Source organism: Artibeus jamaicensis, unplaced genomic scaffold, assembly GCF_021234435.1.
Source record: "Artibeus jamaicensis isolate MK-2021 breed Jamaican fruit bat unplaced genomic scaffold, CSHL_Jam_final scaffold_916, whole genome shotgun sequence".
Taxonomy (NCBI): domain Eukaryota; kingdom Metazoa; phylum Chordata; class Mammalia; order Chiroptera; family Phyllostomidae; genus Artibeus; species Artibeus jamaicensis.
Genome location: NW_026522059.1, coordinates 29250397 through 29394575, shown reverse-complemented (window position 1 = coordinate 29394575; position 144179 = coordinate 29250397). Strand labels below are relative to the sequence as shown.

Here is a 144179-nt window from a genome sequence, read left to right as displayed (position 1 = left end):
CACAGCATAGTTCAATCATGAGCAAACCCACACAAGTTTCTGTTCTCATGGAAATATAGTCAGAAGGAGAGAGAAAATGATTGCATGAATAAATGTGAAATCACATTTTGCTATGAAAATATGTACACATGAGGAAGTGATCTGATCTAGTGGTTGACCACAGCCTCTGGGAGAAAATGACATTTTGGATGAGATATGAAGACCAAGCAGGGTTTAACCAGGAAAACCAAGTCAATGAATTCCACGTCCTGAGAAGAGCAAGTGCAAGGGGCTTGTAAGAGTAGAAGCCAAAGGACTGAGAAATGAAAAATGTGATCAAAGCAAGAAAAATCAAGAGGTACTTCCCACGCTCATTTCTCCTCTGGACTCTACACTCATGTATCTACATCTGCTTATTTGATATATTCATCTCAATATTTTGGACTTCTCAAAATTAATATGTGTAATGAATGCCAAGTTACTAATCTTGGCTTGCCAAACCTATCTTCCCCAGTATTCCACATTTCAGGGAATGGCACCACCATCTGTCCATTTGGAAATGAGAAACCTAGGAGTCATGGCTGACGACTCTCTTTTCTTTGGTCCCTCACCAAAACCTTAAGGACTTCATTGCTAGTTACGGAAGAGTGTTCACCATACTCTAGATATAATATACTATATTCTTTCCTGTTCCAAGCCTTCGATTTTGCTGGTCCCCATGCTAAAAAAGTTCCTCTCCACCTTCTCCCTTTTCTACTCATCCTTCAAGAGTTAACTTAAATATATTGCACTTAAAGTGTTCCACTACCTGTACACAGAAATATTCTCTCCTGCCTCGATGATATTAAACATTTTGTAAACACCTTATTATCCCTGTTACAGGTTGGATTCTCTGGGAAGCTGATTTTTATTTTATTTTATTTTACTTTATTTTATTTTATTTTATTTTTAATTATATTTTATTGACTATGCTATTACAGTTGTCCCAATTTTTTACCCTTTGCCCCCCTCCACCCAGCACCCCCTACACCCTCAGGCAACCCCCACACCATTGTTCATGTCCATGGGTCATGTGTATAGGTTCTTCTGCTACTCCATTTCTGATGCTGTAATTTACATTCCCATGGCTATTCTGTAACTATCCATTTGTACTTATTAATCCCCTCAGGAAGCTGACTTTTAGATAGATATAAGAAATCAGTGCCAGTGGAAGGAGAAGAAAGTAGGATTAGGTAGAGGGAGAACTGAGCTGAGATTTGCACCAACAGCCCTCAGCCAAGCCCAAGGAGTGCTTTGGAGCTGGGATGGCCTTTTAAACTTACCCCAAGTTGGGGCAAGAAGGCCAGGACTTTATACCCTCCCCCACCCCAAGCTGATGAGTCATTGGATGTGGGCTGTCCCTGGAAGGAGACCTGAGCTTGACTAAGGAAGTCTTCCCCAGACGTCTTGACACTTAAGGGATGTCTTCTGGTAACACTCTCAGAGCTGGGGAAGAAGTCCTTCACAACTGAAGGGGGAATCTGGGATTTGCAGGGCAGCATCCAGCACTACCCCCACGCTCAAATCCACTACCGTAGCAATGCTCTCGTGTAGCAAGGCTATTGAGAAAGGCTCCATTGTCCTCACTAGGTTCTGAGGATTTTTTAAAGACAAATAACATGCATTTGAAGCAAAAAGTTGGGATTTAATTAAAGTCCAGTGGAAAAAAATGGTTGAATAAATGACCCAAGGAGACTGTTTAACCAAACACACAAGAACCTAATTGACAAAACAGTGTCAATTTCTTTCTTTACACCAGTATTTCTCAATGATTTGTTTACTACCACTTTTCTAAAGGGCTTTTTAGATATTTTTCCTAATTGCCACATGAAATTTAATGGCGAAGATATACTGCCTATCTGTGCATGTAGTGTATTATACACATGTACTGTATACATTAAAAAAGGGTTTTTTCCCCCTAAGCAGCAATGTTTCACCCCTGTGAAAGCAATATTGCTCCACTGAGATACATGATTTACACTAATCAATATAGCTGCTAAGGGAGTCAGAGTACTTCTAAGTCAGCTCAACCCATTCTCTTTTCTGTAGCTAAGTCTACATGAAATGCCACATTACAAGCTGGGTGTGGTGTGCTGACCAAGAAATCAGAGCGGATTAAATGACCTCCAGGTGTGCCTAGTGAGCTAACATGGTCCCATATATTTCACTCACTCCAAGAGTACAGCAACCCAATAATTGTGTAGTCAGGAGAACCTGTTTTTTCGTCTAGCTTCTATGCAAACTGTTGCTTATGTCATTTCATTTTTGTCACTTAAATTTAATTACAAGGTATTTCAGGCATACAAAAAATAGAGATAATATAAGGAGCACTCTTGTACCTATCACCTTGTGTAAGAGATAAAACATTACAGATACATTTTAGCCCTTTGTGTACTTCATCCCAATCCCGTATCTCTCCTGCTCTCCCTGGCCATTACCACTATCCTGATTTTGATGTTTATTATTCATATGCATGCTTTTACATTTTTAACTGCAAACTTGGTTAAACTTTATGTACATGGTATTAGGACGTATATCCTAAATATCTTTCGGATATGTTTATTGTTGCCTGGCATTCCACTGAATGAACACACCACGACTTTCACTTGTGTTACTATAGTCAGGCTTCCCCTGCTTCCGCAGGCCCCTACCCTCATGCTCCAGCCGGCTTTTGTTTCTACACAGGTCCTTAACACAGCTTCTGATCTTTTAAAGAGACTTGGGAATATCCCGTCCTCTTCAACAGCGTGCTTATAAATTGTTTCTCAGTTTAGGGCACTTCTGCAGATAATGTCATTATTTACCAATGCTGACTAGATTTATTCTGAGGGTTTTCCTTTCCTGACCATATCCCCAGTACTTGGCACCCTTGACCGTAGTTCACTGTAAAATCACCCTCCTAGGTATGTAACCCTATAACCCAGGAGTTGTTTATAATGGACAGTAGTCTATATTTTGAAGACTCAGGTCAACATTTTAGATTTTATTTATTTATTTTTAGACAGAGGGATAGGAGGGACAAAGAGAGGGAAACATCAATGTGTGGTTGCCTCTTGCACAACCCCCCCTAGGGACCTGGCCCGAAACCCAGGCATGTGCCCTGACTGTGAACCAGTGACTCTTTGGTTCTCAGGCTGGCATTCAATCCACTGAGCCACACTAGCCAGGGTAACATTTTTCTTTCATCAGCCCTCAAGATAGCTGCTTGAAGGGGCACTTCCTACACTATTATGGACTGAACGTTTATTGTTCCCCCACCAAAAAAAAAATTCCTATGTTAAAGCCTTGACTCCTAATGTGAAAGTATTAGGAGATAGGGCCTTTACGGAAGTAATTAAAGTTAAATGAAGTCACAAGGGTAGGGCCCTTATCTGAGAGAATTAGTATCCGTACAAGAAGATGTGAGGACACAGAAAGAAGGTGACCAACTGCAAGGCAGGAACAGAGCCCTTATCAGAACCCAACCTTGCTGGTACCTTGATCTTGGACCTCTAACTGCTGAAACTGTGAGGAAAAAAATGTTTCATTGTTTAAGTTATACAGTCTATGATATTTTGTTATGCCATCCTGAGCAGACGAATTTATGTCTGATTCCCAAGAGCTGAACACACAGTACACTGAAAAAGAAAAGCAACCAAGGAGTCAAGAGTGGTGGACAGGCTGGGTTGTCCCCTGGATTCAGCCACTTGAGGGTATGACACTGAACCCTCTTGAACCTTCATTTTCCTCTTCTGTGAAGTGAAAGGCTTTAAGTAGAACTTCCTCAGGTCCCTCAAAACTTCCAAATTAAAAGGGTTAAATCGCCTATTGTGGGCTATGGCTTGGGCAATGACAGAGCTCAGGATTCCATCCTCAAGAAGTAATTAATGGATGCTCACAAAGATTTTGTTACAAGTATGTTCATGACAGAACAGCATTTAATGGCAAAAAAAAAAAGCAAACAAAAACCTGTAAATGATCTGACTATCCAACAATAAAGTAGTTCAGTTATAGGAGAACCAGGCAACAGAACAAGGGAATGTAAAACACCGCTTTGGTCATCATTAACAGCGAGGATATCATGTGGAGAAACCTTGTTTTATACAATCAAACATTGGCAAAAACTCTTAGATAATCCCATCAGTGAGAATAGAACATCACAGTCTTGTAAGGATCAGAGCCATGTGGGTCACTCTTTAAAAACTCTATTTGAACTGCTTTATTGGGGTGGAGTTGACAAAAATTAAACTACAATATTTAAAGTATTCAACTTGATAGTTTTGACACATTTGGTACATACCCATGAAAACCATGGTAACAATGAAAACTCTGTGACTCCTCCAAGTTTGCTGGTACCCCTTAGTAATCCCTCCCTCCCACTTCCCCTTGCTCCTCCCTGCCTCCAATAAGTAACCACTGATTTGCTTTCTGTTACTAATTTGCATTTTCTAGTCTTATATAAGTGGAATCATATAGTATGTACTTTTTTTTGACTGGTTTCTTTCACCCAGCATAATTATGGTGAGATTCATCTATGCTGTTGCATGTGCTCAAACTTCATTCCTTTTTATTTCAGAGTGGTATTCCAGTCTGAGTCACTTTGACTCTTAGAAAAACCAGTCTTTAATTACAATCCTGGTGGTTATTCCAGCTAAGACGTTCCAGAAACATTTCACATTTGTAGACTTTCAGAAGAATCCTTTGATGTGAGCCCTAAGAAGGAATTTATCTGCTGAGATGGACTCTCCATGATCACCCGAAGACCTATATTTTATAAATAACAGCCTGGCAGCCTTTGTGGACAGTGGCTTCTCAAGCAAGTACTCTAAATACCAGGAAGAATCTCAGACTGAACTCCTGGCTTCCTACACTATGTACGCCCTGCCTGATTACCCAGCTGAGTCAACTATTGTAGTGAATTCCTGGTTTTATCTTTCCACCTATGGAGTAAGACCAGCCTAACCCCATCCAATCAGAACTACTTGACTCAGACCTATGGGAAGTATACAAACTGAATATCTCAATTATGCCAAATAGATCTAATTGGGAACCTGGCCTGGAACTTTCACTATAAAAGGCAACCTCACCTTTCTGTTCCCGGAACACAATTTAGGTTGCTTTCTGAATCCGTGTTTTCTGGACTGCAGCCCCTTTTGATCAAATAAATGCTTTTTATTCTGTAGTATGGCTTTAAATTAATATTGGTTTGCACACTTCACTTTGCTGTTTCCGCAAAGTTAGGATTCTGTGTCTACTCAGGCTCAGGCCTGATATTCACTCCTTTACACGTGGTCTGCTTTGCTTTGCATCTTTCGAAGCATTGCTTCATTTAAATTTTACCTAAATTTCATTCTGCTGCAAGTAAATAAGTCCAACTTTGTGGGACTTACAGATGTGTTCCTATGAGCTTTATCGGATGGACTTTATCAACTGACATGAATGTTCATGACCATGTTAAATGTGAAACAGTAAATAGTGAATGATCATATTTTTGTTTTTAAAATACAATTATGTGGCAAGACGACTATATACTTATACATACAAATGATTATATAATCATTTAAAACCATGTTTATCACCAAATACAGTAAACATACATTTTATTTTTAAGATTAAAGGTCACAGAAAAAAAGTGATCATGATTATATATAATCAATAATTGGCTAGGCTGCCAAAAGAACAGGCAAACCCTGGTACTACTGTATAATAGCTTAATTCATAAATCCACCCTCATGAAAACAAAACATAAAAGTAGGATCATAAATCTAATATAAACATAAATGGAATTTGGAACCTTTTAGAGTTAAAGCAGATTCCAATGACACCTTCTCAGTTTTGGGCCTTGTAATTTTCATTGTCTTTAAGTCTGTACAAATCCTAACAGAACTTTATTTTCACTATTTAGGTGATAATGCTAATGAAATTTTAAAACCCTAGATACTCTGAAACATCATCTTTGTAATTAAAATCTGAAAAGGTAATTCATTTCCTCCTAATAGTCAACACAATCTGTAAAAATGTAAGTTTTTACAGCCGCTTTTCTGGTATTTTATAAAAGCTTAAAGTGCACCCTAACTGGTGTAGCTGAGTGGATTGAGCACAGACTGTGAACCAAAGGGCACATGCCTGGGATACAGGCCAGGTCCCCATGTGAAAGGCAATCACACATTGATGTTTCTCTCCCTCTCTTTCTCCCTCCCTTCCCCTCGCTCTAAAAATAAATAAAATCCTTTTTTTAAAAAAAGCTTAAAGTGCAACGAGGAAGCTGCTTCTACATATAAACACAATCTAATGGAATTCACTTATTTCTTACTAAAGCTACAAATTAATAGGAAAATAGTGCCACCCACGAACTTTTGAATTCTGGGGAGTAACAACAGAAGAGCAATACTGAATGAGCAAAACGACGCAAAAGCGCCCTAGCCAGGCGGGCCAATGGTAGGCGTGTATTTTATGTTTGTTAGTCCTGAAGAGGCCAACAAAATACCTATTTTGTGAATTAACCCTAGGCGGTAGAAGAGTGCCTGCCAGCCTCACACTCAGCTAAGCTCACTTTGGAAGCATCTAGCCGTCCAGTGACTCAGGGAAAATAGCCACTTTCGCTTCATCACTCCCAGAATTAGAATGAAGAAAACCTACCCCTACCTCGGAGACTTTGACCTAGACCCTGTGACCCCGTTCCTCACTCCCCGCCTCCCCACCCGCTCCCCGGCTTCCAAGGGAGCCCCTCCCCAGGACTCATTCAAAACGCCTCGTCTCCCAGCTCTCAGCCACCAGCCCTCCCGCGGAGGCGGCCACCAGCCCTCCCGCGGAGGCGTCCCCCAGTTAACCCTTCATAGTCTGCGGCTCAGAGTCACCGGTCCCCACCCTCGGCTCCTCCACCAACCCCGAAAGAGTCACAGACAACCCCACCAGCCGCGCCCTTATCCCGGCTGCTGCCACCCCTCCCGGCCCGCGCGCCCACGTCACACCACGCCCCGCCCCCCACGTGACCCGCGGCCCTAGCCCGTGGTCCCCGCGCGGCGTGGATCGCGGCCGGGGCCGCCATTGTTCCGCCGAGGGAGGACAACCGGGCCCCGCACTGGCGCCGAGACGCCGCTTAGCGGCCGCCACTGGAGACACTCCATCCCGCCGCCCCCCCTCCTCCCGGCGGTGGCGGAGCGAGGTCGAGAGGGGGAACTGGGAGCCCCCTCTCCTCCCGGCGGCCGCGGGGGCCGATCCCTGGCTTCGGCGCGAGGGGCGGCCGCGATGCGCTCGGCCTGAGGCGGTCGGCCCGGCCCTTCCTGGCTGCCCCTGACTCTTCCACGGCGTCTCTGCGCCCCAGCGTCATCCTCGGAGTCCCTCTGACGGGAGGGAAGATGGCTGCACGGAGCTGGCAGGACGAGCTGGCTCAGCAGGCCGAGGAGGGCTCGGCCCGACTGCAGGAAATGCTCTCGGTCGGCCTAGGCTTTCTGCGCACGGAGCTGGGCCTCGACCTGGGGCTGGAGCCGAAGCGGTACCCGGGCTGGGTGATCCTGGTGGGCACGGTCGCGCTCGGGCTACTGCTGCTCTTCCTGCTGGGCTACGGCTGGGCCGCAGCTTGCGCCGGCGCCCGCAAGAAGCGGAGGAGCCCGCCCCGCAAGCGGGAGGAGGCGGCGGCCGCGCCGGCCTCGGCCCCTGAGGACCTAGCCCTGCTGAAGAACCTCCGGAGCGAGGACCAGAAGAAGAAGAACCGCAAGAAATTGCCCGAGAAGCCCAAAGTAAGTAGGGGAGGAGCGGCCGTAGAGCGCAGTAGAGTAGGGGCGAGGGGCCCCGTCGAGCGAGGGGGAGGCCGATCCCCAGCCGCTCCAACTGAGATTCAAAAGGAAAAGATTGAAATTAGTCGAGAGCCGGACGCAGGTTTCCCCGACGGAGGAGGCGATCGGGGGACACGTTACTTGGGGGGGAATGGTGGAAACTCGGGAAGTGTCGGACGGGTAGGTAAGACAGTTTCGAGGAAGGAAGTTGGACAGTCTGGGTTATGTTTAAATAAAAGAGCCCGGAGGTCAAGCCATTTTCGAGAACGTTAACCGCCAGAAGAACGTACCAACTCTCCTTGAGGCCTGCCGGGTAGGCTGCGTGTGTAATGGGACCTTAAGGTTGGGTCGGGAAGTTCTGGAAGGACTGCGCTTGGAAGACAGATGTCTAGTTCAAGTCACATTGAGACCGTAGCCAATGAACGAAATGCCGTGACCTAAAAACTCTGGGGCTTACAGAGGATTAAAGGTACCGAGGTCTAGACGCGCTTCCATTTTAGTAGGAACTGTTAAAGGGAAATGGTTCCCCACTCTTATTCCTGTGAAAGTGGCCAATGGAGGCCGCAACAGGAGCAAGGCAAGAAAGAGGGAGTCGGTTGTCTGGTGGTAGACTTTCGGGTGCATGGCTCCAGGAGACAGCTAAGGCTGTTCGGCAGAGTAGTGTGGGAGTTTGAGAAATAGAGTAAAAGGGGATGACAGGGCAGAATGGTGCAGGCTGACAGGTTTTCAGGTTCGGTTTGCCTGACCACGTGTAGGAATGCAGAGAGCGTCACATCTGCTTTATTATGCCTCGTGTTTTATTTCTGCTTTCTTTATTACCATTTCTCCGTGTTTCTTCTGTTATATCTTTCATAGTTTTATTTATTTAAAAAGTACTTAACAATTGAGCAATAGAGTATGAAGGATGTGCAGAGCTAGAATCAGTTCCTACCTGACCTTTTTTTTAAAAAAATATATCCACTGAATTGTGCTCTTCCCCTTTTCAGTGCAATAAAGCAAATGTAACCAACGCTTTTACTATGCGAAATTTACTCTGGTGTTTGGTGGGCAGTGGGAAGTATACATTGAGGTTTTAGAGGCTATCGTGGAGACTAGTGTAGGAGACAGACTCATAGATAGGTCTAATATTGCATAAACTGATAGTTCGTGTAAATGTGAGCAGTGTTGATGAGATTTGGAGGGTGTGAGACTAATTCCATCAGAAGAATTTAGGAAAGTTGTTAGAGGAGGTGCGATTTCAATTCAAAATGAAGTAGTGAGAGTATTGTTGCTACCAGTATAAAGAAAAAGGCTGTATTAGAGACTTGACAGGTCACAGTTAGTGTGTTGTTAGGCCTAGATACGTATTTACATTTTGAATTGGATTAAGAGGATGCAAGCTACATACAAAACCTAGAAAGGGGTACAACTTTGTCAATAGGAATACTACCTTTAGTTAGTAGAAGGAAAATAGTACTGATTTGGAGCATATGTAACTGTATTTAAATGTGTAGAGAGCATCAAGGATTACCAGTAATATGGTGAAAATAGGGAACCTGGCCCCAAGATGAGGAAAGGCAATCTTGAAAAAACCACGTGTATTAGTAAGCCTAATCCCTGTATGGATGAAGCGGATTGTGACATTTTCAAAGCCCTCCTTGAGATGTCTAAAATTTCAGATAGGCTACACTCCATTTGAGAGACAGGTGCCCCAAGAGCCCATCCCAAGTGCATAACTCAGATGACTCATCTGAGGGAATAAACAGATCTTCTCTTAGCTTTGGGGAGTAGAGAATAGGAAGAAAAATCAAATGGTTGAATGTTAATTGGGTGAGAAAATCTTTGCCTACCTAATAGTAAAAATGTGTCGCAGTTTATTAACGTTTACAAAATTGTGGCTTTCGAGCTTTTTTGACTGCAGCCTACAATAGGAAATATATTTACATTACATTACCCTCCCATACACATATCTCACTATTGTTCATTTTTCTTTAATGATATGTGTGACCCACGAAATTTGACCTGTGATTATGAGGCAGGACCCACAGTTGGGAAAACATGGCTTTATACGGCTAAAAAGTATAAACTGCTCCCCCCTTTTTTTTTAGTGCTCATACACTTTGCACCAAGCTAAGTATTTACTTGGGAAAAAGCAGGATACTGCTTGTAAAATCTTGTAAAAAGAAATACAGTATTCACATTTTCACTGAGGAGGGAATACAAAAGTAAAAGCTCAGTTTCTCCCCAGGGAGCTTTTTACTCCCCGTTGTGGAAAAAGATATACTCAAAAAGTTAGCAATGCAACCCCATTGAAAGACACAATCCCAGAATTTGACTTTGAAAGTGGGTAGAAGCAGGATAGCGGGAGAGGCTGAAGAGACAGCAAAAGCCTCACTCTGTTAGCCTGGCAGAGATGGGGAACTCTAAACTCGAGTAAGGCATTTAACCTTGCTCTGTTTAGCTTATCTTGTCTATAAATTAAAGATCTTAGTTGAGTTAAAACACTGCAGGATTCCGAAAAGTGTTACCCCTGACTTCTCGCAGTAGAGTTGCTTTGAATTAATGCTTGTTAAAATTTGTAGATTCCTGAACCCCTCCAACAGATCTTATAAATTCAGAATCTCTAAGGTGGGCCCAAGGAATCTGCACTTTTAACAAGGATTCATTGGTAAATCCTTGCCTGTTAGTTTGAAAATCACTCACTGGAATAGGTCCACAAGAGCTATAGTATAAGAGAGAGTTCTAAGTACAGTTAAGTTTAATCTTATCCATCTCTTCATTACATCATTCTGTATGCATTTTAGGATACACTTATTCAAGAGGATTCAGTAATGTAAACTGCAGTTTTATTTTCTTTTATTCCATTATTTTTAGTTTTCTCTTAAATCATTCCAAATTTCGCAACATAGATTTTCAAAATTTGCTTCTAGTAGCTTGTTTGTATTTTTAGGGTTGGTGGTATTTAGCTTTTCAAATCTATTCATAAGTGTTCTTTGATATTTTTATATTCGATTGGTTTTTATCTTCTCATAATATCTTGCTATAGGTCTTTTTTTAGGGCATGAATTGTAGTGTGTTCCCTTATTAAAAGTGAAGGGGGTGGCACTTTTCACTGTGCCTAGTTCTTGGCACATTTGGAAGTCATTGTTATCTTACATGCATTTTCCACGACAGCTAGTTCAGTGTATTATTATCTTTTAAACTATGAAATTCTTTTTGTGGTTATAGCTTTTCCATTACTATTTAACCCTCTTATACCCCCTCTTCCCTGCAGTCATCACACTGTTTGTTGTCCGTGTCCATGAGTCCTTTTTCCTCGATGTCTCCCTCCCCCACCCCTGCCTGCACCCAGTAGCTGTCAGCCTGCTCTCTATGAGCCTGTCTCTGTGTTGCTTGTTAGTTCAGTTTGTTCATTAGATTCCGCATATAAGTGAGATCATATGGTAGTTGTCTCTCTCAGACTGGTTTATTTGATTTAGCATAATGTTCTGTAGGTCCACCCATGCTGTTGCAAAGGGTAAATTTTTCTTTTTTTAAGATTTCATTCATTCATTTATTCATTTATTTATTTATTTAATAATTTATTTATTTTTAGACAGAGGGGATGGGAGGGAGAAATAGAAGGAGAGAAACCTCAGTGTGTGAGAGATACAGCAATTGGTTGCCTCTCCCACGCTCCCAACTAGGGACCTGGCCCACAACCCAGGCCTTTGCCCTGACTGGGAATCGAATTGGCAACCCTTCAGTTCATAGGCTGGCACTCAATCCACTGAGCCACACCAGCGAGAGCTAAAATTTTCTTTTTTATGGCTGAGTGGTATTCCATTGTATCGAGGTCCCATAGTTGTTTTATCCACTCATCTACTGATGGACACTTGAATGTATTAAACAGGCATTCAGTGAAAAATGTTCACTCGATTTAATCTGAGCAATGAGTTAGATGGATGTGAGATCTCAAATAACCGGTCTTTAACTATCGTTGCTTTGGATTTCAACTTGGAAGCACATAGCCAGGATCAACTTCAAAGAGAATTCATTTTAGTAAACAAGTTATTTTTCTATCAGTCTAGGAATTTTAATAAAGATTTGGCATGATGCAGTTGTCAGTGTCTCTAAGCTCAGTGAATGAAAGAGTAGTGTTTTTGTCTCCTTTGCTGCTGTATAACCTTTCACAGTGCTTGGCACTCAATAAATAATTATTGAATGCATTATATATATGCATAGTGAGATGTCCCACCCAAATAGTTCTACAACTTATTCCTATTCTTCATGCCTTATGAGCCACCTTTTTCTTTTTACATTGGAAGATGGCTGTGTTTGCTTCATCTGGCTAATATTCTGCAAAGTTCATTTTTCTACAGCCAGTAGGTCATTCTAATAATATTCGGTGTTTTCTGTAGTTGGTGCTTCTTTTCTAGTTGCACTGTTGATGCCCTACATTTGGGCTCTAGTACATTTTGCTTAGATTATCCTAACGACATCCTAACTGGTTTTCCTGCTTCCAGCCTCTCTTTGTTGCCAATCCTTTGTACCCACTCATGTTAGTTAAATTTTTTGAAGCCCAACTGTAATCAGGTGACTTTATGTGTTCACATCTTATCAGTAGTATCCCCATCACCTTTTGAATAAAACCTAGCCTGTGACATGGCACTCAGGCTTATTCATGATCTGACCTCAGTTTAGGTTTATCTCTAACTATACCCCTCAGGCATTACCGTTAGCTAGACTGTGTATTTCTTTATTCATATTTTTTTTAATTAAAAGGTCCTTCTCTTTATATCTGTGCACATTTCTACCAATCCTTCAATGAGATACAACTACAGTGCCACCTCTACTATAAAGCCTTCCCTAGCTCCCCAGAGTTACTCTTTTTATATGTGCATTTTATATGTTTTATGAGAGCTAAAACCGGAGGCAGAGCGTTGCCTGGCAGCATGCCTGTATGGTGACTCGGGTTTGTTTTTTTTTAAGCTCTGTGCTTGTCCACAAGTGATCAGGAAAGCACCTCTCGTATTGATTCTGAAGTTAGGGATAAATTTTAGTGAGTAGGCGAACTGGCCAACATGGAATTCCCAAATAATGGGGATCAGTTGTATATTAGTCTGTATTTGTAACTGGACCATCCCTCTCATCTTCAAACTTCATGTCCAGGTGTGTACTTGATATCTCCAGTTGGAAGTCTGACATTTTTCTCCCTGTTATCTCTCTGACATTATATCTTACACAAGTAATCCTGAGCATCCCTGATGCAGTTATTTGGGTTTCTGAAAAGAGTTGAATTTTTGGCTGGCTGTTTAGAAGGCTCAAGGATCTTTTTTTGCCACTAGAGGAAATACCTCAGGATATGTAGCAAGATTTTGCAAATTTGAATTATAGACCATATTTGTAAGATGGTTCTCTCAGTTATTAAGAGTTTAATTCAGAATTTGAGGTTGAATTGTAAAATGTTAGTAAATTACTGTGACCAAATCTGCTGTTAATGTTTATGTTTAGTTTATGTAATTGCTATGTATACATTTGGCATACAAAAACACAGCTTGTGCTTTCAAATAAGTAACAAATTGCTTTATCTTGAATTTGTGTCAGAACTCTTTACAACTAAAACTAAGAAACTGACCAAGACGAGGTCTTGTCTGTTAAAAGAGATAATACATGTAAAGCATCTAGCAAGGCTCTTGGCACATGGCAGATACTTGGAAATTATTAGTTATTTTCATTATTTGATAGTCTGATGTATCAGCTAAAGATGATACCTCTTGAATTTCTTGAGAGAAGGGGCCAGGGAGTAGAGTATACATTTTGTCTCGCATGCGCTAAGTGCTTTTCTCTCCATGTCTCCTTTGCTGGGTTCTGAGCTTCTTGTGGACAGAGATTGTGCCTCACTCGGCTTTATTTCAAGGGCTCGACATATTCCTGTATCGTGTTCACGTATTGGATATTAGTTGAATGTTCACTCAATTGATATTGAATTGATATTAAGTGATTATGTAATTTTTTTAGAAAATGATGAAACTGCAAGCAGTCTTTTAAAAAGAAAGATGACATTATAGGTACCTCTAGAGCAAGCCTGGACTATTTCTAGCCTCTGAGAGGCTATATTTACTTATCATTTTATTCTGTTAATTTCCCAAATGAATTTGCTTGGAGGATTGGGCCTGAAAGATACATATATTGTTTTTGGCCCTATTGACCATCAGGACTTACTTAATATTTTGTTGTGAGTTGTTAGCATGAAAAATACCTGAATACTGGAGTGTGAGGATATGGGCCACATAGAAGTTTCCAAGTATTTTGAAGTCAGTGATTTTTACATTTTATGGCTTACATTTTGTGGCTAGAAATAAAATTTATACAACTAAGTGCAAAGGGGATTTAAATGGTTTAATTTTAGACATCACATGTTAAACCTTGTATATGCTTACCTTAGATACAGAGTCTTTTGCAATTTAGAACCAGTTTAACAAGCATGTAAAGGCAGCTCAACTGGAGTAGAAGTCTATTACAATATCTTCTTATTCTAAACTTTCAAACTCCTGGAGGGCAAATTTCTTTCATGTGTCTTTGTTCCTGAGGTTCCTACCTCAGTGCCTGGTACTTACATACTTAATAAGTGTTTATGTAATTAATAAATTGAAGATTGATTCACATGAACTTTTTTCCTTGAAGTCAAGGGTTGTTTAAATAAGACCTTGCCCTCCTGCCGTGGGCCCCCTTCTCCGTTTTATATTCCCTGTTGTTAGCCAGGTGTCTTTATTCTGGTTTATCACTGCCCCTCTCAACACACACGCACACACACACGAACACACGCACGCACACAGTATTCTTTTGTGAATGTATTTTTTAAAGGATTTGTGATAGGATTTGGGGGAAGGTATAATAATAAGACAGACATGGTATTGCCTACAAGGAGTTTACCCATATAAGAATGATATTTTTCTGTTACTGCTTGATTTTCACCAAATTTGAAGGACATTCTTCAGTGGTCTATTTTATTTTATTATTTTTTTTCAATACATATTTTATTTTATTTTTTAATTAATTTTATTTAGTTATTTTTCAAGTACAGTTTTTTTGTCTATTTCTCCCATCCCAGCCTCCCCCGCCCCTTGCTCCCCACCTCCCTCCCATTTCCACCCCCTTTAGTTCTCGTCCCTGTGTCCTTCCTATTTGTTCCTCCAAATCCCTCCTTTTTCCCCTTAACTTCCCTTCCCTCTCCCCTCTGGTCACTGTCCCCTTGTTCTCTATTTCAGTGTCTTTGGTTTTTTTTTTTTTTTTTCTGCTTGCTTGTTATGCACCACAATGTTCATAGCAGCATAATTTACAATAGCCGAGAGTTGGAAGCAACCTAGGTGCCCATCAGTAAATGAATGGATCAAAAAATTGTGGTACATATACACAATGGAATTCTATGCAGCAGAGAGAAAGAAGGAGCTACTACCTTTTGCAACAACATGGATGGAACTGGAAAGCATTATGCTGAGTGAAATAGGCCAGGCATTGAAGGACAAATACCATATGATCTCACCTTTAACAGGAAGCTAAACAACAAAACAAACAAGCATTCAGTGGTCTATTTTAAAATATAGATTATATACTGTATATTGTGTTGTATGAAAGGAGAGAAGGTTAAAATATAGATTATATGCTGTATATGAAATTAACTTTGGTTATATAAGGGAGCACCTCAAAGTTTTCCAGAAAATTTAAAACTAGGTACAATGAGAGGCCTGTGTAATTATTAATCTGTACAAACTGTATATTTTATGGCTCCATGATTAGAGAAAATACTTTCATATAAAACCCAGATTGGCAGTCACATTGGATTTGAAGTACCGGTTTGCAGTTTAGTTGCTTTTCATGTGAGCAGGTCTACATAATATGCTTTTATTTAGGGATTTGCTAACTTAAATATGGTTAATACATTTCCAGGACAGGGCCTTCTTAACCAACTACTGGCAGAATAAGAGGACAGACTAGTGTTGCTGGTGGGTAGGAGAGGCTCAGCCACCATGGTGTGTCCTCTTAGCACACAAGGAGACTGTTGGCTTTACTTTGAGGATAGGAGGCTTATTGCTTCATGGTATCAGGCATTTGTGGGAGTCATTAGTGGCTTATGGAATCCCAGTAATTATGAGAGCTATATAAAGCCCAAGGGTTAGTGAAAAATTGGGAAATGTGTAAACCAGAGAGATCAGCTACGGTTAGAGCCTTTACATGAGTTGGTTTTGCAAAGGAAGTAAAATTGGCAGAGGTTGGAGCGCTTTGGCTTGCTTGCTAAGATCAGTTCAGAGCCTATGCAATGGAAACTGAGGGTTTCCACCGCTGATCACTCACTGATTGAGGACTCTGGACTTTGTGTAAAAGGAAAGATTGTCATCTTTCACTTGGGAGGCTGTGAAAACAGTGTTTGCAGTTTTTCTCAAAGGAATCACATTCATTATTTTAGTAAGTTAAGATAGTTTTTAACTACTAAATTTCTCATCTTTCAGCAGTTAGTAAGTAAATTTAAATGACACATTGTAGTCGTTTATGTGAGTAAAATGTAGGTGCTATATCAGTAACTATGATGAAGAATTTCCTGAAGGGATTACTTAAATGAAGTTTTTGCAGATGTAAGCTTTGAGCCGCCAGTTAAAGAGATGGGAAACTTGAATTGGAGCTGCAAGATCATTGAGTTGGTAAGGTTTACATAGCAAGGTGAAGCTGACTGCAGGAAATTAGAAATGGTAAGTTTGGCTAGAGAGTATATATAGTATGATCTAAAAATTGCATGAGAATTGACAAGATGGTGATATTGGAAACTGTAATTTAAGTTTTATATTCCTGATGTGGATATGGCTCTACGTCCAAAATCCTTTTTTGGAGTACTTTTCTTTGTGCACTGCATCCGTCTGCCCCACCACAGATGCCTTCCCCAAATATATATGAGGCTTGTCCAGAAAGTATCCAGCCTTGTGCTATGTAAAATCTCTGTTTTTCATTTATTGAAAAAGGTACAAGAAACATTGTAAATAGGACAATGATGCCTAGGTCCCCCTTCACAGGAGGCACCTTGGGACCTCACACAATCCTCCCAACTACCATCAGCTGCCCCATTGTATTTCCTGAATCTCATCAATGGTCTAAAATTTTCTTCCCTTTCAAAAATGATTTTAGTTTGGGGAGAAGCCAGAAGTCACAGGACACCAAATCTGGGTTGTAGAGTGGCTGAGTCACCTGGATGATTTGACATTTCACCAAAAAGCTCTGTATGAGACATGATGCATAAGCAGGTGCTTTGTCGTGATGAAGCTGCCAGTCACCAGTTGCCCACAGCTGCAGGCTTCTGCATCATCTGAATAGTTTTTGCAGAGGAGTGCCCAAGCTTAACACAAAATTTGATGCAGATTTGTTGTTCTGCTCACTCAGTCCTTTCGAATGTGACAACCACACAGTACATATGCTCACTCAACAGTGTCTACTACCACCACTGACTAGTACAGTGAAGTCGTCATTGTTTACACGTGCACATTCCAGTCCACTCTCCTTGGCTGCCGGGTTACATAATGTCTGCAAACTGTTCTGGTTATATTAAAAATGGCTGACATCCCTCATATACTTATTAGAAGAGACAGCATTAAAATGGCAAAACAGCACAGAAGAAAGAGTGAGGAGACCTGGTTTTGGCATTAGCTGTCTGACTTTAAAAAATTATTTAAAATGCATCTATTTGACATACCTGGATCACTTACTGCCTGCTGCTTAGGTTCCAGTGCAGATGCAAGAAAAAGAATCCTTTAATAACTGTGAGTTTGCTGATCACATGGAGGGTTATCAACAGGGGAGTGGGAAGGGGAGGGGGGGGGAAAGGTACAGAAAATAAGTAGCATAGACGGTAGGTAGAAAATAGACAGGGGAGGGCAAGAATAGTACGGGAAATGCAGGAGCTAAAGAATTTATGACACATGGACATGAACCAAAGGGGGGGAATGTGGGTGGAAGGGGGTGTGCAGAGTGGAGGGGGATGAAGGGGGGGAAATGGGACAACTAATAGCATAATCAGTAAAATATATTTTTTTAAAAAGATAAGATAAAGAGTCTTCACTCACTCATTCTATCCGGCAGATAGAATCTGCCGGATTGTAGCAGCCAACATTGAACTGGGGAATACAAGCAAACAAACAAAAAATCATGGACTTTTTTACAACTCAGATTACTTTGTAAACAATTGAAGAGCCAGCTTTCCTCCAAAGAAGACTGTAAAATACACGTTTTCTTTTTTTAAATGTTGCCTAAGACCCAGCAGATTAAATTTGGATTAATAAGGAATTTAATCAGCTACAAAACAGCTTTTGTTTTGATTTTTCTGCCATTAATCTTTGGAAACCTACAAATTGTGCTTTAGGGTAATAATGGTCTCTTTTTCCAACTGCATATCCCTGATAATTTTGTACAAAGGCAGATAATGTCACATTATAGAAACTTTTGAACAGTCATGTTGTTTTCTTGAGTGTAGCTCTGCTATAATGAGTAGTCTGATAGAAGTCTATTCTACTAGCTGAAAATAGAGCAACTGAAACTAGTATATTGATCCACTAATTTACTGTGTTCACTATGGACAAGTGAAAGAAGTGGTAGATCCAGAAAGAAGAGGTTAGAATACAGATACCTGGGCACCATTCTTCAAACTCCTGAATCTGAATAGTGATGGGGCTCAGAAATGCTTCTTTCAAAACAAAATAAAACAAAAACTAGAGATTGTGATTAAAAGCCAAAATTTGGATTCACAGACTTAGTTCTACTCGTTAACACCTTGAAGTGCTATCATTTTATTTTAGGAATTCTAGGAAAGCTGAAGTAGCCTTTGTAAACTGTGGCAGAGGGTTCATAAAGCTTCTTAATCTCAGAACAGTAGGGCCATTAGATTATAGAATTACAAAAACCACTGGAGTTTACCTAATACAGACACCAATATACAGACACTGTGGCCCATGGACCAGATTTGGCCCTCAACCTGTGTTTTATTGGGACAGTCATGCTCGTTGATTTATGTATCATCTATGGCTCTATCTGGCTCTTTACTGAAAAAAGTTTGCTGGTTTTTCAGTAGGTCACACCTATCATTTTATAGATGTAGAAATAAGATGTAGAAAAAATAATGAGTGAAATATTCTGACACAGTTAATTAGTGGTCAGAGTACAAATACAGTTTAGTTCCTTGTCCTGCTTTCATGCCTTTATTTTTTGCTTATGGGACTGATGCCTGGGTGAGATCAGAAAATAGATTTCTGGTACAGAATTTTGTTTACAAGTTCATTATTGTATTATAAAACACAGTTATTAGGTTATGCCATCACATATTAGATAGCATGGCTGAACAAAGCCCTTTTTAATTTTGGGTCAGGGGAAGAATTTGATTGTAGTATATACTGTTTCCTGAATACAAATCTCCGGTTTGATCTGCCACGAAGTCTGATAAGAGTCTTTTCTGTTGCCGTTACAGCCAAATGGACGGACTGTTGAAGTGGCTGAGGAGGAAGTTGCCCTAACTCCTCGAAATGTAGCAGCAAAGCAGCCATTGGAGACGGATAAGAAAAATGAAAAGGTAAGCTTGGCATTATATTAAATTAGATGCAAGGCTCTTAATAGAATGACATATAAAAAAATGATGCTTCTCAGTTTCACAAAGTTATACATATACTCCCACCTCCCTTAATGAAAAACTGAAGATAATTGTAGCAGATGGATGAGTGGTTAAGGTTCCAGACATGCGATATACCTCTTCCTTGAAAACATTTGTGTTGCCTTTGTTAATAGTGTATTTCTAGCATAAAAAGCTTAGCAAAATTGTCATATAATATTCTCTTGTGACATAGTTTGACTTTTAATTCTTTTTTTTTTTTTTTGACAAAAGAAAATCCTCTAGTATTCAGGTCATTATTAAAAGGTTTGGATGTGCACTCATAAGTAAGACAATGTAACATATTCCATAAATGGTACATTCCTGGGATTTATTTATTTTCCAGTTGCCAGTGTTAGAATTGACCCATTTTATTTGACTTAATCTAGTTTATAAATAACAAAATATACAACAAACTGTTAACAGTGTTTCCTTCTGTTATGGAAGAGAGAAGTTCCATTTAATTCCTTTTGGTACTCCCTCCTTTTTTCTTTCTTTAACCCTGTGAGCACATAACTCTTTTTCAGGAAAAATAACCCAAAACCAACCACAGATAGGTAAATGGTTTCTGGGAACTAGGGTGCAGCAGGTCCAGCTCTGTAGGATAAATGGTATGAAACGGTTGCTACAGTTTCTTAGTGCTTGCATTTTCAAAATGTCTAAAGAACTGGTGGAATCAGTTCTCCCCTTGTAAACCAGTGGAATTGGTCTAGGGCTAAGACAGCTGCAGGTAGGATGACTTAATAGGAAAGATAGTTGTGGAAAAGAATTAAATTTATGTCTGACTTTGCTTTAGGAGAAAAATAAAAAGTATATGACAGCGTTAACAAATAGCGTATAGTTTAGAGACTTATACCTTGAGTGGTTTATGTGCTTAGTACGGACTTCTCCTTCTCCCATCTCGTATTTCCTTGTCTCTGGGCTTCCTCTCCCTGCTATGAATATTTTATACCCTGCTTCTGCTCCCTGAATTACTCTGAAAAATTTGTCGTTGGAATAAGTAATGAACTATCATTTATCTCTGATTGATTTATCATATATAGTTTAGGTATATCAAGATGTAGAACCACAGTTTGAAGTTTACAATTATTCTGAAATTTCTTATGTTAGGAAATAATTATAATAGTTGACATCTGTAATATGTCAGGCAAGTATCTATAATATGGCAGGCATTGTGTAAGGCAAGGTATGTGTATGTGTATGAATGTACTTACATGTATCTGGTAAGGAGCACTTACTGAGCACTTACTGGGTGTATTTTAAGACTTTATAGAATATTTATACACATAATTTATCATCGCAAGAACACTGAGTAGGTGGTTTTATACATATCTTACATATAAGAAACCTGAAGCCTAAGTTATCTGAGCTGTTAAAAGTACAGTTCGTTCTAACCCAGACCCATCTGACTTCAAAGTCTGTGCTTTTTACTGCACTGTATTATTTCTGATCCTTTCAAAATCTGCTAGGCAGATAGTAATAGCCCATTATACGGATAAGGGCTCGGAGGCATAGAAGGATTGTGTGATGTCACCAGTCTCATGCAGCTTCTGCACTGGGATCTGCACTCCCTCCGCGCGTGTGACACTGGAGCCCGTGCATGTTGTGAATCACCTGACAGTACCTCCTCCTCTCAACTGCTGTTGCTTTCTCAGTACAAAGCTCCCGTTTTTGTTTTGTTGCTATTTGATTTCACTTTTTGTCTAACAGTAAATCCCGCAACACATGGCTAGTGTTTCTGTTTACCATCCTACATCTTGAATTTGTGCTTTTGAAGTTGGTTCAGTCCAAGTGACTCAATTCAGGTAGTTTTTTATGCTATTGCATTGTGTTTTTGTATGTGATGTGTCTAGACTTGTTATCTTTCTTTGTAAACACACAGTGTCTTAGATCTACTTATTCACTTTGATATACATTATTATACTTTTTTTTTCTCTCTGATTCACACCTTGGGCACTTTGAGGAGTACAGTTTGCCTGTGCAGTAATTGCATGCTGAGCTGTGGTAGTGACTACCTTCCTCTGTCAGTTGACAGAGGAAGTGTTTTAATAGATAAAACACTGTCTGAAAACTATATATGAGCATATATGACAAGAGTTATATAGATTCTTGAAGGTCTATGAAGGTCTTTATTTAATGCTAGTCTCTAGTAGAGTACACACAGGACCATGATCCAGGCTGAATGTATTGTGTTATTAGATGCAAAGGGAATAAAGAGAAATGTAAAATATACTTACCCTCAGAGAGATGACGGTCTAGGTAAGGAAAGACAAGCACAAGGGAGAGATTAAGTAGCAAGGCACTGAGTGTCCAGTATTCAGAAGAGATAGATTATCCCATGTAGGTAGCCAGAAGGTGGATTTAAGTGGACTCTTAAATAGAAGTAGAGGGGGAAGACTGATTTTGGCAGGAGAGAAACAAATGAACACAAGTAGACGTTATTCAGCTGAAACAGGAGAACATGTTCAGATAGCCTCAAGGGGAACCCCAGACAAGTCTGACTGCTGCGGTGGCTTAGAGACAGATAGAAACTGAGTTACGGATTAGGTATGTTGGGATGTGAAACCCGGCGGAACATTTATGATTAACAAATCATTCTTGCATTTATGATTGTAAGGGTCTGAATTAAGATAAAAGTGTAAAGGCTGTTAGAAACAGCAGAAGCAAAAATGTATAAAATTTGGTCACCATAAGGTTGTGATGTCTACTGAAATACTGATATCATTCATGATATATATTAATAAGCTCTTACATTTTTATGATGCTGTAGCATCTTACACCATGTATGGTATACAAAATGCTTTCATCTATCTTAACCCTGATTAACAACTTGGAAGATGGGCTATTATTTTTTTTACACAACCCATTAAAAGTTTAGTGAATTGTCCAAGATCACAAAGCTAGTAAGCAGTACTCCCTCAGTTTCCCCAAAGCAGCAATTCTAAAAGTGTGGTCTGTGGACTCCTGAGAGGGGGTCGCAGAAGACAACACTATTTCTACAGTAACTAAGGCATTATTTGCCTTTTCCACAGTATTTGCACTAATGGTGAAAAAACAATAGTGGGTGAAGTTGCTGACTGCTTATCACAAATCAAGGCAGTGACGCCAAACTACTAGCAGTGGTGTTCTTCATTGTACTCTACTCATAGTAAAATAATAATAACAACAACAACATAATAATAATAAGTGCTAGTTTCACTCAAGAGTGTCCTAGATGAAGCAGTAAAAAAATACTAATTTTGTTAAATCTTGACCTTTGAATACATGCTTTTTAATTATTCTGTATGATGAAATGGGCAGTATTCATAAAGACATTCATGTGCTAAAGACATTCTTGAGAAAAAAACACTTGTTCAATTAAGTTGCAAACTGGACTAGTCACTTATTTTATGTTACTTCAGTTTTACTTGAAAGAACAATGGGTAGACAGGCAAGGGTTATATTTGGACAGTTATTTGCAGACATTTTTCTCAAAAATAATCAAGATAGTCCTGTTACTTCAAGGAAAACAACTGGTAGTATTTGTTACAAATGATAAAATGATTTGTTGCCGAGTGAAAATTAGGAATTTGGAAAATTTGTATCTGTCACCTTGTGCTTGACAACAGCATCCCAGCACCTCAGGGATTTCTGAGGAGATCGTTGTCATATGAACAACTGTGGTTTTTTAGAAACCTTGTGTATAGTGGGATGTTTTAACATTTTGGGAGATGTATGTAACGCAGTGAATCAGTGTTTTCCAAATGACAAATGCTTGAATGTTACAAAATCAGGCAAATCTAAAAAAGTCATTCGAAGTGCAAGAGAGACCAGTGGTCTTCAATGTAATGGAATATGAAAAGTACACGGGTGCAGTTTCCACATTGCAGCAATTTTTATGAAACTACCAACTGACGAGTTTTGGTGTAATATTATTTTCTTTGTCAACCTAAAACCCTTATTGACTTCCTGTTGCTTTTACTCCACAATCTTGACCATGACCTAAAGAGCCTGTCTGTGGTTCAAATCCCCTTACTTAGATCTTACCCCCTCTCAGGTATAGACACATTGTTGTTGTTTTAACTTTTTGTTAAGCAGCTTTATTCTGAAATATTGTGTGGTGATAAAATTTACTTTTAGGTGTACAGTTTTAGTGTATGTACAGCTATCACCACAATCTAATTGTTGAACATTTTCCTCCTCCCAGAAGGAATCTCGTGTCCATCAGCTGTTGCTCCCCATTTTCCCCTTTTCTTCCCTTCACCTTAGTTCCTGGCAACCACCAGTTTTTGGTGTAATAACGAATAATCTCACAAATCTAAAAAAAACTATTAAAATACTCTTTCCTTTTCAAATTACATATCTGTATATATAGCCAGATTTTTTATATTTTGTCAGTTACAGTTTATATTCACTATTATTTTGTATTAGTTTCAGGTGTGTAGCAGTGTTAGACAATCATGTATTTTACAAAGTGTTCCCGTTGATATTTCCAGCATCCACCTGACACCACACATAGTTATTACACTGTTATTGCTTATATTCCCTATGCTGTACTTTACATCCCCGTGAGTGTTTTAATCCCTTCACGTTTTTCACCCAAGTCCCCAGCCCCCTTCCTTCTGGCAACCATCAGTCTGTTCTCTGTATCTGCGAGTCTGTTTCCATTTTGTTTGTTTGTGTATTTTGTTCTTTAGATTGCACAGGTAAGTGGAATCATATGGTATTTGTCTTTCTCTGACAAATGTCAGTGTTCACATACCCTCTAGGTCCGCTCATGCTGTTGTAAATGGTAAAATTTTATTTTTAATGGCCAAGTAATATTCCATTGTATATATGTATCACAATGTATTTACTTGTCTATCGATGGGCACTTGGGTTGCTTCCATACCTTGTGTAGCCAGATTTTCTTCATGTACTTCAATCAAATAACATGTCATTAAATTGAATGCACAGTAGATAAGCAAATCCAGCTGTCTTTTATGAAGCCAGACATTAAAGATAATTGCAAATGTAAAACATGCCACTCTTCTCACTAAAATATTTTTGTTTTGGAAAAAAAGAATTTTGACACAATGGAAGTAGAACAAAAATCTCGGAAAACAGTTATTGTCATGAATTAGTGAAAAACCTTGTACACCTGCCACTAGTCTGCAGACCAGAACATCATAAAATCTATTTCTAAGCTTTAGAAAATACTCAGCATTCCTGTTTTTCATGCTCCATTTCCTTTATCACTCCTGGCATTACCAGCAGAGACTGGAGATGATTATGGGGCTATAAATATTACAGATGTTGTTCACCAAAATTTTTAGGACCACTACTTTACAGAATCAAGAATTAATAAATTGAATAATGATTACTTTCCATGTAAGTCACTGGCTATTTACCATGTAGGTAACTAATTGCAAAATAAAGTATCACTTAGCTTAAAATTTGTTACAGTATCCCTTTTGCGATAGTGTTGATGCTATACGAATGTTAGGTCATACTCCCTAAGTTGACCTGTTTAGCCTGAACTGGGCACTGCCCTGCCTGTTTTTATACTTTACACTTCTTTCAAATAGCAAAATTTGCTAAGAGAGCAGTTAGCCATTTGAGTAGATCTACTTTTGCTGCCAACTCTACCTTTTTGGCACTCTAAAGAAGTGGTAACATTTTCTTTCTTTTTGAGTACCATCTAATCTTAGGAACACTTGTTCATGTTAAGAAGTTAAAGGTAAAGGATGAGTTTAATTCTGGAAGTCATTTTTGTGTGTTTTATTTGATAACCAGCTTATAATTTTTTGATATTTTAATTTCTATGAATTTGAGAACAAATTCCTCTTAGTCTTAGAAGTACTTTAGCATGTGCTTTTAAGACCATAGTCTCCAAAGAGGAGTATACAAGAAGATCCATGGGGGTGCAGGAAGAAAATATTAGACTGTCTATACTTAGTTTTTTTATTGAAAAAACAAATTAAGCTTTCTTCATTTTTATATATGGCTAGTCATTGGCATCCTCATTTGGGATGTTACAGGGGTTAGTGAGATACTTTATAGGAGGCATCTTGAGAAGATTGGGGAGTTGCGATTGAAAAAAGTTCCATTGGTTCTTTGCTTATACCACAGGTGGCAAATACAAGGCCCGTGGACCAAATCTGGCCCTCCGCCTTGTTTTATCCTGCTGGCACCTTGTTTCAACCCGGCAGCCGCACCAAGCTCCTTGCCCCTAGTTAAGGAATAGTTACGTTTATACAGTCCTAAAATTACATTCGGCCCTTTGAAGGCAACCGTGAGGCTGATGTGGCACCCAGTGAAAATGAGTTTAACACCCTTGGTTTTATACCATATCCTGACAGATTGCAACATGTGTGCTCAGTTCTGTGGGTTAATTTATTGTATTACCGGGTTTAAACTAAACTAACTTTTAGTAAACAGAGTGCCAAAAAGCTACTGATTGTACCTGATAATCATGTAAGTAAACAACTACAAAAAGAGTATTCCTACAAAGAACTCTATCAGCCATATCATCATGAGGTTAGATTGATTTTAAACATTGGTCACCCAAAATTGAAATTATTGAGAAAAATTTTTGAAATAGGAATATATTTCTACTTTTAGTAAGAAACTGTGCTCATTTATATACTATTTCTTGAGACTTTAGCTGAAGATACTCTGAAACTAATCCAATTAGCAGGATATCAAAGCATTTAGAATGTGAAGACAAACCTCTACAGTTTTTTTTTTAGAGATGTTTATTTATGTAGTACTCAATGAGGCAGAATTTTACTAAATATAATTATACATGTTTAGAATCCTCTTTCGAGGTTTCTTGTTTAAAGAGAAAGACATGCCACGGGAAACACTTGTTCTTTCTGCTGTGGTAAAATTAGCAAAAACAATATGACAATCAACCAAAACACATTCTTTCCTTAGCATATACTGTTGGGTGCAGCATAAAAGCATCATCAACTAAGTAATGTTTTTAATTTTTTGCAATACATTTAAGTAAATTAGTAGCAGAGCAAATTGCAAGTTGAGAGAAAGTGCAGATGTTTCTAACTTGACAGTCTAGGGAACTTGCTAGATTTCATCTCAATAATGAAGTGCATGAGTAACTACTTTTGTGAGCAAGTAAAGATAGAAGATACCCACAAAGATACATTCTCAACAGTAGATCACTTACTTTAAAGTTTTAGTGTGGAAAACTGAATAAAACCACAGATAGAGGGTCCACTGGACTGCAGTTAAACCAGGAAAATAAAATTTGAAGGGTAGGGAGATAAGGTGATAGAGATGGCACCATGCATGAGATTCGCTTAGGACATTGTTTCTAGAAAACTATGGCCAAAGAGGTTAAAACTAGACTGCAAATTGGAAGACCAAACTTTTAAATTCAGTAAGGACGAGGTGGTGATCATCATCTTTTGTATTACAAAGAAAAAAATTTAATTATATTGTGGCAAAATACTTTTATATATTTGGTTATAAGATAGTTTAGGGTACAACTTTAAAAGTGAACCTTGAATTTTTTTTTTTTTTTTACTAAAAAAATTAAGTGTTTCAAGTATGCTGATCTTTTTGTAATGGTTGTCTACTTAGCAGATACTTTGGGGGGAATTTTATATTTAATCTGTCCCTTCAGTGTCAGTGAAGTTTAACAAAATGTCATGAAGTAGTTTTTTGTGTTTTTTTTTAAGAAACTCATGCTGTGAAGAGTATATTCTGAAAAGTTTGCGTCATTATATGATTTTGTTATTTTAAAAGATTTGTCAGTTACTTGTGAAAATTCTCATAACTACACAATTTAACAGCTTGGGGGCAGTTTTCTGACAAAAAAAATGGTATGGTGCACACTTGTATGAGACCACATTCCAGCTTCAGCACTTTACTTATTATGTGACCTTGGAGTTGGTTAATCACCCTGTGCTGCCCTTTTCTCATCTATAAAGCGGAAATAATAGCATCTGCCTCATAGAATTATTTTGACTCAGTTGGATAATTAGAGCTGTGTAAATGGCAGCAATACAACCAGTTTAGTAACTTTGTAAATCTTTTTAGTGAATCCATTTGTTAACAATACCACCCCAAAATAGAATCTTCCAATTAAATCGCAGGAGCAACTGATTGATGTTGAGGAAAAGTAAATTTTACTAAATTTCTGTGAAAACTTTTACATACTTAGAGGATGAGTTTGAAAAATTAGAAGATTATTAAAAAATGATAAAGCATAGTCAATCATACTGCCTTTGCTAAAAAATAGTTGTTTTACAAATCTGTACACTGTTAGTGGTAGGAGCTATATAAAATTTACAAGTCAGTATTTTTAGGGAGATTTTAGAATTTTTAAACTAATTTTCTAGACATCACAGTTCCCTAAGGAATTATCAATCCATCCTATTTGATATATATTCTTTGGCAAATTAAAAATTAGTGATAGCGGATCTAATGATTTATTTATCAAAACTTTTTCATTTTCTAAATTTTTGAAAATGGAATCATTTGCTATTCAAGGTGCAAATATTATTTTAAGCCCCAATTCACTAAATACCCACTGTGTCGTGTATTCATTGTCCATTTAACCCACTCGTTTGATGGTGGGGCAAAGGTGTTATGGCCACCAAAACAAGAAGATATCTTCAGACCAAAAGACCAATCTGGTAACTCCATAGACTATAACGAAATTTATGATACAGTAATTTACTTACTAGAAGATTGGGCCAGAGTTTTGCACAAATAATCTTCACTACCACACCCTTGTAAGGTACTGTTTTTATAGTATAATTTGGATACTCATGTTGAAAAGACAAAGGGACAAATACTTCCTGGTAGTCTTGTGATTGATGGTTGATTATAATCAATACTATCACCAGTTTGATATTTACCTCAGTTGCCATGCCATTCTGGCAGTTGCTAACAGAAATATTTATGGCTACATTTTAAGGAACACAGATAATCATCTACTAGAAGGCTTTGCCGTGCTTGCTGGGGACAGTGAAGTTGGTCAGAGGTTGCAGCGTGGAACTTAAAAATGAAGTGAGATCTGGGACACACGAATAGGGAGTTGGCCTGGCTCACATCTACATCTGTATACTCACTCTTCTCAGGAGTATTTTATTTGTATTGTGCATACATACATATACACATATATGTAACATGTAATGCTGACAGATTTCTTCTAATGAGACTTACGAGGCGTCAGTATTTTGTAATACCTGTATTGTATGTGTGAGAAGGAGAAGAGACAAAATGTGAAATTGTCATGGAAGCCAGTAGGAAAAGATTTACAGGTTTTTGTGCAGTAGGAACAGATATTTTAGAACACTTCTAACATTTTAAGTGATGTCTGTTTCAAATAATGTTGGAGGTTTGGGCTTAAGGGTAGTCTGCTTCATGCTACATCTGTGCCCCTGCTAATAACTGATGCTCTACAGACTTCCTCAAGAACAGATTGCTTCTGCCCTGGCTGGTGTAGCTCAGTGGGTTGAGCGTGGGCCTGCAAACCAAAGGATCGCAGTTCGATTCCCAGTTAGGGCACATGCCTGGGTTGCAGGCCAGTTCCCAGCAGGGGACGCATGAAAGGCAACCATACATTGATATTTCTCTCCCTCTCTCCTTCCCTTCCCCTCTAAAGATACATAAAATCTTTAAAAAAAAAAAAAAGAACAGATTGCTTCTTCATCTTTGTATATCAGAACCTGAAATGAGTCGTTGAAGATTCTGTTGGAAATATAATGAAATGTCTTATTCTCTTGTCTTCAGGAAGTTCATATTATCATTAGAAAAACTCAGAACAGTTGCATACTGCACAGTGTTGGGAGTGTCACAAGGAAGTTTGTGACAAATGGTAAAATTGATGGCAGTTTTAAATGTTTAGAGATTCGAGAATGTGTACTTAGGGCAGAGAAAAAGGGGAAAATGACAGGGATAAAGCAAATGGGGTGGAACTTGAGCTAGATTGAGGAAAAAATAGTGATGGAAAAGTACAATAAAAAAGAAAAAGATGACGTAATGAGCACAAGTCATTTCATGTACTGAACCTCAGTAGAGGAACAGTGGTTCAGGGGACAAAGAAAATCGCCCTGCATCCCTGGCTGCAGCTCTCTATTTTGTAAAGAGAAAATCCACAGTCAGTGTCACTTGGGCAAAGACAGGATGTTTTGAGGTGACAGTCTTGTTGGAACCAAATAATTATATATGTGAATAGAAGAATACAAGGTTGAGATTAATTTGTGGAACACCTTATTTGTCGTATATGGATGGTAGGAAACATCTTTAATTTTTTTAATGGGAATGTAAATTAATTGGACTGAAATAGATATGTTGGGAGATGAGCATTGTGAGGGAAGCCCTTGAGGATAAGAATTTCTCCTGATGTCTCGTTTACATGGCTATTTCTCCTATTAGATTATAGCACAGTTTCCATAAGTAGAAACTTTTATTCAGTTCCATATGCTGAGTTTCTAGAACCATGTCTGGCACACAGCAGGTATTTAATAAGTCTTGATTGCCCAAAGACCATTCAAGGAAGGCTACCTTAGTAGTCCACCTGGATCCGTAGTGGAGCCGACAACAAACCGAGGGGTGAGGGAAAGGCAAGAACTATGGTAACAAGAGAGCCGGACCGTGTGCGTGTCCCAGTTTTCCTTCAAAGGTGCGGGGTGTTGTGGAGCTGCTCGGAAGGAAGACAGTCACCTCAGTCGGATGGCTGGGGCAGAGCAGTAGTGCGTATGCATATCTGTTTAAAGCTTTTAATGGCATCGTATGTCATTATGTCCCATCTAAGTGAGCAATAGATTTTAGTTAGCTGCTTTTAAAACCAATAGTAAAATCAAACAAGATTGAAGCATAAACCAAGATAATCTTTCTTGATCTTCTGCAGATTTTAGTAGCAAATCACAGCATATTTTAGTGTGGGTAATTTCTATCCTTTTTTCATAGTTTCCCCCTTTAAAAAACCTTATGTGTACTGCTTTGTAGTTAACAATGTGCTTTCATATCTTACTTATTCCTTAAACAAAGCTTATTGTGTGAGGTTAGTAGGAATTTTTGTTCCAAATAACAGTTGGGGAAAGGGGTTTAGAGTGATTTAGCACCAAGTAACATAGCTAATTCATTATTAAATTTCTATTTGGAGTTAAATGTAGAAAGAGAATAGCAGAGTACTTGTGAGAGCAAGCTCTGGAGTCAGAACTGGATTTTAGCTCTGGTTTTGCCACTTAATAAACCCTGTGATCATAGGCAGTGTATATGATCTTATTATGGCCTCAGATCCTTCCTTATCTGTAAAATGGGTTGCCATTTTTAGTTAGTTCCTGTAGTTCTACACTATCCAGTGTGGTAACTACTTGCTACATATTGCTATTTAAAAACTCTTTTTCATGCTATCTCATTTTTATTGATTATATTTAAAAATTATAGTATTTTGGATGTGTTGATATAAGTATATTAAAATTAATGTTACCTATTTTATTTAACTTTTTGACATGTGTCTGCTAGAAAATTTTAAATTACATATGTAGCTTGCATTAAATTTCTGTTGGACAGTGCTGCTCCATATCAGATGTTGATAAACTCCAGCTGCCCAAATCCAGCCACATGTCTATTTTTGTTAATAAAATCTTACTGGCACACAGTCATAGCTGTTCAGTTATATACTGCATATGGCTACTTTCACGCTACAGTGGCAGAGTTGTGTGGTTGCTCCATGTAGAACCACATGGCTGGCAAAACCTAAAATATTTACTGTTTGGTCCTTTATAGGAAAAGTTGTCCATGTGCTCTAGACAGTGTGTTGACAGATGCTCAATGTGTCATCTTCACTTAATGGATACCAGAGACAGAAGATGCACGGTGGGTGGCAGTGAGAAAAAGGTAGCAAGGAGGAACTACTAATGGGTACCATGTTTCTTTTGGGGGATGCTGAAAAGATAACTGTGGTAGTTGTGTAACTTCAAATATACTAAAGCTACTGAATTGTACACTTTAAAAGGGTAAACATTATGGTATGTGGGTGATATCTTAATTTTTTTAAAGTAGTTATGAGCCTGGTTTGGTGGATGTAATAAAGCAGGATGTTAAACATGATATATGTTAATGATCATAAGAACATGCAATGAAACAAACATGCAAATCAACTATGGGACGTTTTTAAAAAGAAATTTAATGGTTTTTTTATATACTCCCATTGTCAAAGACAATTTTTAATCACCTTTAGGAAGTCATGCCACTTTAGAATATTTGCAAGTAGTTGATTGATAGGAAAAGCAGTTAGCTGTCATTTATTGTTTACTCAGACCGTTTACTGCTTATCCTTAAAAACACTTACAGATGTCCAATTTCTTCTTCGTTGTAAACTTAACTTTAAGATAGTGTGCAACAATATTTACATAACTAATCTCAATAAATAGTTAAGTGAATACAAAATATAAATAAAATCACTATTTTGTCAATATTAATTATGTCCTGTAAATACTTATCTAAATGTAGAAATCATGGCTTTCTGAAGTTTATTAGCATGCTTTTGAAAGGAGAAAGTAATATTAGCACAAGGGAATTGGCAGGCTGTTCCAAAATGTCCATATCTCATGTGCATATTTTTTTCTTAAGCAAATTGTTAAACATCTACTATATACAAATTCTAGATATTTTCGCATTGCTTTGAAACTGACAAAATATTATCTACTTTCTACAGTTGACTCATTAATTTGTTATAGGTAGGGTTTGCCAAAAATCTGCTTCATGGAATCCAAAACCAGTAATCAATGTATCATTTTTCTTCTGAATGTTGGCAGTAGATTTTTATTTTAGTGCTTTAAAAATACCATATTACAGGACTTTATTTACAATTCAAGTAAAGACAGCACGGTGTCTGAGGGCACAGACTTCGGAGCCAGAGAGACCTGTTTCCTAATTCAACTCCACCGTTTACTGACTTATGTGATCCAGAACAACCTACTTAACATTCACATCTCTAAGACTTCATCTTCTTATCTCTGAAATAGGAGTAATACCTTCTCCATTGAGTTTTTAAAGAATAAGTAAAATGAGTATAAAGTCCTTAGCATGTAGTAACCACTCAATAAATGCTAACCTTGTATTACTGCCATTTTAGTATGTTAAGTTTTCTAATCAAACATAATTTTTTTGGTTGTCAGTGTCATACATTTCATTATGTGTTGCACTGACTCCTACCTTTTCAAACACATGAAATGTTAAGTAACATTTTATTTTACTTTCAGTCAAAGAAAAATAAGAAGAAATCAAAGTCAGATGCTAAAGCAGTGCAAAACAGTTCACGCCATGATGGAAAGGAAGTTGATGAAGGTACTTGAGCAAGTGAAAGGCCTATAGAAAAAAATTTAATCCTTTTCACCAATGTTTATTCTATCAAAGCTGCATTTGTTTTGTTTAATCTTTACCTAGGTCTTCTTTTTAATAACCGTCAATCTTAGTGTACAGACCTGTGGCATTTTTAGGAAATGCTTTTTTATCTAAGTTATTTAAGGATCTGATGACAGTGCTTTTCCGAAAAGGAACCACCTTGAAATTTAAGGTCTAGCTCAGTATATTGAGCATTTGAAAAACCCAAACCATATTTCTGGGGAACAAAGACAAAACAAAGCCATTTGTTTTGTCTTTGTTCCCCAGAAATATGGTTTGGGTTTTTCCCCAGTGTTCTTAAATATCCTATCCCTAGAAGACTGTGTACAAAATTTTTGAGTAAACCATTTATTGTTAGCATCTAATAAACCCATTTATTAGTAGTTATATATAACACTCTTCTATTCTCCTATTGATTTTGCTGAGCAAAATAAATATATACAGGGTAACTTCTATATCATCTTTCCTAAACCAGAGAAGACAGATTTGGTAGAAAATTATAAGAATAAATAACAGCAGTTAGCTGCCTAAAACAGTATAATGATATTAGAATAAATCTTAGCATAAAGCAGTCTTGGTTTTTAGTTTAATATCTAAATTTATCATGGTATTTTTTTGTGCACTGCTCCATTCCATCCCCCCCCCAAAAAAAAACTACAACTTATTTGTTTCCCCCTTACTGAATAACTTTTTTTTTCTGGGGCTGTGTCAGGAGCCTGGGAAACTAAAATTAGTCACAGAGAGAAACGACAGCAACGTAAACGTGATAAGGTGCAGACTGATTGTGGTTCATTGGATTCAACTATCCCTGGGATAGAAAATACCATCACAGTTACCACGGAGCAACTTACAACTGCATCATTTCCTGTTGGTTCCAAGAAGAATAAAGGTATATTAGTGGGACATAAGAGTGATACATCAAATCCAACTCCTTTTAATCTGATATACAAAATATCATCGCATTAAAATCTGATATTTTGAACTGCCTTCATCATTGTACTGATATACCCTTCTTCGTGAGAACATTGTGGACCACACACTGGCTTACCTGATACCACCAGTGATTACTTATTATGCACTGCCTAATGGATGGCCTATTAAGTTAAAATTGCCTTGAATCACATGAGAAAATGATGTTGCCTCTTTTTTCTTGTGTATCACTTTGCCCTAGATCTCTTACATCTCCATTTCTTATAGTGGACAATGCATTAAATGCAATTATTTGTCACCATTTGGCACGTGGGTGCTTTTACTCCACCACAAAACAAGCACGTTCTGGTAGTGCAGATTCTATCTGGATTTCTTACTGCTGTAACACTTTGAGAATGCCATAGGTGATTGATAAATTTAGAGTTATTGACCTAATATTCTTCCCAAATACCTTCAGAGCTCAAATTACCTAATACTGATGGCTTGTTGGTAGCTCTTTACATTGCCATCGTTTTTTACCTTGGGGACATCAATCTGCAGAGCGATACTGTTCAGTCTGCAGAGTGATACAAATTATCTTCCTTTACCTTTTTATTCCCCACCCTGCACTTACCTCCAGACCACTTTCTTAGCCTTGTTTTGTTACCTTTTATTTTTTTGCTTGCTGACTTGGTGGAATTTATTGCTTTGGTACAGCAATGACTCCATTTTCACTGTGACATACTAGCCATACTTTAGTGTTTCTGTTCGTAACTTTTTTCTATTGTCCTGTGCATGCCTTCCTTGCTAGCACAATCCCATGTCGTGCTGGTTTTTTGATACATTGTGATCATTATGCCTTTTAGTGTCAGAAAAATAGTATCTTTTTTATATACATATTCTCACCTCTTGCCCTATTTCGTAAGTCCCAGTCCCAAATACTGGCAAAGTTATCTAGACAATGTGTTTGCGCCCAGGATTGTTGAAACAGCAGCTGGTATTGTGGTGGGAAAATGAGGTGGCAAAGTTGAATCCAATTACAGAGCCCTCTTCTCCAGTTCCTACTTAGAAGAATCTTGATAACCATTACAGAACAGCAGACTTTATTTACTTGGGCAATATCCAGGCCCTTTGTTTGCATTTTAGTTGACTAAGAGTATGGTAACTAAAGAACTCAGTTCTTTAAGTCCATGTGAAATATGTTGTGAGTAAAAATGGCTCTTTTCCAGTGTAAGAATTTAGCAGTTTAAAGGAGCAATTTATTGTAAGTATTGTAGTAAGAAAATTAATTTGTATGTTACTACTTATTTAAGGTGCATAGTGACCTGTTTAGTATTAAATAAATTTTATTTCTATTTCAACCAGGTGATTCTCATCTAAATGTGCAAGTTAGCAACTTTAAGTCTGGAAAAGGAGATTCTACACTTCAGGGTGAGAGAAATTACATGTAACTTAAATTGAAGATCCATCAAAATAGGAACTTATGTACATGTCTTTTTCCTCACATGAATGACACAGAAGGGGAAAAATAGACTTAATGATTTTTAATTCGTAAAGTAATATAATCACAGTCTAGAAATTTTGGAAGATAGATAAAAAGTAAAATTACTCCCAATTCTTTTGTTTTTTAAAGATTTTATTTATTTTGTTTTTTAGAGAGGGGAAGGGAGGGAGAAAAACATCAATGTGTGGTTGCCTCTTGCATGCCCTCCTACTGGGGACCTGGCCTGCAACCCGGGCATGTGCCCTGACTGGGAATTGAGCTGGTGACCCTTTGGTTTGCAGGCCGGCACTTAATCCACTGAGCCACACCAGCCAGGGCAAAATCACCCCCAATTCTAACAGTCTTTGGTATGTTCCAGTTTCCCCTCCCCTCCGTATGTAAAAACATTTTTTTAGTAATGGTTTATATGCAATTTTGATTGTTGCTTGCCTCATTTTAGCCAATGGAGGTAAGGATTTTGTGGGCAGGGGAGCATTTAAACTTGAGTTTAATGTAGGTGTATATGAGATATAAGACATTTCCACTGTTTATTAAGGGGAAAAAAGCCTTTATACCTATAACCTTTTAAACTGCTTATTTAATACTAGCAAGTATTTCACAATAGGTGGAGTACAGTCTGAAGTTATATAGTGCTTCACATATAGAAGATACACTTTATTTATTTGTTTATGATAAAGATTGAATTAAATAGAATGATGTAAGATACCTAAAAACTAAAGTATTGTAGTAAAACATAAATTCCGAAATGAAAAGGCACCTTCTCATTTGAGGCTTGTTGTTAACACTGTCAGCTTTCTTTCTTTCCATGTTCTGAATCCTGGCTACACATTACAGTCATCTAGGAGGCATAGAAAAACAGCATACATGTATAAAAAGGAACGTGTAATTGTATATGCATACACACGTACATACTATGTCTGGGCTCCCTGGAGATTCTCATTTTAATTTGTCTTGGCTGAGGCTCCAGTGCCTACTTTTAAGAAAAATTTTTACATAACAAAAAAGTCTAGGAACAAGCTGGATGTGATATGAAGTTACTTTTCAGTTCTAGTATTATAAGGAATGTTGCGGTAAACATGTCTCATGCATGAAGGAAAAAGAAAGAAAATTTTCAGTTGATTTTAATGTGGAGCCAGGTTTTAGAATAACTGTCTTATACAGAGTCTATATGTAAACATGTAGCAGGATGTCACACTAATTTTCACTGGGGGCTGTATAGCCTTGCAATTGCTTTCAAAGACCCAAATGTCATTTCAACTCCTTAACAGTTAAGGAGCAGTTACATTTACACAGTCCTAAGATTATTGAGGCCCTCCGAAGGCAACCACAAGGCTGATGTGGCCCCCAGTGAAAATGAGTTTGACACCCCGGTGTAAGGAGCAGTTTTTATATTTTTAGGGGCTAAGTATTCTGAGTATCCCAGAGTGTGCTGTTTTCCTGTTTGTTCTGTTGCATTTCCTTTGAACAAGCCATTTGGTTGAAAACATAGGGAATATAAATTAAGATAAAACCTCCCTTTAGTTTTTAAATTATAAGTCATCCATGTTGCCCTGGCTGGTGTGGCTCAGTGGACTGAGTGCCAGCCTGTGAACCAAGGGTCACTGGTTCAATTCCCAGTCAGGATACGTGTCTGGGGTGGGCAGGAGACAACCACACATTGACGTTTCTCTCCCTCTCTCCCTCCTTTCCCCCCCGTCTAAAAATAAATACATAAAACCTTTTTTTAAAAAAAGTCATCCATGGTGATCATGTCACTTTTAAAATTCTTCATTTTTATCTTTCAAGCTCAAGCTATTTAGAGAACAATATGGGGAAGTAATGATTGATAATTAATTATAAAATGAGCATCCTAGAAATTTGAAAATATCCCGTTTTAACAAGGAATGATGTACCAGTTTTTAATCTTTCTTTTTCTTTTCTTTAAGTTTCTTCAGTATTGAATGAAAACCTCACTGTAAATGGAGGAGGCTGGAATGAAAAGTCCGTAAGACCCTCCTCACAGATCAGTGCAGGTGAGGACCAGTGGAACTCTATTTCACCCGCTTCTGCAGGCAAGAGAAGAACTGAGCCATCTGCCTGGGGTCAAGACACTGGAGATGCTAATGCGAATGGAAAAGACTGGGGAAGGAGTTGGAGTGACCGTTCAATATTTTCTGGCATTGGTAAGAAATGTTAGAAAATTTTTAATTCATTTAAAATTGATTATCTGGTACATTGTGCATTTTTCAGGAATGAGAAAAGATCTATCAGTAAAAAATTAGTAATGCCATACAGAAATGATAATAATTAACTCATTTCAGGTTCCTCATATGGAACAAAGTAAATAATAGCATTTATTATTTGCTCTTATCTTTGGTGCTTTCACATACTTTATCATATTTGATTACCTATGTAACTAGCAGGTATAATTGCATTTTTAATAATGTAATAACTGTAATATGTGAGCAGTCTTTGTGATTAATTTCAGTAGTTTATTCAGTTTAAATGAATATAGTAAATGGGAGTACAGTTTATAAGTATCCGTTTATATACTGTTTTACTGTTTGTAAAACACCTATTTGTAATTAATTTTTCCCCTGGGTCTTAAAGATAAAAAGATGAGTAGTTAAGGAGTTTTTTTCTGTTGAAAGGTATCAAGTCAAAGCACCTTAATTTCAGGTGTGTGTATGTATTTTATAGAAAAGAAATTCATGTTTAATGTGGAAAAAGGCAGAAAAAGAAGGAAAAATGCAGTTACTGTACCGCCTGGTGCCAACGACTGGTTTTTGTTGGTTTGGGTTTTTTTTCCTTTTTAAATTTCTTTACGGTCTTTTTTTCCCTCTGTGTACAGTTTTGGTGTTTTTGTTTTTGTTTTTGTTTTTGTTTACATAATCCAAATCAGATATGTATGTTTATTTTCCCACTTCCCACTTAATATTGTAACATAAACACTCTCCTTATTTATTTATTTGAGAGAGAGAGAGAAACACTGACTTCTTGCTCCACTGATTTATGCGTTCATTGGTTGATTGTTGTATGTGCCCTGACTGGGACCAAACCTCTTCAGCCTTGGCATATGGGGACAGTGCTCTAACCAACTGAGCTACCCAGTCAGGGCCTCATTGTCCTTACTTTTTGTAAGTGTTATTATTTAATGTCCCTGTAATATGTTGTATAAGCATAGTATAAATTACTATTTCTATGTTATCAGAGAAGTGATTTGTCTTTTTTTTTTTAGCCATTATAAATAATGTCACATTGAGTATATTTGGGGGGTGCGTATTTCTTCAGGATAGATTCCTGTGAGTGATATTGGGTTAAAGGGAATATGAATGTTCACAGTGCTACATGACTTAGAAAATACAGTTGTCAATGTATTTTCTAAGAGTTTTAATTTATTTATCAGCATCAGTATGAGTGCCATTTGTCACACAATGACCCAAGGTTGAGTACTGTCACTTTTTTAAATCTTTTTATCTATTCATTTGTTTCCTTACTTATTTATTTATTTTTAGAATGGAGAGAAGGAGAAGGAAAGAACATCAATGTGTGGTTGCCTTTCCTGCACCCCCTTCTGGGGACCTGGCCCACAACTCAGGCATGTGCCCTGACTGGGAATTGAACCCTCAGCCCTTTGGTTTTGCAGGCCATCACTCAATCCACTGAGCCACACTAGCCAGGGAAAAATATTTTCTTAATTGATAAGCAAAAACTGCATAAATGGTTTTGGTTGAGTTTTAAAATTACTAATGAGATTGAGTATCTTTTACAACTTTCTTGATCATGTCTATCTATATCTTTTATGAATTATCTATTTGTGTTCTTTGCTCATTTATTTAATGGCTTCTTAGTGTTTTTTTATTAAGTTGTAATTCCTGTGCATCAAAGATATAGTTTTTTCTGTCATGCTTGCTGCAGATAATTTTTGTTCATATATTTATTTTAGTTTAAGTAGAAAACACTGTTTCTTCCTATGTTATTTGCTTTTCCCATCACTTTTAAGCTTAGAATGACTCATGCTAACTAATATCCCAAGAAGCAAACTTTAGATCATTTACTAACATTCTTCTTAAGCTTGTTCCTCCCTCCTTCCCTTGCAATGTCCAGAAATTATGTAAAAATACCAAAATTTGGAAGAAGAGACAATCCCTAAATTCCTAGCCTCATTTCAGCAGTGAAAAAAGCATAAGCTTCTTTGCTGAAAAGCATCCTTTCACATTTAATAAAACAAATACTCAAATTTTTTTCCAGTATAATCATTTTAAGAACTGCAACTTTTTGAGATATTTGCAACTTAACTTACGAAAGCTATTTAGCATTTTTATAATTAGGACATAAAGTAGATGGTACTTGCTTAATGTAGCTACAGATAAAATTAAGCAATAGATTAGAGTTCCTGCCTAGATAGATTAGGGCTTTTGTTGAAATTCAAAGAGAACTTTGAATAATTTCCCTTTCAAATTCAAAGGGAACTATCCAATTCAAATAAAATTGGATTTCCTGTGAGTCACTGAGAAGAGTCAGGTGTGACTGGCATCATAGATACATATGTTCCTTAAAATACTCAAATATGAGTAAGAAATGTCTTTAAAATATTGCAAAGATAGCATGGTGTACTGGAATGAACATGGTCTAGTTCAGATAGATCAATTTGCTATGAATCCCTATTCTTCCACATATTAGCTTTTATGGAAATTAGGCTAGTTATTTAACCTCCTCTGTGACCCTCATATTCAAGTACTTACAAGGATTGGCTAAAAGAATGCCAAGTACCAAGTTCAGTGTCTGGCCCAAAGTTGTAGCTTAATTATGGTAGATAATAAGGTAGCTTGTGATGGTAGAAAGAGCATAATAGGCTTTGGAAAACAGCCTAAGTTCCAGTCTTGGCTCAGCTGTTTTCTAGCTGTCAGCAAGTTACTTAACTACTCTGAAACTTTGCCTAGCAGAGTTACCCTAAGGATTAAAAGTGGTTGGTGTAAAGAGCCCAGTACATAGTAGACTTCAATAAATAGTAACTATTGCTATATTAAGTGGTTCTAATTTCTAAGGTTATATATATAATACTGTTATCATAGTTTTAAATCTGTACATATCTTTCAAGTTTCATTGTAAATTAAAGGTTCCAAGTGATGTTCTTTATTTTAACAGCTGCTTGGTCTAGTGTGGATAGGGGAATGAATACCTCTGAACAGAATTCTGCTTCTTTTGCATCTCTCACACTTAACTCTGCTGTTCCTGGTATGTGAAAACAGTCTTTCATTTAGTTAACAAAAAATTTCTGTTTAAATTAATTTTAGCTCTTGCTATTTAAAAAAATAATCAGCCTCAAGTACTGCTATCACATAAATAATAGATATATAATATAAAATGTCAGAGGCCTTAATAAAAGGAGAAGAAAGACCTAAATTCTTAATCTGCAAGTGACTTAGTTCCTTTCTGTAGCAGAGATAAGAAGATTCCGTGGCCTAACATAATGAAGTGCTTTGGCACACAGACAAGCGCAAACGGAAGGCCTTCTTTTCAGGGTCCAGATACTCCGCTGTTACTACTGTGCTCCTACCATACTCCAACTTGCAATTTGGCATTTTGTTTCTGTTTCCCCTTATTCATTGTAAGTTTATCACGAAGCCTTTCAGGTTATATTGACCCTCACATAATATCTCTACTATGAGTATGTGTTGATTAAACTTCTATAAATTTGGCATGGATATGCCTTTAATAATTATACAGAAGCTATATGTACTTAAAAATATTACTTAAACACAGGAGATGTTTAGTTTGTAATGCTTGGTTGATGATGGAATTCATGGCCCTAATGTACTAATCATGTAGTTCCACAGTGTGTTTAGTCTCTATTCTAGAACAGGGGTCAGCAAACTTTTTCTGTAAAGGGCCCAGTAATAGATATTTGAAGCTTTGTGAGCCATACTACCTCTGTTCCAGCTACTTAATTCTGCCATTGTAACATGAAGACAGCCAGAAATGATACCTCAACAAAGGAGTGTATCTGGTTCTGAAATATTCTTACGACTTTTTTTCAACCATTTTAAAATGTGCTACTATTCTTAGCTCATACAGTATACAAAGAAGGAATGGCCGGATTTAGTCTGAGTCATAATTTGCCAATCCTTGGTCTCATAGGCTACATTTCACTTCCAAAGCTTGAAGTTAATTGCTTTCTTCATTTGGTGACTTTGTACAACCTGGATGCTGCTAGAGAAATAGCAACAGTGTTACTGTAGTGCCTCGAAGCAGTTAATGTGCTAATTAAATATGAATTTTATAGTGTTACTCTGTTAAAATTTGCCTAAAAATATGTATATAACTATTCAGTGGAATGCTAGCAAAATCAGCTATAACAGTGTGACAGTTCGTTAGGTAAGAACTCTGCTCAGAGGAAGTGGTTGTGCCTTTTATACTAACAGATATTTTTTAACCATTTTTATATCAATGTATCTGAATCCAAAGTGAATATCAAAGTCACCTAAAGATTCTCATACATACGGAAATTCTTATTCAGAAGGACTGAGGTATATACAGGGTCTGGCAGATATAACACCTGCTTGAGTGTGGTTGGTAGAGTATTAATATGGTTGTAATAATTTATAGTTTTAATTTGAGCAGATCACCTAAAATGCCATGTGGTATGCTTGAGTGTCATAATGCTATGTTACAGAATTACATGCTTATGATTTTATAATAAAATGGGGGTGTTGTTTGTGCTGGACCCTGTATATCCTTGATGAAGAACATTTGCATTCCAAAATAAATTTGTGGCTATAGTACAAGGATTTTTGACCTGGCACCCATGAATTTGTATGTCCCCAAAACTATATGCAAATTTGTGTGTAAGTTCTAGACAGTTGTCTGCCACAGCTTCTATCAGATTCCTAAAGGACTGTGTACTCCCTACCTATATACCCCATTACCCCAGCCAAAAAAAGTAAAAACAGAAAAAACTTAGAAGATAATACAGTTGACCCTTGAAAAATGCAGGAGTTAGGGACACTGACCCTCACACAGTTAAAAATGTGTGTGTAACTTTTGACTCCCCCAAAACTTGCCTACTAATTAGCCTACTTTTGACTGGAATCCTACTGATAATGTAAACAGTCCGTTAACACATTGTATGTTATATGTGTGATATAGTATATTCTTCAATAAAATAAGTTAAGAATATCATAAGGTCGAGAAAATATTTACAAAATATTTATTGGGAAAAAAATCACGAATAATTGGACCCACACCATTCAGACCCCTGTCTTTGGAGAATAACTGTATTCTCCTGTTTTGGTAAATGCACCTGAGTTTAACTTGGTCTCTAAACTTCCAGCATAACTCGCTTCTCTCTGGCTTCTCAATGCCCTCAACTCTCTGGAATAATCATCTATATCTTTCTTTAACTTTTTCTTAGGCAGAAATTTGTAGCAAACTCATTTTCTAGTTCTATCCCTCCAAGGGCACAGGCTACCTTGAAACATCCAGGATTTCTTTTGTGCTTTGTTATTTTCAATTAAGAAAAATAAAACAACTTTTTAACCTTTTAAAGCTATAGACAGCTAGTTTGAAGAATATGTTATAAAAGACAATCTAATAGATTTGTGCTATAAATGTATTTCTGATTAGTGAATTAGGTGATTCCCTTAATTCTATTTTTCCCTTATCTGAACTCTTACAATGTCTGAATTTTTCCTTTTAGGAGAAGTATAGAACTATTGTTATGAAACATCATTAGAAAATTCCATTTTTAATTTTATTGCATTCGTTTTCATTTAAGGGTCTGCTGCTGAGCCAGTTTCTCAGTCCGCCACTTCCGATTATCAGTGGGATGTTAGCCGTAATCAGCCCTGTATCGATGATGAATGGTCTGGGTTAAGTATGTCCTTTTAAATTATCAGCTTTTGTTTTTTTGTTTGCTTTTGGTTCCTTTTCAGAATTTTTTTTTCTAGCATCCTGAGTTCATGCTTTATATTTTAATTTTAACCCTACTTTCTCACCTTTTGGTCATAGTAATATAATTTAATACCAAGTGTACTACTTATAAACTGATTATGAATACCTGTAGAATTAAACTAACTTTACTCTTCATGATTGAGGTATTTAAAACATGAAATTTTCTTATAGTTTTTCTAGTTTTTAAAATTTTATTTTAAATAAATGTGTTTCTCTTTTTAGTTTTACTATAAGGGGTAAAGAGAATATACAGGAATGGCTTTGAATTTGTGGGGTGTGCAAGTTTTTCTATTGGTAGAAAACCATTTGTTCAGCCTGATTTCCAATGGAAGCATATGAAGATTAAAGCAATAGTTTTGTTGTTTTTTTTTAAAGAAGGGAAAAATACTCTGGTTTTTCACGCTCATAAAGCTTATACTATCTTTTTTTTTTAAACTGGATTTTTTTCCCCCTCTAATCTAAACCTGAGAATTATTATGGCACATTATTTTGTTATTTATTTAGCATTTACCTTTTGGGATTTTCCACCATTTTGGTTTTTATAAAAAGTCTTTTACATAATATGCTTTGTTTCTTCAAGTAGAGTTGAAACTCTCAGAAGATAGGAATGCTCACTCTGTTACCTCCTCAGTACCTGCGCGGCACTTTCACACAGCTGCTCAGTGGTGATAGTGATGAAAGCCAACACGTGGCTGTGTGCCAGGCACTGGTCTGCATCTTACAAATAAATATTGTTAATTTAATGCTCACCAATTCAGTGAGTTAGGTATTATTTTTTCCATATTTACCATATTAATAAACTGAGGCAAAGCAAAGTTATCTAACCTTCCCCAGGCCACACAGCTAGTTAAGTGGAGGAGCTGATACCAGGCTTTGGTAGTCTCGCTCCCGAGTCCGTGCTCTTAACCACCACTACACAGTACAGCCTGGGTGCTGACGGTAACCTGAGGGTAACCTCGAAGCACAGCACACGGGTTCGTCTGTGCACTGATAAGTCTCTGTGTGGATCGGTGCAAGCACAGTTCTTACAGGTTAAGGGAGATGGAATTGGAAAGGTAGATTAGGTAGGACCATATTGTAAAAAGCCTTGATTGACTGGCTAAAGCTAAGTTACTAGTTTAGAACGTGTATCTAGTTCTAGTCCTGACTTTAAAATGTAGTACCTCATATGGCTTGAACTTTGTCACTTATCTTGGAATCTAGATTAATTGAGCTGAAAAATGGAGCAAGTCATCTGTCTTATTGTACTTCCATAGATTATTGAAAGGTTTTAATGAGTCATTGAATAAAAATTATAAAATATCATACAAATCCAAGGTATTACAAAGATGTGAAAGCACTGTCTTTGGAAAACCTAGTCTATCTGTACTTCGGGAAGAATGGTTAGGGATGTGCCACATAGAATTGAGGAGTTATTATAAGAAAATAGCAGTGAGGTGTCTTGGGCAGCTGTGGATTGAGGCCAAGGAAAACTGGGCAAACAGATCTCTAGGCTTCCTAACTTGGGGAGAACAACTCCACTTTCATCTAAGAATTCTTGTAATATGAAAAACATGACTGGCTGCTAAAATAAAAGGCTGAAAAAAAAACTGTATCCTCATGACTCTGTACTGAAAGTAGTATCAGGAACACCATCTTTCTCAAGTTTGTTATGCTATATTGGCAGTCTTTTGAGTCCAAAATTTCTCTTTAACCTCATTTCCTCTGTGAATTTCATTTTTTGTGTGTCTTACCATCTTTAATGTGATTAATTTGGGTACTCAGCAAATTTACTTATTCCTTCTAAATTTGTAGAGGGCATGATTTAGTATTTGACATTACTAATCCCAAAACACACACACACACTATGTTTACATTTAACAGTGTAATATGATTAATATATTGACCTCCTGGTTTGAGGCATAGACATTAGTATCTGACAGAAAGGCATTGCTTCTCCCAGGCCCTTGAACATAAAGTTAACATGCTAAAGTGGAGCATATTGGTTTTTTAAGGACAGATATTAATCTATCAATTATTTTGACCATAAAAGAACATCATCATCATATAACCCCTTATAAAAAGTCAAATTTTAAATAGACTATGTTTTTGTTGGCACTGCACAGTGAAGGAGTTAAGAGCATGAGGTGTCAGGACCACCTGGGTTTAAATCTTACTTCTTTGCCTTTGCTCTTAGGCAAGTACATGATGGTTCTGTGCCTCAGTTTCATTATCTGTAAAATTAGTAGTTCTTTTCTCCACAGCCCTCAAGCCCTCACAGAGTTGTTGAGAGGATTAAATAATATAATACTTATAAAGCGCTAAGGACACTGCCCAGTGTTGTAACTTTCTAGTAAATGTTCAGTACGTGCCACACTGGAGAAAGTCTTTCTAACATAATTGTTTTGTTTTATTTAAGTTAATACTAAATTAATCTGACAAGAAAGAGCTGATAACCATTTTCTTACTGAGATAAAATAGAGGATGTGAAGGCAATCTGGCTGCGACATCTGTCACCCCATTGATCGCCAGGGTTGATTCGGCCGATCTGGCTTGGCTAGGCGGGTCTCCCTCGCTGATCTACGCGCGTCCCTCCCAAAGCTGCGCGCTCGATCGAAAAGGATGCCCTTCCCAACTAGAGGAGAGGACCGGTCTTCTTACTGAGATAAAATAGAGATTAGCTATGAGGTGCACAAATCTAAAACATTATTCCTTGAGCAAATTAAATGGAGAGACAAATTGCTTACCATTTTGAACACAGCTAATAGGGTTCTTTGAAAAGACATTGGCAAACTAATGGAGGAATTTTGAGAAATAAGTTATTTGTAAATGGAGAAACCTATGCTATGAATGAAACTATACTATACGGTTTTAAGGAAACTACGTCTAAGAAGTTTATTAGCACATTAGGCCTATGAATGTTAAAAATTGTGTGTTGAGAAGTCTCCTGGTGACAGTTTTTAGGTTTAAAAATCTGTTGTTTTAAAATAGTTTCATTTGATCCCAGTTAATATAAAAAAATTAATAAACATGAAAAATTAGCCCTGGCTGGTGTGGCTCAGTGGATTGAGCGCGGGCCTGCGAACCAGACAGTCGCGGTTCGATTCCCAGTCAGGGCATATGCCAGGGTTGCAGGCAGGTTCCCTGCAGGCCAGTTCTCAGCAGGGGACGCACGAAAGGCAGCCATACATTGATGTTTCTCTCCCTGTCTCCTTCCCTTCCCCTCTATAGATAAATAAATAAAATCTTAAAAAAAAAAAGAAAAATTACCAATAAAATTTTATATAACCAATTGAGATTATGCTTCTATTAAAGTTCTTATAGAAGTGAAACCATAGCACAGTTAATCCCCAAACTTCATGGCCATCTAAGCCTTTAAAAAAATAATTTCACAAAGTACTTCAGTAGGTTTTTATTCCCTCCCTCATATTTATTAACAGAATAGTTTGTATGTTAGTATATTGCTCATCCACTTGCCTAAACGTGTTTTCTTAGTAAAAGAAAATACAATTGTTTTTCTGGCAAGAGGACTTAGAGATCTGGCTTATGGACAGCAATTTTCCAAGTCTAAGTTTCTCATTTGTGAGGCTTAAGCAAAACCAACGATGGCTTTGGCATTCAGATCTAACAGTATTGTTAATGAATGTATAAGATGAACAATTGATTTTAGACATTTACTAGATTTCTTTATACTTGTGAAAATGATTTCTACATTAAGGCACACCAAATGTATCTTATTGAGAGATTTATTAGGATTATAAAAAATAAAATCTTAATTGTGTATGCCTGACAGCTTAGAAACTGGTTTTCTATGATAAAAACAATAGCTACCATTAACTGAACACTTACTGCATTGCTGTGAACTCCTTTACAGGCATTCTCATCTAACCCTCTCAGCAGTCCTGTGACATACATACATAGCCCATTACAGTTAAGAAGTTTAGGCCAAGATGGAGACGTAGGTGGAGGAACTACCTTGCCTCTGTGCACAACCAAATCTAAGAACAACTATTTTTAACAACAGTCACAACCAAGCCACATGGAAAATCGACAATACGGAGTCCAAAGACAACTAAATGCTCAGCTAAACCGGTAAGAGAAGCGAAACCAGCAGCGGAGCAGGTTAGCAAGAAAAAATTCCCGGGTGGTACACGGTGCGCAAGCAGCCAAAGGCACTGATCGTGGGCTAGCTACAGGAGCACACAGGGAAGAGGCGCGGCAGGCTGTCTGCGGTCGGTGGGCTGCGCACCTGCGTGCGGAGAAACCAGTGAGAAGGGAAGCCTGCGCGGGGCAGCAGGCTCGAACAATTCCTATCGGATAAACAAGCCCGGGGCGAGTGGTGTGACTGGACGGGCTGGGCTAGCGGAGAGGACCGCCATTGCTCCCTCTCTGACCACGCCCCCACACACAGCGTCACAAACCAGCGACCTGGGTCGCCCCATCCTGGTAAACAACTAAGGCTTCGCTCCGCTTACTTAACAGCACGAATAGACCAAAAATGGCTCTAGGACAACTCAGAGCCCCAGAACCGATAGATCTAAGTGATGAAGAAATAGCCAGTCTTTCAGATGCCCAGTTCAAAACACTGGTTATCAGGATCCTTACAGAACTGGTTGATTTTAGTCACAAATTAGAGAAACATATGGAAGCCAAACTAATTGAAATGAATGGTAATACAAAGGAAACCAATAGTAATGGAAAGAAAATTGGGACTCAAATCAAGGGAGTGGACCACAAGGAAGAAAAAAATGATCAAACAGAAAAGAATGAAGAAATAAGAATTCAGAAAAATGAGGAGAAGCTTAGGAACCTCCAGGACATCTTTAAGTGTTCCAACATCCGAATTATAGGGGTACCAGAAGGGGGAAAGGCACAGCCACCAGCGGAAAACTTATTTGAACAAATAATAAAGGAAAATTTCCCCAATCTGGCAAAGGAAATAGACTTCCAGGAAATCCAGGAAGCTCAGAGAGTCCCAAAGAAGTTGGACCCAAGAAGGAACACACCAAGGCACATCATCATTACATTAGCCAAGATTAAAATGAAGGAGAGAATCCTAGAAGCAGCAAGAGCTAAGGGGACAGTCACCTACAAAGGAGTTCCCATCAGACTGTCAGCTGATTTCTCAAAAGAGACCTTACAGGCAAGAAGGGGCTGGAAAGAGGTATTCCAAGTCATGAAACCAAAGACCTACAACCAAGATTGCTCTACCCAGCAAAGTTTTCATTTAGAATGGAAGGGCAGATAAAGTGCTTCTCAGATGAGGTCAAGTTCAAAGAGTTTATCATCACCAAGCCCTTATTATATGAAATGTTAAAGGGACTTATCTGAGAAAAAGAAGATCAAAAAGATGAACAGTGAAAGGACAGCAAACTCACAGTTATTAACAACCACACCTAAAACAAAAGCAAGCTAAGAGGACAGCTAGATCAGGAGCAGAACCATAGAAATGAAGATTTCATGGAGGGTTAGCAACAGGGGAGTGGGAGGAGGAGAAGGGGGGAGAAGGTACAGAAAATAAGTAGCATAGACAGTAGATAGAAAATAGATAGGGGGAGGGTAAGAATAGTAGGGGAAATATAGAATCTAAAGAATTTGAGACACGTGTTCATGAACTAAAGGGGGAAATGGTGGGGGAGGGGTGTGCAGGGTGGAGGGGAATGGAGGGGGGAATAGAGCAAATGTAATGGCATAATCAATAAAAATAAAAAATAAGTTTAACAAGAATCACATAGTTATTTAAGTGCTGGAGCAATATTTAAGCGCAGAACTATTTGACTGGAAGGTCCGTGTTCTTCACCTGTCCATTAATGCTTTGCAATCCTGGCTCAGGATACCTGCTTATATTAGTAAATTCAGAAATACAGGAAGGAACTTCTGTTTTGTAAACACATTTCCCACTTGTAACCATTTGTTCCATGTTTCTCCATCCCATCTCTACTGGTTTAGCCCACTTCTCCCTTTCCACAACCCCTATGACAGAATCTGTCACTCTGTCTGTTGTGACTTACCTGTCTCCATTCCTGAACGGACAGACTCTGAGCTCCATGAAGGTGGGGAGAGTTATGTCATACTGACCTTTGTATCTTTGGTACCTACCTAGCTCAAGTTCTTATACATAGTAAGTGCTTAATAAGATGAAATTTCTGTAATTCCACTGTAAAGATACATGTTATTAATATATTATTTTCTTGTATCTCTTCCTCTTACAAATTTGGGATCATACTATACAGACGGTTATGCCTGTGGTTTTCTTTTCTATGAAATTTTTTCCAGATCTTTATATATTATTTCAAAACAATTTTTAAAGCCTTCTTGGGGTTGTCATAATACCTCCCTTTTAAACAAAAACAATAGAGTTCACACGGAAAATAAGAACAGCATAGAAAACGAGTAATGCTGGCAGATTTGTTTTTCTAGGTAATAAAATGTATTACAGAGTCATATTATGTATGGCACTATCCCAGGAATAGATCAGTGGAATAGAATAGAAATTGCAGGAGCACACTGAAACATATATAAAAGAATTTAGTATTTGATTAAAGTAGCATTTGGCATTAGTGGGAAAAGATTAAATTTTTCAGTAAGGCAGTATTAGTGTCTAGACTTGTGAACTATTTAAAATGAAGCCTAACATTTGTCATCTTAACCCAGTGTAAATGCAACCTATGAGTCATCATTGCAGGCGAGTACAGGGAGTGTGTGGGATGTCCTGGAAGAGGGGAAGAAACACCTTTGAGAGCTGCTTATTTAATCAGTGTAAAGCCAGAGAAGGTTTTTCCCCTGTAGAATAAGCCAGTGATAGCCCCCGAAAGAAGGTAAAATTCAGTGCCTACTAGAGTGAAAGAAGGGAATTTAGAAGTCTAGAATAAAAACTTATTCTCGAGATGAGAGTGATAGGAGCCCTGAAAGTGACTCTGCTATTTTGGAATGAGGGTACAAGTATCGAAAGAGGCCGGGGAAAGAAGAGGTTAAGTATTCTGTCATGACAGTGAATTTGAAGAAGAACCTAATCTGGAAAAGCTCATAAGGAAGGGAGGAATACAGAGAAAAATTGACAGGTAGCGAGCATAATTTTGGTACTGCTATTAAAGATTAGTTCATTCTGTACCCTAGAAAAACCATCAGTTACAAAAATGTAGTAATCAGAGCAGAGAAACGACCAGGTTTTAGATAAAGTTAGACCAAAACAGAAGAGAGCGAATTCAGGTGAATGATAGCAAAGGAAGTAGAGAGAATGAAGTTAGATAGTTAATTCATTAGTTTTCTGGAGTTTCTTAGAAATTCCATGTAGTTAACCATATGATGTGTCCAGAAGTTGGGCAAAGGTTTTATTCTTGGTTTGGGGGAGTTTGGGGTTTTGGGGGGTTTTTTACTACCATGTTACTGGTTTTTTTCCTAGCTTATAAAATGTGCTTGGGAGAAAGAACCATAGTTAAAATTACAGCTCAGTTCACCGTAAGGAAGTTTAGTTTTTGCATTGTAGTTTTGGATAGAAATGATAGATACCTAATTCACACTGTTAAATTTTAGATGGTCTGTCTTCTGCTGACCCCGGCTCTGATTGGAATGCACCGGCAGAAGAGTGGGGGAACTGGGTAGACGAAGAAAGGGCTTCACTTCTAAAGTCCCAGGAGCCGATTCCTGATGGTCAAAAAGTGAGTAAGGGATTGGCGGGTATTTCCTGATGGTCAAAAAGTGAGTAAGGGATTGGCACGTATGTTTATTTCTTTACACCCAACTATATTGAAAATAATAGTGAATATAAATCTGTATTCTAAGTACATCCAGTGGTAGAATTGCTTGAGAGGCATTCTGATCGTATTTACTCAATCATCATTTGCCTGCATGCCTTCTCTAGATTACCTTTCCCCCCCTTGCCCCCGACAAATTATTGAGGACTCTATGTGGAAATTACTATTAGACATGGATAAGAAAACAAACAACAGTTCCCATCCTCTTATCAGAATTAGTATAATAGTCTACCAGCTCTTAATGTGTTTTAGAAAAGAGTACTTGGTTTCCAATGAAGGTTAAGGAAGGCTTCATAGCAATAGACAAGACTCAGAACATCATGAAAATGGCACCCAGGCAGGGAGATAGGTAACGTGTTTGGGGGCAAATAGTGCACATGTATGGTGATAGGATCGACTATTTACATGTCTATCTCCCCCTTCTAGGCTGCATTCCTTAAAGAAAGGGGCTGTGAAGTTTTTGGTTTTGTAGCTCTAGCAACATGCATTTAATAAATGAATAAAAAATGAAAGGAAATATATATACCTTACAACATTTTTATGCAATTCTGTAAGTAATCAGAACCTACTGACAGCTTTTAAAGTAGAAGTAATTATCACTAGAATAAGGAAAAATTAGGCTGGATGTTGTGAAGAGACCAGAAGACCAGTTTGAGAGGCTATTTGTACTTTTTAGGGTAAGCAGTAAAGAAACCATTACATGAATTGGGGTAGGAGATAAGGAACTAAGTCAGTACCTTTGAAAAATAAATGGAAGTAGTATTTACAAGAGATACAAAGGTACTGATCAAACTTTACTACTAGTTGGTTATAGGAATAAGGGTGAAAACTCAAAGAGGCTGTGGAGATAAAAAGGACCATCAATACTGAACAAACATTAATTGAGCATCTGGCATGGATCAGGTATTGCACTAGTGGAGAAACAAAGATAAATAAGACGCCATTACTACCTTCAAGGAGCCTACAGTCTAGTTAGGAAGGAGGGGGAGGAGGCAGGCACGTGAATTGATAAAAGTAACGTATGGTATTTGTTGGGTATTACGGAAGCATTTGGGAGTTTTAGTGAAGGCAGCCTAGAGATAAAAGTAGAATGTGATGAAAAGCATGGGCAGAAATGAGACTGGAGAGGGAGGCAGGGACTGGATTCTAGAAGTTCTTGAATGGCATGTTTTAAATCTTGGATTTTATCTTATAAATAATTGAAGAATTTTAAGCTAAGATGGTTTGTTTGGCTCCTATGACAATGCACATAGAAAAAAATGAGTGGAGGCAAATGTGAATAAAGGCAGGTAGAGGTGGTTTAGCAGTCTCAGACAGTAGTGGTAAGAATGGTGTATGAAGTAGAGGACACATTTGAAAATAATGTAAAGTACAATCAGCAGGGCATGTGATTAGAATTGAATGGAAAGTCATCAACTAGCTTCCAGGATTGTAACTTGGACAACTGGGAAGTTGGAAGCGATACTTCCAACAGAGAATATAGTGAAGCTAATTAACTGAGGGAAGATGGTTGGTTCAGCTTCAGGTATTAAATATGGGGTGCTTTGTAGTTACATCTGAGAGAAGTTGGTCATACCAGGTTAACACTTAGGGAAAATACCTGTATTTGGAAGTTATTAGTATATCGTGAATAAAACTTTGAGAGTGGGTTAATCTGGGGAAAATCAATAGAAGTTGAAAAGACAAGTGGAATTACCATAGAAATCTGGGATTTCCCTATTTTTAAGGAGAAATAAAAGCCCATGAAAGAGTCTGAGGGAAGAGAGTTGTGGATCACAGCGGCTTAACACATTTGCTCTCTGAGCATTTAAAGCAGTTTATTGGAACAGTTGCCATATTGCAGTAAGTTGAGTAAATGAAGGTTAAAAATAGTATTAACAAGTATAAGATTTTTTTCAGTAAGTTTGGATAGCAGTGGAGGAGAGGTAGTGGATAACAGCAAACTGGTATCAGGAAGGGTTTTGTTCGAAGGTCTTTTGTATTTTAATGACAGGAGAGATTTTAAAGCAGGGGTCAGCAAACTTTAATGAAGGGCCATGCAGTAGTATAGAAGTAGCCATAGGCAACACAGAAGTGAACTTTGTTTGTAAAACCTAGCATTAGGCCAGATTGGTAGTTTGCCTACTCCTGTTTCAACATATCTGTAGACAAAAAGGAAAATGATCTCAAATAAAGTAAAAGTTAAATATAAATGAAAGATTTGACTAGTAGAATAAGATCACAGCAGTCGGGTGGGGGACTACTTAAGATACCACTGGATTGTGGGTTAGCCTTTAATTGGAAGTAATACCTCTCATCTTCACAGACCAAAGAAAGAGAGGTCCTAATGGGATTCCTACTAAGGGTGTAAATAAATGTAGAAGAGGACAGTTACCAGGTAAAGTGGGGAAAGTCTGAGGGGGAAAATAATAATGAGTTTTAGGTTGGCCCCAGAAAAGCTTCCTAGAGTCTGCAGGAGCCGAGGGGAAGAGGGGTGAATGGGCAGAACACAGAGGGTAGTGAGATTACTCTCTATGTTGCTGTAATGATGGATGCATTTGTCCAAACCCATAGGATGCCCACACAGAGAGTGGACCCTATGGTAAACTACAGATTTTGAGTGAGAGTGGTAAGGGTGTCCAGTGTAGATTCATCAGTACCAGATGTGCCACTCTGAAGGGCATGTTGATGACGGTGGGGCAGGGTGGGGGTGTGTGTATCTGTGGGGGCAGGGGTAAATGGAAATCTCTACCTTCTGCTCAATTTTGCTATGAACTTAAAACTGCTCTTTAAAAAAAAGGTCTATTTTTTAAAGCTTTTATTGCAGTACCTTGGCACACAGAAATCATTCTGATACTTATTGAATGTTTAGTGAACGTACAACTAAAAATCTATTTCTCTAACTGGAATTTCCTAGTGCCTGGTCATCAGAATTTTAACAGAGGAACTACTGAATACAGTAAACTATCACATATCATAGCAGTTCTTTTTGCTGATTATAGTCAGAGATGTCTTTTACATTTCTAAGCAAAAATGCAACACCATCTAAATGGCCATTTAGTTGGGGAATGGATAAATGTGATCTGTTTGGCCCTGACTGATGTGGCTCAGTTGGTTGGGCATCATAATGCAAAGCAAAAAGGTCACCAGTTTGAGTCCCGGTCAGAGCACATGCCTAGGTTGCAGGTGCAGCCCTGGTCAGGGTGTGTACGAGTAGGCAACCGATAGAGGTTTCTCTCACACATCCATGTTTCTCTCTCTCTCTCTCTCTCCCTTCCCCTCTCTCTCTTTTTTTAAAAGTGATCTGTTTGTACAATGGCGTACTAGGTAGATTTTTTAAGTGAATTAAATAAAGCTATGTTAATATATCAGTATGACTAGAATCTCAATGAATGATGAAGAGCAAGTTACAGAGAGGTATAATACCATTTATGCAGATTTGGGGGGGAGCAGATAAAGTTATAGAAAAATTGAGTAGATAGATACAGAAGCAGTTCATGATAATGGTTACCCCCAGGGAGCTGGAGTGGGAATGGGATTGAGAAGGCATATGAAGGAATTTTTATGATTTTCAGAATATCTGAGTTAAAAGGTGGTATGGAATTGATTTCTGCCTTTTTCCCATGAACAAAAATAGTGTTTTGCCATAGAAGAACTACATTTCTTTTATGGTTGGATTATAGTTAGCAAAGTTGTGTGGCATTTTGTTTTGTTTTTCTGTCTGCTAATAGTTTTTGTAAACTATTTGGTGGTTTGTGAGACCTCCTAAATCATCCTAATGACTGTGGTTCTGAACAGAGAACTTGTAATTACCCACATCATCTCTTTCCATAAGGATAGTCTAGGAATCTTGGCTAGTCTTTGTTTATTCTGTGCAAAATAAACAAAAAGCACTTTTCCAAAAAAAATTCAACTGCATGTTATATGTAAAGAGATATCATCAATATTAATAATATAAATTTAACAGTCCTAATTCACTGGTTTTGTCATGCAGAATATTATTTTCAATGACATTCTCAGATCCAGTTTTTAATTCAGCCTTTTATTTGGAGATGATCAGCAAGTCACATTCACTTGTAAGAAATAATACAAAGAGATCCGTGTACCCTTTACCCAGTATCCCTCAGTGGTGACATCTTAAAAACTATGCTACAGTATCACACCAGGATATTGATTGGCATTGATGCAGTCAAGGTGCACAATGTTTCCATCACCACACAGGTCCCTCATGTTGCCATTTTTTATGGTCATCTTCTTTTCCTTCCCATCCCCACCTCCTTTTTTGTCCCCTAACAATCCAGTAAGTAACTTGTTCTCTGTCTCTATAACTTTGTCATTTCAAGAATGTTCTGGGAATAGAATTATATAGTATGTGACTTTTTGGTACTGTTTTTTCACTGAGCATAATTAGAGTCATCCAGATCATTATAGGTATCATTGGTCGGTTCTTTTTCACTTTTGAGTAGTAGTCCATGGTCTGGATATACCCCAGTTTACAGGCATACCTCATTTTATTGCACTTCGCTTTATTGTGCTCCACAGATGTTTCATTTCTTTATAAATTGAAGGCAAGACCCTTCACCAGCAAATAGATTGCAACTCACTTTTTTGCAGTGCTTGCTTAATATTGGTAGTCTGGAACTGAACCTGCAGTATCTCTGAGGTATGCCTATATTTAACCATTCTATTGAAGGACATTTCAGTTGTCCTTCAAGAGGAGAATGACAGTTTAGGACTGTTATGAACAGAGCTGTTGTACACATTTATTTGCAGATTTTTACGAGAACATAAGTTTTCATTTCTTTGAGATAAATATCTAGAGTACAGTCCCTGCATTGTGTGGTAGTTGTATATTTAATATTTTAAGAAACTGTTTTCCAGAGTGCTGGTATCACTTTATATGCCCACTGGGAATGCATGAGTGATCTAATTTCTGGGCATCCTTGCCAGCACTTGCTGTTGTCACTGTTGTTTATTGTAGCTATTATCTTAGGTATGTAGTGATAACTCATGACTTTAGTCTGCATTTCCCTAATGGCTAATAACATTGAACTTCTTTCCATGTGCCTCTTTGCCATCTGTCTCTCGTCTATCATGAAATGTCTGTTCATATCTTTTCCACATTTTCTAATTTTTTACTGTTGAATTTGGAGTGTTCTTTATATAATCTAGATACAAGTCTGATTAGTATATGGTTTGCAAATATTTTCTCCCACTCTGTAGCTTCTCATTCTCTTAACAGAGTCAAATTCAATTTTTTTAAGTTTTATTTTTATTGATTTTAGAGAGATACAGGAGGAAAAAAAGAGAGACATTAGTTTGTTGTTCCACTTATTTGTGCATTCACTGGCTGATTCTTGTATGTGCCCTGACCCAGGATTGAACCCACAACTTTGGTGCATCACAACAGTCCCCAACCTTTTTTGGCACCAGGGACTGGGCTCATGGAACACAATCCTTCCACAGAGGGACAGTGCTCTAAACAACTGAGCTACCTGGCAAGGGCCCAAATTTAATTTTAATGCAGGTGGTTCTGTATTCAAACTCTGAAATAAAACAGAATTACCTGCCCAATGAGTTTTTAAAATCCAAGATTTGCACTCTCTTTAACTGATCTTATAGAAAGTGGTGAAAGAGTAAGAAAAAGCAGTCAATCGCAGACAACAGGGGAATGAAGTTCCAAGTGCTTTATTTTTTTAAGTATGTAATTTCAGATCAGTTTTATTGCTTGTTACTAATTTTTATTTGGTATTTAGGAGATAAATACTAAACCTAATAGATAAAACTATTTCATAATACTTTTCTGAATAGTGAAATCTTAACCTATTGGTTCCCTTTAACACTTTTGCTTTTACCATTAGGTTTCAGATGATGATAAAGAAAAGGGAGAGGGTGCTCTTTCAACTGGGAAATCTAAAAAGAAAAAGAAGAAAAAGAAGAAGCAAGGTGATGATAACTCTCCTGCACAGGTAGATATCAAAACAGGATTCGTTGATTAAACACCTGCTGCTGACATGCACAGAGACGTGCAGACGCTAAGACTGTGTAGAGGTGAAAGACACAGTCTGAGACATCAAATGTATCTGAAAACTCACAGAATGTTTTAAAGATTTTGTATATCATACTATTAAAAAAAGCCTGTGTTGCTCTAAAAAATATCATATCACAGTTGTAAACCCAAAAGTAAATAAATAAAATTCTAAATTAGTCCAGATGCATTTTGATTTATATTGTGCTGAAATGGAAAAAGAGGAACAGTATTCTACATGTGCAGAAATTCCCTTTGAGTAACTGGAATGTTGACCCTCCCACTTAGTATCCTTTCCTGCTTTTTTGGCTTCTAACAGAAACCTTTTATTGCTCCTCCATTTTCCTTTTCTTTTTTCTTTCCTTTCCTTTTCCTTTTCCTTTTCCTTTCTTTTCTTTTCTTTGGTCTTTCCTATTCAGGGAACATTTTTCAGATTATAATATAGGTGAAAACAAACATTTTCGTTTTTACCTTTCTAGATTACTAGAAATATGCATGGGATTTACTTTGAAAGCGCTAGATCACCATTCTGTTACAATTTACTAAAATCTTACTTCTTATAACCCTGTTAGATAATTGTTTTCATTTCTCTAAATGTAGGAAATAGCCACAACTTCTAGAGGATAGCCTACATATAATTTTCGTATTTGTTGTACTTTGGAAAATATTGATGCATGACTTTTTAAAGAAATACGTGTTTAGAGGGGGTTTTTTGTTGTGGGAAGCACAACCCTTTATAAATGATGCCAGTTCATTGTCATGATTTGTTTTCTCCCTGTAGTGGGAGTTGATAGGCATCGAAGCTAATGCGACTGAGATCAACAGATATAAAAACTAGAACTGGGTAGAAGCTGTGCTTTTCCTGCTAGCTGATCTGATGATTAGAACTGTGACCGACAGGTACTGTGTGGTAGCCAGCGCTGCCTGAAATCCTTTTGGCCAGACTTTTTCTGTATTGCTCTGCCTTAATTATGGCCTTTTTGACTTGTGGATTAGATGGGTGCCTTTTAAAAGAACATTTGAGAGATAGACAGACGTATTTAATAAATTTCAATTTACTGGAAAAGGTCATTAAATTGTGAAAGTTCCTGTGGTATTTTGATATTCTTTTTAAAAATATTTGATCTGCCCTGGCTAGCATAGCTCAGTGGATTGAGCGCAGGCTGCGAATCAAAGGGTCACAGGTTCGATTCCCAGTCAGGGCACATGCCTGGGTTATGGGCCAGGTCCCCAGCGGGGGCCACACGACATAGCCCTTCTTCACATTTCAATTTCACTGTTGTTTAAATGACATATCCCTGAGGTTCTGTGTGAAGTAGGTAGCACAGAGTGGCCTGCCCATAAATGATCACTTTTTAAAATTTGTTCTTTTTCCAGTAAAGTTGTCTTTAATTTTTAGTATGTGGTTGGTAGGGGTTTTTTGCCACTAGAGTTCACCTTAGCGTAGAACCAACTGATGTCTTCTCATTAACTTGTGCAGATTGCAGATCTCACATACATACTTCCAAAGCTACTTGCTCAACTTAAATTCACAATAAATTTTGAGTAACTCTCTAAACCCATTATCATTCTGAAAAAGTTTTATAGAATATCATTGTTGGAAGGTAACTGTCAAGATCATCTTAGCCATTTGTTTATAAAAATGGCCATTTGTGTGTATGAGTTTTCTAAAGAACAATACAATTCACATTAATGATTCTATTTGTATGTTCTAGTTCATACTTAATTCACATACCTAAACATGTAATGTGCTTTAGAATTACTTCATTGAAGGTTTTCTTAAAGTCTAAAGGCCTATGAATGGAAATGTTAGAAATTGAATAAGACCTTAGAAATTATCTTGACAAATTTTATTTTATGGTGGAGGGAAGTAAGGTTCAGGGACACAAAATGGCTTGTCCTTGAGGTTTTACAAATAAACTGTGTCATGGCCAAAATGAAAATTCCTCTGTCCAAATTTCTGCTACATAAACTTAATTTGTCTAGAAATGCATTTGTATATAAATTTTTCATTCCTTAATGAAGTGAATTGCTGTTTCTAGAGTCTAAGTTCAAGTATCAACCAATTTACTATGTACTTTTTTAAAAGAAAAATATACTGGTTTAGTTTATTCTGTTTGAGTTGGTTTCATAAATTAGAGTGGTTCCCATTTGGGGATGTGAGTATTGTCTTTTAATTCACAATTAATTAAATCCCTACAGACGTATAATATGTTCCAAATGTGCCTTTCTATTATAAATTGTTAGATAATTGTTTTTATATGCGTTTTTAGGCTGTTTGAACAGTTTCTGAACTAAAAAGACTTTTTTTGTGGGAATACTTTCTGGACATTGTTAGTACAAAAATGAAATATATATTAATTAGTAAAAATGGGTAATTTATATCATGTAATAGATTACTTTTCTCTGTAGGACCCAGAAGAAATAGAAAAAGAGATTAAAGAAGAGCTTCCAGTGAATACCTCTAAAGTTCGTCCAAAACAGGAAAAAGCTTTTTCTTTGAAAACCATAAGCACTAGTGATCCAGCAGAAGCACTCATCAAAAATAGCCAGGTGATTTTTTTATATTTAATGAATAAAATTTTGATGACTTGAGAATTGCATTAATACTTTATTGAAGTATTATGCAAAACATGTAAAGTGCTCAAAATAATGGATTGCTCACAACAACCCTATGAGAAAGATAGGGCCCATTGAAGTGTCCGAAGGCACCATTTTACAAAAGGCCTAGGCCAGTGGTTTCTATTTAGGTGAATTAACATCATATTGAAATATATTAAATTCTACTGGAGTTGCATAGCCCATTTCTGTACTCATTCAAAAAATATTTATTGGGAACTATGTGCCACACACTTTTAGATTTTGGAGATATATCAGAGAACAAAGGAGACCGACCAAAAAAACCTCTGTCATTGTGGAGCTTACATACTTAATGAAACAACTTTAGATAAGAGCCTAAATTACTACTAAGAAAGAATTTGTAACAGTCTTGTATAAAGCAAAGTCTTAACCATCCTTCCTTATTTGTATTTGATGCTTTTATTTTCCTAAGAGTATTTATACATAAAAGGATGCAATCTCAATATATTCATAGGTTTAATAGGAATACAAAGGGTCACTTGACATTTTGATGTTTTACTTAAATTATTTTCAAAAGCCATCTTGTAAAGAATTTTTAGTCTTTTTGAGATTTAACATAGATAAGTGAGAGACAGAGGATGAAAGGAGATTAAAAATAAATAATAAAACTTTGGGGTATGAAGTAAATACATGGAACACTAAGAAAGCTGAACTGAATAATGCAAATGCTGCTCCAGATACCGGAAGCAGGAAGGAAGAGTCCCGGCAGTTACCTGGGCGCACTTGGCTTCCTGTTTCCTTTCCCATTGTGCTTTCTTGAAGCCACAGAGCCTGGAAGAACAAAGGGTAGGAGAAGCATTACTTACCTTTCTTTCTGTATTCGAAATAATGATCACAGGTAAAGCTAAAGGGTGAGATGATCTTCTTCCTGTCCACTGAAGCCTCAAGGTCCTCCCAATATTGAAGATTCTGTTATTACCTGATTCTGACAGTTCCTTAACAGATCTCAGTGAGGCAAATCAGTTTGCTTACCTCCTTTCTGCACCCAGGTTGAAGAGAGAAGCAAAACTCAAGAGTCTAGTTAGTCCCTAAGCATTATGATTTCACCACCAGACTGGAGAAAACTGAAGATTGGGACCTGAGTTTAAGTTGCTTTAATTTTAATTGGCTGTACAAGTAGCCGTAGTCAGCTTTTGTCTGAGGTTATCTTCTTCCTTGGGTAGGAAACTGAAGTTACTACTGCTTCTGTTTGAGATACCCATACCCTTTGAGAAGGAGAAAGGGGGCTATCACTTACTGACAGTTCTGAAATTAGCTATTTTCTTTTTGTCATTCACATGAAAAAGTTTTAAGAAGCTGATAGTTGGTGGAAAGTAGAACCACTGACTTGCTAACAAATATAAAATCACGTAATTTATTTTAAAAAGAAAAATATAAAAGTTAATGAAAATTACTTACTTCTATTTTAGATTCAGTAAACATCTTGTAAGTTTAAACCTTCGTTTTTATCTCAACCTGTATTCTTGGATATTGTAAGTAAAGATATACTTGGATCTGTCACTAGAGGGCAGGCACGAGTTGTGCTTCTGAAAACCATCTTAGTATTTACTTGCTGCTACACAGCCTCTAGATATTACTATAACATTTAATTTTATTTGAAATTTCTTACCAAAAAAATCTAAAATAATCATGTTCCAAAATAGCCTGTCAAGACTCTTCCACCTGCTGTTTCTACCGAGCCATCTGTTACTTTATCAAAAAGTGATTCTGACAAGAGCTCTTCCCAAGTGCCACCCATGCTGCAAGAGTCAGAGAAATCTAAGTCAAATACTAAGCAAAATAGTGTGCCTCCTTCTCAAAGTAAGTAGTCTCATTTTGGTTCTTATTGTGTGTTCTCTGTACTGTTTATAAGTGTCACTCTCTTAGAAGTCTAAGATAGTTAGACTTCTGATCTTAGAGCAGGCTTGTCCTTCCTTTGCAAAGGCTTGATTCCTTGGAACCCTGCAGACTCAATTGTGAGGGCCAAGGAGCTGAACTCACTCCAGGCGAGAATAGTGGTGGCCAAGGACATACACAGAGGAGGACACGGTAACTGTCCGCCTGGTCCGTCCCTTTTGGGGTACACAAGTTCTTGAAACTGCAGATTATTTTGTATCTCACCCCCCTCTTTTCTCCCTCAGTTACCTTTAGTGTTCATTTTACCCATTTTCACTTTTATTTTACTAGATTGAGCCATAATAAATGATCATTTTTCTAAGTCAAAACTGGTAAAAGATCGTCCATATGGTTAAAGCAAATAATTTGTTGACATTGAAAGAAAAAAGAGGAACGCAGACATAAAGTAACTTAAAACATGTAATTAGGACCTAAAGACTTAAAAATAAAATTTAAGGCATTTTTAGTGGATTTTAAAGCATGCTTTCATTGATACTACTTTTATTTTTGAGACATAACAGGATTTACTATCCTCCTAATGTTTTTCTCTCTCTTTTTTTTTCCTTCTCTTCTTTTTCCCTTCAGCCAAGTCTGAAACTAGCTGGGAATCTCCCAAACAAATAAAAAAGAAGAAAAAAGCCAGGCGGGAAACGTGAATTTTCTTTTCCTGAATGGGACATGTGTTTGCAAACACTGTCTTGAAGATTATGCTGTTTATGCAATAATTTGTGAACATGTACAGAGTTTTATATAAATTTAAACCAATTTTTAAAACAAAACTGTGAACACAACCACCATAAAAATGGAATCAAAGGAAAGTTAATTTATGAAAATTAAGAGGTCAGCAGAATATACTACAGTGCTGGAAGACACTTGGGGAAAGTCTTTTCAATTTAATGAGAACGATCTTAATTTAAGAATATTATCCTGGTTTTACAACAGTGCCCTGTTTACAACAGATTGTGCCCTATCTCATCTGCAACTGAGGAATAAAGGATTCTTATTAGAGAGGAGGTTGCCTGCAAACTAGGCAACTTCTTGGATTTTATGCACGGAACTTATACAATTTGAATCTGTTTCATGCTTAAATCAAAGTGCTTTGATCAGATGCATAATCTGCCATATCTTTACATATTTGTTGGTAGCAGTTTGTATTAAAGGAATCACAAGTGCAAATAAAAAGTCATTTATCATTTATTTAACTAAACTGTCATGGTTTAGTTTACAGTTTTTAAAAAGTTCTTAAAACATTGAAAATGCAGTTGGCACTTATGGCTTACGAAGTTATTTTTGATAGTCTTACATTACTTGAATTATTCAAAGTACAATATATTTTAAATTAAGAAAGGTAAACTATATGTATTTGTTTTATACTTTTAAGGATGAGACTCACAAATAATGCTCTTGTTTATGATTTGAAAACTTTCAGGCAAAATGCAGCTCATATTTTTTCTTTCCCTAGCAATTACTTTTTTCCAACGTCATCTCTTCTTCATTGCTAGTACTTTTTTGACTTTAAAAGTGAAATCTTTCACAAACTAGTTCTATAGACAGAACTTTGAATATATGATGGAGAATGAAAAACTAGAGTCAGACAGCTTTAATTGACATTGTCAAGACCTCCAGTTATCAGGAATACATTTTTTTACTGCCTTAACCTGTAGTGCGTAGAATATGCATCAATTTCTTGAAGGGGGTTCGTGTTTTTATAAAAATTTTCATGTAATTATTACAATCATGGTCAAATAAGGAACGTTTCCTGCTTGAAACTGTATTGATTTAAATGACGTGTGAGCTGTTTCACCACTTTTGGCACCGTGTAATTCTATTGTAATAAACTGGCAGGTGTCTTTGTGACTATAAATAGTGCATGCTCAGCCATGTACACTGTAAATAGCCTTTACCAAACGTGTTTGACAAGGACCATAATTAACATCATATAGTGAATTGTGATTTTTTTTTAAAAGGCCATGATTTATTTGATGTTGGCTTAATTGTTTTTATGTGGCGCCAAGAATGAAACTGTTTAGCTGTAACCAATGGTACTCATCTATCCATCCAATGTTGTCTTCGTTACACTTGACTGTGGTTTGATAGTATTGCATTGTCAGTCTAGGAAGGCTAAAGAAACATGGTTTTAGTTATGCTGAAGACTGGCCTTATTAATGTGCAGCTTTCCTAACAAGCGGTTACTAACTTGTATCAGGTGTTAACATCTGTTTCAGGAACATGGCAGTATGTTTACATGTCAGAAGTTTTGTTTAATTCTATGGTATTTCTAAGTTGATTTGTTTAAATAAATTCAGCAAATGGATAGCATTGTTTTTATTTGCTTCAGTGTTGGGGTAAATATGCTACAGTGCCAGGAGTGGATTTCTTCAAATGACTTTATTCTGTTAACCTTACATAGATGATTCCTAAGTAGATCCAAGGATTCCTGAGTTGCCAGCACTTTGTAAAAATCTGACACAGGAGAATTCGGTAGGGAGTCTAATTTTAGGATGTGCCAAAAGATCTGTGCCCAGAAACTTTAGTTGAACTCTCTCAACTCTACCTCACCATTTCTTCATCTTGGAATTTTCTTGGCTGTGTCAAGTGTGGGACTTTATTTCTCCAGTGTAGTATCTCCCAGTCAACCATTTTGCCAGGTGTTAGAGAGGCTGTCTTTTAAGGAGAGATGAAGTATCAGGATGGAGAAGTGCACTGCGAAGTTGGGGTGCACCCACCATGGAGATGCTTCTGTCCTTTCTCTCTGGCTCAAGAGCCAGGACATGGATATTATATTTTATGATATGACAGCTCCGAGTGATGAAATTAGTAAGTTCATTCTTTCATGTGTGAGGTGCAAACTCTTGCACAATTACAGTAGTATTGATTGATCTTTACCTGTCCCTAAGGTCTTTATGTGATATGAAAGTAGTTTCTCAAATCTAAACACAGGAACTATTCCCCATCATCAATTCAGAAGGTACTAGAATCAAGCAGTGATTCAGGGAGGAGGGAGAGAGAGAGAATTATTGTCCTCTGGGGGGCTGGATTAGATGCTCCCCAGACTATTAGCAGGGAGAGAATTGATCCCCTTTAGTCTTTATCAGGTCTGGAGGGGAACCTTGTTCGAATTAGCAAGTAAGGCTCCTAGAGAAACTACTTTAAAATCTTCCTAATCCCTCCTGTATTCTGGATCAGGGAGTAGTGTCAGGATTTCCCCCAGACAGGAATCCTACCTATCTATACTCTGAACTAAGTGAAACAGTAGTTGAGAGAGTCCAGAAAGTATTGAAATCAAAAGTCATTCATGTAATTTGCCATGTCTGCTTTGTGCATGCGTTTTGTTGGGGTGGGGAGAGGGCAGTGGGAATAATTCATTCAAATCTAATGTTATTAATGTTATTATTTCATAGGCTAATCTGGTTTGTATTTGAGTTAAAGATATTAAAGGGCAATATTTAACTACAGAGTTTAGTTTTTCTTAAAAACAGTCCTCTATTAATATAGTGTGAAATATTTTTCAAAATTTAGAAATTAGGTTTAAGATGTCTAAGAGATGTCTTAAGTCTTTCCTGTAAACTCGTTGCACAAACTGGAATTACTTTCCAAAAGACTTAGGGAATGCAAATATGTTATTTGTAAAATGCATTGAGATTGTAAATAAAACAAACCATTTTTGTTTTGTTTAAATTGCTCATTATAGTTCTCTTATGGGGAGGGTCTTCTCAGTCATTTTGCATCTTAAAGTAGTCTCAAGTCATTTACTTCTTGATATTCTCAATGTTTCTGTCTGAAACCAAAGGAGCACTTGCAGCCTTTACCAGTCAGACATTTGGAGTGGAGCACCTCCTAGAACGTCCGTCCATGATGCTGTGGGAAATGGCTTCGTCTCACATCATGGTAGCAGTGGGCATAACTGCCACCAGGTACATTATGTCAGCTGTGCCAGCCTTTAGATTACAACGTAAACAAGATTGTTTATCTCTCCCATGTAAAAGTCTGGGAAGGCAGTCCAGGAGCACGGTGACACTGCAGGGTTGTGTCTGCATTGCTTCTGTGCCGCTCCTCCTGGTGCTCAGCGTGTGGTTTTCAGGTCACAGCTGCACAGAGTTGCATCAGCCAGAAAGGTCCTGTTGGCATTTCTGTCTCCTTCCTCTAAGAACAAGTCTGACACATTGCTCACACCCCATGGGTTTATCAACCCAAACTTAATCACTGGCTCCCTAGCTACAAAGAGGGATGGGAAATAATCCTTGTTCTGGGCTGTCATGGGCCAAATTAACATTTCAGGATTCATTACCGAAGAAGCAGCCGAGAATCGGGGACGAGGCACAGCTAGTACACTAGGTGTTCTCCACCCAAACCATTGTTTTTAAGGTCAGGTTGTAGCTTATCCAGTTCAGCAGAAATGATGAAATCTTTTGGATGCTGCTCCAAATAGCAGCTAAAAATGTTCCAATTTATATGTAATAGATTCTGGAGGAAATGTCTGCCCCTCAATGAAAGCTTTAAATTACAGGAAAAGGCTGAAAGAAACTTAGTAGCCTGTCATACCTGTACTTCAAGTATAGATTACAGCAAGTTTCAGTAGAATTACTCTGGTGTAGAAAGAAAAGAAGTCATTGCTACATTCTTTCTAAATAATTTAACGGGAGAGTAATTTCTAACTAACATTAGTACAGGCGTATGAGGTGTATTAAAGGGTGTTTGCTGACCAATAATCATTGCTGAGGTTTATGAATAGGCTAATTGGAATTAAGGTCATCCCCATGATAATGGCATTTTTATTTGTATATGTGTGCTTTTTTAATTTATTGTATCAAAGCATTTAAAATGAATATATGTAACATGTACATAAATTATAAAACATAATAAAATGGACACCTGAACTACCATTCTGCTTAAGACATAGAACATTACCAGTGGGGATATTGGGGGTGAACTTGACTTTTGTTGTCTGGTAACGGGATCAAGGGGGAAAAGCCATGGGTGAAAATAGCTCTCAAATGCCCCAACTTATCATAGGTCCTTTTTGGTGCCAGAGCTGGCTAAGGGGCCCAGGTGGCCTCATCATGGAGAGATACCAGGGAAGCCTCCCTGGCGCTGGGAAACCAATATTTGGGGACAATGACTGCATATGAATGATGGCGCCAGAGTTGTATAATGGACGTGCCGTGGCAGGCTTTGCATGAGGAAGGAAGACAGTGTGGCTCCAGCAGGGAGCTTACCCGAGGCATTCAGATGAACAGCAGGTGCCCGGCTGAGGGGCAGGGTTCCTTGTGAAGTTTGCTGAGAGGCTGCACAGCTTCCTGGCAAACACCGCAGCAGGGTTTATGGCAAAACAGCAAGAGCTGTTAGTCACTTAGGGGAATTATGATTTCTTTCTCATCTAAACCATCTGTAAAAAGAGATAATAAAAGTTGCAACTGTTCCCATTTCGTAACAAAAGTGAAACCAGTAAAGTGACAGATGTAACAAAATCTGTCTTAGCACTGGAATGAGGAAAGGAGGCATTATGTTATTAGCAAATCCAGCAAATAAAATTGATCAAAAGAATAAAACACCCACCAAAAATGCAAGTGTCAGCCAGTGTCAGTCTGTTAATATACTTCATTTTGATCACTAAATTAAAGCAGAAAAGGTGTTTATGACTGTTAAAGAAGTTTTTTAAGAATCCATTCCAAATGTAGGTTTTTTAAGCTTCAAATAGGTGAAATACCAAAATATTGGTTAAATCTGGATTTAATCTTGATTCAATCAGGGCAAGGCAGGATTACCTGCTAGCCAGCATTGTCTTATATGTGGGTTGTAGGTTGGTAGAAGTTCCTGGGGCCTAGAGACCAAAGAAAGAAGCTGACAAGTCCATCACTAATTACATCAGGAGTTTATGAAGGCACATGGCAGGCACTAAAGAATTATATAGAACGGGGCAGGATAGGCAGGGGTCCTTGTGCCTGACGCAGCCCAGATAAGGAGAAATGCATGACAGGCTCGCTGAGGTCAGGGCACAGGCCTGTCCCACGAACCAGCACGTGGGAGGCGGAGAGAAGGGGTCCACGAGTCAGTCTCAGGGCCATGCGGGAAGCAGCCTGTTCTGGCTAGGCTTGATCTCCAGGGTCCAGCGGCAGTCACTTCCTGGAACTGTCATCCACAAGATTAACATAGAAAATTTAAAAATTGGTATAACATCAGAAAAGAGAAATTTTTTCCTGACTGTATACCTAGGAAAACCAAGATAAAAGGCGGCCAATACAGGGGAGAGAATACACTAAGGAGGCAGATACACAGAAACCAAGTTCCCTGTACTAGAATCAGCACCTACACAAAGAAATGGAGGGAAAAAATTTTGATCACATCACAGCTAAACCTATCATATCTGGAAATAGGTATTTTGAGAAGACAAGACCAAATGGGAACTGTAAGTTCTTACTGAAGGACAGAAAACAATCTGGCAAATGAAAAGCTGTCCATCCCTTATTTAGAAAACAAAATTACCAGTCTTGCCAGAGTTAATATATAAATTGAGCTCAGTCTCAATTAGAATGCAACAGATTTTTTAAAGTACCTCAAGGTTTATGGAAATGAATTATATGAAAAAGATCAGGTTAAAAAAAAAGTAGTGGGCAGCAGCAGGAGATGGACAGGGACTAGCCTTATGAGTACCAGACAGCAGAATAAAAGATAATAAAAGTGGCTCGCCCTGGCTGGTGTGGCTCAGTGGACTGAGCACGGGCCTGCACACCGAAAGGTCGCTGGTTCAATCTTTGGTCAGGGCACTTGTTTGAGTTGAGGGCTGGGTCCCCAGCTGGGGGCATGTAAAATGTAGCTGATCTGTTGAAAACTCCGACCAGAGGTGTTTGCAGTGTTGTAGATGCAACGAACAAATTCACACGGACTGCAGAAGTCCTGTGGAGAAAAAGGGATGGCACGGCCACTCTCTGAGTGAGAGAGCGCCCCAACTCTTGTCTGGACAGGCTTTTACTGCTTTTCTGGGAGCACTACCTCAAGGAAGGTCTTCATCATTGTCAGGCAGTAATGATCAAACAATAGACAACATTCAAAGAACTATGGGGGCTCTTTCTGAGTCAGGGTCAGCTAGCTAAAGGGCCATAAAACTTTGGGGAACAAATTCATTTCATGCATGGACCCTTATCATTTAAATTGAGGGTATTAGCAAAGCAGGTTTCACAGGATTTTATGCATTCTTTCTTAGGCCTGATGGCCCCAGGGAACCCGCCTTTTCCAGCACAGGGCCGCACCCACCTCCAGCATTGTTTCAGGCTTAAGTCAGGCAGGGAAGTGAGGCAGCCAAGAGATTAGCAGACTTCTTGCAGACAGAATGAGGACTCAGGCTTGTCAAAGCCCAGGGGTGAGGGTCCATCACCCCCTTTTTCTATAGCCCCCCAAGTCCTTTATTGAGGGCCCCTTTGTGACCGTGCCTGTCCCAGATCATCCCTCCCTTCAGGGAGCTAACCAGTCATCTGCCTGGAGCCAAGCAGGGTGAAGTAAAGGGGGCGGAGGCAGTGCCACTGCCAGGAAGATAAGCTTTGTCTCCTTAGTGGCTTGTGGTCGCATGTTCTCTTACTCAGCCTTAACCGTGGTGGGGGGGGGGGGGGAGTTATTGCTTGTGAAAGCAGCCAGGGTGGTTCCCAACACTGATCCATGCTTCTCTCCCTTTCTCCCTTCCTTCTCCTCTCTATAAAAATAAATAAAATCTTTGAAAAAAAAATAAAACTGAGAGCCCAGTAGGGAAGGACAAAGACTCTAAGTTCTTTCCCCCGAGCTCTTTGTTAGAGTCCCTAACTCAAATACGGAGCAACCCCACCCCCTTCGCTGGACTTTACTGCAAAGCCAGAGCAGTGGCAAGTCTTTTTAAGGCCCTAAGTGGCAGGTGGGACATTATAATCACAGTGCCAGCTCAAGAAAACAATGGCACTAACAGGGTACCAAGGGCATCTTTGACTCCAAAGCAAATGATTTTGCTTGTGAGTGCTGACTACCGACCTACAGCCTTGGCACCTACCATCGCCCACCATAGGGCAGGTGTAAAAACCCAGGGAGGAATCTGAAACCACCACAAGGTGGAGATTTGAACACCGGGTATTTGCACACCGAAAACCAACCTCTGACCGCCACTTTTCAGACAGAGAAGTGGGTTCCATCCAGGCTGGGCCATCAGGAGGTCACCCCTGGAAGCACTGAGTGAAAGGGAACATAGCCTAAAATACAAAATGTCTTATACATTAGGCACTGCTTGTAATAGTACAGATATCTACCAACAGGTGCTGGTTGAAGAAAGTATGTTGCATTTGGTAATGGAGTTCTACACAGCATAGAAAGGAATGGAGAAAATCTCCATATGTCGCTATCTCATGATCACAGGATGTATCACTAAGTGGACCTTCCACGCAGGTCCTTCACAGCCTGATTCCAATTTACATTTCGTCTTTGTCTCCCCCTGGTCCTCGTGGGAGACGTTCCTGGCTGTCCTTGCTGCCCACTCCACCTGGAGAACCCTTCCAGACTACAGAGTCAAGTTCGAGGCAAGTACAACCCTGTGGAACTTTCTCAGTGTTAGAAATGTCCTATGTTCATGCTGTGAAGTACTGAGCACTTAAAATGTGGCTAATGTAACTGAAAAACGAAACGTATATTGCCTTGTATCTAAATTTAAAGAGCTACACAGCTGACCTCTTCAAAGTAAGTCTAAATACTGTCTTCTGCAATCTTTCCCTGATGTCCTCAGCCCTCATCTAACTCTGTCTCTCACACACACACACACACACACACACTCTCTCTCTCTCCCCCCCCCGCACAGTGCTGGCTGGCAGCTATATCTGCCCAAAGGTATCCATTACACTCCAGATTACCACCACCCCAGTTTCCTCAGTGGGCATGTGTAAGTAAGTGCTTTGAGACCCTCTAGGTCTATCACCTTTCTGCACCCCACAGCGCCTTCCACACAGTAGGAATGCAAGAGCCATTTGTTGGATGGATGGTTAACTTTGACGAGTAATTGCAATGTCCAAACATAGAAATTGGCCTGTGAGCAAATTTGCCATTTGGGCCTACGTAAGTATACAGTTTAATTCTGAGCTTAAAGAATAAGAAAGGTAAATAAAAGTTTACCTTTAGAGTGTACGTAGGTTACTTTCACCTTATGCTGTTCCGATCCTTGCCCTGACCTCCAGAGGTTACTGAGACCAAACTGCTTTCTCCAGCACAAGAGTGATTTACGAATTCCCCGAGGCCTATGGTTCTATTGTATTTCGCACTATATGCTGTTCCTCCATAGAAACCAATGAAAACTTTGTAACAGTCTAACAAATTTAAAGAATCACTTGCCCTGCAATATCTTCAATTACAAGTAAAACTTTTTAAAAAAAGATTTTATTTATTATTTATTTATTTTTAGAGAGAGAGGGGAAGGGAGGGAGAAAGAGAGGGGGAAAAACATCTATCGGTTGCCTCTCATAGATGCCCCTGCTGGGGACCAAACCCACATCCCAGGCATGTGACCTGACCAGGAATCCAACCGGAGACCTTTCACTCTGGGGGTTGAGCCCAACCAACTGAGCCACACCAGTCAGGGTTTGAGCAAAGCCTTTTTAAAATTAAACCTGTTAATTTTGAGATTACTGTTGATTGTTATGGCATTGTAAGAAAGAATACAGAGCTCTTCACGCAGTTTTCCTCAAAGGTAATACCTTGCAAAGCTCTAGTACAATACTGAAGGCAGGAAACTGACATTGATACGACCCACCATCGAATTCAGATTTCCTCAGCGTTAGGGGCCCTTCTGTGTGAGTATTTAATAATGCACAATCTTATCATGTGTAGATTCACGGAATCAGCACCAGCCAAGATGCAGAGCAGCCCCAGCACCACACGCTGCTTCTGTGCTGCCCGCTGCAGCCACACCCCTTCCCCAGCCCCACCCAGCCCCTCACCCACGCAACAGGTGCTCTCTTCCTTACCTCTGTAAGTTTTTCATTGCAAAATGTTATCTAAATAAAACCCCACGAGGTGCACCTCTGTGGATTTGTGTTTTTCACTCAGCATGATTCCCCTGAGCCCCACCAGCCCACTGTATCAGTAGTGGGCTCATGTTGTTAGTTTCCCAGGGCACATGTGCACACAGTTTGCTTAATCACTTGTCCACTGAAGGGCATTTGGACTGTTTCCAGGTCTGAGCTATTCTGGACAAAGCTGCAATGAACAGTCAAGCACACATTTTTGTATGGATATAACCTTTTATTAATTGGTGATAAGTGCTCAGCAGTGCAATTGCTGTGCCATAACTGTTTCATTTTATAAGAAACTGCTACCCTCTTTTCCAGAGTGGGCACACCATTTTGCATTGCCCAAAACCAAAGCTTTTAAAATGAGGGCCAATATGAAAATAAGTTCCAAGTCCTATTGAACATCACATTGTTACAGGAAAATGAAGCAACCAGACACCAAGGGATTCTGGAGTATGAGGTTTATTAATGTGCACGGGCCCAGAGGAGCCAAACTCCAAATTCTGAGCCCCGAACAAAGGATTCTTGGGGTTTATATAGTCTACAGGGTCTTCCTGTCTACATAGCAAAGCGGGATACAGAAGCGGAATGCGGAAGTTAGTTCTAGCCACATGGCAGAAGCAGAGTACGAAGGCTAAATGCGGACATTAGTTCTAACCGCGGGGGTGCTAGTCCTAGCCCTTGTGAATATCCTGCTCTTTGCTTTCCCAAACAGCCCTATCACTATTGCTCTTCCTAGGGTGCTTGGCGTTTGGGTAAACAAAGGTTCTTCAAAGCTTCCCATATCAACATGTTCTGTTAAAATAAAGATTCTTTAGACCAAGGTCAGCTCTGGCCTCCCCATGAGATCCTGCTGCTGCGCAAATGGACCATAAAACCCACCTGGGGACGGTAGATTCGGTTTGTCACCACCAGAAGCCTGATCACATCAGAAATAACCGAAGTGATGTGAAATTCTGAATGGTCATCTCCTCGTGCTGTAAAAATGTGGTAAGGCCAGTGAGTTCCGGGCTGCTTGTGGCCAATAAGGCATATTAGGGAAAGTAACAAAGACATTTTTCATGGTGAAATGTTAAGCACTGCTGAATTTAAAAAATTATAAACCCATCACAGAAGGATGCAAGGTTCCACTCATACAGAGTAGATAAAATAGACTCTGAAAAACCGAGCACAATGGAGGTTGCCAGGGGCTGCGGCGGCGGAGGGGTGGGCGTTGTGGGGAGAGAAGAAGCCGAGAGACGAGACGAGAGAGACGGGGCGAAAGGTTTCAGCTGGGCGAGTCCCGCAAGCTGCAGACCGGCGCCTACAGTCAGCAACACTGTACTGTGCACTCACGACTTTGTCGAGAGGATGGCTCTCATCTTGTGATCTTGCCACAGTAATAAATAAACAAATAACCCCAAATTCTTGAAAACATCCATGATTAAAATCACGAACACGAGATTCTAGCAGCAACAGCCTTAAGAGACAGAATGTTGGAGCTCTGGCACCGCGCGGCGGAAGGGGAAGCTCTGACCCAGCCGCTGCCTTCTCCTCTCCAGGCTCGTGAAGGGCAGGAGAGAACTCCACGGCGGACGCCGCGAAGACCTCCACGGCGCAAACAGTAGTCAGTCGGCCTAAACTCCTTCTTGGAAAATGCATATGGACTCCGTACATTATCCTCGTGAACTGACATTTTTTTATTTGTAAGAAGCTCTCTTTCTGGGAACTGTAACTGTTTTATAGTTTTTAACTTTGATCCTGTGTAATAAAGATCTGTAGTGTGCGTATGTAGTCCAAAATATGTAATCACGTAAAATACGAATGTGGAGGTGGTGGTGTTGCAAAATAACAACAAAAAACACCCTGTTTTTCAGCCAGTATGCCCTGTATTCTTATGCTGTTTAGAGCACAAAAACAAAAGATAATGGGACGTGATTACATCAGAATGAACTGAGTTTTGAATAATCACCATAAAGCAGTTTGTTTCCTCTCTTCCTCCCCCACTAGAAGAAAAGGACTCCCCCTTCACAGTCGCCTTCAGCACCTGAGAATGGGGGCTGGGGGGCGGGTGGAAGCAATCGGATTACATCCTAATCCTTCTTCCCTCAGGGCATGCCACCTCTGGGTTTTGCTTGTTTGTTTGTTGTAGAAAATTGGGTTTCCTCATTGCACGTTTGCTGCAGGAAATTGAGTTTTCTAATATTTAACCCACTCTCTGTGCCTTCATCAATCTCTCTAAAGTTCACTTGACCAGTTTGAAAACTGTTCAGATCTTCTTGGCCTCAGGGAAAATGCACCAGATTTCTTTCAGGTGCCAATTTGGGAACATGGAGAAATAGACAGTGATTATAGCAGAAACATGCTCAAAGCGCAATTCAGAGTTTAGATGCCTCAATAGCACATTACACATTCTATTGTTCTTACAACGGAAGAGCCATTGGGAAAATATGCTCACTGGCGGTGGGAGGGGCTATGATTTGATTCCCTGCCCATGAACCTCAGATCTTATTTACAGTAAGAGCTACTGTGTATGGAACATCTGTGCTCTAGCGAGTGCTTTATGTATGTCATCTCAGAGGCTCACAAAAGCTCAGGAAGTTAAGTCCCAGTCCCAGAGAGGCTGTGCAGCTGGGAAGGAGCAAGAAACAGAACTGGTTACTCAGCTGTCTTGCCAATTCAGTGTTTCCCAACCCAGTGTTCTGGGAAACACTTTTGGCAGTTATTAATAGCTGAGTCTCAAAACTGGGTTCTGGAGTCAAGGCTTGGGAATTCCAGGACACTGTTCCCTCTCAGGAGTTCGCCATTCACATCAGCATATTAGAGTTCAGAAAAGTGTTTAACTCTTCTTCAGTTAGTTGTCCCTAAAGATATTTAGACTCGATTTTTGTTTTGTTTCTCAAGGAAGGCCCATTAGTATCTGGGAAACTTACTGGAACCGATGTTGAGTTGCAGTGATCCCATTGCCCCGGCACTGGGCACTGAGGCCTACAGGGAGTGAGCAGGAGGCATAAGGTCCCCCGCATTCCAGCCAGAGCCACCATCTTGGGGCACCATCCTGGTCAACCCCCACCAAAAGAGACCAGGGAAGGGAGATGGGTAGAAAGTCACAGAAGTAGAATGGTGCTGGTTCAGAGCAGCCCACTGTGGTCTTCCCTCCCCTCTTTGCAAAGTGTCTGTCATCGCCACCCCAGCCAGAGGAAGGAGTGTCCCAAGATAAAGTCTTTCTGAAGATTTGGGTGTCTGCACCGCACCTGGAGGCCATTCAAGCAGACCAGACAGTGACGGAGGAGAAGTAGAAAGCCTGACAGGGCTCTCCAGAGAGACCACAGAACCACACAGCATGTGTGTTTGTGTGTGCGCGCATGTGTACAAAATGTGGGTGTGCTCATCCAATCTACCGAAGGCTCTAAGAGAATGCACACACATGCACACATATACACACATATGTATTTACTTTAGGGTTTTTTTAAATTAGGATTTTCTTTCTTTCTTTTTTTTTGAAAAGGAAAGGAAAGGTTTATTTAAAGCTATGCAGACTTGAAGTAGTGACCCAATGTCCCCATTAAAATATCAGTCCTGGCTGGTGTAGCTCAGTGGATTGAGTGTGGGCTGTGAACCAAAGGGTTGCCAGTCCAATTCCCAGTCAGGGCACATGCCCGGGTTGCGGGCCAGGTACCCAGTGGGGGCCACATGAGAGGGAACCACACATTGATGTTTCTCTCTTTCTCCCTTCCTTCCCCTTTCTTTAAAAAATAAATAAAAAGGACTTTTTAAAAAACCAAAGTCCTTTAAGATAACCACAGACGCCCACAGAGCGCCCTTCTCCCCCTGCTCTAATGCAGGGAACTATAACTCTGGAAAAGAAGCACACGTTCGTGTTCCAGACCGCTGGCACCGTCAGCTGTGTCGCCGTCCAGGCAGGATCTCTAATTACTCCAAAGCCATGTGGCACCTTCTCATGGCCTACTGGAAAGAGTTCTTTCAACCTTTTTCCAGGCAAAGTCTCTCCTGCTTCCCAGGCCACACGGCCAAAGGGAGCACCCCAAAGGTGGGTGGTCCTCTTCTACCAGAGGTGCAGGGGTCTGCTCTCTGGCCAAAACCGCACGATTCTTCTCTCCACCAGAGCTGCACGGAGGGTAGGGTCGCCACTCTGCCAGAAGTGAGTGGTGATTCTCTGCTAAAGCCGCATGATAATTCTCTCTACCCCCAGCTGCGGGGGTCCCCACTCTGTCCAAAAGCACGTGGCTTTCTCTCTCCACTGCCACAGCTGAGTGGTTCCCTCTCTCCTTTCTCAAGATTTTCTATTTTTAGAGCAGTTTTGGAGGTACAGCCAAATTGAGCAGAAGGTACAGAGACTTTCCATATACTACTCCCTGACCCCGCACACGTACGGTCTCCCCCATCATCCATGTGTTCAACCCGGTGTTACATTTGCTGGGGAAGGACAAGGGGACACATCAGCATCCACGTCTGTAGTTTACCAATAAGGGTCACTCCAGAGTTGTGCATCCTATGGGTTTGGACAAATGCATAGTGACAGGTATTTACCACTGTGATAGCATCAGTGAGAGTGATTTACATTAATGAATTGGCTTTTGCACTCGTGGGAGATGGCAAGTCTGAGGCTTGCAGGAAATTTTGGCAGGAATGGTTTCTGCCATCTTGAATCCAAACACAGTCTGGGAGAATTCGTTCCTCTGTGGGGACCTCAGTCTTCTCTTAAGGCTTTCAACGGATCGGATGCGATCCCCCATATTATGGAAGGTAGTCTGCATTAGTCAAAGTGTGCCGATCAAAATGGTAATCACATCTAAACAATACCTTCATAGCAACATCTCCACTGCTGTTTGACCAAGTAACTGGGCACCACAGCCTAGCCAGGGTGACGTATGAAATTAAACATGCCGACCCCCAAGGAAAGATCAGCAGTAGAAAGAGACCCAGAGTCTCTCTCTCAGCTGGCTTCCCTGCTTCATCAGAGAAACTGGAGTACGGAAGAGGGAGGAGTCCCCACGGCAGATCACGTGCCCCCTTATGGCGCACAGGACCAATAAAATGGTATTTGGTCAAGACAGGATAAACTATTTAAAACAAAATGATGTCACTCCTGTCAACCAAAAAGGCTGCGAGTCAGCCATGACATTTTGGTTCAAGAAGGAAAGGACTTAAGTCACGCCAGACACATCTGGCAAGGAAGTATGCCTAAGAGATCTGAACACATGACCAGAACAGACATGTCTACAGAGCAGGACCACCCACAGGTAGGCTCCTTGGAAAATTTCCCACTTGGTATCAGGGTTCCTAAGACCCTTACGAAGAGACCCAGAGGGGGCGAGCGTACCACTGTCACGGGCATGAGGGAGGCAGGCTGCCGACCACTGCTGAGACAGCTGAGCTCCACGCACCAAGGTGCTGCCCACACAGTGCCGACCTCCTGACTGCTGTGCCGCCGGAGGCTCTGCCCTGCTGCCCACCTTGGCTTTGGAGCTTCTGCTTACAAGACGCTGCCGGCTCCCCTGCCTACCCGTGCAGTCTCCCAGATGTGTGGACCGAGATTCTGGGACTCAGGTTCCTTGTCCCTCGGTTCTCTTGCTCGATGTTATTACTGATTGTTTCTGAGTGATTATTATTGTTATGAGGTTAGTGTGGATCTAGGTTGAATCTGCATTAATTAATAAAAGCTGAGTGAATAGCATAGTCACCTGTGTTGGCTCCCTGTTATTTGTCAGTGCCAGTGTCACCTGCAGGACTGATTGTTGTATAGGCAGCTTGGCGCTGCTGGTCCTTAAGGACCGGGTTAGACAACCTGAGCAGCTGAATTCTAGGAAAAACCATATCACGCAACACATGCTTGCAACACACTTCCTCCAGTCCAGGTGGGAAAGGAAAAGAAATGAAAGCACAGAGGAAGCTCCATCGACCTCCAAATCCCTGAACCACAGGCCTGGCCAGTGCTGGGGGAGGACAAGGGATGGAGTATACATGGGACTGGACTTGACTTTACTGAAAGTGACTGGGAAGGATGGGGTCTTCCAAGGATGTCTCCAGTGGAGGATTCAACAGAAAGTGAACGAAGGAAGGTATTTTGTGTTTAGACACCACTGCGCTGACGTTAGTTGATAAAAACGGCAGTACTGGTTTTGCGGGCGCCATGTCCTGTTATGTACCTCATTGCATAGACACTAATAAATCGGTAACGGTGTTTGAAAGACCTCCAAGTCAGAACGCACGACTTTAATTCATTTCCAGCACCATTACTGTAAGAAAGGCAGGTGAGCAGAGAAAAGGTTTTAAATAAATGGAACTGCAAGTCATAAATTCTTTCAACGGCTTTAGCATCTCCATGTCACCATTCAGTCTCCTTAATAAATTAAGGCCTGAGCACAAATCACACAGTGAGTCATTATCGGAAGCGAGCTTATTTTCTCGGAGAGCAGGCTTAGGGAAAACGTCTTTGAGAAACCTGTGCAGAGGTGGGGGGAGCTAGGGGCTCTTGTGGCGTACCAGACCCGAAACCCCGGGACCTGGCGCCAGGAGAGATAGCGCTGTGATTCTGTGTAGTTCAGCGCGCACTGAAAACCTGTTCTGCATAAATTTCTACAGTATCCAAAGTTCAAAGGAAAACAGTTGTACGAAGATGCCTTTTAGGAAAGGGAATTAGAATTTATATCCAACCCTGGCTGGTATAGCTCAGTGGATTGAGCACGGGGCTGTAAAGCAAAAGATCACCGGTTCAATTCCCAGTCAGGGCACATGCCTGGGTTGCAGGCCAAGTCTCCAGTGGGGAACACATGAGAGGCAACCAACCACACACTGATGTTTCTCTCCCACTCTTTCTCCTTCCCTTCCCCTCTCTTAAAAAATAAAAAAATATTTAAAAAAATCTATATCCAGCCCTTATTAGTCAATTATTCATTTCTTGGGGGTTATAAAACATAAAAGAGAAGAATGACCAAGTAACATCTTTACAGAGGAAACTGGGATGATGATGAGAACATTGAAAATCTCCCACTCTGTCCTGTTTTCAACCAGAGGCTCAGTTGAGATTTACTGAATACTTACCATAAAAAGTGTAGAATTAAATTCGTCTGGAGGAAAAAAGCAGGGTAAGCCCAGCAAGGCTTAGATCTGCTGCCAGCAATTCATTCTAGACATAATCCTGAGTACAAGACCATGTCTGTTTAGCTCAGCACTGTCTCTGGCACCTAAAACTAGCAATGAGACTGACTTATGGCAGGTGCTCAAAAAAATATTTGTTCAAGGAGCACATAAATAAAAATCCACATCAAATGTGTTGCCCATTTTATAAGGAAGGTATGGCTAACCTAACCATTCAGACAAGTGCCACTGCCATTCCTAAATTAACTGTGAACAAGCTACACTTTCCTCTTGCAGGGCTGAGTACCTGCCATGTTCAAGGCCCTGTGTTAGATGCAGGGAGAGATACAACAGTCACCAAGGAGACATGACAAACCCATCTTGCATCTTACCAACTTGCCCTTAGAGAGATGACAGCAGTAAGCAGGTACCTATGAGACAAGAGGACAAATGCTAGCCAGCCCAGGAGAAGTATAAAGTGCCAGGAGGGCACACAGTTAAGTGACCATGACAGAACCCGGATTGATTGGTTCAAGATGATGCCCTCTTAGCCTCCTCTGGAGCTGTTTATTGGGGGGACACTTGTTGGGGCCTCACTCTTCAGTGTTGGTGCGCCAGAGAAGGCTGCTTAAAGGGATCTGACTCACTGTGTGTGTGCCCAGGTCTCACTTTCCAGAAGAGGCTGAGTGATGACATGCGGAAACTAAGGTCATTGGAAGAAGAATTTATTACCTACCATTTCCAAGAAGATGGGCGTGGCATGGTTACGCCCAGCCACACGGGGAAGCACCAGGTTTGGTCAGGATACAGAGCAGGAGCAAGGGGGACGCATAGGCCACAGCCTTTCCTGTGTTTTCTGCAGGATAGGCAAGTCAAGGATTGCCTAGTTTGAGTAATTCCAGCAGGCTCAGGACATGAGGGCTGTCCTTCGTTGTCTGGGACCTGGCCCTGGGGTGACTTAGGGCAGGGGAAGCATTGACTTGGTGTGTGAGAATTAGATAAGAAACTGGTTCAGAATACGGGCTCTGGATCACAAGGGAGATGAAGAGAACTTTGGCCATTAGTTTGGTTTTATAATTAATTGATGCCAATTAGACAAACCCTTTGCCTGTGATGGAAACATGATGGCTGAACCAGTCAGCGTGGACCATGAAGTGATCCATGTTAGGATGGGGGTGCAGAAAGAAAGGAGCCTGGGTCCCCCATGACTGTAGAGCTGCTAACTTGCCCTGCACCATCTACCTCCATGTTCATTTTACATGAGAGAAATTAAATTTTTAAGCCACCATAGTGATGTTTCTGTTATGAGTAGCCCCAAATCATCCTAATACTTACAGGCACTAACTCAAATAGGGTAAATTTGAGAAGCCTTGCCCGAGGGGGGTGACGTCAGAGTTGAGACCTTGGCAGACAAATCCCAGCCTCGGGGAAGAGTTCCAGTCAGAGGGACCAGCATGAGTAGAGGCATGTGTGGCAGCCGCCTGGGGGTGTGTGTGGTGGGGGTGGGGTGGGGTGTGGAGAGGAAGGGTGTTAATAAGCAAGGAAGCCAGGGATTGTGTCTTATGCACTCATTCTTACAACCCTGAGTCTAGAACCTGACCAAAACCCAATGTGTGCTTTAATAAATCTGCGATTAATTACATGGGTCTCTGAGAGTGTATCAATCATGATTTTTGACTTCCACCTTGGCTGCAACTCAGGGCTGGAGCCAGTTCCACGTTCTGACCTTCATGGTCCTGATCCCGCTGCCTGGGACAAGGTCCAGATTCTTTGATGAATCATCTGGCATAGTACTTATTCTCTTCCACATACTCTTATAAAAATGGCATTTATTACAGCCTCCATGAAGCATTTTTTGTTATCTGACAAAAACAGGAGACAGCTTGCACTTGTTTGCTTGTGTGTTTGTCTGTTGTTTAGTTTTGTGTTTAATTTCTAAGAGAGATATGGGGCCTATCTCCAGGGTCAGCTTCGTGGGCATATGACCTGGGCAGTAGCACAAGGTCTCTCACTCAGACAAGACATCTTGATATTCTTAATGTCAACTGAAGGTCATTGATGTCAATTCAACACCAACAGGCATCCCCAATTTAGAGTGGTGAAGAAGGAAATTTTATTCAGTGCAAACAGCTCAATTGTGATATAGTGTCATGGCTGTGAAAACAGCATGGCTGTTAGACACCTCTGCTCTGCTCTAATAAGGACCTCTTCAGTAGGACATCTTCATGCTTCAGCTCTAGCTTATAGCCTGGGTCGGGGGTGGGTGGGTGGCTTATATAGAAGTCTTCAACCCTGGGCCCTGATTGGTTCATCCTCATGCAAATGAGGACTTCAAATTCGTAAAGTTTGATTGGTCCAGAAGTCAGAGTCCCATTTAGTCAGAACGAAGCTGCTCTGATTGGTCAGTGAAGAAGCAGATGGGGCTATAGCTGCACAGCTACAATTGGATGGGGAAAGCCTCAGTCCAATTGGTTGAATATGGTGGGAATAGGATTCCAGGAACTCCTCCATAAAGGCTGGCTCAGACGGCAGAAACATAATGCAGGCAGGCAGTTCAGTGCAGAGGGAGGTAGTTCTGTGTAGGCTTCTCCCTGAACTGTAGTTTATGTGAGTGGCCTTTTGGAGAAATGGTTGCTAGGCTCTGTTTTCTAAATTTGAGCCTAGTTAACCACTTGGAGCACTTCTTAGTAGGCATCTTCTTTATCAAGGTCCACAACGAGAGGGCCACACATTTCCATTTTGTACCAGACTCCACCAATAATGTAGCAAGTCCTACCTACCCCTTTTGCATACACCTTAAGCTTGCGACATTAATTTATCATCGAGTCACGTGAGTCTAACATTTATAAAACCCTCAGTAGTTCAAAAGTTTCCCATTTTTTCTCAGGAAATATATTCCAGACTTCTCAGTGCAGCATGGCAAGCAAAGCTTTTTATCTTCTGTTACCTTCTGCACCTACATTGACACCCCTAAACTTTCTTAGTCCCATCTCTCTCTACTTTGCCCCACTTTGCTTTACATGTTAACTTCCAACTATTGTTCTACTTGCCGTCTCTAAACTTCACCAAATGTACACCCTGCTCCATCCTGCCTGGGGTGGTCTTCTGTTTCTCTCCTTGGCCAGCTCCAACTTATCCTGCAGCTCTGAACTTAGATGTCGCCACCTCTGGGAAGCTCTCCCTGATTTCCCCGAAACTGAGATATGAGGCTATTATAGAACCCTGTGCTAAATATACAGTAGCACTTGTCTTGCAATTATGTTATTTTCTGTTTATTTCTCTGTCTCCCTCAGTACATCGTGATCTCCTTATGCATAGAGACATCCTCATGTTCTCTAAGATAGCATCCGTGCTCAGCACCAAGGAGGTACTCAACAAATTTCCAGTGACCAAATGCATTAATGGATGATGCACAAGTCCCTGGTTTATTTGGAGAATGCACGAAGAAACCTCTAAGGTTCTCTCTTGTCTTACCTAGGAGAGCCTCTGAGAGGGGTCTGAGGTCTCGCCCGGGACAGAGCCTTGCCCAGGAAGCTTAAGTGAGATTTTTCTGACCTCGGGACCATGTAACTCTATGCGATTCCTGGAGCAAGTGTTTCTGGAAAAGGAGGAAGTGGGGCCCCAGAAGCTGAAGTTCCTAGGGATGAAAACAAGGTGACTTGTCTAAATAACTGTACTACTGCAATCAGTATGCCTGTTACATGTGGCACTGTTTGAAAATGAATGACTCAGCTGTCACTCATTTCCTTGGAAAGCCTTTGTTCTCGTTTTGAGGCTAATCCCCATATTCTTTTACTTCAAATGACACAACACCCAAGACACAGACATTATTTTTATTTAATAAACTTCACTTCCAGATGTATTGTTTCTCTCTCCCTACCTCCTTTCTTCAGTCAGGATTCCTCTACTTTGTCTCCTTATCTAAAGCAATTTGACATCTTTCTGCAAATTTGGATCTTGAATAGTAAGCTCTCTGAAATATAAAACTTCTCAAATCAATGAGTCATCTGCCTAAATGAATCTGAAGTTTTGGTGGGGAGAAGTGGGAACTTGGTGGAAGTTTGAATTTGGAAAGTAGTAACACTCCCCATCCTGATTCTCAATTTCCATTCCTCCTCAGAGCACTAATCCTTGTCCTATAGCTGTTAAAAGTGGTTATGGATATACTTAAATATTAAATGGAAGATTCCAGAGAGAGAGAGTTATCTCTAATGTGCAGGAAAACAGAACTTTGTAGTGAGAAGACAATCTTTCTTGTTTGGTCTTTCTTTTTTATTTTTTTAAAGATTTTATTTATTTATCTTTAGAGGAGAATGGAAGGAGAGGGGGAGAGAAATATAGGTGTATGGTTGCCTCTCGTGCATCCCCTGCCAGGAACTGGTCTGCAACCCAGGCCATGTGCCCTGACTGGGAATCAAACTGTAGTTGTTTGGTTCACAGGCTCGTGCTCAATCCACTGAGCCACACCAGCCAGGGCTTGTTTGGTCTTTCTCCATAACTCCCACAAAAATGTTGCTTATTATTTCAGATCAAGAGCCCACACCTGATATCTCTGAGAATGATTCTTGGGTCCCTGTGGATCCGGGCTTAAGCTACACAGTAAAAATGTGACAGCTTTGTAGCCTTATAAAACTAACCTGTTCTGCACTTAAACATTCCTCTTCCTTACTATATAGCCTGTCCTTAAGGAATTTAAATCCAAGCAGTTTTTCTCTAGCTCGGAGTCTGAAATGAAACTGTGACATATGCCAATGATGCAACTAGTCTGAGATATTTGACTTAACCAGTGATTAAAAGTATTGAATGGACTCCAGAGTCTGGAGGCTTTGCTAGAAAAAAAATGATAAAGATTTATTCAAGAGGCTTAGGGTTTGCAAACTGGAAACCAGCTAGGCAAGAGTGAGTGATCCAGCCCTGGCTGGTGTAGCTCAGTGGATTGAGCGTGGGCCTGCAAACCGAAGAATGGTGGTTCATTTCCTAGTCAGGGTACATACCCGGGTTGCAGGCCAGTTCCCAAAAGGGGATGCACGAGAGGCAATCATACATTGATATTTCTTTCCCTCTCTCCTTCTCTTCCCCTCTAAATAAATAAATAAAATCTTAAAAAAAAAGACTGATGCAAAGAATAAAGATAAGTGTTCTCCTAGAAAAAAATACATTCTTGAGAAGAATCAGTTGTGCATTCTTAGCCTCTAGACAGGTCCAAAATGGTAATCCCCTAGATGATCAGTGGTCTGGATACCTGAACATCTTGTTTTTAGTCCTTCAGTGGGTAATGGGAGGGTTATCTGCAAGTTTGATGTTTATTTATATCAGGCATTGAGGCAATACTGGAAAGTTTAAAAGTTTAAATTTCTAGGATAGTTAAAACAAAAATAGAATCATATCCTCATACCTCAACCTACTTGATTTACTATAGTGACTACATTTTTATTTCTTCTCCCTCTCCCTGAGTCTAACCTAGGACAAGTGAGCTTCCAGACAAAACACCAGTGGGAGGAAATCACCTCAAATTGTAGTCCTATCTTTCAGTATCTCTTAGAGCTTTCTGTTGTGTCTTGCAGAAACCTTGTGGCAATAACTGGCTTGATGACTGTTTTTTACAGCTGCAGTCCTCATTAAAAATGCTACCCAAAGCACAGTGAGGATGTCCTTGACACACATCCTAATTTCTGGGAAGAGATTTACTACCACAGTTAAGTGAGCTGGGAAGCAGAGACAAATTGCTCCTGGCAGCTTCCACAGAGGTTCAAAGTACTGCAGTTGACCGGAATCACACCCTGCAGTTTTCCCTCCTCTAGTGTGCAAGGTGCCAACAGAGAGAGCACTGCACCAACTTACTATCTTCAAGATAGGTGTGGAAGGGCAGAAACCTACCACCCAGCTGAACTGTACAAGAACCTCGACCCCCTGATAGAGTTACACGACTGACCCAGCGAAAGAGTGAAGGCCCAGAACTCCACTGTGGGCTGACTCTGGGACCCGCCAGTGGCGCAAGACGATTTATTTACATTGAGCTGGCTGCGCTAACAACAGGCTGGAGACCTCGGTGACGTCACGGGCCGGGCGCGCGGGTCACGTGTCTCAGGGCGCCCCGCCCCCTCCGCTCCTCCTACTCCCGCTGCGTTCCCAGCGCAGGGTCAGACTGGCCACAGCCGCCGCTCGGAGGTTTCTAAGGGGACGCGTGAGCGAAGGCCGGAGGGCGTGCAGGCGAACCCGCGGCGAGCGAGGCGGGAGCGAAAGCGGCGAAAGAGCCAACAGCAGCCGCGCGGCGGCTGGGAGCGACGCGGTCGAGGTTCCTGAAAAGTTGGGTGCGGGCTCGTGCCACTGCGCCCGCGGTCCGAGCGATGAAGATGGTCGCGCCCTGGACGCGGTTCTACTCCAACAGCTGCTGCCTGTGCTGCCATGTCCGCACTGGTACTATCCTGCTCGGCGTCTGGTACCTGGTGAGCGCGGGGGTCCGTGATGACGCGCCGGGGGCGCACCTGCCCGGGTGGAGGCGCCAGCGTCCGGAGTGCCCCCGGGACCCTGCCCCGCGCCTCCTCCTCGCTTTTCAGGGCCTCAAGTTGGCTCCAGACTCGGCCTGGGGTTGGGCGACTCCGTCCCTAATCCGCCTAAAGTTCTATTATTAGAAACTTAATTCTCTGGGCTAGCTGGTCCGCGACCGTCCCGGATCGGCCAGTCTGTGGCGGCGGGGCCGGTCGGGGCCGGGAGTTGGGGGCATGTCGGGGGTGCGGGGCGGGCGGGGGCGCGCCTGAAAGCCCTTGGCGCCAAGCGGCCCACGGCCGCGGCTGCTGGTGAAAGTACAGTTGGTCAGTTGGTGGCCGGAGGACTCGGGTCTTATCTGAGGAGCACGTGTTTTCCCTTTCTTTTTCTTCCTACCTCTCGGTGGGCTTTGTGTCGGGACGCGTCCCGACGGCGCCGAGAGGTGACCGGGCAAGTTTGTTACCCTGCGGTCGGGGTGGCGCGCCCGCGCTCGCTGCCCGCACCTGGCCTCGGGCTTGCTGCCCAGTCTCCTGCGAGCGTTCGCGCCCAGAGTTGACGAGGTTGAAGGTTCCTGCCACAGTCTGTGAATGGTTCCCCCCACACTCTTGTTTTAAAGCCATTTTTCTGGAGTGGGATTTACTTGTGGTTTACTGCTTTCCAGTCAGCCCGGGGAATCCATTTTACACCCACTTTCCTGGTGGTTATTATTATTGGCAGGTGATCGATCCCTGTACTTTTCTTAGAAGACCTCAGGCAAATGTGAATTTTTTTTAAAGATTGGAACTTTTAAAGATATTATTTTTATGGGAGCAATAAGTTTTAGCAGGGCAGTGAGGAAACTTGATGGCGTCCTACCCCGCGCCTGTTCACATTGACCGTGGGCACCCCTAGACCGCGCCAACGTTGAGTAGGTAGGGGTTACACCTGAACCACTTAAGGTGACTACCATCGCCATCAGGAGGAAATACCTTAAAAATGGTAGTAAAGTAGCACATAGAACTTTTTTAGTGAGAATACAATTTTCTTAACTTATTAGAGTTTTTTTGTTGAGTCATTCAATTGTTTGATATAATATGAACATCATGTCCAATTGGCATAGTTGTGACATTTTAAGCAAAAAATTCCCCCTACCCCCAGGCATATGGTGTTGTCTGTGCTATTTTTAGTGTCCACTTTCCTTTAGTCAGTGCCTGTCGCGGGACACACAAAAAATTTTTTTGTCTTGAAAGACTCTTGTTTGGTGTGAATGCAGATAGAACCTCAGTGTCTTGGCTCAATCCTAACTTTGCTAAAAGTCAGGAAATCTTTACAGAAATGTAAAATTACTGTGTAGCAAAAGGATAATAGGTGACTTCAAGATATTTTGCTTTTATTGGTGATGATATTATTTTATACAAATGACTTGTATTGCAAACATTCAAGTCTGCAGACTTGCAGTGCAAGAACATCAATGAATGTAATTTGTAAAATCTAGGGCACTGCATTAGGCAAATGTACTGCGTGATCTATAGGAAAGATAAATCGGCTTGAGCCCTGTTGTGAGCTGAAAGCCAACCAGACAGTATTTGCAGGATAAAAGGAGAATACTTTGCGTGCTTTTTCTGCCGTTGGAGCATGCTCTTGGTTTAAAGTTGTTATTGGGGTGCATGTTTTAGCGTTTAGAAATACGTGGCCTTTTGAAAGATAATTAGAAAAATTTCCAGCAGATGTAAGAATGCCTGTTCAGGTAAAACTAATAAATAGAAAATTTGGCTTAAGTATTGGCAGTCTTTATTAAAAGTCTTTTTCACTTCATAAAACAATGTAGACTTTTTTTTAAACAGCGATTTTTCCTCATAACTTTAAATGTAATTTGGTTATCCAAAACTTTGATTTACATGAACAGTTTTAGTTTTAAGCAGGGTCACGGAAGAAGGAGGCACCTCTCTGGCTTTCCCCCACCCCTCTCACCTCACCAGCCATCTGGACGGAATTCCAGCAGTTACAGAAAGGGGCAGAGTGTGTTCAGGAAAAGTGGGGTAGGGTTATGGGTAGAAGTTCAAATAAGAATCACTGTAAGGGTTCTTCCTTAAGCTAATAAATAATTACCAGATAGTTAAAGTGGATCTTTTTAATACAGTTTCTTATTATTCTGTGAGAAAAAATGAGGCTAAGAGAGCTTAGGAGATTTACATAAGGTCCCATGGATGGTTTGTTCTGAGTGATGTTTTAGACCATCCTGTTTTCACTGTTTGAGTTTTTATTTAAAAGTCATGAGTGTCTTTTATTTTTGCTTTGAAATAATAAAGGTTTTCTTCAGCCCAGTAACAAAGCATATTGATTTCAGATATTTATATTAGAAACCCTTTTGTTTGTCTTTGTTTTGTTTTTTCTTTTTTTATTGAGGTATAATTTATATATGGTGAAATTCACAGATATTAAGCGTACAATTCATTGACTTGACAAATGTGTATACATACCTATGTAACCCATATCCCCGGAGAACATTTCCAAAACCACAGAAAATTCTTTTTTGTCTTTTTCCAGTTAATCTTCATCACATGCATTCCCGCCCCAAAGGGGAGTTTTCCTTATTCATATAAGTGGAATTATACTCTACATACTCTTTTGTACCTAGTTTCTTTCCCTTTAGTATAATCCTTTATGTTGTTGGGTGATAATAGTAGCAGTTCCTTTTTATTGCTTAGTATTATATTATTGTATGAATATATCACAGTTTATTCATTTGCTAGTTGATGGACATTAAGATTATTTTCAGTTTGGGGTATGGATAAAGCTGCTCAGTATTCTTGTACAAGACTCCTTGTGGACATATATGTTTTTAATTCTCTTGAGTAAATATCTAGGAGTGGAAGAGCTGATCCTTGGGTAGATGTATGTTTAACTTTATAAGAAGACTGCTGACCAGTTTTCCACAGCAGTTCTGCCATTTACCCTCCATTCAGAATGTATGAAGTTCCGTTTGCTCCACATCCTAGTCAACATTTGGTGTTGTCAGTCTTTTTAATTTTAGCCATTTGGGTGGGTGTGTAGTGGTAGCTCATGGTGGCTTTAGTTTGTGTTTCCTTATGACTGATGATGTGGAAGTTTATCTTTGCTTATTGGCCTATCATATCTTTTTATGTGAGGTGCTATTTATTGCCTGTTTTTCTCGGGTTTTCTCTTTTTTTTACTTAATGATTTGTAAGAATTCTTTATGTATTTTGGATATCAGTCCTTTGTTAGATATATATTTGTCAACATTTTCTCCCAGTGGGGTTTGTTTACTCATTTTGTTTATAGTATTGTTCAGAAAATTTCCTGGGGCTGAGAGGCCAAAGAGAGAGAGGCTGGCAACTCCAGATATCAAGAGTTTATTTAAGGGGACATACCAGGCATCTTGAGCAGCAGCAAGACAACGTGGGTATTTTCCATATTACATGGCAGTTGCTAAAGAATTATATATAGAACAGGGCAGGATGGATAGAGGTATGGGGGTGTCATCTGCCCCAGATAAGGGGAAAATTTGACACATACTTGCCCCAGGACAGAGCAAGGGCCTATTTTAGGAACCAGCCTGCTTGGGGGATAGGAGAGGGGTCTATCAGACAGTGTCTGAGGGGATTTACAGGAAGCAGTCTCTGTCTGGCTGGGATCTAGCAGGACCTAACTTGCAGGTTCGTCATGGAACTGTCTGTCCTCCACAAATGCATTCATGAATAGGGGTTGTTCATTTTGATTAGGTTCGATTGTCAATTTTTTTTCTCTTAGGATTTGTACTTTCTGTGTTCAAAGACATCTCTCATACCCCGAAGTTGTAAAAGTATTCTCAACATTTTCTTCAGCAGCTTTATAGCTTTAACTTTTATATTTATATCTGCGATCCATCTCAAATTAATTTTTGTATTAGAATGTGGAGTTGAGTTTTGTATTTGTTTATTTAAAAAGGTAGTTTAGCCCTAGCTGGAGTGGCTCAGTGGATTGAGTGCCAGCCTGTAAATCAAAGGGTTGCCAGTTCGATTTCTAGTCAGGGCACATGCCTGGGTTGCTAGCCAGGTCCCCGCTAGGGGTGGGGGGTAAGAGGCAACCACACATTGATGTTTCTCTTATTCTTTCTCCCTCCTTTCCCTTCTCTAAAATAAATAAACAAAAATCTTTAAAAAAAATAAAAAGGTAGTTTACTCACTTAACATTTAAAAAGTTGAATTATTATATAATCCTGTAATAACTACAAATGTTCATAGAAAGATAAATAGCAGGATGCTTTATCCATCTTCACAGAGAATGGTTTCCAGAGGGATCATGATATAAATACCTGAAGCTGTACAGTTGTCTGGGGTTCCCTGTCTTTCTTCAAGAGAACTTAGTATTCGAAACCTGAATCCATTCATTAACTTCTTCCTCATACTCTAGTCTCTTCTGTCTAGCTTCCTCAGCTAGATTCTTTGGGAGGGGGGCAATTAAAATTATCTGTTTTATTTTATTTTTTAAAAATACATTTTATTGATTCTGCCATTACAGTTGTCCCATTTCCCCCCTTCATTTCCCTGCACACCTCCTCCCCCCCATTCCCTCCCTTTAGTTCATGTCCATGTGTCACAAGGTCTTTATTTCCCATACTATTCCCATATGTAGTTTCTACATTTCCCATACTATTTTTGCCCTCCCCCTATTTTCTACCTACCGTCTATGCTACTTATTCTCTGTACCTTCTCCCTCCTCCTCCTCCTCCTCCCACTCCCCTGTTGCTAACCCTCCATGTGGTCTCCATTTCTATGGTTCCACTCCTAATCTAGCTGTTCTCTTAGTTTGCTTTTGCTTTAGGTGTGGTTCTTAATAACTGAGTTTGCTGTCCTTTCACTGTTCATCTTTTTTATCTTCTTTTTCTTAGATAAGTCCCATTAACATTTCATGTAATAAGGGCTTGGTGATGATGAACTCCTTGAATTTGATCTTACCAGAGAAGCACTTTATCTGTCCTTCCATTCTAAATGAAAGTTTTGCTGGATAGAGCAATCTTGGTTGTAGGTCTTTGGATTTCATGACTTGGAATATTACTTTCCAGACCCTTCTTGCCTGTAAGGTCTCTCTTGAGAAATCCGCTGACAGTCTGATGGGAACTCCTTTGTAGGTGACTGTCCCCTTATCTCTTGCTGTTTCTAGGATTCTCTCCTTCATTTTAATCTTGGCTAATGCAATTATGATGTGCCTAGGTGTGTTTGGGTCCACCTTCTTTGGGACTCTGAGCTTCTTGGACTTCCTGGAAGTCTATTTCCTTTGACAGATTGGGGAAGTTCTCCTTTATTATTCAGATAAGTTTTCTACTTGTTGCTCTTCTTCTTCCCCTTCTAGTACCACTATAATTCAGATGTTGGGACATTTAAAGATGTCCCGGAGGTTCCTAAGCCTCTCCTCATTTTTTTGAATTCTTTTTTCTTCATTCTTTTCTGTTTGGTTGTTTCTTCCTTCTGGTCCACTCCATTGAATTGAGTCCCAGTTTTGTTTCCATCACTATTGGTTGCCTGTGCATTTTTCTTCATTTCACTTAGTGTAGCCTTCATTTTTTTAGTCTAATTTGTGACTAAAATCAACCAGTTCTGTGAGCATCCTGATCACCAGTGTTTTGAACTGTTCATCTGATAGGGTGGTTATGTCTTGGTCACTTAAAGTATTGGCTCTGGGCCTTTGAGCTGTTCTGCTTGAGCCATAATGTTTTGGTCTGTTCCTGCCTGTTATGTATGAGTGGCGGAGCCTTAGGTGTTCACCAGAGCTGGGCAGCCTAGGTTGATGGGCTGTGATGCTGAATGGGGGCAGGGTCAGAGAGTGAGCATTGGCATTTCTTGGGCTCTCTTGGATTTCTGTTCCCTCTGCTGCTTACCACAAGCAAATTGGGCCCTTCTGGTGCTGGGTCCCAGGTGGGTGGGCTTGTGTACATTCTAGGACCCTGTGGTTCTCCCAACAGACTCTACTGTGAGGCTGAGAGCCTCTCCCAGCACCTCAGCCCCCCCAAAGTTTTTCCAGTCAGTGCTTTTAGGCTTTAATTCCTGTCGTTGGGGCCTTGGGTTGTGCGGTCTGTCTCACTTTCTGTTTTTTTTTTTGCCTGGTTTATCTGTGCATGAAATGTGTGACTGTGGTCAGCCAGCTGCCTTGCGCCCTCACTGGGTCTGGCTGTTGCCACCCCACGTATGGGATCTGTGAACCGCCGCTTGCATGCCTGGGTTGGTCTGGCAGCCACTGCTTTTTCCCACCACAACCCCTCTTTGCCCTCTCCACCGGCTGCCGACTTCGCCTCTCTTCCCGGTTTGGATGAATGGTTTGTTGTCGGACTTTGGTACAGTTCAATTTTCTGTCTGTTTTGGTTGTGTTTTTGTTTCTAAATCTTTGTTGTCCTTAAATTTGGTTTTGGGAGGAGGTACAGTGTTTCCACCTACACTGTAGGTGGCACTTCCATCTTGGCCGGAAGTCCCTTCTCAGCTAGATTCTACTTCTGTTTCTCTTGCCATCTTAATCTCTTCCTATCTGTCTATTCTCTGTCTGTCTACCTACCTATCTATCTAGATTTTATTTATTTACTTTTAGAGGGGGAAGGAGGGAGAAAGATTGGGAGAGAAACATCAGTGTGAGAGACATACATCAACCAGTTGCTTCTTGAACACCTCCAACTTGGGGACTTGACCACAAACCAGGCATGTGCTCTCACAGGGAATCAAACTGATAACCTTTGAGTTCAGAGGTCAGTACTCAGTCTCCTGAGCTACACCAGCCAGGGCTTAATCTCTTTCTTTATTCCATCTTTGTGTCCTATTCATTTTTGCTCTACCTCCCAATTACCTCCTTTCTGTCCTGTTCTTATTCTTGCTACCATTTCCCTCATTTGTGCTCCCATAAGCACTCACTTGACTGTTATAATAGTTTCAAAACTGACCTTTGTGCTTCTAGCCACCAATAATCCATTTCTCCCCCATTCTATTGTAGATGCAGTTCCCAGAGGTATTTTTCTCAAATACAAATATGAACTTGTTACTCTTCTCCTAAACACTTTGACTGTCTGAGGGAGGTCTGTGTACTTACTAATTTCATGACCTGTGTGTTTCAAGCCAACTTAAATTGATTTAAACAATTAACATAGTGGCCTGGGCCACTCTCTTTCCCCTCTCCCATCCCCTTCCTTTTCAGGTTGTCCTTTTGGATACAAATGGCTGCTGACTTTACCAACTGATATTGAAACCTTAAGTCTGGCAAAAGTCTGGAGATTCATTTTGATTTGACAAACGTATATTGTCTGTGCACCCTGGAATCAGAGCTGGAGCTTGGTGACTAGAATATACTGATGAATCTAGGTCTGGGATATTCTACTGACATTAAATTATAGGTTAGGAGGGTTGTGAGCCAGGGATAGCATTCACTTGACTCAGAACACCAAATTGAGAGCAGGGGGCTTAATAATTGCCCCAGAAAATTTGATACTCTTATTGAAAAGAGGAGGAAATAATGTTTGGAGGACAATAAGAAAGTGCTTAGGCTAAAGCCTTCATTTCTTATGGAATGTGTTTTACCATCAGGACCTGAATCTTTCCCAATACACCAAGGCATACTATTTCCCTTGTAATTTCTTTCATTGGTTCACCAGGGGATTTTTTTAGTGTGTTTTTGGAATGGGGTACCGATAGTTGAAAGCATCTGTCAGTGATACCAGGGATACGTCTTCCTTTTTGCATATTATCCTTTTTATCATCAGTCAGGTGTATTTTAGGAACTTAGTTATTCAGCAGATATGTGCTGAATGCCTCTTTGTGCCATATACCATTCATTGAGTAGTTGTCATATATCAGATCACACAGGGTGAAAACTCAGGGTAGCTGATCTCACTGGCTTTATGACCTGGCCTTTGAAATATCAACGAGTTCACTTTGAAGGTCACAGCTTGCTTGGGTACCCAAGCCTCATAGGGACTCTTTGTATTCTGGGAAGTTTTGGTGCAATAAATATTGATTTTTGTCCAGGTAGTAATACTGGATAGTAAAACCAACTCTTTGTATTTGAAGAGTGATTGATAGTTTTTGGTGGGCTTTCACATTTGTTCTTATTTAGACCTCAAAACAACCCTAGGGTCAGGCACAGTAGGTGGTGATGTGCTCATTTAAGATTAATAGTTTCTTTCCAGCCATCAGATTCTATAACTGGTCTGTAAGTCTAGAGCAAAATATAGACTAATTCATAGCAATTATGTAATCCTTATTGCCTCATGTTTCCTCTACATTAGATTGTAAAAAACTGAAATATGAGACTAGAGTTTGAATGTTATTCTGTAGGTAGTGGGGAGGCATTGAAGAATTGTGAATGGGATGATGGGGTGGAAGCAGTTTTTAAGGAAGATTCAAATAGCAGGCTGTTTTAGATAGCCAGAAAACCAGAAAGGGTGTATGTTATAGTCCTTCAGACAGAAGAGATAGCAGGTATAATTCTTTCCACACAAGTCTTTCATTTGCTCATGGTGCAAATAATATGGATGGAAATTTTTTATTGGTTCGTGAATGATCGGAGTCTCTCATGCCATCTAGACTTCCTCCATCTGAATTCAGAAACTGAATAAATTTGGATAGTGTAGGGTACGGTTTTGTGAGATATCTCCAGTGAGCCCTTTTTAAAAGAACAGCCCTTCCCACCCCCTGCAACATAAAGGATCAAGGGCAGTTCTATAAAATATTGGCTGGTGAAGATTTCAGTGGTAATTTAATATCTTTTTAGCTCTTGTTGCACATTATAATAGCTTTTCATCAGAACATTTTAAAGATGGGGTGGCTAAGAAATAAATGAAAGATTGTCATCAAAGCTGTTTTATTAATACCAATCTCTGGTACCCACTTTAAATATATCTAACCTAACTAACAAAGCATCAAGTATTAAAGTGGTTAATACATGTTTTGCACTACCATATATATTATGTTTAACTAAAAGTGTAATATATTTGTTTTGTAAGTTTCCTTTGAATTTTTGCAGGGAAGGAAGAGGCCACAATGTTCCCTTCCCACCCCGTTCCCTTTGGTCAAATATACTGTTATTCTTAAAGAGATAATGGTAGAAATAATGTGTGAGCCTTAGCAGCATAATTCACTCACTGCGTTCTCTTCTTCCCAGCTCCATGGACTCTTAGTAGAGCTTCTGGAGCCTTGGTAAGAGTTCTTGAAGAACTGTAAATTGGTTAGCCCATTTTACTTGAAACAAAATAAAAATTAAAGATCACACTTCTTCAGTTGCTCTTAACAAACCTTTAAATGTTTAGAGTTGCCTCTCTGCAGTTGCAGCTCCCAAAGGAAAGTTATTTCCCAAGGAAATATGTAGGGGCCAAAAATAAAGTTTGAGGAATACAATTTCAAATTAATAGTAAAACTAAGCTTAAGCTTATTTTTTTCATTAACCTTGAGCTACTAAAATGACATGGCTTGTTGGTTCCACGGTGCAAAGATGGTGAAGCAGTAACACTTGGCACAGGGTAGGTACTGCCATTTGTGTTGATTAACAGTAGAAGGGTTGAGGATTGCAGAAATGGGGGCATTATAGGCTGGAAAAGAGAAGCACTTGAGGGATCACCAGGGGAAGGCCAGATGGGATGCATCAGAATTAGGCCCTTTCTTAGTGAGCTCTCAACCTTCCTGGACTAGAGATGGAATCTTGTCGGTGCCCTAAAGTTGAATGGCTGATTCACACCAGCTCAACTCAGTAGATGGACTCAAACCAGGTGCTAATTTATTAATATTTAGTGGGAAAATATGATAGTCATTGAGATGAATTCTCCTATCCTTAGGCCTGTGTATTTCTTTCCTTCAGAGGACCCTACATTATGACTGTAAAGTGACTTGAGTATTTAGTACCTTTTAATGAAGAGAGCCTGCTATTTCCAGCTTCTCAGAAAAGATAACATTCAGGACTAAAAAGAAGTCTCCAGGCCCGGACAGCGTGTCTTCTTCCAACCATACATAAAGAGAGGCGTTTTTCCTTTGTTCAGGTCTTAGCTTCATTACCCCCCACTCTTATCTCTAGCTGCTAGTGTAGGAGTTTTTTTCCCTGTCCCTTTGTAAGGTAGGATTAAAGTAGGAATCTCTGTTATCTTTTCTCTTTTGTGTTCATATTTACTTAAACCTCTGTGTTTGTTGTAGTATAGATAAAGCTGCTATAGCAGAGAGGTGCAAAAGTGCATATAAATTTATTTGTCTCATATTAACAGTCCAGGGCAGGTAGGCAGACTTTGTTACGAGTTTATCCAGGGACCCAGGCTGATGCCATGCTAAATGTGAAGATTCCTTCAATAGTCGAAGGGGGCTAGTTTCCTTTATTCTCATTTGCATGGTTGGAGACAGCTCGTCAGCACCATGTTTGTGTTCTAGTCTGCTGGGAGGGATAAGGGGCACCTGGAGGACAAGCAACTTGATTTTTTTTTTTTTAAGGATGTGAAATGGAATTTGCACAGATAGTTTTTGCCTATATGTCAGTAACAATAAGACTTACAACTTAGCTATAAGGGAGGCTGGGAGATGGTATCCTTAGCTGGACATTTCTCTATCCAGATAAGCTTATTACTATGAAAGAAGGGGAAGAGTAGATGGGGGGGCATTTACTAGTCTGGCATTTTCTCCAAGATATGCTCCATTAATGGTGTTTTTAATAGACAATTAAAAAATTTTTTTAAAGATAAAATGAAGGTCCCATGAATAGCAATTTCAGTATGAAAACATGTAGTTTTATCTATATAAGATATAAAAGGTAGCTCGTTTTGGATCACAAAAGTATAGTTGCTTATTGGTAAGGCCTTCCCATCTCAGTATGGAGTATACCAGAATGGAGTATCCCATGTTTGCTGCACTAAAAGATTTAACTTAGCCTTTTTGTACCTTATATTCTCTCTTTTCCAGAGGCCAGGCTCTTAACCATTAGTACTTTATACTATTTTTATGCATGGAGTTTAAGTCTCAGTAGTCCATCCTATACTAGGCCCTAGGCTAGGCCTATTTCTTCACATTCAGAGATCCAGAATGTTCAAAACATACTGTTCTTTCCATTCACTCCCCTGCCCTCCAAGGTGCCCAGAGGCCCTTTGGTCAGCATTCCTCTTTCTGATCTTAGCTGGGGGACCACCATCCTTTGCATTCTGTCTCCTGTTCAGACATCTTTCTCATATAGCATGTGGACCCTGTATTCACAGAGTATAAACGGTGTCTCAGCCTGAGAGTGAAGATCAGAACTCTTCCAAGTCCATTCAGAGGTACTGTGATAGCTGCTGCTGGGGTGGCAAATCGGTTTTCTGTTGCTTGCCTCCTGTCACATTGAGAACAGCCATCCAGAACACTCCCTTGAAAAGAACTCTGCGCCTGCTGCCAGGTGACTGGTTGGCAGAGTCAGCCAAGGCTTGTGAATGCAATGTGGTGATGTCTTGGGAGGAGCCTGGGTAACTGGAAGGACTATTTGTGATATTTATAATCACAGGACCAATAATTGTGCCTCAGCCAAATGTGATGTGCACTTTATCTGTTTTTTTTCTGAAGTCTGAGAGTCTTCATCTGTAGGTGTGATGAGGAGGAAAAACTGCTTCAGTAATAAAAAGTGGTATGCGTAGTGGTTTCTTGATTTACTTCATCACCCATGAGGAAGACATGCCAAAAGGGTGGCATTGTGGGCTATGGGGTCAGAGTACAACTTCCATTTTTACTGCTCTATTTTTCCTTTCACAGTATGTAACCCAGAGACTGCTCTTTGGTTTATAGCTCCTGCAACTTAAAATACTGACTTTAATTATAATCCCACTCAAATGACTGGCACAGAGTGACTCATTTTTATGCTTTTGTTCCTTGGACTTTCTCTTAACACTTATTTCTTAGTCATTTTAAGTCTGGTACCCTAAAATGATTTGTGTGGTAATCTTTGTCTCTCAAGATTTCCAAAAGTCGGACTTCCGCCAAGATGGAGGCATAGGTGGAAACACCTTGCGTCCGCGCACAACCAAATCTAAAAACAAAGTTTTAACAATAATAAACACAACCAAACCAATACGGAGTCCGAAGACAACGAAATGCTCAGCTAAACCGGTAAGAGGAGCGAAGCCAGCAGCGGAGCAGGTTGGCAAAAAAGATCCCCGACCAGGTGGTGTGCAAGCAGCCGAAGGCGCAGATCCCAGGTGCGGGCTAGCTGTGGGCAGACACAGGGACGAGGCGCGGCTGGTTGTCTGCGGTCGGTGGAGCATTTGCGTGCAGATAAACCAGTGAAGAGGCGAGCATTGAGACCGCACGATGCAGGGTGGTGGGCTCGCACATTTCCTCTTGGATAAACAGTCCCGGGCGGTGGGACGGACTGGTGAGCAGAGAGGACCGCCATTGCTCCCTCTCTGATCCCACCCCCACATACAGCCTCACAAACCAGCAACCTGGGTGGCCCCGCCCTGGTAAACAACTAAGGTTCCGTTCCTCATACTTAACAGGCACGAACAGACCAAAAATGGCTCAAGAACAGCTCAGAGCCCCAGAGCCGATAAATCTAAGTGATGAAGAAATAGCTAAACTTTCCGATGCATAGTTCAAAACACTGGTGATCAGGATCCTCACAGAACTGGTTAATTTTAGTCACAAATTAGAGAAACATATGAAAGCTAAACTAATTGAAATGAATGGTAATGCACAGGAAACCAACAGTAATGGAAAGGAAACTGGGACTCAAATCAAGGGAGTAGACCAGAAGGAAGAAAAAAATGACCAACCAGAAAAGAATAAAGAAACAAGAATTCAAAAAAATGAGGAGAGGCTTAGGAACCTCCAGGACATCTTTAAACGCTCCAACATCCGAATTAGAGGGGTACCAGAAGGGGGAAAGGCACAGCCACCAGTGGAAAACTTATTTGCACAAATAATAAAGGAAAATTTCCACAATCTGGCAAAGGAAATAGACATCCAGGAAATCCAGGAAGCTCAGAGAGTCCCAAAGAAGTTGGACCCAAGAAGGAACACACCAAGGCACATCATCATTACATTAGCCAAGATTAAAATGAAGGAGAGAATCCTAGAAGCAGCAAGAGCTAAGGGGACTGTCACCTACAAAGGAGTTCCCATCAGACTGTCAGCTGATTTCTCAAAAGAGACCTTACAGGCAAGAAGGGGCTGGAAAGAGGTATTCCAAGTCATGAAACCAAAGACCTACAACCAAGATTGCTCTATCCAGCAAAGTTTTCATTTAGAATGGAAGGACAGATAAAGTGCTTCTCAGATAAGACCAAATTGAAGGAGTTCATCATCACCAAGCCCTTATTATATGAAATGTTAAAGGGACTTGTCTAAGAAACAGAAGATAAAAATATGAACAGTGAAAGGACAGCAAACTCACAGTTATTAACAACCACACCTAAAACAAAAGCAAACTAAGAGGACAGCTAGTTCAGAAGCAGAACTATAGAAATGAAGATCACATGGAGGGTTAGCAATAGGGGAGTGGGAGAAGGAGAAGAGGGGAGAAGGTACAGGAAATAAGTAGCATAGACGGTAGGCAGAAAATAGATAGGGGGAGGGCAAGAATAGTAGGGGAAATATAGAATCTAAAGAACTTGAGACATGTTCATAAACTAAAGGGGGGGAATAGTGGGGGAGGGGTATGCAGGGTGGAGGGGAATGAAGGGGGGAATAGAAGAACTGTAATGGCATAATCAATAAAATATATATATTTTTAAAAAGTCATCTTCCTGTGAAGTCTTTCAGCTGCCACCCCCTTTTCTTCAGGCCACTAGTATAGCAGAATTCCTTTTTGTGCTGAATGGAACATCCAGTGTGTTTGACTGTCTTCCCCACTAGACTACAAGCTACCTCAAGGGATTTACCATTACATATATGTGATGCTTTGCACAGTGCCATGCACACATTTGTTGCCTAGTAGATAACTTTTGAATAGTTTAATTAATGGACATATTATAATCTGTGTTTTACTGGGCTTTTGATATGTGTTTACTCCACTGGACTACTGATCTTTTCGGGAAGGATCCATGTCTCATTCATCTTTGTGTAACCCTGTTTCATGTAGAGTGTTGGGCACAGAGTAGGTGAACTAATTTAGTCAATTTCTTAGGCAGATAAGTAAATTTCATCCTGACCCTCCCCTCCAATATATTTACCACAGTCATTTGAATTGGAATAGCAAGTATCCAAAATTTATTTCAATATCAGAGCATGTAGACAGAGGCTTATTTGAATAAGAAAGCACACTTGGATTAGAATTCTAAAATTTGATTTAAAGAAATTTCAAGTATAAAGTTCAAACTTTCATATCATTTTGATTTGCCCATTGAAGCTGTACCTAAGTGAAAGGCTGTACCAAGTGTACCTAAGCTGTACCTAAGTGTACCTAAGTGTACCTAAGTGAAGTGTACCTTTGTGTGAGTAGATTTTAGAAAAATTTCTAAATATTAGAGTATAAAAATTAGCTAGCTATTTGAAAACAGTATATCAGATTATATTTATATTTTTTTAACTATTTTTACTGTGAATATTGAACACATAAAGTATACAAAATATGAGCAATTATTACCAAACATATACCCATGTATCTACCACCCAAGTTTGACTGTTTTGTTAAAGATTACCCTAGAGAGTACAACACATATCCTTGACTTTTAAAAATCTCACATTAATTGGTACTGTTATTTTCTTTCCGAAAAGTACAAGGATCCAAGATCATTTCCAATTATCTTCAATTGATTTATATGCTATGTACTAGTAAGTTATTGTTTTATAATATCAGTATTCGGTTGCCAACGTAATTATCGTTTTTCTTGTTCTTCATTTCCTGGTACGGTTTTAGCCTTCCATCTGTTACAATTTTTCTTTTGCCCAAAGAACAACACCCTTTAATAATTTCTGAGCTGCTAGTGAGAAATTCCCTTAGTTTTGTCTGAAAGTATCTTTGTTTCGTTTTCATCCTTGAAGAACTTTTTATTTAAAACAATATAAAATTATAGGTAGGCGTTTCCTACCTAACATTTTTAAGATGTAGCTCCATTGCCTTTCTTTTTATTTTGTTTTTATTAAAGCCAGGTGTCAAAGTATTTTCTTCTGTTTTATGCAGCTCATTAATTTTGTTGTAACTGTGTTTAATGGGTTAATAAACTTATTCACTGAGTTCTTAATCTGACTGCTGTATTTTTTTATTCGAGTTTCTATTCTTTTCAAATAAATCATGTCTGTGTGTGTGCATGTGTGTGATTCTAATTCCCTTCCAAAATTCTCATTCTACTTTTTCTTACCTCTTGGAATTTCATGAGCATAGTCACTTTAGAAGGCTTGCTCTTTAACTTCAATATTTAGAGCACCCCTGGTCTGTTTCTGTTGTCTGTTGGTTCTTGTTGTTAGTGTCCCATATTCTGTTTCCTGTATTCTTTGACCCTGTGTTTGAAAATTGAGGAAATAATTTGAGGTATAAGATGATCTTTTTCACCACTAAGGATTTTAATAGCTTCTAGGGGTCTAGCATCTGGGGTTCAAAGTTAGGCTGTGTCTCTGTGAAGGCTTGCCCATTTCTGGTTCACTTTCCTTCATTTGTTAGGTCCCTTCAGGGTCTTCAGGGCCTTAGGGAATTCTGCCTCCACTCCACCCAGCAGGCCTTGTACTCCAGCTTTCTGCACCCTGGCCCAGCAGACTGTCAGGGGTGCTGCTCAGGCTCTTGGCTCTTACTCATCTTTTCTGGAATCAACATATGCCCCAGGGGTATTTCTGCCTTCTCCTGGAACTTGGCCAGTAATTCTTCATTTCCTTGTTAGCTCTCTGATGACTTCTCACAGTTTATATTTTGTCTAGATTTTCTGGTTATCCTTACTGAGAAGATGGGGTTATATTATCTAGTCCACCATTATTGGAAGTGGCAGATCCCTTAATTATTATTTTTTTCCTTTTTCTGAAATCACCTTTATTTCTTTTTCTTTTTATTTTAGGGCTTTTTTTTTTTTTTTTTAAGATTTTATTTATTTATTTTTAGAGGGGAAGGGAAGGAGAGAGGGAGAGAAACATCAATGTATGGTTGCCTCTGGTGAGTCCCCTGCTGGGAACTAGCCTGCAACCCAGGCATGTGCCCCGACTGGGAATCAAACCAATGACCCTTTGGTTCTCAGGCCGGCACTCAATCCACCAAGCCACAGCAGCCAGGGCTAATTATTTTTTTAAAGATTTTATCTGTTTATCTTTAGAGGGGAAGGGAAGGGAAGGAAAGGAAAGGAAAGAGGGAGAGAAATGTCAAGTCTATGGTTGCTTCCTGTGTGTCCCCTGCTGGGAACTGGCCTGCAATCCAGGCACATGCCCTGACTGGGAATTGAACCGCAATCCTTTGGTTTGTGGACCCGCGCTCAATCCACTGAGCTACACCAGCCAGGCCCCTTAATTATTATTATTCTATTTTATTCTCACATTTCTCCCTCATTTTACCCATTTCCAAGTTTTGATTGAATACCCAGCCAGATTGGTTTGTCATTGGTCATTTTCTTATTACTAATTATGTCTCTTTAGAGATTCAGGTTTAATAATAATATTCTGTAACATTCTAATAAAAATATTCTGTAATATAACTAAGAATATTCTGTAATATATTTCATATGAAAATATTTTTGAGGTTTTTGAATACTTTCTCCTGACTTTAAAAGCAGTTAGATATTTTGGAAAAGACAAAAAGGTATAATGATCGTTAAAGGTACAAGTCATCTGCAAACATACCACTTGTTTATAACATTGTATGTTTTATTGCTTTTAGTCTTATTTATACATGTGAGCCAATTCTAAATATAAATAATAAAATTAGAATTACATAACATTTTTATAGTGCGGTTTTCATTTAACAGTATACTGCATGTTTTCTGCCATTAATATTTTTTAATGCAATTTTTTGTTGCTTACTTAGGATTCTGTTACATGGTTGTAATATTATTTAGCCATTCTCCTACTTTTAAGTTTTCATAATAGATAAGTCCTCAGCAATCATTTTTGGACACAACTTTTTGTGCTAATTTCTGATTATTGTGTCATTGCTATCATAGTGGGTTTGAGTGTTCTTAAGTTTCTTTTATTGTGGCTTTAAAATTTTTTTTTTAATTTTAAACATTTTATTTATTTATTTTTAGAGAAAGGGGAAGGGAAGGAGAAAGAGAGGAAGAGAAACATCAGTGTGTGGTTGCCTCTCACATGCCTCCTACTGAGGACCTGGCCTGCAACTCAGGCATGTGCCCTGACTGGGAATCCAACCACGACCCTTTGGTTCGCAGCCCTCGCTCAGTCCACTGAACTACACCAGCCAGGGCCTGTTGAGGTTTTTTAAAAGTGATAGTGACATTTTACATTTTTAGTTGTTTAAATTCAAGCTGTAGGTCTTACTGTTCATTTAGGATCTGATATAATAGGAGTGAAGAGTACTTTGGATTCCTGGAGAATAAACAAGGGCCTAAACACCACTTGCGTGTTAGACAGAAGTTGAATTTATTTAAATACATACGGAAGTAGTCATTGTCAAGAACAAGGAAAAGATATGTGGTACAACGGGAACACTTTGTAAATAGAATAGGAGGAATAGTTTGTACATAACCTACCAAAACAGATGAAGAAAGTCCAGATGTGAGTGAGCATTAATTGAGTGAGAAAATAAATAATGCTCTTTCTTGCTTTATATTAGCAGTGGTCATTACATAATCTGCTTCTGGCAAATCTTACCATCTTCTTAGTTCTCATTTGTGATGATGTTTCATTCTTAGAATGGATGATTTTCAGTTTCTCTCTCTTGAGAAGTACTTCAGTCTCCAGTGTTTGTGGGACTTTGACTTGTATTTGACCTTTTCCATCTGACTATGTTTAGTTGTTACCATCACCATCCTATCCCCCACTTCTTTGCACAGACCTAGGTCCTCATGGATCACTCTGTTACCCTACAGCATTCACATCATCTATGCTGTACCAAATTCCCATCCGACAATTGGGGTTTACATAATTATGCAGTATGTATGTGTCAACACACACCTTCTGTTGTGAAGTAGTCTGTGATTAAAGGAGTACAGTGGTGAGTCATTTGTGCCATGTAACGACCTTATTGTCACATCTTCTTTGTTTGTTTGTTTGTTTGTTTGTTTATAGAGGTGTAAGGGAAGGGAGAAAGAAATATCAATGTGTCCTTGCCTCCTGCACGCCCCCTACTGGGGACCTGGCCCGCAACCCAGGCATGTGCCCTGACTAGGAATTACACCGGTGACCCTTTCTTTGGTTTGCAGGCCAGTGCTCAATCTGCTGAGCCATACCAGCCAGGGCCACATCATCTTTTTTATTAAAAAAAAAAAAAAAGATTTAATTAATTTATTTTTAGACAGAAGGGAAGGGAGGGAGAGGGAGAGAGACCTCAATGTGTGGTTGCTTCTCACGTGGCCCCCAGTAGGGACCCGGCCCAAAACCCAGGCATGTGCCCTGACTGGGAATTGAACTGGCAACCCTTTGGTTCACAGCCCACGCTCAGTCCACTGAGCTACACCAGTCAGGGCCCACATCTTCTTTTTATATGTCTTCTTTCTCTGGACTGGCTCATGAAGAATAGGGGACCTGGAAGGAGACTTGGCCCCAGGACTGTGATCTGTGGCTTGTGATGACAGAGAGAAAGGCAGTAGGGCTAGAGGTACTGGAACAGATGGTAGTTAACTGGAGTAGGTAGGGCACAGCCAAGTCCCTGTAGGAAGAACAGTGTTGTCAGGAATGATGTGATGTATTTGGAGACTGAGCTGGAGAGAGCAGGAATGTACACAACACTAGATATCAATCAGGCTGTCAGAACTTGAGCAGGCAAACAGAAAAACAGAGGGCAGGCCTGCATACCAAAGATTGAATGCAAAGAGGATTAGAGGGTAGATGGACAAGCTACAAGTAGGATTATTTGGACTTCTGCAAGGACTTTTCAGTACTTTGTATCTAAAATCAGCCTTGTCATAGTCCTTCAAGTGATCTTCCTATTTCTTATAACGACAAGCTATATATTGTCACCCAGGCTTGAAATCTCAGAGCCATGTTTGCTTTTTATTTTTGCCTCTAGTCACTTTCTAAGTCTCTAATTAAATTCTGCCTCCTTGTGAAAAGTCCTTGAGGTTCAAACCATGGCTTTTTTGTCCCTTCCACACATAGGACCTAACAAAGTCACTTAGCCTCTCAAGCTAACCTGTAAGATGACAGTCTTACAGGGTTGGCATGAGAATTAGAGACAAGTGGATAAAACCCTTACTAGGTCCCGGCCAGACTATTGCAGTAGTCTCCAGATTGGTTTCCTGTACCCATTTTAGCCTCCCGGCCTCTTTCCAGCCTAACTTCCTAGTGCTGTAGCTCTGATCATGTGATATCACCCCTCAAAAACCTTTTAGGCCTCTTCATGAACTATTTGAATAAAGTCCACATTTTTATCCTGGTTTTGAGGACCTGCCACCATCTGGCCCAGCCTGCACTTCTAGTTTCATCCCCTATCAACTTCCCTCCTTATACTGTGTTCCAACCAAATTGAATTAATTGCTATTTTCAGTACGGGGCCCTGTCCCAGTGGCCTTACTCATATTGGAACTTGTTCTTTTCCATGCCTCTGAGGGTTCCAGAACCTTCTCCTCTTCCTAGTCCCTGTCCAAATGCTACCACAGTTGCACCTCTCAGCAACCCCGTCTCAGCCTCAAATTTACCCGTATTTTTCGCACCATAAGACACACAGGTTTTAGAGGAGGAAAGTAGGAAAAAAAATTTTGAAGCAAAAAATGTGGTAAAATAATTAGTAACATAAATAACATAGTATTTCACCAATGTAAATGTGAACAGAACTTAACAGCAGCATTAACAACCATTATTCCTCCCAAATTGGGGGGTGGAGTGGGTCTTATAGTCCAAAAAATAAGCTAAGTAATGTCTTCCTCTAAACTTCCATTCTTTATGCTTTGTGTTATTTGAGTCTGTGGCTTGTATAAACTCAAGTTCTGAGTCCAAGCATTTAGCAAATACCTGATCTATTGTAGGCTATTAGTAAATGTGTTATGATAAGTAAGTCAGGCAAGGGGATAAAAACAGGCTGATTAAGAGGTGAAGGGTGTGTTGAAACTGAAGGGACAGAAAAGCAGCTGTATAACATTGGCTCAGAAGATCTGGGATTCAGGCAATTTTCTGATGCCAGCCAGGAGGTTTTAGATGATTCTTGTTCAGGTGAAGAGCTAAGGGAACTAAATTTTTTAAAAGATTTTATTTATTTTTTGATGGTGAAAGGTTGGGAGAAGAGAGGGAGAGAAACATCAGTGTGTAGTTGCCTCTCACATGCCCCCCACTGGGGGCCTGGCACACAGTGCAGGATTGTGCTTTCACTGGGAATCGAACCAGAGACCCTTTAGCTCACAGGTTGGCATTCAATTCACTGAGCCACACCAGCCAGGGCAAGGGAACTAATTCTACTGGCTATAATATATGCCAGTTACCTTACTAGGTGTTTTATGTAGTTTACTCCTTTGAACCCGAACCAGATCATATTCTTCCTTAATATTCTTCACCAATGACTTGTTATAGTTATACAATCTGAACTCCACACCTAGCCCTTTGGGATCCCCAAATCTGGACCTACTGCACCACCTCCTCACTTTCTGTCTTCTTGTACCTTCCTTACTCCACCTCTTCATGAATCCCAAATTTGTGTCTTTCCTTTCCATCCTTAAAATTGACCCCATTACTATAACAAGAACAAATGCATTGCCTTTGTATGGTACTTGACTTTTTCAAAACACGTTTCAAGGTTATTTCATCTGATCTTATTTCAGTCTGTCATCTTTTGGACTGCCTTCTCCAAAGGTAAGAGTATGGAGGCAACGAAATGCCAGGAAAACTCGGCAGTTCCTCAGAGAACGTTGCCCAAGTGTTGTGTGCCAGTTGTGGTACTAGCTTGTACCTTTCATTAATCCTTAGAAATGTTCTGAAAAGTTTTCTGTAACTAGAGTTTTGCTAAGAGTTTTAGTAATCACAGTCTTTAAAATGTGCTAAGTTTTTAGGATCTTTGGAGAGAAATAAGAAATGTATAGTTCTGAAACACTAGGAAGGGTGATTGGTGGATAAGGAATAAGGGGTGTTTGCTTTTCACTTTATACCCTTTTGCATCTCAATTTTTAATCACATACTTGTATCTATTTAAATTCATTATGTATGTATACTCTGGGAAATTGCTATTCTCATTTTTATAATTATATTTTTTCAAAAAGCAGTTAGACCATATTAGGCAATTTGGAAGATAGAGGCAGAAAAAAAATTATTCCAAATCCTGTGGTAGTGCTGACAATTTGGGATTGCCATTTAAAAATGGATTCCAGAGTGGACATTTTGTAAAGCAGATAACTTGACTCTTTAAACCTCTATTGTAAATAAGTGTTTCCAAATATGGCTTTTGTAGTAGGTAATTCTTTAGCTAATAAAAGAATCTTCTACATATGAAGATTATTTCTCTCTTCTCTTCATTTTAACAATAGTGAAACATAGAGCTTTTTCATAGTATATAAACCTAGAAATAAGGAGAAATAACAACCCAGTCTCCACCCAAACCATAGCTAACTCTGGAACACCTTCCCTGCAGCAGTTGGTATGTGTGCAGAGCACGCAGCAAGGGCAGATAGGTGCAGAAGTAGAATGGTCAGATTTTTGAATTGGTTGGATTGAGGGGACAAGGAAGGTGGCGAACCCAAAGATAATCAGGTTTCAAATAAGACAGAAGACATTTAAGAGATTATGTTTTAGAATTGAAATTTCTGGATTCAAATCCCATTTCTACAATTTGTTGACTGCCTGATCTTGGTCAGCGTTCTTGACCCCCTGAGCCTCAGTTTTCTCATCTATAAAATGGGGATAATATAGCACATACTTATCTTAGGCTGTTGCAGCGCTTAAAAGAGAAGATCCCCATAAAGTATTTTAAGCATCGTGCCTGAGTGTTTTCCATGCTTAATTATTAACGGTGATGCTATTTTTTAAGATAGAGAACAGAAGTGCAAAGTGGGAGATACTATGGACAGTGATTTCCACTCTAATGAGCTGAGTTTGAAGTTTACAAGGGAAATTTATTCAGCACTATTTAGGAGGAAGAATTTTGGGCCCAGGACAGAAAGGGGCTTGTGTGTGCTCCTGCAGGATTAAGGATTCTGGCTCTGCCACTAAGTTTGGCATTCATTTTCTGGTACTGTTTTATAGATGGTCCCAAACTGCTGATTGTCTCAGCTTGTGAAAATGTTTTATTACCTGCAAAAACTTGGAGTTGATCATTAGTGTATGTGGCTTACTGCTTAAAAGATTTTGTGCTTTTCCAGCCACTGGCTGCTGCAGCATATGTTTATGCTGGTTGTTCACTGCAGTAGGGTGCCAGCTATGTGAGCAGTGAGGTGAAATCCATGTATCGCCTGGGCACTGAGCCATGTGCCCTTGACTTCATCTGAATGGACTGGCATGGTGTCTGCCATGGGAATGTTTTATAGGAACTGTATGCCGAGTATGTTACTTAACGTTTTTCTCTTTCTTGTTGTATGTAGATCCTCAATGTCGTGGTGCTGTTGATTCTGTTGAGCGCCCTGGCTGATCCAGATCAGTACCACTTTTCAAGTTCTGAACTGGGAGGTGACTTTGAGTTCATGGATGATGCCAGTAAGTATATCACATGGCAATTGTAGATATTTTGGTATTTTCGAGGGCAGGGAATCTGGCTTCCATTTCTTCCTATTAAATTACAAATATTGACTTGTGGGCCCATTTGAACTGATATTCAACTTTCCATCATCACAAATCAGATCAACAAGTATTTATGTACTGCCCTCTGTTCTAAATACAAGAGTCTAAATGAGATCCCCCCCGCCTTTTTTTTTTTCATCTTATGTTAACTTGCCCGTTTCAAAAATTATTGCTTTGTCATAGTCTTTTTGTTACCCTGGCCTTTTGGTTTTGGGGGGAGGAGTGGGCTGTAAATCACAGGACAGAAGGTTAAAAGGATAATGCATCTTATTGCGCCTCCTATTGTTTTAGTATGTACCTTCCTTCCTTCCAGGAGGTGATCATTCTTTATTTTAGAAACTATGTTGGTTGTTGTTTGGTGGATTTGGGGCCTTTTTCTGATGAGTAGAAACATACATACATGGGGGGATGTAAATGTGGGGTAAATTGGAGAAAGCCAGGCACCCAGTTCTAAGATCACAGAAATCTGACTATATTATAGTTAGAGTCACACTGTGTCCGTGCAAGCTGAAAGGAGCCTTGCTCTGCATAATCCCAAACAAAAGGTCACACAAATTTATTTCTCCTTGGCTTTGGAGAACTTGAAATACATTTGAAAAAACTGTTGCTCGGACAAAGTAAGTGGGAGATTGGCTCAAGATGCAATTTTAGAGATAGACTGGGAGTATTTGTTGATCTTAAACAGACAGCCAGATAGTTCTTCAGCAAAATGGATTTATTCCAGAACAACAAAGAATTGCAATTTATAACATAGACTCTAATGCTGAATCACCTGCAAATTCAGAGAAAGGAGATCAAAACATGTGAAAAGGAAATGTAAGACAAAGAAAGTTAAAAAAAAAGATTCACCCAAGTGAATATCCACTCTTCTGTACCTTTATAATGTGATTTGAGTGATAGTCTTAAAAGTAATTACAAAGTATTCACTCCTTTCAAATATATGAAATATGAAACTTAAAATTCACTGGAATTAATATTCAGTGAATAGGACAGTATAAAACATTTAGTGTTTTAAATTCTTAAATGCCAGCAAGCCTTTGAAGTTACCTGAATTAAGCCTGTAGTGTCAGATAGTCATTACCCAGCTTTAATCTGTGGCAGTTAGAGCAAAGCATGAGGTGCTGCTGTTTGATTCAGGTAGAACCATAGCTGCATCATTCAAAACTTTTTCTAACCTCAGTTACCTTAGGGGGAATCCTGCTACAGAAACAGTGAAAGATCGTTTTAAATGTCAATCAAACACTATATTTATAGGTTAGTCTTTTAACTCGGGGGAAGAAGGCAGAGAGATATTAATTTAATATTAATGGAATTCATTATCCTCTCTGGAAGAATTTGTAAGAGAGCAGGGTTATTCAGAATAGAGAGAATGAGCAAAGCAACAGCAGACGTCACGTCTAAGTCTGATAAGGTCAGGATAATATAGTGCCTATACTTAGGACATGTTAGGAAGCAGTGGTGGGGAAAGATGATGGATATAAAGTGTCTCCTGGTTCCGCCTTCACTGAGTGACCATATATGGGTAACTATAAATTTTTGATGATTTTTATGACCATTTCCTTCCTCAGGCCAGGTGTATCTACCCAGGGAACAATATAAAAATAAGGTTGACCAGAAACACAAATCTTCAAAATTCGGAAAAATCTATAGAATTGAGTGGGAGAGGGAAGAAAAGAATGGTCATCTGGGGCTTTCCCTGTGGCTGTTGGCACCACAGAGTAAGGCCCAACTTGCTCTGTCACTCAGAAGGGGTCCCAGGCTGCCTGTCTGCTCTGTGTTCCACATCCTCTAACAAGCTTGGCAGTCTGCACAGCTTGTCCTCTTGTGTCCTGATGGTCTTGAGGAAATAGGCACATGTATGCAAGAGCAGGGGAAGCTGAGCCAAAGGAACCGTTTTGGCCCTTTATTTTCATCCATTCACCCTTCTGTCCTTCCGTCCTTTCATCCTTTCATGTGTCCTTTAAATCACTAGGGATAGTGAAGGTAACGGATAACCAGGGCCAGCTCTAGACCTGAAGGAGGACTGGGAAGCTGGGGTCACTCACTGGAGCTGGGAGTGAGAGTCATATAGTTAGTATCTTAATGAGACATGGTGACCTTTGGTCTAGGGCTACAGCCAACCCAGGGTGACCTGACAGCAGGTGGTAGCCTGGCTCTCTGCTTTCTTCTCTCTCTCTCTGATCTTGTCTGAGCTCCTCACTGGCTGAACTGAGCTGAAGGCAGAAGGTAAGGGAGCCCTGTCGATAGACCATGTAACAGGTCAACCTCTAGGCAGGGAAATGGTTAGTGAAGAGTGGATTTGGAAAGACAAATGGAAGACATTTGGTAGATTATTCACCTACTTATCTGAATGTTCCACTTAACCACACTGTTTTGCCAGGTATACATTTCCTTTCTTTGCCTACAAGAATACCGTGAAAAAAAGTTTGCTTAAGCCCTGGCTGGTATAGCCCAGTTGATTGGAGCATCATCCTGTAAACTGAAAGGTCACAGGTTTGATTCCCAGTCGGGGCACATACCTAGGTTGCGGGCTCAGTCCTCAGTTGGGATGTGTGTGGAAGGCAGCCAGTCAGTGTTTCTCTCACGCTGATGTTTCTCTTTCTCTCTCTCCCTTCCTTCCCCTTTCTTTATTATCAAGATGCATGCCCTCAGGTGAGGATTTTAAAAAGTTTGTTCAATGTCCTTTTAAAATTAGATATGTTAAGGCTATGTAATCTCTTGATTTGTTTGAGGTCCTAATTTGCTAGTGGTTGAGCAGGAACTAAATTATCTCAGGCAGCCAGAGCGCCGCCTCCTGTGTTCCTAACGCACCGACGCCTCCCTGATGATGTAGTCTGTTGTTTGCATTTTAGTGTTTTTGAAATCAGAGTAAGATTTACAGTTTAGCATAGATTTACTGTGAGAGTCATTTTTTCCTCCAAATTTTTATTTTGGAAAAATGAAAACCTTTCAGAAAAGTTTCAGGTACAGTGTACACCAATTTTGCTTTTTTCATTAGCAGTCATTTGGTGTTCCTCATTCTTTTATAGAATTATCTCTTATTAAATATTGAGTAGGCATAAAGCACTATTTATAAAATATTTATAAAACATATCAAATAATGGTGCTGCAAGTACTTGGGTATCCACCACTTGACTTAAGAAATTGATTTTTACCGTACTTTCCAAAGAGCCCTACATGTCCCTTCCTGATTGCACATTCTTTCCTCTGACCTCAGAGATAGCTGCTCTTCCAAACTGCTTTTCTTTATAGACTTCCCACATCCATTTGTATTACTAATTGATCTAGTTTAATTTTCATGTGCTTGAACTTTGTATAACTGATGCAAGTAGACAAGGATCTTCTTTGATGAAAAACTTATTCACACTTGTTACAGATGGTAAAGACTTTATTCAAGAGGGCCCACTACAGTGGGGTTTTTCTAATGGGGAAGAGAAATCTCCACTCCCACCCCAACAAGCACATATGGAGGTTTCTAACCAAGGAGCGGGGTCGGGGTCTGTGACTGGGAAAATGCTAAGAGGAAGCATCAAGGTCAGACAAACTCATTGTGATTCTTGCTGAAGTCAGGCCAGGGTGATAAGTTCTTATAGGGTAGGGGGTAAGGAATTTGAACAGATATTAGGGTGATCAGATACCAAGGGTGGGGGATTTTTTCAATAAACTGACAGCAGGATTCTTGCAAAAATTGGACTAAATGGGTCAAGGATAGGGTTCAGGGTGTTTGGTCAGAGGAAGAGAGTCTTAGTTTTGTCAGCATCTAATTGAGAAAACCTAATCTGCTTCCTGCTGCAAGGGAATCTGGAAAATGTAGGTTTTGGCTTTCTAGTTTGTGCAGAATCCCAAGACACATTAGAAGGCAGAATGAGTGCCTGCCCAGTGCCGATTCACCATATTCCCAGCAAGTATGTTTTGTCAGTAGTATAAGGTAAGGTAAAGCTAACGCTGTCTCTTTTTCAGATATCTATGCTTTAGCATCAACTTGTTCAGATCTCAGGAAAACCCCTTGTAAATTTTGACTATGTAAGACTTTACTGATTATCTTAGGGAGAAGTAGTATCTTTATGTGTTGTATTTTGACTAGTTACATCTTTTTATTTTTAATGGCTTTATTAAGGTATAGTTTATATATCAATAATATGCCTATTTAAATTGGAAAATTCAATGATTTTTCATAAGTTTACAGAGATAATGCAATTTAAAAAAATATCTAATTACAATTTATGCCTTTCCATTTAGGGAAGCACTCCATAGTAGTATTTTCAAAATTGTCTGTGTAGAACATGTATATTTTTTTTATTAATTTTATTTCCTTCTCTTCAGTTCTAGTTGAACATTTGGTTCTTCAGTGAACATAATCACAAAAATCTAAATGCTGTTTATTGGTTTTTCTATTATATAAGTGACCTTTATGCAACTTAATTATAATTGTCACTATAAATCTGTCAGTATAAAAGTGTGGCTGGCAGCTGATTTCTTTATTTTAGAAAATGAGAAATTAAGAGATTCTCTAAGTTTGACATTTAACTATATTACTTAGTTATTAATTATTACTTAGGTATATTAGTTAACTAATCCTTCCTAACTTTTTGTAGCTTATTTTAAACTTTTAGGTCCTACAACATGGATGAACCTTGAAAATATTATGATAAACGAAAGAAACCTGACAAAAGGCCACATATTGTATGATCTTATTTATATACAATGTATAGAATAGGCAAACCCATAGAGACAGAAGGTAGATTAGTGGTTGCCAGGGGCTGGAGAGAGGAGCGGCTGCTTAAGGGTTTGGGGTTTTTTGAGGGGGGAGGATGGAGAATGAAAATACTCTGTAATTAGTGGTGACGGCTATGCAACTTTGTAAATATACTAAAAGAAACCAGCGATTAAAAGAGTGAATTTTATGGCATGTGAATTCTAGCTCAGTAAAAATAATTTTATGAGGAAAAATAAGACCCAGCACAAATACCCATACCCTCTTATAAAATCTTTAGCATTCCTCTTGGCCGAAAATACTGCTGCCACCTCTGGAATCCCCTAGCTCTTCATTTGTTACCACTTAATTGAAATTTTCTTTTCCCTCTTCTGAGTACATGCTAAGCATCTAAGAACAAAGACTATATCCTGTTAATCTTTGTAGTGCCACAATATTTCATGTTACATGAATATTAAATGTTCATGAAATAAATTTTGGGTTTAACACTTAAAGTTGTAAATTAACAAGTTACAAAAAACTCTTCTGTATGAATATACTTAAATAAAAAGTTTTAAATAGTCACCATACACATTCAGAAAGCATATTAGAACCTCCCTTCTGTTTTAGGGGAATATAATTATGCCTTATTTCTTATTCTTCCCTAAGCTTTTAACCTCAGAATGTGAGACCCTAGAGTGGGGACTTGAACTTGAGTTTTCTGTTTGTCCCTGTGGGGTTTGGGACTCTGTATTTTGGTCTGAGTAGTTCATACTGTTGCTGTGAATTTAGCTGAAAATCATACCCTCTAGACTTAATGGTGAGAATATACCCCCAAAACCGTTTGTTTCCATGATCCTTAGTGCCAGAAATGTTACCGAAAATTACAGAAAATTGAGACATAAGAATGACTTATGATTAGAGAAGTAGGATGTGGGAACATAAATCAGGAAGTTATGTAGTTAGCTACAAGTTTTTTGGGAAGGAAACAAATCCAAGAAATAGAAGGGAAAGTAGAATTCAAAATACGTTGTTTATTAAACAAAGGCATTTCAGGACTTCTTTATATTCCTATTCTATTTCAATGGTTAACTGACCAAGTATCAGGAGACATTTTTTAATTATGCCTCTTGTGGTCTGTAGGCTAGATTTTCTTAGGATCCTTTTCATATGTGAACTGCATTATTGAGCAGGCATTCAGCTGAGGAAACAGTGCGGCGTCAGTGTGCTCTGACTTCGGCTCATGGAGCTGCCGTGCACAGAGTAAGCGAAGGGTATTGCTGTCACTGAAGAGTACCATTGCTGGTTGCAAAAATCACTATATTTTTGTTAGACCCATTTCGTCAATTGCTTGTGACAATTAAAAAATGAAATTTAATTCTTCAGAGTAACTCTCATTTACCATGGTGTGCTACACGTTATTTCAGAGGAATTGCCGTGCCAGGAGGTTAAATGTGCTACCGTAGCCCATTTTACCTTACTTACTCTGTGTGTATTCAATTTATACTTTGGTTCTACCTCAGCTATTTCACATGCTTGTGATATATTTAGTTTCTTCAGTGTGGTTGGTGTAATCATTTATAGCAATAGAACTTTGAAAATTTCCTCTTAAAATTAACATCTTTATGGTAAATAGTATCTTGTGTGAGTGGTGATATGATACTTTATTTTATGACTTTCATTTTATTTGTACTTATAAAATTCTTGATTTTATATTCTTTGAAAAAGGTGGATACTTGAAGTTTTTCATGCTTATGTGAAATTTAGTTCTGGGGTATCTTTTATTTTCAGTCTAGGAATATAATTCTTATGAAGATTGTTATTTTTGTCATTTTAATAAAGGTTATTACTATTTTTATTTTTTAATAATTCCTTGAGTTTGCTTATTTGTTTATTATTTTTAAGATCTGTGAGGTCGTCAGAGAATATCCTACGATAGGCTGGCTTCCATAAAATTAATTTTCTTTTTCATTATAAAATATGCCTGCACAGAATTTAGAAATCATAAAAGTAGACATAGAAGCAAGTAGTAAACTTCTGCCTGAGTTTAAGTTTCAGAGATTGCAGTAAATTCTAATAGGCTTTGACATAATAATTGCTTATTGGTGTCTTAATTCTTTTTAGAATATCATTTACCACTTACTAGCTGGGCAGCCTTGGGCAAGTTACGAGCCTTTTCTTAGTCATCTTTATCTTCTCTGTAATGAGGATATAATAACAGTACTTTCCTCATAAGTTTGCTATAAGGATTAAATGAAGTAACAATAGTTAATTCACTGAGGAAAAAAATGGAGTAAAGAGAAAGTAGACAGTGTACATTCTCCTATGTCCATAGCTTTATGAAAGAATAAAAATATAGTACCCTCATTGCTTCATATGTAAATGACTGCACTAGAATGGGTGTATGCACTTACTGTAGCTGGGTGTGTAAATGGAGACTTTCCCTTTGCATTTAAAGCATTTAAAATGCATTCAAATTTATTCCCTCCATTGGCTCTACAAGAATCCTATGAGGCATAGATAAAATTTTTTTGTAAGTACCTCTTTCCTCACAAGAGGGAAAAGGTAAATTAATTTAGCATTGAAATTTTAAAATGAACTATACAATATGTATGTATCCTGAAAGAAATCATGTCTTTTTACTGGTCTGAGGTTATAATATAAACTTCATATTTTTTCTTTTTTGAAAATCATATTTCATTCTAATAAAAATCATCAGCATTCTTATAAATTTACTGCATTAACTCTCTAGACCAATTTGAGGGAACTTTTTTTTTCTGAGGTGGAAATGGTCTTTGCTGACACGTTTGCATAGCTGTCCTAGAACGTACTTCCACCCTGTGCTTCTGTTTGTAAATCCTCCTGCTTAAAGTGTTCTCTTAGCTCTGAGGACACAGAGAGGATGGTGCTAAAACTAGAATACTACTTTCTTTCGGAGAAGTAACCTGTAGGAAGAGGCAGCCCAGGTTGGTACACTACTGAAAGCCGAAGTAGATGCCGTTTGCATAGGAGACAGAGCCAGAGACTGAAATCGTGAGAGCAGGATTAGTCATGGTTCAGCCTTTTGTGCAAATGCTCTCAACAAATTACATAACCTCCAAGCTCTGGTTTCATAATCTGCTCTGTGAGAACAGTAACATCTACCTCGGAGTGGGGAGGACTAAATGAGATGTCTGTGGAATGCCGTGGAAACCGTCAGCACTGGGCAGATACCCTGCTACACGGTTTTTGTGCTCTCTCGGTGTGAGTGAAAACCCCACGCGTCAGCTTCAGAAACCCAGTCACACCCTACTTCTCTAATCAGAGTATCCTAAAGGTATGGTAGCGTGACCTCTTGAATAAGTAAGTGTTCAGTGAGTACCTACTATGATGTAGATATTGTTCTAGACTAGCATGTTCAACAAACAGAAAAATAATGTTCTTTAAGCATAGATGTAAATTTTCTAGTAGCCACATTAAAAAAGGTAAAAAGAAACAGGCAAGATTAACTTTAGTAATATAACTCATTTAACTCAGTACCATTTATCCAAGATATTATTTCAGCATATAGTCAGTATTAAAATCATTAATGAGATTTTTTTTTTGTATTAAGTCCTTGAAATTTGGAGTATATTTTAATCATACAGCAGCACATCCCAATTCAGAGTAACCTCATTGCAAATGCTCACTGTCCACATGTGGCTAGGAGCTACTATATTGGCTGTCTGTCCGCTTCTCAATGTTGGGACTGTAGTTGTGAAGGAGATACAGAAAGTCCTTTCCCTCAGGAAGGTTCCTCCAGCAGAGGGAGATGGACAGTGCACAACAAATATGGACAAGACAATAGTGATAGGTGCCACAAAGAAGATAAAGTACTATGTGGGAGTGTCTGGGAGGGAAGCTCTTTTGGAGTTGTTGACATTGAGCTGAGAGACCTGTGTGGTTAAAAAGGCAGAGCTAGTTGTGTGAAAATATGAGGCACAATTCTTCTAGTCAGTGGGAATTGCCATAAGGTGGGACGACCTTGCTGTGTGAAATGAACCAAATAGTATGGCTGGATTATAGTGAGCAAGGAAGTGTGGGATAAGGTCAGACAAGGTTGGGCAAGTAGACCTGCTTTAGAATAAGCAGACATGAAGGCCATGATTAAGAAACTGAGGTTTTATTGGGAAGCCAGTGGAGGTAAGTTTTAAGAGGGACACAAGATACATGAGTTTGTAAAATGTAAGTTAGAATCCTACATGTTAAAAAAAACCAAACCGATGTATAATTCAGCTGACCAGATGACCAGCTGTTTAAATGTATCTGAAACCAATATCTCTTTCACATTTTTGAAATAAACTTATATGTAAGTCAGTCTCTTATCAATAGGTGTTTATATGATTTAGGGAGAATATCTTTTGAGCACTTTATTTTCTTTAACTATCTTAAATTCCCAAATAACTCTGGTGTTTTACTTAGTATGAAGTGCTCACTTATAATTGGTTTATAAACAAAAAATGCCTTTGAGGAAAGACTAAAAAGAGTTTAAACAATGGATCTACTCATTTTTTTTTTTTTTACTCTTTGGCAGACATGTGCATTGCTATTGCAATTTCTCTTCTCATGATCCTCATATGTGCAATGGCGACTTATGGAGCTTACAAGGTAAGCAGCTTTGAAATAAGCTGGGCCTTCAAGAAATTCAGACAGAAACACGTGGTCTGGAAAGGGACTCTTACAGTGTTGCTCTAGCCTCATTTGGACTAAGTGTAGTGAATAAGAGGGCTTCAAGCAGGGCCTGTCGGCTAGATACCCACTGTGTCCCGTTGTTCCTAGTTGTCTAACGAGAGCTTGCCCGCCAAGCGCATTCCGCTTGTCCTCAGCTCCCTTAGATCACTCATTCTCACTTCTGAAACCTAATACCTCACCACCCCTTTTCTTTTCTTTTGGTCCAAAATGTTGTAATATACCCAGTGTTGCCTGAATTCCCCATGAGCATGCATTAAAATTTTAATTTTTTTTCCTGTTTAAAAAAAATAAGCTGGGCCTTTTCCTCCATTCCTTACATGTATAATCTGTACCATTGTCTGAAAGAAGTGAGGTGTAGTCATTCTCAGTTTTCTATAGAATCTTTGGGTGTTACAATCTCTTGTTAATATTATGTAGTACTAGGAAAACCAGTACAGTCTCAGACATGTTTGCTGAGATTTATTTGGCTCCTTCTGTTTGGCTTACCTTGTCATCGTGGCCTGGTCTAATGAATTGCTCTTCTTACATTTCCCTGTAGGTTAAGAACAGATTTCTCTGAATTAAAAAAAATAATGTTCTGTAATCTTAAACACTTGAACATTAACATCATATTTTCTCTTCTGTCTAGCAACATGCTGCCTGGATCATTCCCTTCTTCTGTTACCAGATCTTCGATTTTGCCTTGAACACCTTGGTCGCCGTCACTGTGCTCGTTTATCCGAGCTCCATTCAGGAGTACATACGGCAGCTGGTACGTGGCCGCCCCAGCTGCTGCTTCTCTTCCTGCAGGAATTCTGGTTAAGTAAGGGACACAGAGGTATTCACATAGACATGCACTCATATTAATTTGTGGTTTTAAAATTTTTATCTGAGTTACTGATTAGAGATTTTTTTTAATGTTATCTTAAAAGGTGAGATTTTTTTCTTAGAGTGCTTTTTGTAAAAAAACATAACTTCCTCAGATAAGTTGGTGGCTGTGGTAATGATATTAGATGCCCCTACCTAAACTAGTTACTAATTGCCTTATTTTTGTAAAATGTAATTTGCTCAGTTATCAGCAAAGGATAGCTTTTTGCCTCTGCTGTTGTGTGGGAAAAGTAGAACTCCACTGTATGTTGCATCCCAAACTTGTTTGGCCACAGAATGCGTTCTTCCCCAAGCACTTTTTGGGTTTTGTTTTTGGACTAGTTTTTCTTGATGTTATTTGTTACTATATGTGTGAATATTGATAGCTGGGTATTAGAAAATTTATGGAGGGTGTGACATTAGACTACTTTTGTGCCTTTACATTAAACATTTTTTTTAAGATTTTATTTATTTATCTTTAGAAGAGAAGGGAAGGAGAGAGGGAGAGAACTACCAATGTATGGTTGCCTCTCGTGTGTCCTCTGATAGTAACTGGTCTGCAACCCAGGCATGTGCCCTGACTGGGATCCAAACCGGTGTCCTTTGGTTCGCAGACCCACGCTCAGTGCACTGAGCCACACCAGCCAGGGTTTAAAAAACTATTTTTTAATGTATTGATTTTTAAAGAGAAACATTGACTTGTTGTTCTCATTTGATGCATTCATTGGTTGATTCCTGTATGGGCCCTGACCAGGGATTGAACCCACAGCCTTGGTGAATCAGGATGATGCTCTAACCAACTGAGCTGTCTGGCCAAGGCTTGTGCCTTTACAGTTTTAACCTTTGTGTTTTAAACTGTGAGTGTGTCTTAAAATTCAGTTTCTGCAAAATCTTAGAATATTTTAAATGGAGAGAAGGTTCACTCTGGAGATTTTAATAGTAGTCTCCGAACATGGGGGAAGGAGCAGGGTGGTTCTGGGAAGGAAGAGATGAGACTGGAATTTGATGTGACAATGGAGGTTAAAGAGCTCGGTGGGGAAATGTGTGGGTGGAGGGAAAGGAGGAAACGGGGCAGCAGAGGTGTGTGATCTTGTGGAGTAGTGCCCAGACCAACTGGTTCTCAGCGGCCCTAGACCGAAAAGCCTCCAGTGTTTAGTTCCTTAAGAGTGGCTTCTAGGTGGTTGTTGTGGATGCCATTTTTGTTAGTCATAGCTTCTCTGTGGGAAAACAGGTCTATGTTTCGGTAGAACATTGTGCCAAGAAAATTTTTGTGTATTTCCCACGTGCTAAATTTATGTTATTCCTTGTGGTATACCTGTTTGTGCATGAGGAGATTTGTACAGGGTGCAGTGAAAATTGGTTTACAGTCGTGAGTACATGAAACACAAAATTTATTCTTGTATAGTACTTACTGTATTATTTTCCATATGAACAAACTGTAAACCTACTTTTGCTCCACACTGTATATGACCAGCAGATTGTACAGAATCCTCTGTCTTTAAAGCCTTGTGGTTTTGCTCTGTAATGATAGCTTGGTGCTGGGATCAACCTTGGAAGAGTGGAGAAGTCCTTATCTCTGCATCGCCTGTCATGTGAGGGGGCTGAATATATTCTGTGCTACAGCCCACATATTGCAGAGATTTATGAGTAGGAGAGCACAGAGCCTAATATGTAGGCAAGTGCTTAGAGCACTGAGAATATGACCTAGACTTTGTATTATATATACCCCACACTGTTCAGTCACTGTACTCGTTTGATTTAGAGCCGCTAGTAGTAAAATGATAATATTGGTAATGCTGACAGTACTTTAATAATCTCTTTTTAAAAATCATCTACTTTTATCTGTAATCACAAGTAAGTATGTTCTACTTAAAAATCAGTTTAGGCTGAAAGAGTGAGGGCTGCAGATGATCACAATGCCTAAGAGACAGTAATGAAAAGATTGTTAAAGAGCCAGTGATTTTAAGGCCCTGTTGACAGGTTGAGATGGAATGAGTCCAGAGAGGCTGTTATCTGAGAAGGGTTGGGGGAAAGCACCCACTAATGCTTGTTCTGTTTATGTGGAGTCTCATAAAATGCAGTTAAAGTGAGCTGTGCATGTATGTTTATGGGTCTCAGCTGGATACAGAAACGATCTTCACTTTTCTGGGGGGGGGAGAGTATGAAGATCTTTATGGAAAGGTTCACATACTTCCATTTTAATCCCCACCCTTTTTAAAAATTATTAGACATAGAAACAATAGAATTTCATGTTGGCCTTGTGAACAGCAATTGGTTTTATTCTTACGCTTTATGATAAGTACTCAAAAACCCTTCCAGGCTCCAAGGGAAGGGATCAGTTGATCACAAAGAATGACTTAGATTTTATTTCTCAGATATTTTACCCAAAGTGAAAGGAGACTCTAAACATCACTGAGGGATGCTCACCCCGGGAGGAGGGGCCAAGCACATGAGTCATGAGTTTTCTCTGTATTCTTCTTGAACATTTGGAACTTCTTTGTAGCATCTCAAAATACTGCTGATGTGGAATCCAAACTGCATAGTTTGGCTGATAAAAAAGAGATCAAAGGTGTCAGTGCGCACTGGGCCTCCTCCCTGCACACTTAATTCAGCCAGTTGAATGCAAGGCTGTGCTCGGCACTGTGCTGGTGCTTCGTAGTAAAGCTCTGTCCCTCCCACTAACCACAGTAGCCAATTTTGATTGTCCTAAAAAGGTATCCCTGACCTGGTAGTTCAGTCAGTATGGTCAGATGGCAGAATTTGATTATCTTTTTTCAATGCAATAAATACCTCCTGTTATAAGAGATTCTGCTCTTTGAGAAGTACTGTCTGCAAAATGCTATATAAAGAAGACACTATTTTAATTGGTTTCTCCCCCTTGCCTTGCACAGGCTCTTTAGAATGGTTCAGGATTTGCAGGAAATCCAAATATCAGAGGTATAGAAAGTCTAGTGCATTTTAGCCCTAGCTGGTGTGGTCCAGCGGATTGAGCACTAGCCTGTGAACCAAAGGTCATTAGTTCGATTCCCAGTCAGGACACAAGCCTGGGTTTCAGGGCCACGTTCCTGGCTGGGCATGTGAGAGGCAACAGATCAAGTATCACTCACATACTGATGTTTCTCTCTCTTTCTCCCTCCGTTCCCCTCTCTAAAAAAATTAATAAAGTCTTTAAAAGAAAGAAAAAGACTACTGACTGCGTTTTAGCTTTTTGCATAGTTGGAAGGCAAAGGTATGTTTTCAGGTCTCATTCATGAATCTTCCTCCAGTTTTTCTTTTCAAGAGTTGTTGCCTGCATTATGAACAGATCAGTCCATCCTTGTCACACCATTTGTAGCCTTTTCACTAGTAGAGGTAGGCTAGAAATTTTGTGGGGGTCTGTAGTAGCTCTCTGCTTCAACTGTTTTCTCATGGGCATATCTGATTAATGCCTAGGGAATATAATCCTGAATGATTCATGAGATTTGCTAATGACGTGCTTTTCTTTTGCAGCCTCCTGATTTTCCCTACAGAGATGATATCATGTCAGTGAATTCTACCTGTTTGGTCCTTATTATTCTTCTGTTTATCAGCATTATCTTGACTTTCAAGGTAAGAGTGAAGATTTTCTTTACTGCCAGAAAATTGTAGTGCCAAATAAGTGAACAAACTTGAGTCAGCTCATTCTCTTGCTTCTCTGTTTTTTGATTTTCTGACAGTTCTGTTCCTTCTCTTATCTTTGGGCGAGATAAACCCATATTAGATTTCCACAGGCCAGTCTGAGGGTGTTGGAAAGTCTAATAGGATGAGAGTAAATTGATGAGATGTTATGCATTATGTAATATAGATTAATGCTATGGCATTTATTACAACGTTTGTAATTTGTTTTTAAAATGTAATATATTTTGAACATCATTCTATAACAGTTTATTGTATGAGTTTATCATTATCTAATAAATTACTTAGTGTTGGACATTAAGACAATGTTTACCTTTCCAGCTGATATTGCTGCAGTGAGTAAATTTAAATACATCTTCTGTATACTTATGCCTTCCTCAAGATACATTTTTTAAAAGTAGAAGGTATGCATAACTTGAAGGCTTTGATAGGTTGTCAAGTTGATGTCCATACGAGGTGAAGGACGTAGCACCCCGTCAGCGCTGTTTCCTCTCACCCTCGGCAGCTGAGGGCTGCCCTTTCTCATCTTCGTGAACCTGATAATAAGAACACCATTAGAACCCACATTTGTGTGCTGCTGAGTAGAAAATTCTCAAATGGTTGTTGAACTCTGAACTTTTAATTTTTAATAATCTTTCATTGTCTTTATTTTGACGTAAAATTACCCAAATCTTCAAAAATCAAACCTCAGTAAGCTTGAGGAAGCTGCATTCAGGAAGAAAAGTTATTTTAAATAGGTACTATGATGAAGTGAATCATTCAAAGAAAATGATTCCTTGCAAATCATTTGGGTCTAGAAAAATAACTAAATAAAATTTAAAAAATCATTTGGGTCTACATTTTTCCCCATAAAACATGCTGAATATATTGATACTGCATATATATTTTAATGGTCAGAGATTTGGGTGAGTTTTTTGCACAGATGCTGAGGCTTACCCACCTCTGCAGTGCCCACTCCCCTTTACCCCAGCTTCCTGGCTGCTCTGTCAGCCCAGATCCTGTCCTGCACCACCCCAGACTGCCCAGGCTGCATGTGGCTTTGGCAGAGCCCTTGGCAAGAGGCCACAGACTCTCATATCCATCCCACTTATTATAGTTGTCTTTGAAGGAAAGACTCCCCTTTAGCTTTTCCCTGGTTTTGTTGCCTCTCCCTTGTCTTCATATTGTGTTTTTGTGTGTGTGCCAGTTTTTATCATTTTTATGTATAGGAAGGTTCACCTGATGAAGCTACTCTGCCATTACCAGAAGCTCAGAAGTGAGCTTCTCATATGTGAGTGCTGAAACTTCCCAGTGCTCTTTAAAAAGGCATTTAATTCTGTAGGCATTTTCATTTGTATTGGAAATGCTTACCTGAGATTTTGAGTCAGAGGACTAGATTTAGCTTCTATCACTGCCATTTCTAGCTGTGACCAGAGGCTTGGTTTCTTCATTTACTAAAAAGCAGTGATAGTTAAGAAAACATTCTGTAGAGGGGTACTGTGAGATTCAAGTGAGGTGTAATGTATAAGAAGAAGCATTGCTCATTCATTTATTGAGTAAATATTTATTAAGGGTCTCCTTATGTCAGCCCTATTTTAAAGTACTGAGGTTTGGTAGTAAATAAAAAATTTACTGTGGTGCTTTTATAAATTTCAAAACAGTGTTAATTATCATAATGAAAAGACATCGTGCAAATGGTCCATAACTCTTATTTCCAAGTCGTGAGAAATGTGTACTTGTTTTAATATTCATTTATTTACGTATCTCCTCTACTTAACTAGATTTCATTTCCTTGAGAACATAGACGATACTTCTTTTTAATTTTATTTATTTATTTTTAAAAGATTTTATTTATTTTTTAGAGAGGGGAAGGGAGAGAAGCATCAGTGTATGTTTGCCTCTTGCACTCCCCCTACTGGGGACCTGGCCTGCAACCCAGGTGTGTGCCCTGACTGGGAATCAAATTTGCAACCCTTTGATTCACAGGCCAGCATTCAGTCACTAAGCCACACCAGCCAGGGCTATACCTTCATTTTTATAGCCCTCTTAGTACTAAGCTGATACCTCACATATGGGGACTCAGTAACTACTAGTTTAAAAAAATATGGATATATTTGTTGTGTTTTCACATATGAGTGTACCCCCATTAGTGGCTTTCACAACCTAAATTTGCTGTTACTCATCGATAAGGTTTATCAGCATGCCGGCTCCCTGCGGGTCAAAACCAGGACATGTGTCAGTTCCTCTCCTTCCAAAGACAGCAAAGGAAGCTGTGCTTACCTCCTAGCTCTGCGAGTACATGATGGGCATGATTTGTCAATGCAAGCTAATTTGGGAAATACACTAAATTCTCTTTAGCAGGTTACAGAAATGTCAGATAGGAAATAGTCACTGAAATAAGTCACTGTGTTTTTAGAGATGGCAGGCCAGAGGTTTTCCTCTTGTTGGAGTGTTTCATGAGTGCGGACTGTGGGCTTGTGAAGTCCCAGACCCCAGGCACTTCCCCTCTGCTGGTTAGCCCGTCCGGTACAGATTTGTCACTTCAGAGACCTCCGTTCAGGAAGAGTTCTTAAAGATTGTTTAATGGGTGACTAGTCATGTGATATAACACATAAGTAATATGTTATACATTCTTTTTTTATTTGTATTGAAATTCTCAAAAAGTGGGGCCTTTTTTCTCAATAAAGATTGAGTAAACTGAAGGTTTCAGTAAATTAAATATATTGTGTGCATTGGTCAAGAAATATGCCCTTTCCATCTCTTTCTTTTTCATTGTTAATAGCTTGAGATTATTGCTGTTCAGGAAACATTTTTATAAGGTAGCATTATACATTTTCATCTTACTTAATGTGAGAAGTAATGACCAAATATGCATGCAGCTTAAGATAGTGTTCTCAGCAGAGTGTGACAGAATATTTTACCTCACTCCAGTAAAGTGCTGACAGGCACTCCTTTTGTCCTTAAATGTCTTTTTTGTAAAACAACTTTATTGAGATGTAGTTCAATACTATAAAATTTCCCCATTTAAAGTATATAATTCAGGGGTTTGTAGTATATTCCTAGAATTGTATAATCACAGCTTTGTGCTTACACAGTATAATTTTAAAACATTTTTATCATGTGTCATTCACCTTTACCCCAACCCCTACTTCAGACAACCACTAATCTCCTTTGTCTCTGTAGGTTTGCCTATTTTGAATATTTCACATAAATGGAATCATATATGTGGTCCTTTGTGACTAGTTTCTTTCTCTTAGAATGATGTTTTCCAGGTTCATGCATGTTCTATGTAGCATATATCAGGATTTCTTTATTTCTGAATAATATGCCACTGTATGGATACACCACATTTTGTCTATCCATCCATCAGGTGATTGTCATTTGTCCTGCTTCCACTTGTTTGGTATTGTGAATATGCTACTATGAACATTCATGTGGTTTTTGTGTGGACATATGTTTTCATTTCTCTTGGGCATGCACCTAAGACTGGAATCACTGAGTTATATGGTGACTCTGCTTAACCTGTTGAGGAACTGTTTTCCAAAGTGGCTGCACCATTTTGCATTTGCACTGGCAATGTATGAGGATTTCCCTTTCTCCATATTTTTAAACTTCTTTTAATTAAAGAATTTTAAAGCTAGAAAGGAATTTTGAAATCATTTAGTTCTAACCCAGTTGCAGATGATTGAAATAAAAGTGCAAAGAGTTCGTAGTTCAAATGTCTCCCATAAACTCATGCTTTATTTCTAAAATGTATTATTCTGGACATTAATTTGAATATCATCTTTGGATATTTTATTGTAAAAATGGAAATGCTTTAATAAATATCATTGACTGTTTAACAAATGTACCTGCTGTAATCCATTTTTAAGTTATTTATTTTTAGAGAGAGGGAGGGAGGGAGAAAGAGAAGGAGAGAAACATTAATGTGTGGTTGCCTCTCGTGTCCCCCTTTAGTGGGGACCGCAACCCAGGCATGTGCCCTGACTGGGAGTCAAACCAGTGACTTTTTGGTTTGCAAGCCTGCACTCAGTCTACTGAGCTACACCAGCTGGGGCTGTAATCCATTTTATAAAAATTGACTTGTTAATAAAATCATAGATAATCATGTAGAATTAAAAAATCCCAAAGACACAGAGTTTAAAATGTGGTGAGAAATAGCTTAATTATTGTGTAAATTTTGGAGCAATAAATGTGTTTGGCAATTGCTACTACCTTTTCTTAGAATTTCTTATTCTGCTTTCAGCCCTCCCCTCCCACCTTTATCACCTTCTGGGGTAGTGTGATAGAATAGGGCTAGAGTAGCACCCTTTGCCAGAAAGTTACTGTACCCAGTTAGAGTCACTATATTTATAATTTATGTGAATAAAACTTTTGTAAATGGATTTATTAATGCTGATATTTGAAATTTTCTGAAGTTTGAAAACCAAAGATCTAATAATCACTACTCACTTTCAGGGTTACCTGATTAGCTGTGTTTGGAACTGCTACCGATATATCAATGGCAGGAACTCCTCCGATGTCCTTGTGTATGTTACCAGCAATGACACTACGGTAGGTGCCAGTCACTCATTGTGGAGGTCTCCCCACATTGGCTCTGCGATGGCTCCTGAATGTTTCTACTGTTGTCTACTTTTTTCTTTCTAAGATTCTATTATTTTTTAGAGAGAGGGGAAGGGAGGGAGGGAAACTTTTTGTATGCTCCCTGACCAGGGACAGTACTTGTAACCCAGGCATGTGCCCTGACTGGGAATCAACACTGGCAGTCTTTTCCCTTTGCGGGACGTTGCCCAAATGAGCCACACCAGTCAGGGCTGTTGACTGTGTTTTCAGTGTTGTTGAAACATACTCAGGAATTGCTTAGGCACCAGGGGATTTGTAGTTGAATGAAATATGTTTCATTTTCCTCAAAGTTTATTGAAATCCAGATGGCTCAACGTCTGGTTTATTTTAAAAACTTTTACAGATAGAAAATAGATTTACCTTCTTCATATTTATGTATCATAAACCTGAATTACTAAACCATTGTATGTAATTTTGAATAGTATACTATCTCACTTGACATGTGAAATTAAACCTAGAAATGTGATATTACAGGTAGAGAAATAAGAATGATAGAGGTTTGTCTTTAAAACTTGCCCTGCATATGAAAACCTTAGCAAGAGGATTTAGATGATCTCTGTTGTATAACTAGTTGTTCATGCTTAAAATTTTTTAAAAATATTTTATTTATTTTTAGAGAGAGGGGAAGGGAAGGAGAAAGAGTGGGAGAGAAACATCAATGTGTGGTTGCCTCTTACATGGCCCCCACTGGGGACCTGGCCTGCAACCCAGGCATGTGCCCTCACTGGGAATTGAACCGGCAACCCTTTGCTTCACAGGCCCGTGCTCAATCCACTGAGCTACACCAGCCAGGGCACCATGCTTAAAATTTTTAAGCTTCAAACATGATTTTGGAAAACATGTCTTCACTGGAAGAGTCCTAGAAATCATTTTTACTTCACATAAATTATTTAAAACTGTCTGGCTTGTGGTGATATAAAAGTGTAAGTCCACCAGGTACTAACCTCCCCGTGTGCCCACCACCTTCGCATTCAGCACAGCCTGACGCAGTGCCCTCCACGGGGACCCACCTGCTCAAGAAATGACTGTGAAAAGGATGGGGATGAGTGTGTGGGATGAGTGAACATGGACACTACTGCAGGGGATAGAATGGACAGGACAGCTGCAGGGTAAATACCAATAGTGTGTCAGATCTAAACTAGGACAGAGGTTTATATTTTGCTTTGTGTTTTAAGTTCTGGGGACTTGTTCACTCTGCGACCTTACTGAAATAATTTCACCTGTCCTCACCTTTATTTCCCTGTGTATAAACTTGGAATAAAAGAACTTCAAACTTTGTATTAAATATATAGTTTCATTAGGAGATAATGAAAATAAAAAATGTATTTTCCTTCCAAATTAAATGTTAGATCCTCCTATAATTCAGAAACAGAAAATGTCCGCACTGCCCTAATGCCGCTACTTGATTTTGTGTGGCCCATTCCATTCCCCATTGCACTGCCTAACTGCATACATGTGATGTGTAATTTTGACATAAGGACTTTGTCATCAACAGAAATCAAAAATATTTTCTGATACAAAGTTGTTGCAGATATCTGGAAATATTGTTTATGCTCATCAATGCTTGAAATTGTAATCATTAGTGTCACTGCTGGAGTTTGATATTTAATGTTGTAATAAAGAAGCATATCTATTGCTAAATACAGCAATAGATAGGAATAATCTATTGATAGGTAGGTAGATAGATAGATGCAAGCTGATATTATTGAGAACTCTCTAGGGTTTCTGAGGGAAAGTATGTTATACATGAATGGTTTTCCTAAGTGCTCACCAAACATTTGTTAAGTTGAACCAAGTACATGGGCAGTGGTTTTAGAAGAGCCTGGGCCGTGATCAGAGGCCCAGAGCCCAGCATGCTCAGGTGCCGAGGAGCCCTGGTCAGGTCTGCAGAGCTCTGTGCGCTGATTACAGTGAACACGAGTCTGCTCGGCCCTTGAAAGAAGTTTGCTTGTGTCAGTAAGTCTCTTTAAGGAAGTTACTTCAAAATTATTAAAAATTTGATACAACTATTAAAGAATTTTTTCCTTCTCAATTTCTGGGTATTTAGTTATCTCTATGTTTCTTTCTTAAAATCTGTGTACATTTATTGTCCTGTTTAACCCATGAAAAGTCTAAACAAAGTTTGAGATTTTTGAGTGTGAAGAGCCATAAAGTTAATAAACAAGCAAGATATGCCAGAACCTTACCCTAAATATCATGATATGTAGGACTCATAAGGCTACAATATTTTAGAAGTTTCTCAGAAAAGGTAATGTCCATTTTGCATGTATTTGCTTTGCTATACCTTTGATGGTGGTTTTTTTACAGTACTTTCTTAAGAGTTTTGTTTTTAATAGAAGCAAAGGGGAAGAGCTAAAAAGATACACATTGTGTAATACACTTTGTTTTATTTTTTATAATCGTTATTTATTTTTCGGTTACAGTTGACATACAATACTAGTTTCAGGTGTACACCTCGGTGACCAGACACCACAGAACCCACCAAGTGATCATCCTGAAAACCCCGCACACACCTGACATCACACATAGCTGCCGGAATACTGTCAACTGCTTTCCCTTGCTGCACTGCCCATCCCCACTGTCCCGTAACAACCAGTTTGCACCTCTTAGTCCCTTCACCTTTCCCACCTCTCCTCCCAGGGTGCAGTGCATTTCAAATCAAAGGAAACTCTGAAATTTGTAAAAAGTCCCTAAAATACATCTAACTAACTTTGTACAGGAAATATTTTTCTCCCTTTGAAAGATTCAAAATTAAGTATGGAGTAACAGCTAAGTTTTATTTAGGCTAACATAAACTCAGAATAGTTGTACTTTTTAATGGGATATCCCAGCTCTTCTAATAATAGGCCTCTTTTCTTCAGAAAGGGTTCCAGCTTGGCAGGAGTTTGTAGTAGCTAGGATTTGGGACGAGGGACCTAGTGCCAGCCGGGCTGTTTGCCATTGTGCCGACAGAAGATACCAGGAGGTTACCTGACTGTAGTTGCTGGTCGTTATCTCCTCAGTCATTCTGTATCAACTTGCCATTTTTAAGATAAGGAGACTTGAGTTGCTGCTGATGATGTTACTACTTTGTCACATTTCCCAGTGAGCCTTTTTTTTTTTTTCCTTTTTCTGAAGAATGGTATTCTTGGGAAAGAGAGATTTATCATTTCTCACAACTCAGTTGCATGGATAGTTCGTTCCGAAACACAGGGATAGATCACCAACTTGAAGTCTCAGCTTTCTGACAGCATTTAAATTAAAAAAACAAAAAACAAAAAACATAATGGTATTGTGATTATTTAAAAAGCATACTTATATATAAAATTATTAATATAAAATGTGCAGTAAGTGCTCAGGTTTCCAAGTGTTTCATAAATGTCATAATTTTTCTAGTAGTTTATTTGAAACAGGATCTGTGGAGCAATACAGGGGTTGGCTAAAGTAGGTTTACAGTTGTGAGTATGCCATACAGTTTATTTTTGTATTATTATTCACTAATAATTGTATTATTTTCCATATGAACAACTATAAACCTACTTTGCCTGCTCCTGTATGTATTTTAAGTTGCTATAATTTTTGGTTAAAGAAACTAGTTTGTCCCACAGACCAAATTTTTATGATTGTAGTCCTTTGTATTTCCGGTAAATTAGATCTTGAAGCTTCCCATATTTATGTTCCCATATTCTCACTTTTTTTTCAAGATTACTTCACAGTCGATTATTTGTTCTTCCACCAGGAGGCAGATAATATCTGGTTGATTCTCTTTCTGGGATGACCGCAGCCATTGCTACCTAATGCCTAGATTCATTGATTCGTTGGGGGTCACATTATGATGACTTCCTGTCATTCCTTTTTCATTTATTAGCTGGAATATTTCTATAAGGAGATTTCCCTCCTATACTATTTGGTTACCCCATGGTATTTGTGATGTGGATAAATATACTTGTTTTTGTTCTATTTATTTATCAGAATAAAGGTATAAAAGTTTTCTCTAAAAAGCCAGTACATTCTAGTTAATACACTTATTTGTGCTCAGTTGGAGCCTCTTTAGGTTGGTGCCCAGATCTTCTGACACCGTCTTTGACAGCCGCCTTGCTGTTTGGTATGAGTGACAAGGCACTTCGCCTTCACCGTGCACGCTGCCTGTCCCAGACCTGAGCCAGCCATTTCTAAAGCAGTGCGGCTTCCTTTGGGTGGATACTCATCTGCAGTTCTAGAGCTGGAAAACAGATTTCTTGTTCTTTTCTTTCTTTCTTTCTTTTTTTTTTTTTTTTGAGGCAGGGTTCTTCATGTTTAAAGATTGTTTTAATAGAAGTAAAGGAGTTAATACACATATATACTGGAGTCTTACTCTGAGTTTCTAAATGGGATTGGAATGATCTAGTTTTATCATTTTCCCTGGTGTCCGTAGCTATATTAAGATCTTCATAGTGTGTAATAATGTATGCTTATCACTTGTCCACATGGTTTTTTTGAATCTTCTCAGACAAAATAACAGGTTGTGTCTTTCACTTCCTATCAAGTATTAGGCCAGATGGCTTTTCTCCCAAGCTGAATAGTCCCAGGGTGACCTCTGTGGAAAGATACTGGGGCGCTTGTTGGCACAAAATAAGTGTGCTTTTTCCCCTCTAAAACAGTATACATATTACTAGCCAGACATATACTTTCCCAAATAGATAAGAGTTATTAGATACTGGAGGTCATTCTGTGGGTTAATCTCTCCTCCAGTTTCTCAACTAAATCCCCACCCCCCCAGCCCCCCAAAAAAACCACACACACAAAACCCTTTTGAAAGGAATGCCAAAGATTAAGGTCACAGACTCTGTTAGTTCTTAATGCCTTAGGGTCTTGGTATTTGGTTCATGACACCCTTAGGTAAAAAAAAAAAAATTCCTACCTGTTCATTTCAGTAAGTAGTCAGGTCCAGATAAGAGTAGTGGCTAGTATAGTGTCTAACAGTTGTTGTCCTTGAAAATATAAAATATTGTAAGGTGGTCCTTTGAGTTACCAAAGCACACGGTTGGGTCCCCTAGGGAGATGCAACCGTCCTTTCAGAACATTGTTGTAGAATTTACATTCTGGATGCATAATGCTAATACCACATTCTCTCTCCTACCTCCATCAAAATTTGACATTAAAAGGAAAAACATATTAAAATACTAGCCATATACATTATAGAAACAGATTTCTTTCATATTAAAATTTATGCAGTTGAGATTTTAAAAATGATTTTAACTTGTGCAGTTTTGTTTTGCTAATAGTATCCAGCATTTAGTTAAGTTCAACAGTGGAGGGACCCAGTTGCTTTGAAATTGGGGCACTTTAAAAGCATTGCAATTAATATTTAGTGAAAATATTGTTTAAAGTTATGATTTCAGATAAAAGAACCATAGTCTTGGTAATGTTAACTACTTGGCAATTTCTTACTACTTAGGGGTAAGAGGAAAAGTTTAAACTTGATGGGGTCTGCTAAGCCATGTCATATGGTAGGCACTAATCCTGGTGAACATTATATATGGGTTATTGTTTTGACTTCAGAAAGTATTTTGCTATGTGGGGTCTTTCTTTGAGTCTGACTGCTTAAAAAACACAGTAAAAAAGTCAGCGACCTGGTCAAGGCCAGATTATCTCCTCAGCGGCCATTTTCTAACAGACTTCTCCACGGGGCCTGAAATTAGTTACAGCTGACTGACCCTGGGCTGTCAGAACGCCACAAATTCTCAGTTGACCAGGAGGGGTTGGGGGTCGGGCTGGGATTTAGTAGTGTTCTCAGTGATTTAAAAAAAATATTCATAAAAAATTTCACTGTATTTTTTTTCTGTTGCTTTAAAAAATCAGGTTATTCATTATTTTCTTAGGTATAGGTTGAGTATTTTTAGAAACAAGTTTTGACTAGGTAATTTTACTGTCCACTGTACAGAGGCCAAAGGACAGGGAATGAACAAAATTGAGGGTTCAGTTCAGGAGATATATTAATAGTTAGACTTCAGAAGTTCCTTCATACCTGAGAAATGACCGTTACCAAGGTGAAAGTATAGTCATCTTGCAGATTCTTTAGGATAAAGTTCTAACTTTCTGACACGGTGTGAAGGGTCTTCACAGTGTGAAGGTTACCAGACTGGCTCTTAAGATCTCTTTCAGTTCTGGAAGTTTCAGATTCGTGCACATTAAATATACATCACATACAAAACAACTCAGCCCCATGCATTTTCTTGTATCTTCTGTGTGCACATGGCTCTAACACAAAAGTGTTGTGGGTGAGAGTAGACTGGATGTCCCCTGAGATTTCCTTCTGAAAGCTTTTCCCTGCTTCAGTGTAGGTTTCATGGTTCGGGGTGACAGTGAGTGATGTTAACTTGGCTTTTCTTCCTTCCATCAATAAAATACAGCATTTAAAAATTATATTCTAATCTGCTAGAAATTATTTCTCACCCATAAAATGTACCTGTTATTTTACCCAGAGAACGTCTGGGACAGTCACATCAACACGTAGATATATGAAGAACATGTGTATGTACATACATACATATATGTATGTGTGTATGTATATATGTATATATATAAATGTTTATTCAGCATTGTTTTTAATAGCAAAAGTATCCAGTCTCATCTGGAAATTGGGGACTAATTTGGTTAGGTAAAGATATATCCACTTGATAAAATGCCTTTATTGCTATAAAAATTATGACCAGTGTAACAGCAGGAGAAAGGATTATATTTTAAGAAGCAGAATATGGAAGTTTGTGTTTCAGTTACAGCTATGGAAGGAAGAACAAAGCTTATAAATACAGATTAAAGTATAATAGAAAATTAAGCACTTGATTTTGTTGGATGCTAGAAATCAAAATAGATATTTCTCTCTATTAATGAGAGGGAGGTAGGGAAGTGTATGGGGCAGGGGGAACAGGTGAGTGGGAATCTGAGGTCAGCAGTTCTGACAGTCCTCCAGCCCGAGTGCGGCCTGTAGAAGGGCCGGTGTGGTGTAGAGTCGTGGGGGAGATCTGTGCACAGTGCGTGGTGCAGCACACTGAGGCCTGCTGGCAGTGCAGAGATGCAGCTGGGGTGCCTTTGATAGGGTTAAGGTGGTGAGAGATAGCCCACAGTTCATTTCTCCTGTTCCCTCAGTAGTTAAATTAGATGTTTTTATATTAGATAAAACTACAGGATTCTACAGATAGATTTAATTAGATGCTATTATATAGGTATATGTGTATTTAGATATAGTTACTTTTGATATGTTTATGTAAATAGTAGATATTTAAGTGCTCAGAACCATTTTAACTTGCAATTTGGGCTGCTATATTATTTTGTTATTTCCTGCCCAAATATTTCACTAGAGAAATTTTTGACCCAATTTGAAAGATTGGAAGTATGAATTCTATATTATGAGTACACTCTAAAATCATTTGAATAGCTTCTCTGCTGAGAATTAAGATAGATACTAACTTCTATCATATCAAGTGAGAACAGTTCATAGTAGTTTTACAGTGAACTGATGATAAAAATCATCTGTCTCATTTGCCTTTGGAAATGATTCCTCATTACAGATGTAAGGGGTTCTCACTAGAACTCCCCCATGTTTGTTTCTGATCTTCCCATCTTCTGCTCTGGTGGACTCACTGGGTACAGATGCAGTCAGTTGTAAACTGCACCATTGTTTAGGTACTTTTTGTGAGGTGCTCTTAATTACATAGCAGGGCCGAAATTCAGATGGTAACATGTACACAAATTTGTTCCTTAGAATTAAAAATATACAGGGGTGTGCAAAAGTAGGTTTATTGATGACAATAAAGAACTGTGTGCGGAAGTGTGCTTGAGTGTAGCAAGTAGACTCCAAGGATGTGCAAATACTGAAGGTCAGCAATTTGAACACTTACAATATTTTGCCTTTGTGACATTCTTTTGAGTTAATAAAAGTATTGTAATAATGATAACCTGTTGTATATCTTTATATATGAACTACTGCAAACCTACTTTTGCTCACCTCTGTATGGTTATGTGTATGTTTGTGTTTACTTACATTATATAGGTTGGCGTATCCAAAAGTGAAACAGTTATTCTGCATGCCTTAAAGATAAAGCCCAGACTTTCTGTGTGTGATTATCCTATCCCAAATGGTTATTTAATCTGTCTCCCCTTTCCTGTTGGGCCTGAGTAAAGGAAGCTCACATCTAAATAGGCAAATGTGGTGTGACCAATTTAAGATAAGCATTTAAGGTAAATGCTGCCTGTTTTAAACAAGATACACTGTAGACTATTAGGGTGTAACAAATGGTGAAGAAAAGGAAATAAATATTTTGACTTCTTGGGATTAATTTAAATGGACCTTTGGAAGACTTAAGTGACTCCAAGTGGTGAGATTGTCTTGCCTGTGTACTCTTACATCTGACAGTATCCTATCTTCCAAGCTCCAAATTCAGAGTAATGCTTCCTTGATCCAGGTGAAGGCAGACTTTTTCTGTTAAGAACTACATAGTAAATATTTTAGGCTTTGCAGGCTGTGTGGTCTGACATTAACTATTGAACTCTGCTCTTGTAGTGTGAAACCAGGTGTAGCTACGTAAGTGTGGCTGTGTTCCAATAAAACTTTATTTATGGATGCTGAAATTTAAATTTTATACAATTTTCACATAGCCTGAAACATTTTTTAAAACCATTTTAAAAAGTAAAAACCTGTCTTAGTTCACAGGCCACACAAAAATCAGGTGCCAGGCCAGACTTGGCCCATGTACTCCACAACCCCCCTGCCTGAGTAGAAGTTTAAGCCCAGGTTCATAAGCATTTGTAGGACAGGTATCTGAACCTTCCCAGGGAATTGAATAGCCGCAGCTTTCAGCCTAGATAAACCCCAGAGTAGAGATTTCCCTCCTGCGAGTGGGTTGGCAAACAGCAACCTAATCTTTTGGCTCTTTTTAAGAGTATCTTTTTCCTGAGAAACTTTAATTCTTCCATTTTTATTATTTTGCCTACAGTTCTAAATCAAACATATTTAACAAACTATAGTGAAAAATCAGTAAAAGAAGAATTTGCTTGGAAAATAATTGCTAAATTTTTGAAAACCAGTAGCTAAAGCTATAATGCTGCGTTACTCTCTTTCTTTTACTCAACCATTTGTTCTGTAATATCTTTTTTCAGTTTACTATCATAAAAAAGAAACATACACCTTCATCTCTGTATGTCTTTTTTCTCTGTATGTATGTCTGTCTATAATAGAAATGAAAACTTCATAACGCAATTACTGTCCATTTTGTCTTATTTCTGGGTTATTTTGACACTTCACATGTATTATTTTGCATTGTGTTCGAGACCCAAAAACATCTCATCCTTTCACAAATATATGGGGTAATACTAAGATTTGTTGAACATTTATCACATTTCATGTACTCTGCTAGTAAGCAGTTACTTGGGCTTATTTATTTCACCAACTTTGTGAGATAGAGATTATTATTGCCCCCAATTACAGATGGAGAAAAGTGAGGCTTAGAGAGGTAAATGACTGGCCCAGGGCCTCAGAGTTCGGAGGAGGCAGGCCCAGACAATCGACTCCACAGCCCAGTACACTCCAGTCTTCTCGACATGGTGGCAAACGTAGAAAAATGCAGTATTTGTTTGGCACACTGTTGTGAATATACTGTGGCTGAGAAGCTCTGTGCTTTCTGGCAGGAGGTAATTCTCTTCATTGGACCCCCCCTGCATTAGCATATAAGCTGTGTGCTGTTTCTTACCTTTCCCATTTCGGTTAGTGTGGTAGCCTCAGGACCTGGAACACAGTATGACCCACATTTGTTGATGAACAAATGATGCTTAATAAATCTTGTCTCTTTTGTATCTCAGTTGAAGGAAGAAGCTTAATAATGTATGTGAATCGTTACTGGCTCCATACGTACATCCCCCACCACCCAGTAGTCATCTCCAGAAAGAACTCGCATTGTGCACCTCACTTCTTGTCTTACCTGCCTGCTTCTTTCAGATTCTGGTGAATGGTCACAACATCCACATCGCCACCTCAGCCAGTAACTTAGGAGTCATCTTTAAACTTGTTATAACCAGTCTTCTAGCTTCTGGGCTTGGACTTTGCTCTCTCTTCCCCTTTTTCTTTCTGTTGCTACCAGATTGATCTAAAACATAAATCTGATTTTGTCATTCCTGTATTTAAAAGTCTTGAGAGGTTCTGCTGTTTATTACTGCAGCATTTTTCAACTGTACCGTCACTCCACTTTGCTATGTGACAGCCATTTGTGACTTGGGGAGCAGTATTTAAAATCCAAGTTTGCCAGTGGTTTGATCCCCCGCCCCTTAATCAACAAGAGCAGATTCAGGATTATCCCTACAATAAATCTGTCTTAGCTGCCTGCATTCTAGTACTTGCTTGAAGCGAGAGGGAGTGGAGCTCTGGCTTCATCTTGCCAAGTCCATCTTATTTGGGAAGCAGCTTTGAGGGACTGTTACTGATGTGTTGTCAGAAGTTGCTAAGATAGAAATCTGTATTTGAACAACAATTAAAAATTTTTTAAAAAGGTTGCTGCTCTTAGGAACTTTACCTTTTTTAAAAAAAATTATAGATTTTAGGATGAGAGGAAGGAATATACAGAGAGAAACATTGATTTGTTGTTCCATTTATTTATGCATTTATTGGTTGATTCTTGTATGAGCCCTGATGAGGGTCAAACCTGCAACCTTGGGAAGATACTTTAATCAGCCGAACCACCTGGCCACAGCTGGCACTATTGGCTTTCATGAATACTTCCATACCCTTGGCGTCCTACCTGCTACCCCCACCTCGGTGGATACCCCCAAAGAAAGAAAAATCTCCATTTATAGTGGTATTTATTTCCCCACATTTTGGGGGAGAGAAGTTGACTTTGTAAAATCCGTGTATGCCCATGGGATCCTTACGTATAAACATTACCAAAACCCCACATTCTTGCCCAAAATAATGAGGACCACTGGGTTCTGTAAAAGAAGGTTCCACTTTCCTGTCATTGATTTTTATAAGGCCAGTTGGGATCTTGCCTGTCGTTCCAGGCTCATCTCTTGTCACCCATCCCCAGAAAACTACCTACATCTTTACATGAATGCCCTGGTGTTTCATGACATACACTGCACATGTGCTTTTCCCCTCCTGTGATGAGCATTGCTCGGGTAGGATAGGGCATCCCGCTCCAGACTGCAGTCAGCTTCTCCACCTGCGCCTCCCTGGCACCTGGCACCACAGCTGGCCTGAGGCTGCTGCTCCGACGCACCTGGGGAAGGAGTGACTGGAAGGGGGTGGTGTTCCAGCCATACCTTACTCTGGATTTTGGAATTATAAGTGTGTGCACAGTGCTTACAGACGTGCATCCTGCGGTAGAAATGGTGTCTGTTTTGTCTCCTTTCCCATCACTCAGTTACTTTTGTTTAGAAATGTGAGAGGAGGAGATTGGGGGCAGCAGTGGGAAATCTGTTGTAGGGGGCGATGAATGTGTCGCCTCGCACCCGGCATTGCAGGTCCGAGGAATCACGAGCTGGCTCTTTCCAGAGATGCTTCTCTCAGGTCTCTGACTGACTTCCTCTTTACTTTTGGAATGCCATGATTATTTTTTAATTTTTTCAGTATTAATTTTATTTTTAACACAGTGTTACATGTATAATATTGAAAGATTTATTTCTTAATTGTCCTCTGTTTTCTTGTCCATCCTCCAAATTTCACCCAATTTTTGCCACTTTCAACTCTTACATGCTTCCTTTAGTATTCACCCATTATAAAATACTATGTCACACTTGCTAATTTTTTATTATTAACTTGAGATATCTTTTGACTACTTGTTGAATAGCATTTGTCTCTTACTGCCCTCCCTGTATTCTCTGAGGCCTTCATTTTCCTAATGTAGTCACACCAAATTTTTGGTCCCATCGTCTCCTTCTCATACAGTTTTTGTTTTCCCCCAGCAAAGGTTTGCCTTGTTTTTTCAGCTGCCAAGTTTGGTTTGTCCTTTTGTCTTTTTTTTGTTTTAACTTTTTACCTATCCCAGTCCTTTCTCTGTAGCTGTCAGATCTGTCAATCATTACCTGTTAACATTATTTTCTATGTTTGACTCTAAAACAACCTATGAGTTTTGTTTCTTTCTTGGGGCCTCTCTTACTGCTGCAAGATAGATGAGGTGCCACACAGCTGTCGTCCCCGGCTCTGACTTTGTTTTAACTTCCCTCACCCATATGACCACGTGGAGGGCAGCAAGCAGATTGCTGCCATGGTTTACCTTGTGTTTTGTGCCGCCACCCTCCCCCACCCCGCCCTGGACTCCGAAATCTCCAGGGACACTTCTTTGAGAATCTGGTGAAAGCTCTGAACACTCTACTCTCCCTGGGAAAATAACTGAACAAACATAAAACTTGGCATGTAATTTAGTGAATGTCTGAAGACATTTATGTAACTTCTATGCAAAGCATTTTAGTAATGTAATCCTAGCAACTATAGAATTCCGAAGGAGCCTTTAATGGCTTAACTCTAATAATACAGTAAAAGTCCAACTCTAACCAGAGTACCCAAACATTTTCTTTTTTACCAATAAATAGTTCTTCCCTCTTGAGCATTTTATTGTTTCTTAATATTTGATGGAATGAACAAGTTTCCCAAATTTTAATGAGCTGCGTATATATGGCCGGCAGGAATCACTTTTTTACTACCTCTGATGATAATTTTCCCCTCTCCAATTGTTCTGTATGTTGATGTAGCTAAGAAGCATGATGTTTCCCCTGGTAACGCTCTGAATATTTGTTGAGCTGAATTGAAATGAATGATAAGCTGCATTCCCACCAGCACGCTGTCACCTACCTGACAACGCCCAATTAAAGAGACAGTGTAGATAGACAGATGCTGATCTCCCTAGTGAACAGGGGCCTTCTGGGGTCACTGGCAGGAGGCATTTTTCCATCTGTGGAAAAGAGTTAATACCATTATGAAGACACTCTGTGGCTGAGATTCTGTAAAACAAACCTCCAGGGACTGTACTTAGATTAGAATTTGGTCATATTGTATATTGAAGTGTGGTGTGTGGCTGAGATTTGTAACATGTCTGTGTTTATCTACTCAGTGAGCAGCTGCTGTTTTTACCAGGCAGTGACTTGTGTTTCCATTACCATTAGTCCCCTTATATTCTCTGTCCCCTGTCAGTCACCATACTGACGTCCAGGTCCATGAGTCCTTTTTCCTTTTTGCTCCATCCCTCCACCCCCAGTCAAGATTATTTAGTCAGATTGTAACAATTCTTACTTCACCAGCCCTTCCTGGAAATCATTAATAATATTAACATCTTTTAGATTAAAAAAAGATGACACTGCCCCTTCAGAACTTAAAACCAGTTGGAGAGCTTTTCCCTGACAGGAGTCCAGGAGCCTGTGGAATGAGCCGCATGAAGGATGTTTTACAGTCGGCACTTAGTCCATGGTAATGCCATTAGGATGTTAAAAACTGACGTGAGGATGAAACTTTACATTTGAAAATAAATAGCAAGAAATAGTGACAAACAAAAGGCAAATTTCCAGCATTCTTTTTCCCTTTTCAAAAAAATTTTATGTTTAATCTTCTGTGAATGTGTTGGAGAATTTGACTGTTGCATTTTGCACAGGAAAAAAAGTTGGCCATGATGGCTGTTTTTTCTGCTTTTTCTGTAGCTCCACTATGTTTAAGGGTAATTTCTCCCAGGGTACTGATAGATATGAGTCAGGTAGTTGTTTAATGAGGTTGGGGAGCACAGTGCTGAGGTTCTTTCATGCAGAATTTAATATTCTGGTGCTGATGACAGCTGTTTCCCCTGGTTATAAGTTAACACTGAGTGTGTAGTCACTCACGCATGTGCTGGGGGCCCAGTTTTAAAGCCAGACATGCCACTGCAGAGAGGAGAGCGGTGGCTTTGTTGCAAAGAATACACACTTTTCCTCCACTAAGGGTGAAACTTCCGGGATTCCTAGTGGAGACACGGCTGCTGGGTACTGGATAAAGCTCTGTAAGGTGGTCACAGGCTCTCCGTGCTGATACCCACTTTCTCTCCGTGGCATGTCCCCTAAGTGTTCACCTTCACGGAGCCTTCGGTCCCCAGAAGGTGTTCTGTTCTCAAGCTTCCCTCCCTTACCTGTGCTCTTGCCTCTGCCTACACTGTCATCTTCCCTCTGCCTGATCCTACTTATCTTCCTGAGAGGACTCCCCTCCCCTGTCCACCCAAAGTACTTGTCCCTGTCTGTTCTTCCTGAACGTCTTGTCCACGCATTGGTCACGCGCAGGTCACCTGCTCCCGCTGGACTGTCAGTTCCTTCACAGACTGTGGAGTGGGTTCAGGTTTGTGTCACCGTCGCCGAGTGCCCTGCCATGCCCCTTGCAGATGGTTTCCTTCTCTGGGGAGAACACTGGGAGTGCTTCCTGGCCTTGGACAGGCATTTGTGCTGAGTGTGTTGTGGGTACTCCTTTCTGCAGAGCAACAATTGAGCACTGGCCTCGATGCTGTACCTTGGGTAATGCCTGAAGTATGAAGGACTTAGGCTACAGGCACAGTGCCACCACCACTTTTGGGACAGAGGCTGTGAAGCAGACAGGAGCGATCTCAGGCCTTGATCTTGCTTGTGTGGCCACTTCACTTCCACTTCTAGCTCCCCAAGTTTAGCCTGATTGGAGCTGAGTGTCATATGTAAATATTCCTCCTTTACCAGCCAACCCACTGTTAAGTCTTGTCAGTGGAGGGTGCTGGAGGAGGAAGGGGTTCTCTTCTGGCTCTGGTGTGCACCTGTGGAGCGTTTGGATCCTGTTGGCAGTGCCTCGGCGTTGGGGGGGAACAGTGCCAACCACACCTCCTTGACAGTCTACCCAGCAAGCACCTGCTCCCAGGCAGTTTCCAGGGCAAGTGGCACCTCCCTGTGAACAGCTTCTGGCAGCACCCTGCAGCAGCTTCCCAGTGTCCCAGCAGGTGGCTCCTGTACACCTGCCTCAGCCTGCTGACTGTGACTGTGGACCAGCTCTGGGCTGGTTCAGCCCCGAAAACTTCTCTATGGACCACCCCTCCAATGATGCTCAGTTCCCCGCTTTGGGGAGGGGACCCCTTTCTGTACTGGTTCTTCCCTTCGGCCCTCACTCAGCACTAATATCTATTAGAGTTCTGTCCCTGCCCTGTCCCACCCCTCTTAGCTCTTTCCCCTCCAATCCCATTAATAACTTTCTCTTTTCAAATTACTGGTGCTGTCTATCCCCAGACGGGACCCTAACTACTATAGATGCCTAGAATGCTGGGCTCCATTTCCCCACCAAATGAACCACATAGATTCTCTGTGGGACACCTGAGTGATGATAAGTCATTCCACCAGCAGCTTCTGAGTTCTTGCATTCATATAAGTACTGGACCAAACTGGGCTCTGCCTAAGACAAGCTTCAAGACTGGAAGAAGAAAGAGATAGGTAGTGAAGTATAAGTTGGAGAGGGTGTGTGTGTGATTGTGAGTGTAGGGATGACAAAATCTTAATATTTTAATTGTGTTGTCCCTCTAGGAATCAAAGGGTAGGTAAATGAAAAATCGATGAAATCGACAAACATTTACCACTTTAAGTGATGTCCATAATAGAAAGAGTAACGGAATGTTTTGTTTTCATTCTTTCCATTTGCAAATATTCTTTCTCTTTTCACAAAGCATTTGAAGTGGGTAACATTTTATTTCATCTCATCTGAGTTCCCAAGGGTAGGAACTGTGTTTTATTTTAGTTATGCCCACAATGCCTGTCACATAGTAGGCACATGCTAAATGTTAGTTGACTGATTAAAAGGTTATTTATACTGAGTTGATACTCTCTTTTTTGTTTTCTACTCTGAGAAAGCCCAAATTACTCAGTGTTTTCTTATGTTGACAGTTCATAAGCAATCACAAGTAATTGTTTTTGTACTAGAAATGTGAACAGAGAGGTTATCAATTTAGTGCTTGTTCTCATTTGTTTTTTTCCAGCCATTTACAGAGGTAACAGTACCTGCCATTGCAGGTGTGCATCACGCAGTGTATTAGGTACTGTATTTGTAGACCTGTCAGTCTGAAGCATCCCTGTTTTACAGACGTGGAAGTTGAGATTACATAATTCACCCAAGACCACCCTGACAAAGTATGGCTGAGCCAGGCCTTAGCTCCCGATTGAAGCCCAGGCCCTTTCGTGTTCCACTCCCATTTGGATGCCCTGTTCCTGTAGTCAGGTGCTTCCCCTACTTGTTTGTGCAGAGGGACGTAACACGCAGGAGCCCTTTGTCCTCTTCAGAGCTGCCACTGCCTCCTTTCCAGTCCTAGTCACGTAGCCCTCTGGCCTTCCAGGCACATATGAACGGGTTTGGAAAACTCAGAAAAGGCCAAAAGTCTCTTCCCATTTGCTTCTTTGAAGATTCATAAAGCCTCTCATTAAAGTCTAGCCACTTGCTGAAAAACTGAAATTGATACAGGTTATGGAAAACATTTAACTACATGAAAAGTCCAATTGAAGTTAAAGCTCAGGGTGGAACATAGGTGCACTTTTCAACACTAACCCTTGTCTTCTCTTTTTCTTAGGTGCTGTTGCCCCCGTACGATGATGCTACTGTGACTGGCGCTGCCAAGGAGCCACCGCCACCTTATGTGTCTGCCTAAGCCTGCAAGTGGGCAGAGCTGAGCATGACCTTGACTTTTCAGACAGCAGAGCAATAGTTCCTTAATTTCATTTCTAGGATGAGCTTTCTGAGCTTATTTGTTTCTGAAAGGTTCCAGTTTAAAATTTTTAACATTAAGTTGAAACCCTCTGTAGTTTTAGATGTATGCTTTAGCTGAGCACTCTGATAGGTTAACCGTCGAGTTCTTTCTGTAGGGATCGAGTAGAAGAGGCTTCCCTAGACCTCCCTGGGCTTCCTGGGCACTGAAACTACCCAACAATCCAGATGAACCTCGAGTCACAGAAGTCTGTCTAGTTTTGTACATATCAGACCCCCAAAAGTTGATGAGTTAGTCATATTTTTTTCTCTGTTTCCTCTTTCTCTTTTGAAAGTGTAAAATAAAATCAAAATTAGACACTTCAGTATGTAGAAGAAACCCTTATGAGAACAAGGATGTTAATTGTGAATCATTGCTCCAGTTAGGTAAATAGGAGTCCGTATATATGTATAAACAAAACAGGAAGTTCCTTTAGATCCTTTATGGCTTAAATTCAGTGACCATTTGAGTGTTCTGGCCAGGGTTAAATTGGGATCGTTGGACAATCCCCAGCAGTGCGGGAGCGGTCACTACTGTGGCTGTTCATGTGCACCCTGTTCTGAGGCCATGGAATGGCGTGTCGCGTCTGAGTCACAGGGGTGAGCTGATGTGTTTGGGCAGCGTGATACCTGGTGTTCCTGTCCCTGCCCAGGGCTGCCTTTCCCTGAGTGTTGTGCCCTGGCCTGATTTAAGGAGGACATCCATTTCACTCTGTCTTGTGGCATCGCTGAAAATGTGTTTAGCTAATTATATAACAGGTTTTTTTCTCTCCCTGCAAGGCACATCTTACTACTTTGAACTCCCAAGTATATCTAGTCATCTTCCAAAATGAGTGCATAGCAGTCTTCAAAAAAAGGAGGAGGGGTACTTTCCTGGAGGAACGCCCTTATCTTGATTACCCAAGTTCCAAGGGGTTTTTATATATTCGTGTACTCAAGGGTCACGGCTCTCCTGTTTGTTCATTTTCCAATGTGCTGTAAATGAATGCTTTTACGATTAAAGTGAGATTTGACCACACCCAAGAAAAGACTCTTCTGACTCTGCAATGATTGATTGTGTCGAGGGACCCTTCCCACTCACACGACTGCAGATGCACGTGGTTTCACTGCAGAGGAGCTTTACGGCTTGTCGCACGCATGCATTTTTTAATATTCCAGTGCTGATGACATAGAACATCTCAGGCCAAGAGAAATGAAGATTAATAGACTTGAGCTTCCAATGTTCGAACCCTCAGCCTCTACCAAGCTGTGTGTGCTCAGCTGTTTGCATACAACCCCTTTTTTTGTGTCCATACTACACTATTAATAA

The 144179-nt window shown here is 39.5% G+C and overlaps 2 protein-coding genes across 3 annotated transcripts; both read left to right on the top strand.

Annotated features, from left to right (window-relative positions):
- The first annotated feature begins 6989 nt into the window (after positions 1 to 6989).
- MTDH (metadherin) lies at positions 6990 to 66237 on the top strand. Of its 2 annotated transcripts, XM_037131068.2 has the most exons (13): positions 6990 to 7736; positions 19234 to 19335; positions 32613 to 32697; positions 33467 to 33643; positions 35029 to 35094; positions 37093 to 37329; positions 40295 to 40384; positions 42924 to 43022; positions 50612 to 50736; positions 56673 to 56780; positions 59252 to 59392; positions 61123 to 61279; positions 61940 to 66237. In XM_037131068.2, the coding sequence occupies exons 1-13, from the start codon at positions 7356 to 7358 to the stop codon at positions 62008 to 62010; spliced, it is 1839 nt and encodes a 612-aa protein (XP_036986963.2). In that variant the 5' UTR covers positions 6990 to 7355; the 3' UTR covers positions 62011 to 66237. The 2 variants fall into 2 exon arrangements, with proteins under 2 accessions (XP_036986963.2, XP_036986964.2); XM_037131069.2 differs by lacking the exon at positions 40295 to 40384 and having other exon boundaries at positions 6991 to 7736.
- An 18326-nt stretch (positions 66238 to 84563) lies between these two features.
- LAPTM4B (lysosomal protein transmembrane 4 beta) lies at positions 84564 to 143888 on the top strand. The gene is made up of 7 exons (XM_037131084.2): positions 84564 to 84890; positions 107471 to 107582; positions 116912 to 116985; positions 117698 to 117820; positions 121405 to 121503; positions 126007 to 126102; positions 142698 to 143888. Exons 1-7 carry the CDS (start codon positions 84792 to 84794, stop codon positions 142773 to 142775), a joined length of 681 nt encoding a protein of 226 aa, XP_036986979.1. The 5' UTR covers positions 84564 to 84791; the 3' UTR covers positions 142776 to 143888.
- Positions 143889 to 144179: the final 291 nt, after the last annotated feature.

What these genes read in the sequence shown, in the direction of transcription:
- MTDH (XM_037131068.2), top strand. Translation starts at nt 7,356, where the DNA reads ATGGCTGCACGGAGCTGGCAGGACGAGCTGGCTCAGCAGGCCGAGGAG. An exon ending in TGGTTCCAAGAAGAATAAAG is followed by an intron (nt 33,644 to 35,028) that starts GTATATTAGTGG and finishes TATTTCAACCAG; the next exon opens with GTGATTCTCATCTAAATGTG. An exon ending in TTCAATATTTTCTGGCATTG is followed by an intron (nt 37,330 to 40,294) that starts GTAAGAAATGTT and finishes TTATTTTAACAG; the next exon opens with CTGCTTGGTCTAGTGTGGAT.
- LAPTM4B (XM_037131084.2), top strand. Translation starts at nt 84,792, where the DNA reads ATGAAGATGGTCGCGCCCTGGACGCGGTTCTACTCCAACAGCTGCTGC. An exon ending in GCATTATCTTGACTTTCAAG is followed by an intron (nt 121,504 to 126,006) that starts GTAAGAGTGAAG and finishes ACTCACTTTCAG; the next exon opens with GGTTACCTGATTAGCTGTGT. An exon ending in TTACCAGCAATGACACTACG is followed by an intron (nt 126,103 to 142,697) that starts GTAGGTGCCAGT and finishes TCTTTTTCTTAG; the next exon opens with GTGCTGTTGCCCCCGTACGA.